General features: G+C 37.8%; 4 protein-coding genes and 1 long non-coding RNA gene across 13 annotated transcripts; 2 read left to right on the top strand and 3 right to left on the bottom strand.

The window, feature by feature from the left end:
- Positions 1 to 532: 532 nt before the first annotated feature.
- Positions 533 to 32,077, bottom strand: mpp3a (MAGUK p55 scaffold protein 3a). Its single transcript, XM_058768548.1, is given in 20 exon segments — positions 533 to 2,164; positions 2,494 to 2,622; positions 8,669 to 8,777; positions 8,881 to 8,974; positions 9,461 to 9,541; positions 10,181 to 10,276; positions 10,279 to 10,341; positions 14,485 to 14,526; positions 16,420 to 16,440; positions 16,878 to 16,942; positions 18,200 to 18,396; positions 18,498 to 18,572; positions 19,379 to 19,464; positions 19,964 to 20,045; positions 20,511 to 20,648; positions 20,736 to 20,816; positions 23,178 to 23,255; positions 23,441 to 23,559; positions 23,899 to 23,954; positions 31,939 to 32,077. Coding segments are annotated over 19 exon segments (1,773 nt in total). The 5' UTR covers positions 23,936 to 23,954; positions 31,939 to 32,077; the 3' UTR covers positions 533 to 1,984.
- LOC131535980 (uncharacterized) lies at positions 23,211 to 69,308 on the top strand. The gene is made up of 3 exons (XR_009269801.1): positions 23,211 to 23,342; positions 23,450 to 23,580; positions 69,193 to 69,308. It is a non-coding gene; the product is annotated as an uncharacterized LOC131535980 (long non-coding RNA).
- Positions 33,980 to 55,659, bottom strand: si:ch211-198m17.1 (mucin-2). Of its 2 annotated transcripts, XM_058768541.1 has the most exons (14): positions 55,441 to 55,659; positions 45,582 to 45,716; positions 40,602 to 42,989; positions 40,372 to 40,473; positions 40,073 to 40,179; positions 39,606 to 39,664; positions 39,369 to 39,514; positions 38,458 to 38,592; positions 38,104 to 38,146; positions 37,772 to 37,809; positions 37,578 to 37,674; positions 37,267 to 37,456; positions 36,144 to 36,158; positions 33,980 to 35,082 (listed from the first exon to the last, which is right to left on the bottom strand). In XM_058768541.1, the coding sequence occupies exons 1-14, from the start codon at positions 55,487 to 55,489 to the stop codon at positions 34,960 to 34,962; spliced, it is 3,627 nt and encodes a 1,208-aa protein (XP_058624524.1). In that variant the 5' UTR covers positions 55,490 to 55,659; the 3' UTR covers positions 33,980 to 34,959. The 2 variants fall into 2 exon arrangements, with proteins under 2 accessions (XP_058624524.1, XP_058624526.1); XM_058768543.1 differs by lacking the exon at positions 36,144 to 36,158.
- On the bottom strand, positions 61,715 to 74,279 carry znf281a (zinc finger protein 281a). Of its 6 annotated transcripts, none has more exons than XR_009269800.1 (9): positions 73,528 to 74,277; positions 69,213 to 69,754; positions 67,561 to 67,662; positions 67,303 to 67,426; positions 66,476 to 66,559; positions 66,188 to 66,306; positions 63,523 to 66,113; positions 62,613 to 62,693; positions 61,715 to 62,358 (listed from the first exon to the last, which is right to left on the bottom strand). XR_009269800.1 is itself a non-coding variant. In XM_058768546.1 (9 exons), exons 2-9 carry the CDS (start codon positions 69,657 to 69,659, stop codon positions 62,337 to 62,339), a joined length of 2,625 nt encoding a protein of 874 aa, XP_058624529.1. In that variant the 5' UTR covers positions 69,660 to 69,754; positions 73,528 to 74,279; the 3' UTR covers positions 61,715 to 62,336. The 6 variants fall into 6 exon arrangements, 4 of the variants coding, with proteins under 4 accessions (XP_058624529.1, XP_058624527.1, XP_058624528.1 ...); XM_058768546.1 differs by having other exon boundaries at positions 64,468 to 66,113; positions 73,528 to 74,279; XR_009269799.1 differs by having other exon boundaries at positions 62,613 to 66,113.
- Positions 74,280 to 77,579: 3,300 nt separating this feature from the next.
- Positions 77,580 to 103,496, top strand: kcnj19a (potassium inwardly rectifying channel subfamily J member 19a). Of its 3 annotated transcripts, none has more exons than XM_058772045.1 (3): positions 77,580 to 78,531; positions 92,621 to 92,837; positions 101,441 to 103,496. In XM_058772045.1, exons 1-3 carry the CDS (start codon positions 77,863 to 77,865, stop codon positions 102,076 to 102,078), a joined length of 1,524 nt encoding a protein of 507 aa, XP_058628028.1. In that variant the 5' UTR covers positions 77,580 to 77,862; the 3' UTR covers positions 102,079 to 103,496. The 3 variants fall into 3 exon arrangements, with proteins under 3 accessions (XP_058628028.1, XP_058628029.1, XP_058628030.1); XM_058772046.1 differs by lacking the exon at positions 101,441 to 103,496 and adding an exon at positions 89,399 to 89,480 and having other exon boundaries at positions 92,621 to 92,649; XM_058772047.1 differs by lacking the exon at positions 101,441 to 103,496 and having other exon boundaries at positions 92,530 to 92,631.
- The last annotated feature ends 18,400 nt before the right edge of the window (positions 103,497 to 121,896 follow it).

Genomic DNA, 121,896 nt, shown 5'->3' with positions numbered 1-121,896 from the left:
GGGATTACTTCAAAGGATCTTTCTGCCACCAAACAAATACCGGCTTTTCCCACACAATCAAACAAATGTCAATTAGCAAGCATCACATCCCCTCCCTCTCAGCCCAATTAGGAGGATGGAAGTCTATCACACAAATATGCCACTGCTCAGAGACCTGTGAAATAAAGCTGGCGGAAGATAGCTAAGTCCAAGCCTTCAGTCCATTTTCCAATTAAAGACCATAATCTACTAATGAATAAGTAAGTCTGACACTAAGAGATCTCAGCCAGTGGGTTGTTTGATTGGACGCTTGACTTTCATTGATGGATTAAAGGATGACTCCACTGAGGGAATGTGTTGTTTAGCTGTTTTCTTCAGCTTTTCACGACTTCCAGATTGAATTTGGCAGAGTTAGGACCCCTTCTGATTGCTGCGTATACCTTTTTGCTTGTATATTAGGCAAAATGATTCATCCGAGTGTTGTGGACGTCTCAGATTTGACAAATCTAACATTGTTTATTGCAGTTCTGTTTTAAGACAGCAGCTGTCAAACTGTCATAAATGCAATCTAACATGAAACAGAACAAACAATAGCCTGTAGAGCTTGGAAATGGGATAACACAGTCTCTGGTTTGATTGCCCGCAGCAAAGAATATATTCATAATGTTAATGTGCAATAGAGTGGCTGACAGAATGATCTTGAAAAAAAAAAAAATACCCTGCAGTACTGCTTACTGTCATTTCAATCTGACATATGTATAAGAGACAGTGTTTGTCAAAATACTCACATTTGCGCACATTCAAGACAGCCAATTTTTGGACAGGTTTTGATATTTACTTGCAATCAGTACATGACATACAATTACGAATTTACACCGAAGAATTGCAGCTTACAACAAAGGCGACAGATTTCAGTTCAAACCCAAGGTGAGGTAGGATCAAGAGGATTTGTATGATATGTTGGGAAATGGTAGAAAGTTTTAGAGAGATGTGAAATGTGAAAGTTAAATGGTAAAAGATGCATGAGCTCATGATGCAGATGTAACATATGCACTCCGAACTGTCGCATAGACCTTTACAACCAAAAAAATAAGGGATCTGGGTGTTATTGTCTCAAATCAACACTGTCTCAGTTCATCTACACCCAGTAAACCAAAAGTCCAGGAAGCTTAGTTACATATTTACATAGATATTGTGAAGCTCAAGTGCTTTGGCATGGCATTTTGTTACTCTTCTGAATGAAGAACCTCTTTGAGAGGATAAGCTAGGTGCATTGAGACAGTAGTTGGCACAGCAGGAGTTTAATATTTTCTTGTGAAAGCGTTGATCAGTCGTGCTCTTCAAAAAGAACTTGATTTCTGTGATTAAATTACACAACAAAGTCCAACAGGCAACACTTGATGAAATTAAAACTTCAAATAATCTCAAACTGAAGTCATTACGGTTGCTAAACGAGTCTCTGCATGGGTGTGCGTGGGAACAGCTTGATGTGCATTGTTGAAAAATTTACAATCCAACCTGCAAATTTTCCACTTACTCTGGCCAGATGTGCAATTCAGGAAGAACAATGCCGTTGCTATGGTCACCACATTCCACAGCCTTTTAATACCAAAGGTCAATGCCTTTCTGATAATATAATCTGACACTGGAAGTATTGCTTTAGTGAACAGTCTATTGAAACTCTTTAAATAACCTGAAAGGAAGCCACAAAGTATCAAAAAAACAAATGTCATGAAATAACAAGCCAAATAATAAATACTTAATGTCATTCAAAAATAAATTAGATCATTCATGCCAAAATAAGTGCTTATGTGCCTGCATGTCTCAGCCTGAAAACTAAATCTGTAATAAAACAGACACCCTTCAAGTGTCTTATTTAGTCGCTTTATGCCTCCTCTTAAAGATGGTGGACCGCTCAAAGAAGCCAAGCCCAGTGCAGTCCAACCGGACGAAAAGTAGCCATTGGTGGAAATGTAGGTCAACAGTCTGAAATGAAGCTGAGGTCCTAGGCTTTGACCCAGCTCATAGGAACCCAGAAGGTCTCCCGCTCCAGTCTCTCCAGGATGCTACGTAGTTCTGCGCAGGCACTGGCAGTGTCCTCCTTAATCAAGACCCGATCCACTAGGTGACCGTACTGTTGATCTGTCTGCTGCGCTGATAGACGCATTTCCTGCAGATCCTCCTCCTGAAAGATGAGGAGATGAGAGAGTGTAGGGCATGCATATTTATAGTGAGAATGAAATGAAAGATGTCAGTAGATGCAAAGTGTAGTGTGCAAAAATATATAGCAATCAAGCTAGTGATACTGCGTCTGTAGATTCTGTGATTTTCCCATAAAGTGAGACAAACCTTAAGATGATTTTTAAAGCTAGACAGTCTCTGCAATTTTATTCCAATTATTATGAAATGACACAATTTCAAGGCTGATTTTTTGAGAGGCTGGAAGAATTGTCGTTGATCAGTGCCACAGGGTTTCTTGAGAGCTGAGTGATGTAAACCTGTGAACAGACTCACTGTTATTCGCCCATGTTCACCTCCTCCTGGCGAAGTGGCGGCACTGCGGCGTCTGCGACTCTCTGGGATTCGAGGTTTTACGAAAATGACATAAGGCTTAAATTCAGCCGTCCGCAGGGCCTTCAGAGCCTGTAGTGGGACAAACAACAGAACCAGTAATGTGGAGAGGTGTATCTACCTACACTGCTGTTCAAAATTCGAGGCAAGTAAGAAATAAATACTCTTATTCAGCAAGAACGTATTAAATCAATGATCAAAAATCACAGTAGTCATTTACAAGTTCTAATTGTTTTCTATTCTACTTTTTTCTTTCTGATCTATTTGGTTTCTATTCATTAGAATCCTGAAAAATAAGTCAGTGATAAACCAGTGATAATAAGAAATAATTATTGAGCACCAAAGCATTCTATCTGTTGTTCTAACTCTTTCATAACCTTTTTTTTAATAATGAGGTTTGACATTAAAACAATCTATAGGGTTTCACAAAATGTTTTTCTCTTAACTAGATTTAACCCAGTTGCAATGAACTTTGCAAGACCACCTACAGAATCACATAATAAATAAACAATTTCTGTATGCCCTGATAAACTTTAAGTTCAGTTTAAGCCAGTAGCAGTACAATCTCGCATTAAAAATGTATGAGAGCAAGTGTTAGGTAAATTGCCTCCCATGATCATAAGACGGATTCTTGCCATTGGGGGTAAAGTACTGCATGTGGTCTTGCATAACTAATATTCTTGTTGCAATAGACAAGTAGCTCCACCTGAAGGTGAAAGCAGTCAGTACATATCAGCATTGGAGAATGACTTCCTTTTGGCTATGTATTGTAAGTGATGCAAATAACCTGACAGATAACCTGCCTGATTTATCTCAACTACTCTGTGTACCCATAAATACACATGAACTAGGATGAAATGACTAGCAACATGGGCACTATCTTCTCTAATACATTAGAAGCTGTTACCCCCATCAAAATGAAAAAGGTTAGAGAAAAACGTACATGGTACAACAGTTACACCCAGTCTCTCAAAAAAGAAACTCGTAATCTTGAGCGTAAATGGAGAAAAACTAACTTGGAAGTTTTTAGAATTGCGTGGAAAAACAGTATGTCCAGCTATAGACAGGCTCTAAAAGCTGCCAGGGCAGAGCATATCCACAATCTCATAGAAAATAGCCAAAACAATCCAAAGTTTTATTTAGCACAGTGGCTAGATTAACAAATAACCAGATGCCACCGGATCCAAATATTCCCTCACAGTTTAATAGTAATGACTTTATGAATTTCTTCACTAATAAAATAGATAACATCAGAAATACATAACATCTGCGTCTACTTCAGCTTCATTCATCACACCCAAAGAAAAACTGCAGTGCTTTACAACTATAGGACAAGAAGAGCTAAATAAACTTATCAGTGCATCTAAACCAACATGTTTATTAGATCCTGTACCCACTAAACTACTGAAAGAGTTGTTACTTGTAGCAGAAGAATGTTTCAGTTACATATGTAACCCTCGTTCCCTGAAGGAGGGAACGAAGACGTCACGTTGGATGACCGACGAATTGGGATCTCGCCAGAGAGACCAATCCACTTCGAGTGTAACTAAACGAGCCAATGGACATTGGCATGCGATCACTGCATCCAGCTGCCGCTGATCACAGCGTGAGTATAAGAGGCAGCAGGTGCACCGCATTAATTCATGCTTTCGCTGAGGAGCCGAGCCGGTGACCCGGCCGCTCAGCGTTGGTACAGCGACTGTGGTGACGGGACGTGACGTCTCCGTTCCCTCCTTCAGGGAACGAGGGTTACATACGTAACCGAGACGTTCCCTTTCAGTTGGTCACTCTGAGTCACATCGGATGACCGACGAATTGGGATCCCTACCAAAGCGCCACAGGAGCTGCCCCTTCCAGTGCCCTGTGTAGGCCTCCTGATCCTTCCTATAAGGCAGACGATAGGACCGGGCTCTACACAGAGAGGGTCAACTACTGTTGTTCCTTGGGCAACCCAGACAGTAGGACTTGGATAACATAAGGACTTGGACTTCCGTTTGGAAGAGGCACACTGCGGAGTCACCTCCTCCCAGAGGGGGTTAAGGGGCATTTAGACATGTGAAGTAACCCCGTAGAGCCCTATTGCACATGGAAGTCTCTGAGATGGCTTAGGCTGCATCATTGGAGATGGCAGAACGTGGTCTGCCAGGGGAGACACGGCTCTAATAAGCATACCGTGGAATACACATATGGGATCCCAACAGGGTCACTCATATGGGCACCAACCTCACACCAGATTTCAAGAATTCATTGCCTGAAAGGCCTGGCGCCGGACGCTCCGCCACATCCGGACGCCGGAGTGCTGGAGGACTCGACAGGGTTTGCCTGGTAAGGAACTCTCTGAAAAATTAGGCGTAAGAACGCTGCAAGCCGACTCTGAGCCGGGCCTCTCAGTGCCACTACCCGTTAGAGGTGAGAACACAGGAGGAAACCGGTTCGACACGTAGGCTATAAAACCTAGCGAACGTGTTAGGAGTCGCCCAACCCGCAGCTCTACAGATGTCTGCTAGCGAGGCACCACGAGCCAGCGCCCAGGATGATGCGACACCCCTAGTGGAGTGAGCACGCAACCTGAGCGGGTAGGGCACACCTTGTGCTTCATAGGCCAAGGTGATGGCATCCACTATCCAGTGGGCCATCCTCTGCTTGGAGACAGCCTTCCCCTTCTGCTGTCCTCCGTAACAGACAAAGAGCTGTTCTGAGGTCCTGAAGCTCTGAGTTCTATCCACGTACTGTTGCAGTGCGCATACAGGACAGAGCAAAGCTAGGGCTGGGTCTGCCTCCTCCAGGGGCAGTGCTTGCAGGTTCACTACCTGGTCCCTGAAGGGAGTAGTAGGAACCTTGGGCACATAGCCGGGCCGGGGCCTCAGAGTTGCACTGGAGTCAGCCGGCCCAAACTCAAGGCACGATTCGTCGACCGAAAATGCCTGCAGGTCCCCCACCCTCTTGATCGAGGCCAACGCAGTCAGGAGTAGGGTTTTCATAGAGAGAAACTTCAACTCAACTGACTGCAATGGCTCGAAGGGGGCAGTTTGTAGGGCTCTTAGCACCAATGCCAAATCCCAAGAGGGTAAGGAGGGAGGCCTAGGAGGGTTTAACCTCCTGGCCCCCCTAAGAAACCTGACAACCAGATCGTGCTTCCTCACCGACCTCCCCTCTACGGGGTCGTAGTGAGCGGAAATAGCAGCAACATAAACCTTAAGGGTGGAGGGGGACAGCCTATGCTCCAACCCTTGTTGCAAAAAGGAAAGCACGGCTCTGATCGAACATCTCCGGGGGTCCTCATGGTGAGAGGAACACCATTCGACGAACAGGTTCCACTTCAGCGCATAGGCCCGTCTTGTGGACGGTGCTCGTGCTGAAGCGATAGTGAGAGCTACCTCCTGGGGCAGATTGCCTAGAACCTCCGCGTCCCGTCCAGGTACCACACATGGAGTTTCCACAAGTCTGGACGCGGGTGCCAGAGGGTGCCCCGTCTCTGAGAAAGCAGATCCTTCCTCAGAGGAATCGGCCAGGGAGGGGCTGTCGCGAGGAGCATGAGTTCCGGGAACCAGGTCCTGTTGGGCCAATATGGAGCCACTAACAAGACCTGCTCCTCGTCCTCCCTGATCTTGCACAGTGTCTGTGCTAGCAGGCTCACTGGAGGGAACGCATATTTGCGCAGGCCCTGGGGCCAGCTGTGTGCCAGTGCATCCGTGCCAAGCGTTGCCTCGGACAGGGAGTAGAACCACTGGCAGTGGGTGGTTTCTGGAGATGCAAACAGGTCTACCTGAGCAACTCTGAACCGACTCCAAATCAGCTGGAGGGAGTCCCCAGGGAGTGCCGCTCGAGGCAGCTCGTCGGCCGCCTGATTGAACACTCCTGGGATGTGGATGGCACGAAGGGACCTCAGATGCTTCTGACTCCAGAGGAGGAGGTGGTGGGCGAGTTGCGACATGCGACGGGAGCGTAAACCGCCTTGCCGGTTGATCTATGCAACGGACGCAGTGTTGTCCGTACGGACCAGAACGTCCTTGCCCCGAAGTCGCTCTCTGAGGCGGCTCAAGGCAAGGCGTACTGCCAGCAACTCGAGGCAATTGATATGCCAACGCAGTTGGGGACCCGTCCACACCCCTGACACTGCGTGCCCGTTGTACGTGGCTCCAAGGGCACTCCTGCCCGAAGAAACGAGGGATCTGTCCACGGGCTGAAGGTTTTGTGGCAGGCAATCGTGCCTTGAGTAATCTGAACCCAGTGAGAACCGCGTTTCCACGTCCCCCTCGGGACTCGGCCATGGAGCCAGTGCTGAAGTGGTCTCATATGGAGCAGACCTATCGCCGCAGCTGCAGCCATATGCCCCAGGAGCCTCTGAAAGAATTTCAGTGGGACCGCCGTCCTGCCTGATAAAGTCTTGAGGCAGTTCAGCACCGACTGAGCACATTCCTGGGTGAGGTGTGCTGTCTGGTTGACCGAATCCAACTCCATGCCGAGAAAAGAGATCCTCTGCGTTGGCATGAGTTTGCTCTTTTCCCAGTTGACCCGAAGACCCAACTGGCTGAGGTGCCTGAGCACCAGGTCCCTGTGTGCGCACAACTGGTCTTGAGACTGTGCAAGTATGAGCCAGTCGTCGAGGTAGTTGAGGATGCGCACACCCCGTTCTCAGGGGAACAAGGGCCGCCTCTGTGACTTTGGTGAAGACGCGAGGCGAAAGGGACAGCCCGAAGGGCAGGACCGTGTACTGATATGCCCGACCCTCGAACGCAAATCGCAGGAATGGCCTGTGTCGCGGGAGAATCGAGACATGAAAGTACGCATCCTTCAGGTCGATCACTGCAAACCAATCTAGGGGACGGACGCACCCAAAAATGCGTTTCTGCATCAACATCTCGAATGGCATCTTGTGAAGTGCACGGTTCAAAACTCGCAGATCCAAGATCGGTCGTAACCCACCGCTTTTCTTGGGCACAATGAAGTAAGGGCTGTAAAACCCCGACCTCATGTCAGCAGGACTGCAATTTCCGCACGCAAGACAGGGGCATCGACGGCCTTGACTGAAGTGAACCGGATGTCCCCAAACTTGGGGGGACGCCGGGCGAACTGAATCGCGAGTCTGATGGTCTGAAGGAGCCACCGAGACGGACTGGGGAGCGCTAGCCAGGCTCCGAGAGACCGTACCAGCGGGACCAACGGGGCCACCGACATACCCGCGGTGGGGTAGCGAGGTGGAACACAGGGATCCGGCCCGGAGCCTGTGACGGCTTGGCCTGTGACGGCGGGGGGCGGGGTCTGGGTGTGCAGTGTAACACTCACCTGATTCCTCCTCATAAGGGAGGAAACACAGGAACCCGGCTTGAGGCTTGTGACAGACTGGCGTGTGACGACTTGAAGCGGGGACTCGAGTGCTACCGCCCTTACCTGGTTCCATGAATGGGCAGGAGGGGTGCTCTTGGGCAACCCACTGCTGCCTGCTGGCGAGAGAGGAGGAGGGAAGTGATCCCGTGATGCACGGTTCACCACTCTCCTCCTCTTGAGTCCCAGAGATTGAGGAAACCACTCTTTTATTGATGTTTTGGGTACCGGAACAACAACAAAACGAAACAAAAGATTCTCCACCCGGCCCTCCTTCGGGGGAGGGAGTAGTGCGGTCACCATCTCCCAACGAGCAGTCTCCTCCATCCCTGGGTCGCCCATCTCAGGGCCTCTTGCACTTGCGCTTGTAAAGCCTTTGAACAAATCATTTTTGCTTGGATGGAACAGCAGCTACGCTAATTATGTCTCTATTTGTTTAGGATTAACATCCCATGGTAACTAGGAATTACAGAAGCTTCAGTCTGGATCCAACCCTTTAATGATCTGAGATGACCAAACACCTGAGAAGAGATGATTCCAACCCCTCAGAGGATGCCAGCCAATAAATATATTGTGGAAACTTAATTTCTTGTAAAGCTGCTTTGCAACGATTTGTATCATAAAAAGCGCCATACAAATAAACTTGAACTGAATTGAATGTACAAATGTACAAAACATAAGACATTTGCTTTTGTGCATAATTTAAAAGAATAGTTTGCTGTTTTCATGTAAATTATAAATGATAGTGTTTACAGTAACTGAACCAACACCCAGGGCAAAATCTGTAATTTACCTCAGGCTGTACGTCTACCAGACACATCTTGTTCTTGGCTTGAACGGAGCGGATGGCCTCTATACTGGTCCCGTACAGATTCTCTTTATACTCTCCATACTCTATAAATCTACAGACAACAATTCAAGTCAGGGTATGACAATAGGACAATATGGATAAAACGTGTGTAGAAGAGAAACAGTGCAAGAGGAACACATCACAATGGGACTCACTTGTTATTCTGTGCATCTGCATCAAATGCCTGCTTAGTCACAAAGTGGTACTCCAATCCCTCCTTCTCATGGCTCTTTTTGGGCCGTGTGGTGTCTGTGATGGAGAACAGAGAGCCAAAAATGTCATATGGTTTGAAGGGATGGTGATTTATTCACCCCTGATAAACCTACAGTATGTTACATTCTTTGTGTGAAACACAAAAGAAAAAATCCAGAGTGATTATAAAGGGGACTGAAGCTTTCAAGCTTCAAAAAGTATGTAAAAGAATCATAAAGACATAATCAAAGTGGTTCATATGTGCTTTTGCATTCTTTTTGAAGCCTGACAGCTCCAGTCCTACTTCACTTTCATAATATAAAAAATGGTCATAGATATACATCAGAAATTCACATTTTGTTTCATATGAGCTGGGAAGAATATGACCATTTTTGGTGACTTTAAAGTTCTCAGATCATTTCTAAAGTCTGAAACACTGAAAAGTTTCAGTGTTCATGGTCTGAACTGTGTTTGTGTGTAATTCCACTAGTGTATTTATCAGAAAGCTCCTTTTATCTTGCTTGGAAATGAGGCAAGACCTACGGGGCACAGCCACAGCGTAGCGATGGGGATTTTCTGCTATCACTTTTTGCTTCAGCTCATTGATACGTGCTCCCAGAGAACCTGTGTAAAGATAGGCAGCAAGTTAAAATGATTGCATATATAGTAGCTTATTACTTAAAGTGCAGTGTACAAGGAAAAAGTACTTCTGAAAATGACTGAGATCGAAGATATATTCTGAAGCTGAACCATTATTGCCACTAGAGGTCAGTGTATCGTCATAATGTGGGCAAACATCTTGAATCTGATATAGGCAGTTCTTTATAGAAGGTATTATGCATTTCTGGCTTAGTTTTTAATATGTTTAAAGCACTTTAATGCAGATTTGGTCATTAGGAACTTGTTTAACAAGAATTATTTTTACGCACATATTTCCTGGAATTAACAAGTATTATGAAATTGTCATCATAAACCAGCTAGTTGCCAAGTGTTGCAAGTCTTATTTATAAGTATGCCTAATGAGACACAGTGTCATTGATTTGTACTTTCCAATATTGTGAGGACTTAGACAACCAATGATCAGTTGATCAGTGGGCTGTTTGTTGCAACATTACACAATGCACAATTCACACAGTATAAAAACACTGAACTGTAGATGGAATGTTATGTTTTATATATATATATATATATATATATATATATATATATATATATATATATATATATATATATATATATATATATATATATACACTGTCTTACCAATGAGAACTACTAATCGGGGTCTCTCATTGGGCTTCTGCTGGTAGCGCGTCACTTCTTCATAGGTCAGGAATTCTGTGTCATTCTGGTCAGAAACATTGCCTCTCCTGAAGAACCACGACGGTCCTTCCGGCTTAAACGGAAACTTCTCCTTAAACCGGCTGAGACAGAGCCAAGAAAGCAGGTCACAAATCTAAATTCATTATTTATTACATGACAAGAAAAAAACAATCAAGATTACTAGTTTTATGTATTTTCACTACCATTCAAAGGTTTTAGTCAGTAATGTTTTTAAAGAGTCTTAATCTTAACCAAGGCTGCATTTATTTGAACAAAAATACTGTAAACGGTAATATTGTGTAAAATTATTGCAATTCAAAATAACTGTTTTCAATTTTCTGTATATTTAAAATTTTTGTAATTTATTTCTATCATGATAAAGTCAGAAAACATTCTAATATGCTGCTCAAGAAACATTTCTAATTGTTATCGATGTTGAAAACAGCTGCACTTCTTAATTTTTTTTTTTTTTTTGTGGAAACAATGATATTTTTTTCCCAATTTATTTTATAGTGAATCAATTGAAACCTTTTTTTTTTAAATAAAAATATTTTCTAACATTATGAATGCCTTTACTGTCACTGTCAATTGAATGCATCCTTGCTGAATAAAGGTATTTTTCTTCTAAAAAAAAAAAAACTAAATAAAACTCTTGATGACCCCAAGCATTTGAATGGCAGTGTGTATTTATTGTATTTACAGAAGTTATTATATTATTTTATTATATTATTATTTTATTTATTCTCCATACAGTGCATTTAATACCCTTATGATTGAATTATGTGAAAGATAAAAAGTGCAACCATAAATTGTTGAAATTCTCAAAGTAGTCAACTTTTACACACTTTTATTTGTACAGTAATAATAAAGACAACGCCATAACCTAACCAGTAACCCTGAAATTTCTACCCCTTAACTACAGTAGTCAACATTTGAGGTGAATCAAAAAAGTTCAAAGACAAGAACGCATTTTGATTTTAGGTTTTAGGACAACTTTGATGAATGGTTTTGATCCAATTCAAATGTTGACTAGTGTAGTTACAACTCCAGTGCAACTCCTGTAGCATAACTCTAATCTTCACCTCTATCAGTATTGTTATAAGAAATGATGTAAAATGTGTTATGTTTCAGGACATGGAAGTTAATGGTGGCAGCTGTGTGGGAAGATCAAGGACTGTACCTGAGTAAAACTCCCAGGAAAACACCTGGCCACAGGAGGGAGCCACTGCATTACACTTCGAAGAGACTACAATGCGCATTAGACCACCTCACACTTGTGCATAAGCCACACTCTGCCCTCAACAACTGACCCAAAATCAGCTTTGCAGTTCATACATTCACTCCTGAGGCCATTTATAACTGACCATGAGTTAAATTACCCCAAAAGTTGGCCTGCATGGAATCTGCACACTTCATCACAATCTGCAGCATGCAAAGAATTTAAATATTTATAAGTATACTAAAATGTTTTCAATGGAAAAGAAAGCGGAGAACACTTACTGGCAGCTGAAAGCAACAACAAATTATCCAAAATATTTAATAGGTGGCAAACAGTGAATATGCAAAATATTTTTAAATTCGAGTTCTGCCTAAATTTACATGTTTTACAGATTCCATGCTGTCGGTAAGTCTGACTTCTAGAGTTTCCCACTGTCATCTTTGGCACTTCCCAGTATTATCACTATCAGATGATTAAAATGATTCTCGGTCAGTGGCTAAGGCTGAGTTGCCATCACGCACATCAGCTATCACACACTTGACTCAGTGAGTGAGTGCGCAGCCAATCGTGCAGGGTGGAATGTGCAGAGTGTCCAATAGAAGGGCAGCAGCCTGACAGTGGCTCTGGGGTGAGTGGGGGTTTTGGGATGGAGGACTAAATAAAGCAGAAGGCAGCAAAGGAATACATTCACACAGAGACTGGGCAAGGGAAAGTGCTACCTGCCAGAGTGGAGGAAGATTATTCTCAAGGTAAATTATTCTCACCTAGTTTCAACGTGAACTGAAATTTGGTCACATTTGAACAAGAGAAAAAGTCTCACACTGACTGCATATTTGCAGATGCCGTCCCCGTTGTTGGACTGTATATGCTACTGTTCAAATTTTTGGGGTTGGTGAGGTTTTTTTTTTAAAGAAGTGTCTTATGACCAACAAGGCTACATTATTATTATCATCATCATTATTATCATTATTATATACAGTAATATTGTGAAGTATTATTATCATTTAAAATAATTGTTTTCTATTTGAAAATGATTTATAATGTAATTGATTTTTCAGCATCATGACATTACATTACAGTCACATGACCCTTCAGAAATCATCCTAACATGCTGATTTGCTGCTCAAGAAACAATTTTTATTATAATTATCAATGCTGAATAAAGTTTTGCTGCTTAATGTTTGCATTATTTTTCAAGACTCTTTGAAGAATATAAAGTTTAAAAAGCATTTATTTAAAATAAAACTCTTTTGAAAAATATGCTGTCAATTTAATGCATCCTTTTTGAAAAAATTGCTCACCCCAAACTTTTGAATGGAAGTGCACATCCAAAGTTACATAATTGTCTATTAATTATATATACTTCTAATAAAATTTGGATTTCCATGGGCAGAAATAGCACAATAGTAATTTTGCCAAGCAAACAGCAAGATAATAAGGCGCAATCTATAATAAGCCTAATGTAGATAAAAAGGAGGCATAATTGCAGTAATTTAAATAATCATTGCACATGCTATTTCAGCGTAATTATCATTTGGGGAAAAAAGAAAAAAAGAAAAAAAATTACGTATTTATTTATTTAAATAAATAAAATGTTTCTGTGCTGAAAATTTGCTTCAGTGTTTCAAATATTATAGCAATACTTATTCACGCCACCCACAGAAAGTCACAGTATCTAAACTTGGTCAAAACTCATCTTCACAGACTTCTGGTGTCAGAGAGAAAGTGAAGTTATGCAGTTATCCCTTCTGACACAGATTTCTACAGCTGCTACACATTGTGAAAATAGCGTGATAGCCTGTGAATGAAATATCTAACACTATATGAACTGAATATCACTTCCTTTTCTTCACTCTTTTAACAGCTCCTTAAATTAGCACCCATTAACTAATGAGACTTGAAACATGCCAGACATGTTGCTAACAGTTTTAACTCAGAGGCTTGACAAACCCTGTCTCTCTTCTTATTATCAGAGTATGTGAGTGAAGCAGAGCATGATTTTGCCTAGAGCAATGAATGTTTTACTTATAAATTTGTGCATTGATGTTCTCAGTCCCTCCAGACCCACACCAGTATCTCTCCGTCATGGACATAATGCACAGTTTTATCTCTATTTTCATCAAGTGCAAAACAGTAATTATGGACTATTATAAAATCTATACTGATACAATATATCAATTATATTATTTTAAATTAATTTTGCAATAATGTATTTTATTATCAGAAAGGCACAAATCATGTGTGAAAACAATCATTTGTTGGTAATTCTGCCCTTCTTCGTCATTGTGTACTCTATTCATCATATACAGTACATCCATTTTCAGCACTTATTTCACTTACAGTACATAAACTACCAGTCAAAAAAGTGGAAAAATTACGATGTTTTTGAAAGATATACTCACCAAGACTGCATTTATTTGATTAAAAATACAGTAAAACAAGTACTATTGTGAAATATTACTACAATCTAAAATAACTGTTCTAACTTAAAATATTTTAAATTGCAATGTATTCCTGTGGTGTCAAAGCTGAATTTTCAGCATCATTACTCCAGTCTTTCAATGTCACACAATCCTAATAAAATCCTAAAAATAAAAACAGAACAGCATTTACTTGAAATAGAAATCTTTTGTAACAACTTTTGATTAATTTAATGCATTCTCGCTGAATAAAAAGAGCGATTACTGAGGGGAAATTGCTGTTGTTTTGCTCCACTCACATACTCTTTCTATTACTATATACTAAATCAAAGGCGTAAACAAAAATAGCAACCAGGTTCCACTTTCTCTTCCAAAGGCATCAATGCACTACTGCAAATTGGTTTTCTCACAGTGAAATATTCTGACTGACCTAAAATTCCCTTCACGCTGCCAAATAACCCCCCAATCCGGCCTCCCCTCATCAAGGGCTCGGCCATAGCTCTTGGCACAGAGGCAGGCAGCAACAGAAGCTCACTCAGGCAGAAGGTTAGTACATTTCAGAGTTAGCAGGCGCTGGGTACAGGAGTGGGCATGCAGGTTCTCACCTATGTACTGTCCATTGAAATAGCCCTCACAGTCACAGTCTTCTGTAGGGAGGCAAGCAGGGAGAGAGGGAGTGAGCAGAGGAGACCAGGAGAGAGGAAGGAGGGCTGCAGAACTACAGTTACACAAGCAGGTTCAACAGTTAGGCAGACAGGCGGATGGGCAGCAGGTATTTCAGCAGTCTGTGGCAGCCGTAGCCAACCGAGGGGATTTGTTATTCGCCAGGAAGAAAATGATGGTGTGATAGTGTATAAATGTTAGGATTCACTTGTGTGGTTGAGCGGGACTCAAAGGAAACAATGAGTGTTATAACCTACAGTAAATGGAAAAGAGGCCCTTAGATTGAAAAAGATAATGAGAAAAGGTGATAAAGATTAAAAACAAACAAATTGAATATAACATCACCTGAGAGCTATAGACATTATATGGAAGAAAACTCGGAATATTTGTAGGTGGTGTACTCAATAATTTTGTGTTTCTGTTGTACTGGCCAAAATGCCAGTTGTACTGGAATTATACTGACACCTACTGACACCGAATGTACTTTTATTCAGCAAGGATGCATTAAATTGATCAAAATTGACAACGAAGACATTTATAAAGTTACAAAAGATTTAAATGCTGTAATATATCAAGGTTTTCATGAAAATATTGAGCTGTGCAGCCTTTTTCAACACTGATAATAATTTCATGATAACATAATAATGTTTCTTGAGCAGCAAATCAGCATATTAGAATGACTGCTTTAGTGTCAGTGAAGACACTAATTAATAAATGCTGAAAATTCAGCTTTGCATTACAGGAATAAATTAAATTATATACATTTTAAAACATATTCAAATAGAAAACAGTTATTACAAATGGAAATAATATTTCACGTTGTATTTATTTATTTATTTTTTATCAAATAAGTGCAGCCTTGCTGGGCATTAGAGACTTCTTTCAAAAACATTAAGAAATCTTATCGACTCCAACATTTTTAACAGTAGTGAATATTTAGGTCATTTTATTAGGCTTCTGGTGTTACTGGAGTCTTCATCTCATGTAAGTGTACATTATTTCTTTCAATTTCCTTCAGTATAAAGCACAAGTATTACTGAGTGCACCTTTAGGAAGAGAATAGAGAAAGGACAGAAGGAGAAAGAGATGTTTGAGATCTCAGAGCATTAGTTGACAGTGTAGTAAGGATAAGGGAAAAGATGGAAAATGGAATAATGTCAGAAAATAATTTGGGGATAGGGATCATGAAGTGATTCAAGAAGGTCAACACCTCTAAGGTGAGATGGGCCAAAATCAACATTACAGGATACAGACATTTGATCTGTATTAAATTAGCTATTTGTCATGCTGGGTTAATTTTATATGAGATGATAAATTTTGTGGGATTTGATCCTATAATGCTTTTAAAAAATTAATGGACCATCAAACATCAAATACACTGAAGCCTCTCTCTCACTGAATGTGTGTGTGTGTGTGTGTGTGTGTGCGCGTTTTGTGAAAAGTCAGGACATAGATTTGTATAATGACAAAGGTATGACATAGGTATTACAAGGTGAAGGTGACTTTTCAGGACATTGACCCATGTCCCCACTTTTCAAAACGCTTATAAATCATACAGAGTGAGGTTTTTTTGGGGAAAGTTGAAATGCACAGTCTCCTGTAAGGGGTAGGTTTAGGTGTAGGGTTGGTGTAGGGCAATAGCACATACAGTAAGTACAGTATAAAAACCATTACGCCTATGGAGAGTCCCCACTTTTCACAAAAACAAACGTGTGTGTGTGTGTGTGTGTGTTTATAGCAGAACAGCAGTTGTCTCTTTCCAAGAATTAACATAGATTAGGTGACACACTGGCCTAATTTCTTAATCATCGTGGAACCAACATGTGTGTTGTGTGTATTTGAGGGTGAATGTGTGAACTCAGACCTAGAAGACCCACCTTTATCACATCCCTGGTCATCTGGTGTCAGCAGTAATCAGAAAAGGAAAATATATTATGACAAAAGAAGGCCCTGTAATAAACTGGCCCTGAGTTTATTAAATAAATAAATTCCATCATTCCGACATCATGCAGTTCAAAGTGTGTCCAGCAGTGAAGACCCGCACACAGATGGAGTAACAAAGGAAGAAGCAGAAGAGGAGGGAATATAAATTAATGCACATAATGCAGTCTGTGAGAGAGAGCGAGTGAGAAGGGTGTATGTTGTTGCATGTTGCTGAACTGTAGATGTGTCTGTTCTCTAATCAGCTTTAGATTAGTGAACATGAAGCGCTTGGTTGGAGCCCAATAATCACCTGGCAACTTCACACAAGCACACACATCAGCGAATGATGCCTCCTGTTAGTCAACACTGATTCATAACTGAAGGGGTTTTCCTTAAGGAAGGAAATACTCACAGACAGCTTTTTTTGGAGACTTGGAGCTTTGAAGGGAGCCCATTTTTATTCTGTAGGCTAACCGCCTGAAGGGAAAAAACCATATGGGGAGAACTTCAAACAGTGCAAAAACATCAAATCCCTTGACAATAATGTTCTGTACTAGCTTGACTTGATATTCCTGTCTCTGGAGCCATCAGATATACTATTGAGTGAGATCAAACAAATTCAACAGTGAGAAAGAAATACTCCCGTTCTTAGCATGAGAGTACATCCAGCTAAGATGCACCATGCTGAGATAAAAGAGGGGACAAAAGGGCAGGCTGGCCCATCTATATCTAATAAAACCCACAGGGAGAATAATTTATAATTAATTTGATTGATTTAGCCTAAAGGAAAGCACAGCTTTGAGAGACTGTATGCAATTTGCAGCTACAAACAATGCTAACAACGATGCAGCTGCCACAATGTTCATATAAACTTGATTCACAAAACACTTAATAGCGCTATTATTTACAAACATAAAACTGTCTTTTTTAACACACTGAAGCTAATTTTTGTAGTCATGCTGATATTGCAGACAATTATGTTTAAGCAACCCAAGTCATCTTGTGTTAAAAAAATGCTAGCCGGGGTTGGAAAATAATCAAAGAAGTGTGTTTTATTAGACTATGTGCACTTCAAAGCATAAAAGTATATTTAAAAATAAAAACCTGTATTTGCCAATGCTATAATATTAATGACATTAAAGGCCACTTAAGTGTATTCAAGGTATTTTATAAAAAGTGCAATATATTTTTTAAAAAGTGCACCTTCTAATAATGTCAAATGAAAAGCTCTACTTTAAAGAACGTTTTAAATCATCATGTTTTAATCTTCTTTTGTCTTTAAAGGTGTACATATTTTGACGTGTTGACTAACATACAGAACAGTACTTGATATTAATTTGCAGTATAATTTGTAAAACTGTACTGTTTTATTCTATATTACATTTAAAGGTAATATATTTGAAATGTACTAAACTGCAACTTCATCATTACAAATGTGTAATTAAAAATAGATTTAAATACTTAACATACAAGATTTAATAGAAATGACGGCCAGACCACAGCACAGACAAGATGTTCACCAGCAAAAACTGGAAATGTTGTTTAACCAGCATATTCTCTCTGGTGATGTTGCTGGTCAGTCTAGGTTAAAATGCACAAGTAGCTGAGTTGTTTGTTTATTGATTGACTGACTGACTGATTTATAAAGAAGGCTACTAAAATATTTCTCAAGTTCTTGCAATCTAAACAGCTTTGAGGTAGTAGGGTGTGTGTTTTATGGATGTTTTGTCCCACCTCTCCTGAAACTGTTTAGACGGGACGAGTCCTGCACGCAGGTTGCAGTCTCCCACTTTCTTGGCCTGCCACCACGTCTGATCATCCTGACTGACCACCTGCAGGATGTCTCCACGTTTAAACGGAAGCCCTGCCTCCTGACACGGTGTGGCTTTGTCCTCCAACGGAGTGTAATCAAACAGCGCCCGCATGTAGACCTGAAGAAATCGAGATGCAAATAATCCAGTGAATAAGACAAGAACTGGGGAGATGCTGGACTGATTACTGATCAATTTTATCCCGTTTTATAGGCAATTACCTTGCTCTCTTTCAGCTTGTCGTCCTCTCTGATTGCTGGGATGATCTTCAGTGTGATAGAGCCTTGTGACTGAGACTAAGAGAGAAAAAAAAAAAACTGTTCAATTACTTCTGTTATTATGACAATAAACAGGAATGATTATGGTTTGGTTTATTAGGACTGTCATGTTTTTTTTTTTTTTTTTAACAATTAATTACACTCTAAAGCAATTAATTAATTAAGCTATTCTACTTAATCAATATATAGTGCCCATCACCAAGGTAAAAATAACCATATCTAGCACATTCAGTAGAGGTGCAGGGATATTCAGACACTTCAGTCGGTATATATATATATATATATATATACACACACATATATATATATATATATATATATATATATTGAGCTTTAGTATGGGTTTCATCTCGGGTACAGTAGGGTTCAAAATATGAGACCTTATCAAAAATCTGATTTTATTTATTTTTTTATTTTTTTTATTAGACCCGGGCATGAACAGAAAGTTTTAGAGTCCTCATTGTGTTTGAAAATAAATAAATACAGATAGATAGATAAATAAATAACTATATTAAAATTATATCAAATGCATTAAATAGGCAAAGAAAATAATATATTTCATGGACACATTATATGGACTGAGACATTTTTTTAAATATATTCTTTTATGTTCTACAGAAAAACAATCATACATAAGGACAAGAACAAAAGAGAAAGACATGAAGATTGCATTTTTGGGTGAATTATCCATTTAAGACATTGTGTCAAGCTTAAAATGCTTTTATGATAGAAAAACTCCTTAATGAAGAATTTAGGAAGCATTTTTTTTTTTTTATTGCATTATGTCAAATGAATATGGAGAAGGTCCAGGAGAGAAGTATTACCAGCAGTTGACTGATCTCATCTGGTCTCTTGTGCATTACAGAGCTGCCGTTGACCTCTCTCAATTCATCACCGACATGCACCAGACCTGTGGAGAGAGGAGGGCTACCCAATTTACAGATTCACTACCGCATGTTCAAGCTGAACCTGCTGCGTGTGATCCATAATAATACACTTTATAGGCATAGTTCAATGATTTTTGAATGACAAAAAAGATCATTCCCACCACACACACACCCATTATATACCCATGGCAACAGCTGTGGTCAGGTGGTTAGTGAGTCTGTTTGATTCCCTTGATTGGGTCTCTGGAGACTCTCTTTGACCACTCAGATGGGCCATGTGTCATTGCAGCAGACATGCAGCCTAGTGCCCATCACGGAGGTAAAAATAACCATATCTAGCACGTTCAGTAGAGGTGCAGGGATATTCAGACACTTCAATCGGTTTAGAGATGAATATAGGACCTTTGAAGACTGCACTGGTTTTCCATTGATATACTCAGAGGTAATTGAAAAAGATTTTCAGGAGAATATTTGGAAAAATAGCTTTCAGCATGGAGTAAAATGATTTAAAGTATCACTCACCACTCCTGTCTGCAGCCCCTCCTCTCATGATCCGAGCCACAATCACGGCCCCTGTGGACTCATCCCGCCGAATAGTGGCACCCTGAGAGACAGACAGAGACAAAGAGAAGAGAAACACCAAACAACAATGACCTAAACAATGATGGTGCTGATAGATCAGTCTAAACACTGTATATACTGTAGTCTTCATATTTAGTGACCCCAAAACGTATTTAGACACTTTTCACATTTACAATGTATTAATTTTCTTGCATTTTCTGTTGCAAGTCAGTTTTGTAATTTGCTTATTAAAACTATTAAACTTTTTTCAGTAATTACTAAAACTGAAAATAAATAAATATATAAAAATATTAAAAATAATAATAATAAAATGACAAAAGTACAACAAAATTTCAATGAAAACTGAAAACATAAAAAGAAAAGCTTTTCAAAATATTACTAAACACTATAATAATATATAAATAATATTAAAATAAAACTGGTTCAAGTGTCCTAATATTTTCGGGGTCACTGTATTTGTGCAACTTGCATTGTTTCTATCTCTTACCAGTGGCTCTTTGTTTTTGACTAGGCGGACAATCTTAACAGACTCCTCGTCTAGCTCATCCTCAAAGTCATCGGGCAGAGGAGGCAGCACTGGGTCAAAGTTCTTCTGCGCCACCGTGTCGTGAACTGACAAAACCGCCTACCAAGCAGGAGGGATATGAGCTTCTAGGTTTTGTTTTTGACTAAGTTATCATGAAGGTCTAACAATAAAAGTGTTGTTTTATACCTTGAGATGTGGTGATGTCAGCAAATGTAGCAGCTCTTTTTCCTCTGCACTCATTGGTCCACTTTGCAGCTCCTCTGCCACCTACCAATCAGTGAAGGTAGACAAAATCAAAGCATTTAACAAGCTACCAAATAGCTGATTTTAAAATTAGTTTTACGATATTGTCAAATAAAACACTTCACTACAGCTTACTACAACATTTTGAATCTGAGGATTGAAAAAATATTATAAATCTTTAGTCAAGTCAAGTCAAGTCAAGTTGAGCTTTATTGTCATTCCACTACATGCGGGGGCATACAGTGGAACGAAATGTCGTGCCTCACAGGACCACGGTGCTACATCAATACAGGTATACAGCAATGAAGTAAAACAATATAAACCTATACACAACTATCCTACTGATAGATTTTGACTATAAATATACTATATATAAAAAATTTTTTTACCTATACATAAACTAAAAAATACAAACTATACAAACTATACGAGTGCTTCAGATAAATACTGTACATGTGCGAAGAGAAACATTGTGAGTCAGCATCTGGCTGGGGAACAGTGCAGGATGATTTGTAGTGCATGAGCATGTAAACATACATATATTACTGAGTCTTTTTGTGGGATTTGTGTACACACAGCAGTGTGTGTGAAAAGTGACTAGTGTGCATAGAGGAGGAGAGTGTGCTACTACAGGTGGTTTGTACAGGCCCACTCACCTGTGTGTAGCACACTTCGATTGCACAAAAAAAGTTCCATAAGTTTCAGATGGTCCATGTTTCAGGAGGTAGGGGGTTTGTATGGGGGTTCAGAGAGGGGCGGGGTGATTTGAGTTCAGGGCTCTCACAGCCTGGGGGAAAAAGCTGTTGAGCAGTCTGGCAGAGCGGGCTCTGATGCTCCGGTACCGTCTTCCTGATGGTAGGAGCTGGAAGAGACTGTGGGAGGGATGTGTGGAGTCCTTCACGATACTATTGGCTTTGCTGGAGCATCGTGTGAGGAAAATGTCCAGGATGGAGGGGAGAGGGGCACCGATGATCTTTGCAGCTGTGTTCACTGTCCGCTGGAGGGTCTTGCGGTCTGCTGCGGTACAGTTCCCGTACCAGACAATGATGCAGCTGGTCAGCACACTCTCAATGGTGCCCCTATAGAAAGTGGTGAGGATGGGTGGAGGGAGACTCGCTCTTTTCAGCCGGCGGAGGAAGTGTAGGCGCTGTTGTGCCTTCTTGGAGAGTGACATGGTGTTGGTGGTCCAGGTGAGATTCTCTGTGATGTGCACCCCCAGGAATTTAGTGCTGCTGACTCTCTCCACAGTCGAGCTGTCGATGGTCAGTGGGGGGTGATCAATGGAGTTTCTCCTGAAGTCCATCACAACCTCCTTTGTCTTACTCACATTGAGGGACAGGTTGTTAGTGCCACACCATTCAGCCAGCTGTGCCACTTCCTCTCTGTAGTGCGTTTCATCGTTGTTGCTGATGAGGCCTACCACTGTTGTGTCATCAGCGAACTTGATGATGTGGTTGGAGCTGGACTTGGCAGTGCAGTCGTGAGTCAGCAGCGTGAAGAGCAGCGGGCTGAGCACACAGCCTTGTGGGGCACCTGTGCTCAGTGTGGTAGTGCTCGAGGTGTTGTGGCCGACACGGACTGACTGAGGTCTTCCGGTTAGAAAGTCCAGAATCCAATTACAGAGGGTTATATACACTACGTTTGGAATAATTACAACCTTTTTTTTATGTTTTTGAGACAAACATCTTATGCACAACAAGGCTGGATTTATTTGATCAAACAAATAAATAAACAAACACACAGACAGAAATATTGTGAAATATTATTACAATTTAGTTCCAACTGTTTACTGTTTTAATCTATTTTAAAAAGTAATTCATTCCTATGATGGCAAAAAAAGTATTTTTCAGCAGCCATTACTCTTCAGTGTGACATGATTCTTTAGAAATCATTCTAATAACAGGTATATTTCAAAATCTATTCAAACAGAAAAAAACTACATTAAATTTCAAAATATTAATATCAAAATTATTTGAAATTTGTGATCAAAGTAATTATTCTAAACATTATAATATTAAATAAAGGTTACTTATGTTTCACACTGTGGTACATTTACTTTTTATAAATTATTTATTTAATAAATAATCGTTAATATTTTGGATTTTATTATTTTTTAAATAAAATAAAAAAGAAATTAGGGACATTTTTGAGCAAATTTGGCCATGGAGTATGGCTAAATTAGAGTCACACATTCTTCTTATACAACTGAATTAACTTTCTCAGTGAAGTGTAAGTTCTACTTTTGCTAAAGTTGCTGAGTCAAACGTTTTAGGGTTCCCTCATTCCCCCCAGATACCACTAAACTCTGTTCTCATATATTATTGTAAAACACCATTAATCTTGCCTATGGTGCTGTGATATGATATTCCAGACTGCAGCACTTACATCTTCTGCCAGAGTGGAGGCACTGTGGAGAACCGGGGTGGGGCTCTGCCTTTCATACTGACGCAACTTCTCATGGATCTAGCAAATACATACACAATGCGCATACAGAGCTGAAGATGACTGGTCTCTTACACATTTCCAGCATACATGTAAAAATAAGCTAAGGTAAATTATGCATGCTGTAAATCATTTATAATAGGCCTATATGATGCTGCATATATGAAGTGAATTCAGTTCAAAACCTGCATTAATGACACACACACCTTCATCAGGTAGCTGAGACTCTTCTCACTGAAGACATCCTTGAGGAAGACCATGTCCTCTTTGTGATTGGCATCTGGACGCAGCTGTGAGGTCAGCAGGGCAAGTGTCTCATGCAACCCTGCATGCAAACAGGAGATCAGTGAGTGTCAATACTATACATATAGGCCTACATATGAAGAGTTCAGATGTAAAAGCCTCTAAGTGCCATCTGAAAATTTCATCTAAAATGAGCATTTTTATCAGGCTACTATGTTTAGGTTCAGTAATTTTACACTTATTGCAATGTATAGGCCCTTTTCTATGCAATTAAAGTGAAATATGTGAAATAACTGAAATCTAAACATAGGAGCCTGATGAAAATGCTCATTTAAGAAGAAAATTTCAGACAACACTTAAGAGGCTTTTGCGTCTGAACTCTTCATATGTGTTTTTATGGAGGTGTACATGTGCAGCACACCTGCTCCTGCAGAGAGGACTGGCATGGCTTCTTTCATCGATCAGGAAGGGGTTGAGCTAAAAGAGAGATATAATCATTATTACAGTACCAAAGTCCTGAGGTGTTTTTGGTCTTAGTTTTTGGTTTACGGTAAAGTACGGTGGCCGAGAGAGCCCAACTCGCTGCAACTTCAGAAAACACATGCAAATATCCGGCCACAGAAGTAAAGGGATATAAAAATAAACATTTAAACAAAAAGACTAATCAGACTATCATCTCACGAGATGGTGTTAGTTTATTATATTTTTATCGTCCGCGCGTTTGCAGCATGCACAGCGAACACAAGGCGAGTCGTGAGTGATGTTCAATTCGCGAACAAATGACTCTTATGAACCGGTTCTTTTTGTACTGAGTCAATGAATCGTTCAGTAGGCTACTGTAAATTAGTTGACAACTGAATCTCTGACTGAACCGAATGTTATTTTTCGGTCCGATTTGATCTATTTCTGAGATGTATGTGTCTACTGAATGATCGTTCATATGGCAGTGTAATTAAAGATATGATTTCATAACAGAGATTTTCGTTGTAATACATTAGTAAAAATATTTCAAGACTAGAAAAAATCCTAATTTATATGACTTAAATTGTTGTAGTTTATTTCTTTCATTAGAACACATACTGTAGCAGTGATGTTAAAAGGTTGTTGTAAGGTAAACAAGCACAACTTCTTAACAACCACACTAAACAACTCTATTTGTGACCCTGGACCACAAAACCAGTCATAAGGGTCAATTTTTTTAAAAAAATTGAGATTTATACATCATATGAAAGCTGAATAAATAAGCTTTCCATTGATGTATGGTTTAATATTTGGCCAAGATACAACTATTTGGAATCTGGGGGTGCAAAAAATCTAAATATTGAGAAAATCACCTTTAAAGCTGTCCAAATGAAGTCCTTAGCAATGCATAGGCTATTACTAATCAAAAATTAAGTTTTGATATATTTATGGTAGGAAATTTATAAAATATCTTCATGGAACATGATCTTTACTTAATATCCTAATGACTTTTGGCATAAAAGAAAAACCGATCATTTTGACCCATACAATGTGTTTTTGGTTAAATATATCCGTGCTACTTAAGACTGGTTTTGTGGTCCAGGGTCGCATTTGTCAAGACAAGACAAATTTGCAACTGCTACTGAACTGAACTGAATCAACATTGAACTGACTTAAGCTGACTATTGACATTTTTATTTTCTTTCTTTTAGTTTCTTTATTTGCTTATAGCACAATTAAATTTTAAAACATTAACACTGTTACCATTACACCAGTGGCTCATTATTTTTTTATAATAACGCTGTTCAAATTACGTGTTAGTTATTTATGTTTTTTTTGTTTTTTTTTCAATGTATTGTTCATCTACCATCTATCTTTCTGGCTGGTTTCCTCGAGGCTCTAGTAATCAGTTTAAATGCCTGCAGTAGATCGGTACATCGATATCCCATCACTTTTAAGCATGTGACTTATGTATCATATCGTTTTACTGAGTGTGCAATGCCTTGATATGATTAACGAATATTCATCCATGATAAAGTGCTAGAATAGAGGGGAGAGGGTGACTGTAAGAGATGAGTGATGCTGTTCTGTGGGAGCCGAGAGGCCACAGCAGGAACACAAAGCTCAGACTGCTGCCACAACTTCCTCTTTTACTGTATCTGTCCCTCGCACACACTCTCCCAAAGCAATTCACAGATGCCATGCTTTCAGAGTGCCTAGTGAAACAGAAATAGCATTTCCACAAGCACTGATCCATCTAGAAATGAGGCGAGAGACAAAAAATAGAAACTGCTGCAGTTTCTCTTCGACGTAACACTCAACATAAGGAGTGTTGTAACATGGGGTGAGTTTTATCCGTTGAACCAGTTAGAAATAAGCACTAAATTTGACACTTCACATAGACTCAGATTCTAGAATGAATACTGATGGTGCTGATGTAGATGGATATGGACAGTTTCCTAGTGTAAAGTAAAATTTAATTTACTTATGTCAAGACTGAGCAATGAGGACAAATGAAGCAGAGGAAATGTTCTTATTCCATGTAAATGAAAAAGCTTAATGCATGTTTAGAAAGCTGAAATCACACCAAGCCACTAATTGTGCAGATCTGATGTATCACACCTATGAAAATAATTAGACGAGCATCTGTGACTGTTCCATGTAGTGATACACAATATAACATGATATGCATTTCCTGGTGTGCCAGTTAAAAAAATAAATAAATAAATAAAAATATACCTGTGTCCAATATTATACTAACAAGCCATGTGTGATTGCACAGTATGTGTGATAATATCTACCTGGTCTCATGGCATTTAATATGGCAAATCACAGATAGATTTACTCACTGTAAAAAGAAAAAAAAAATGGTGATGATGTATAGCTGCAGGCACATATAATACCATAGAGCTGCATTCAATTCTCAGAAAGATCAGGAGAGTGAATGTGAGAGAGAAACTAATAATCCCATCATGGCTACCACAGACAGGAATCCACAATTACTTTTGCTTTAAAGGATGATGTCATTCCCACTTTATGCTGTTCTGGTAATGATGTAATTGGTAAAAGAGCTTAGTGGAAGCAATACACAGGGGCATATGAGGTGTGTTTTTAAAGGGTTTTGTTTTGTGTGTGTGTGTGTGTGTGTGTGTGTGCGTGAGAGAGAGCGAGAGAGTATGTGAATGTTGGTATAAACAGCACAGCTAAGTTAGTGTCGAGAAAAATAGGTTCTGGACTGGTGTTCGACAAACATTAAATAAATGGTAAATATACAGTCTATCAGTAGAGAAATTCCAGTTTTTTTTTATTAATTTGGAAAGTAATTTATACAACCCGAATTCCAGAAATGTTGGGACTTTTTTTTTTTTTTTTGAATAAAATGAAAACTAAAAGACTTTCAAATCACATGAGCCAACATTTTATTCACAATAGAACATAGAGAACATAACAAATGTTTAAATGGAGAAATTTTACACTTTTATCCACTAAATGAGCTCATTTCAAATTTGATGCCTACTACAGGTCACAAAAAAGTTGGCACGGGGGCAACAAAGAGCTGAAAAAGCAAGAAATTTTGAAAAGATCCAGCTGGGAGAACATCTAGCAACTAATCAAGTTTGACATCTGGGCCTGTATTTATCAAGCCTCTAAGAATTACTCTCAAGAACACAGCTAAGCATTGACTTCAGTGAAAAAAAATTCTTGGCTCAAAGCTGCGCTTAAAAGTTAGTTATCAATCATCTCAGTCGTAATTTAAGTCTCAGAGATGATTCACAACACTTTGCTGTGCCACAAATTTTGGATGACGACATACGCATGGACCAATCACTGAATAGATTTCCTTAATTAAGAATATTCTCCGATAAATTCACATTGAATGGTTAAATTCCTAATAGGAGTTTATATTCAACACACATTTAACAATAAAGAATTTTCAAGAGAATACAAAAGCAGACTAGGTGCCTATCTTTAGTGATGCAGCGCGGAGAGCTGCTTCAGAAACTTGCCACGGCACGGCTGATCAGCTCCGGTGGATAAGCGTAGTAAGAGATTTATTCATCATACAGTGTAGATTGCATAACACTTGCGCTAGACTGAAGTCAGTAATGATGTTCTTTGGTAATGTAAATGTTCTTTGCTCGTTTTGAATAACTGAGGAAATGTAACCGTTTGATTAAGTGCTCGTTGCCAAACATTTCAAGAACATTCTTCCTCTCCTGAAAGATTTTCGCACGCCTCTGTCTGCTCAGCGCAATCACAAGCCCCTACTGGCAACTCTTAACCACTTGAGAGACCTCTCGAGCTGTCTTAAATAACTGGAAGAGTAAGAGTGATTCTTAGCTTTAAGAAATTTGATAATTTGCTTTTATACTGAAGTTTGAAAGTAGGAGCAAATTTCCTGAATTCTCAGCACTTAAGACTAAAATGGCACTTTGAGAAGCTTGATAAATACGGGCCCTGGTCTGTAACTTGATTAGCTATAAAAGGGATGTCTTAGAGAGGCAGAGTCTCTCAGAAGTAGGCTCTCCAATTTGTGAAAGAGTGCGTAAAAAGATTGTGGAATACTTTAAAAACAACATTCCTCAACGTCAAATTGCAAAGGCTTTGCAAATCTCATTATCTACAGTGCATAACATCATCAAAATATTCAGAGAAACTGGAGAAATCTCTGTGTGTAAGGGACAAGGCAAGCGACACTGCATCACTCATCGGCACGATTCTGTCATTGACATTACTAAATGGGCCCAGGAATACTTCCAGAAACCACTGTCGGTAAACACAATCCGCCGTGCCATCTGCAGATGCTAACTAAAGCTCTATCATGCAAAAAGGAAGCCATATGTGAACATGGTCTGGAAGCGCCGTCGTGTCCTGTGGGCCAAGGCTCATTTAAAATGGGCTGTTTCAAAGTGGAAAAGTCTTCTATGGTCCGACGAGTCCAAATTTGACATTCTTGTTGAAAATCACGGACGCCGTGTCCTCTGGTCTAAAGCATTATCAGTTATCAGCATTCAGTTCATAAGCCAGCATCTCTGATGGTATGGGGGTGCATAATTGCATACGGTATGGGCAGCTTGCATGTTTTGGAAGGCACTATGAATGCTGAAAGGTATATAAAGGTTTTAGAGCAACATATGCTCCCCTCCAGACGACGTGTATTTCAGCAGGACAATGCAAAACCACATACTGCATCTATTACAACAGTATGGCTTCGTAGTAGAAGAGTCCAGGTGCTGAATTGGCCTGCAGTCCAGATCTTTCACCTATAGAGAATATTTGGCACATCATTAAACGAAAAATACGTCAAAGACAACCACGAACTCTTCAGCAGCTGGAAACCTATATCAGGCAAGAATGGGACCAAATTCCAACATCAAGACTCCAGAAACTCATAACCTCGATGCCCAGACGTCTTCAAACTGTTCTGAAAAGAAGAGGAGATGCTACACCATGGTAAACATGCCCCCGTCCCAACTATTTTGAGACCTGTAACAGGCATCAAATTTGAAATGAACTTTGTGCATAAAATTGTAAAATTTCTCAGTTTAAACATTTGTTATGTTATCTATGTTTTATTGTGAATAAAATATTGGCTCATGTGACTTGAAATTCTTTTAGTTTTCATTTTATTCAAATTGAAAAACATCCCAACATTTCCGGAATTCAGGTTGAAAAAATGAATTATTAAAATAATTTATTCCTAAAATACACACATTTTTATTTGATACATTTAGGGATTCTTTGATAAAAGGAACTTCAGAAGAACATTTATTTAATATAGTAATTCTAAATGTCTTTACTGCAACTTTTGACCAATTTAATATGTCCTTGTTAAATAAAAGTATTATTTAATTTTTTAATTACCCCAACCTGTTAAAAGGGTATGTATAATTTGGTTATATATGTTATAGTAGTATTGCTGTATTTTATCAAGAAAAATATCTTGCTATGTAGAAAGCCAGTGCAAAGTTAATGTTGCATGGCTTATTCATAAACCTAAAAAGACAAATATGAGCTTTGGCATAAAAGCATGAACACGTCATCATGTGTGCTATTTCTGTCCAGAACAGCTTAGAGCCCTTTTCAGATTTTGGCTTGGATCTAAGAAAACCACACACACACACACACACACACACACACACACACACACACACACACACACACACACACTGACAAAGACCTCTCTGCAACCTTATTGGCTTTGAAGGTTTGTTTAGGTCAGGAAGTCTTCAGCAGATAGTACATCTGTTTGGTCTTCCTAAATCGTATGGATGTGTGCTGAATTCAGAACATCAAATCTGATCTGGTTGTTAAAAACTTTAAGGGTGTATAAAACACATTTAATGTCGTTAGGTGAATAGTGCTGTCTGCCTGCTGTCAGGAGGATATTTACTCTCTGAGACTCTGAAGGGAACCAGAGTGAAATATGTAACCTATAAAGAGCTTATGTTTCTATAGGCCACCTGCACAGAGTTCATCCATTTGAATATGATTTAACATCTTGAAAATAACATTTGAAAAGAGTCCAGTTTCAATACACCTTTAGATTCTTCTTATATTGAGCTAACTTTAAATGGAAACTGCAATTCTTGTAAAACACTTTCTCCAGTCCCTGTTTTAGATTAATTCCTCTGAAAAGTGAAACACTGGCTCTGTTGCGCCATCAAACAATTAAGCATTGTTTGAGCAGCAGTTTAACATGTCAACTTCTTGCTTAACCAGTGGACTGAGTTCAGGACGGGACATTTTGTTTTTTTCAAAGACAATTGCTTGACAAGTGCAGATTTACTTTTTTGTGTTGACCTTTCTTGATAAAACAGAAAAGTTTAATGGGATATACACCTTTCAAAGGTTTAGGGCTGATTTGCTGCTCAAGAAACATTTCTTTCTATTATAAGTGTTGAAAACAGTTGAGATGCTTAATGTTTTTGTGAAAACCATGATACATGCTTGTATTCTTTGATGAATAGAAAGTTTAAAATAACTGCATTTGTTTGAAATGGTAATCTGTCGTAACATTATTATTGTCTTAACTGTCACTTTTGGTCAATTTAATGCATCCTTGCTGAATAAATGAATTAATTCCTCTACAAAAAATCTTACTGTCCCCAAACTTTGGGCTTAACCCTTTTTAAAAAAATAAATAAATTAGCAGTTAATAGTCATTCGCAGGTTGCAGGTTCACTTAAAAGCTACAAAATTCCAGATTTGATTTTTTGGGGGTCTGTAACTGATGGGAAGGTTATTGCAAATAATCATAATGAATTGTTTGCTTACACGGCTGAAAGCAGGTGGAGAGCTGCTTGGCATGGGATACGGCTCCTTTAAACTGTTATAATGGCAGAGGGATTTCAATCAGGTTATCTAAGAAATGGATAGGTTTTCACAGACAGAGATAAAAGCATGAACACAACTGTTAGAGCAGTTTTTATATCGCTCAAGATGTATTTTGATCCATTACTGGTGATTAATCTGGGAAATGCATGTGTGGTCTGAAATAAACCTTCTCCTTGTGTCAAATAACGTGTAACAAATAACAAATCAGTCCTCCTATCTAGGATAGATTTTGATTCTGCATTTTATAATACTAGTTATTGAAGGGAAAAAATTTTAATTTAATTGTTTTATTCAAGACTCCATTGGAAGTTTGCTCAGAACCACTGATCTCTCTTTAATAATATTATGCCAACAAATGAGTCTTTATTCTTTAGCACCTCTGAAGATAAAAGTTGTGCATGTTTATGACATATTGAGAAAGATTTTATACAAGTGCCAAATGGGATTTATGAATAATAAGCTGACCCTGGGGGTGAAAGGTCAGCAATCACACAGAATCACCTTTTGTTAGAGATTAGAAAGACAGCAAGACATTTGTAGACATCTGTTTGAATGCTTTCCTGGACCATCTTCAAAACTTGCATTGATCCTAGAGGAATATGCATGTTGCCAGGAGCCTACATTATGTTGGAATCATTATTTTGCAAGCGCAAATTCATTAATAGTTCAACTGCCTGTTGTCATGAAGCGTTTCTCTAACCCTGCACCCAATTCCAAACAGATCTAGACCATTAGAATTCATCTCGCAGTGACCTAATTCTGTTTCACTTACATTGTTGCAGGAACACATGCACCTCAGACAAACAATGAACAAACTGATGGACTGTCAATAATGGAAACAGTTCGGCACGTTTTCCTCAGCACTGTTGTGAAAGCATCAGTTCTTTCTCTTTCTCTCTGCTCAGATGTCTAATGCATCCTTACTCTCCCTCTGTCTCCATTACAGTCTTTCTCTTCCTCTGAATCTCTCTCTTCTCCATCTGCAGTGCAGTGCTGATTTGCACATATGCCACTGATTGGCTCCGAGAGAAAATAAAGCCCCTCTAGATGAGATAATCACCAAAACACACACAATGATCTCATGCAGTGCACACTGGGCCTGGCTTTGTGTTTAGCTCTGGTATAATGAAGCAAATGAAGGTAATAGAAAGGAGCAGCCTACCTCTGACTCCGTCTTCCTCTCTTTTTTTCTGTCTCTGGATCTGTCGTTCCCAGACGGTTGCCTTACTGATCCTTTCACTGTGACTCTTCCTCCGGCTGCCGCCCCTGCCGTCTGTCGCTTCTCTTTCTGTCTTTCTGTGGTTCTCTCTCTTCCACACACATACACAAACCCCCTCCCCTTTCCATCCTCCCTCCCCTCCCCTCCTTCCTCCTCCCCTTCTCTCCTCCGTTCATCCAGTATCCCCTAGCTTCTCTCTCTCTCTTTCTTTCTCTCTCTCTCTCTTTCTCTCATTATGTCACCAGAGACAGAAGCAGGTGGGTGTTGTAAGACATGCAGGGGCCGTGTTGCCTCCAGTGGTCATCTCCCCCCCACCCTCTGTCTTTTTTCTCTCTCTCTCTCTTTAGATTATTGTGTTCACTTGAGCAGCTCTGAAAGCCTGAGCACTCATTCACTCACAGTCAGATGGAAGACATGGAGGTAGAATCCCTCCCCATCCCCCTCCTCTCTCTTCCATGGGCATGCAGCGTATTTACATGTGTGTATGTGAGATTGTTGCTGTTTCTTTGTTGTACATGTAGAAGGATTAATCCACAGTCCAGAACTGGGTTTAGTGTGATCCTGAGTTGTAGTATGGGTTTCATCTCAGGTACAGTAAGGTTCAAAATATAAGACCTTATCAAAAATCGGATTTTTTTTTTTAAATTAAACCTTAAACTAAACCTCAGCATGAACAGCAAGTTTTGGAATCCTCATCGTGTTTAAAAATAAATAGATAGATAGATAGATGATAGATTTCTGTATTTTCACATTTTGCTTTGTGTTTTAGAGTTGAAGGAAATGTCCTTAAACTTAAAGGAATTGTTCACCCAAAAATGAAAATTTTGTCATTTTTTTACTCACCCTCATGCTGTTCCAAACCTGTATGAGTTTCATGTTGAACATAAAAGTCCCCATTTTGGTCCCCATTGACTTCAATAGTAAAAGATGACAAAATGTTCATTTTTGGGTGAGCTATTCCTTTAACAGGAAAAAATGCTGGCAATTTTTTTTGCCAGGACATTATTCGTTTTTCTACTATTTTTTTATTTATTTATTTTTTCTTACAGTGTAACTTGTAATGAAATGTTGTATTGAATTTAAAAAAGAAGCGTTTTTACAAGTAAGCCCACTGTATGTTTGAGCTCAGATATGAGTGATTAAACTAAGCCAACTGAAATGTATGATTATAACATGAATATACCAAATACAATGTGAATAAATTAAATACATGAAATAATGTGGATAGATTTGCTAGTAAGTTTAAACATGAACTCTTAGATTAATAACAGGTGTGTGTGTGTAACCCAGTGTGTGTTTTTGATAGGGCCATGTGGTCCTCTTTGACACAGTAGCCTTGCATAAATAATATGGATGTTCTTCAGTCAGAGCCCCTCATTAATGGGTGCAGAGGTCATCGAGGGTTGAATGACTTGTTTTGGGGCTTCTGTCTAATTAATTCAGAGACATCTGTTACACCTGATATCGTAAGGAAAAGATTTACAAGAGCCCTTCTGTCACACACACACATGCGCACACACACACACACACACACACACACACACACTGCATGGTGCATAAAAGGTCATCTTTTTAAATGGCTGTTTTCCCAATATATCTAAACTTCAATATTTATAGTGTGTATGTTATTTGCTCTTATATGGACAGTCTTTTAATTTAAAATTTATGTTCAAGTGGCTTCTTCCGATTTCCTCTGACTGATTTATAACTTTTCAGAATTTAACACACAATAATGGATTTGAAAATGTGATTTTATAATGATTGTTATCAAATAACAATCACTGCGCTTATGTATTTAAAAAAGCTAATAAACCAATACTGAAAAAAAAAAAAAAAAAGAATGTGTATATTCACAAGAACAACTGGACAAATTATAGATAACTACATCTTTATTATTAATTTATATCCTTTCATTATACAGAACAAGGTTTTTTTTTTTTTTTTTTTTACAAAAGCTTTATGTACAGATAGAAAATATCCCAGTTACACATAAATAAGTGTGTGTGTGTGTGTGTATATATATATATATATATATATATATATATGTATGTATGTATGTATATATATATATATATGAAGCAAACAGACAGCTGAGTAAACAATGTCATGTTCTGATTTAAATAAATATAATTATTGGCACGACTACAGAGGAGACATGGGTGTTTACTCCTGATCATTGCATAATTCTCCTATTCAAAAGACAACATCACAGTCAGGCACAGAGATCAATTTCTGGTGGCATGCATTGTCCTAGCATTAAATAAATTAATTCTTTGGAGAAGATATCAACCAAAAATTCATAACTGAATGAACCAGTTCTGTCTTTCTGATAGATAAAACTTAACACACACACACAAAGACACAAGACATGACATGCTCTCTCCTACAAAGTGCAGTTACTGTCAGAATATAGATCAGATGAATCAGAACTACTGGATTACATTACATATTCTGCCCTTATTGCTTCCTCTGATAAGAAATTTAAATAAAATATGCCAAAATATGGTTTAATATTACAGCCTTTATAATAACGTATTTTGAGTTGCAAACCCCAGTAACATATGCATGATCTCTGTCAGATAACACAATTCTGAATATGAAATGTGCTGACAAAACATAAGAAGCAACAAAAAAATACAGATATCAACAGATGAGTGGTTAAGCATTCATCTCACATTGTCATACACAGGACACGTTTATCAAGCTTGTGGTAGAAGAAACCCAATCATTGATGCACTTTTAAGAAGTGAGCATTTTATCCTGGGTGAAAGGGTTTGGAATAAAAACTGTAAAATATATATAAGCATCTCTCAAATGCTGTTTGTGTATATACTTTGAGTCTGTGATCAGCTATTTGGTTTTGACAGTGTTAACGTTCCTGAAACATTTTGATCCAAGGCCTTTGTATAATTCATGTCGCTATTGCACTCTTTTTTTGTCCACTGGCTTTCTCTGCTTTTTTCCTCATCTCTTCTCATCTCCTTGTATGAAGTAGGGGTTTTCATGACCCACCAGATAAGAGTAGCGTGTGGGGTTTATGTCCTTAAAGGTCCTCATGCCATCTGTTCTGAGGTCATAAGAGCCCGACTGCAGAAGAAATGAAAGTCCATATTAGCCACGTACAGGTAAACACAAGCCACCACGCTTCATTCTCTCAGCACATCTCATCCTATAATACCAGCATGCAGGAAAAACACAATAACCTGCTTAAAAATTCATGCAAAGCTTATGATGGCATGCAAACAGGTCAAACCAGAGATCAAAATAAAGATCTCATCCCGAACGTAACAGTAATACACCTCAGAATCAGAGTGTATATACGGCAATGGGAAGTGATGATGCCAGTCACAAAGAGAAAAGAGCAAATACAAGCAAAATAAAGGAATATTCATTTAAGGTTAAATACGTAGGTGACGACAAAGGTGATGTTGGTGGTACATTCATTATTTTGGTAATGCTAATGCTGCAGAAGGTACACACTTAAACTTTAAGTTGTATTTAACCCAGAATACTCCTTTATATGAAAGAACTTGGAGAACAAGCTCTTTTTAAAGCAAGTCAGTTCACTTGGCAGTCATATTTGTAACGCAGTTTTCAACCATACAAGCTGTGAAAGACCCCAATTTATGGAAGTTAATAACAAATATCAAAAGTTTGGGGTCTGTAAGATTTTTTTAATGATTTTTGAAATAAGTCTCTTATGCTCACCAAGACTGCATTCATTTGATACAGTAATATTATTAAATATTATAAGTTTAAAATATTATTTTCAAATGTAATTTATTCCTGTGATGACAAAGTTGAATTTTCAGCTTTCAGCGTCTTAAGTGTCACATGATCCTTCAGAAATCATTCTAATATGCTGATTTGATGCTCAAGAAGCATTTCTTAGTATTATAAATGTTAAAAGTTTTTTTTCAGGATTCTTTAACCAAGTTCAAAATAATTTAAAAGCATTTTAGCTGTGAGACGGGACTTCCATTCCTACAGCCATCATATTGAGCATTTCAATAATGCAATTGGATCTTTTAAGTTTAAGGTGGAACCACAGCCGGTATGTTGTGCATTCATATATGTATCAGTGGACCGTCTCTGCCTTTTACAGTCCCTGACGACACGCCAGGGCACACCAGGAGTCGGTGACTTACCTTTCCTCCAATCTTCTATAGCCATAGATCATGCCCATATACGGGATACCACATACACAACACAACGACCACAAATACGTGCACAAACACACACACAAAGAGGTTTGTTTATGAGCTAACCCATCACAAAACTTGTACATCCATTATGATAAAATTCTGATTTCATACATTAAAGTTATGAAATCTACTGAGGGATAGCCCAGTTTCCCAAGTACTATGTACTACTGTTAGCTTTCTGCTAACCGCAAATGCAATTGTTTCACTAATGCAATATACCCTCTTTATATGTGGCATTGTTAGGACTACATTTGCTCATAATGGACTTCAGTCATTCAATCAAGAAATACTTTGGAGAAAATTAGCATAATCCAATCATTGTATCAATTGGGAGTATGTCATTGGAGTTCAGCTTGGCAGGCAGAGCAATATTTGGAAATGGACAAGGGTCTGATTGAACAAAATATTTTGTATTTGTTTGTGGTGTGATATATCTGTCATGTGGCTGATACTATTATTAGTGTTAGTACAAGATACACAGGGCACATGCAGGGTTAATGGAAGAATTTCAACTAACTTACAGTGGGGTCATTTCTTAAAATTATTTTAAAAAGAGGTATAATTCATCATATAAATTAAGCAATATAAAATAATAATATAATTTTACACTACTGTAAAAGTTTGGGGTCTGTAAGAATTGTTAATGGTTTTTGAAAGACCAAGGCTGCATATATTTGATCAGAATATACAGTAAAAATATGAAACATTATTGCAATTTAAAAAAAAACTGCTTTCTGTTTGAATATATTTTAGAGTTTAATTTATTCCTGTAATGGCAAAGCTGAATTTTCTATCAAATGATCTAATATGTAGATTTTCTCAAGAAACATTTCTTATTATCAGTGATGGAAAAAATCAACTGTGCTGATAATTATTTTTTGTGGAAACTTGCCCCCAAATTTTGAACAGTAATGTATATGCATAATTTAATTTTAAAATAGTTATTCAATGAAAAAAGGTCCACACATTGAAAACCCACTGTAAGTTAAAGACAAGTGTAACTGCTGCAAAGGGTTTAACTGGTAATTAATTATTTGTGAACTTTTGACTGAAAGGAGGTACTCACCAATCCATTACTGTGGCCTTTCTTGCCTGGCCCTTCAGACATCTCTAGGCTGTTGCCAGTGGCATCAATGCTGGAACTAGATGTCAGAGTGGCACGGGGAATATGGGTGATGTTCTGCGAGGGCCAAGTGGTCTGGAACTCCTCAGCAGGGTACGGGCTGTTGTAATAATTGCTGCTTGACGACTTCTTGCTGTAAAATAAACACACAAATTGTTAACAAGTGAGAAATGTACATCCATAAACAAGCTTAAAAGTCTCGCATAGAGACATTCAAATGCACGTCATATACCTGATGTCTCATGAACACTCACCTACGAGTCACACAGATGTAGATTAGAACAGCCAAAATCACAATGAGCAGAATTCCCCCTAACACACACGCCACCACCACTAGAGCCAACAAAGAGGCTACACAGAGATACAAGGTCATTAGACACACATATACACGCAAAATGATTACTTTAATGGTTAAAAATCAAGAAATACTGTAATAGTAATATCTTACAGTCATCACAGTTGAATCCAGAATAGCCAAATGGACATCTGTTTAAAAAAAGGACATGAACATGCTGACACCTATCTGCAGTTATGTGACTGTTGCAATATTGCCTTGACACAAGGGGGCAGTAGTTTCTATTACAAATACACTGATCATACACTCCACCATTGACTAAAGCAGTTCAGTTTGTGACAAGGAAGATGTTTAATATTTCTGAACCATCATGTTTGAGGTATGACTGTGGTTCCCATTACTGGAACAGATAAATTACACACAGACTTTGTTTTACTAAAAATGAGAGTGTGTTATTAAGAACAAAGAAATGAAATAGTTCTCACCGAACACACTTGTCCTCCTGCGCTTTGTAGCCACTAGGGCAAACTGTGAAAAGAATAGAGCGTAAATAGACTGAATCATAGAATGATGGTAGAGCAGACAGAAAAACAATGAACTAAACTATGTATTGTTTCAGAGTTGTGTGATTCCTATACTTGCCGAGAGTTAGTGAATCAAGAAAATCTTCCAGCCAAAAACACATTTTCTCACCACGAAACTGCATTAATTATTTATTTAACAAATGTTTTATTTCTTAATTGTTTTTATTCTTCACGGAAGTCATGGATGATTATGATGTGCACACACAAACACACATGGTAGTCCACACAAATGGAGTAATAAAGACACATGCTCACCGCTACAACTTCTGGTCTGGTAAAGGCTAGATATATGGCCAGGTTTGCAGATACAATTAGGTGTCCCATCTGTGGCCTCACACAATGTAGTGTTAATATCACAAGGAAGAGGATCTTGCTCACACAGATTGGTTTCTATAAAGAAAGAGACAGCAGGCAGTTGTTTAGTTGATGCATGACTGAAAGTGTTTATCTTAAGTCCTTTAAGTTTTCCTCATGTTTGCCTTCACTGGTTAATTTTAAATGGTCCTGCGATGTAACAAATTAATTTTTAAATATATAAATATTTAATGTATTCTGTTACTTGAAGTCATAAAAAGCTATATGCATTATAATTGCAAACAAATGTGCATAACAATTCAATATTTAATAAAATTGTTTAGCAATTATTAATTAGTTGTAGATGGTAGCACAGTTAGTGGTCATATCAGCATCTTGAAAGTATTTCATGTAGAAAACTCCAGTATATTTTAGGGATATAGAAAGACAGTCTTTTATGTGATCTAAAATGTTCACAATTACAAAACATGGCCAGAGTCATGGCTAAACATCCCTAAACACTCAGTGTTTGGCACTGTATTGTAATCTTATTTGAGGAACAATCTTTTGCGGTTTAATACATCTGCGAGAAATGTTGCTTTATCAATCTTTGTGGAAATGAACAAAGTATGCTTTGTGCTCTTAAGGTAATTTGTTGCCAAAATAGGAATTAATGTTTTAAATGTTTATCAAGTATGTAAATGTAAATAAAGAATGATTTAATATGAAAATTGTTTCATATAATTATGTGAGAGCAGTATATTTGTGAAACTAGTATAATGTATTGTATGATTTTCTATGTAGACATTAATACGCCTGTTTCACTGTTTTCATATCACAGCTTATATAATACATCTTTTCAAGTCACTCACCAGTGTATTCAGCATTAGCAAGAATGCCACAGTTTGTCGTCCCACAATTACTTATAGCAGTATTCATGGCAGATTTAACCAATTCCTGTGTGACTGGAGAATTGGGCTCAAAAAAACTGTTTACTGTGGCCACTATACTGCCAGACCTGTAAGTATATACATAGAGATTAGTATTTTGCAAATATGATACATATGTGTAAGATCTGTGGTTAAGAAGTGTTTCAAAGGGTCACTTACATCAACCGAATTACTGTGCTGTTAATGTAGTTTGGCTGGTTACGCAGAGCTTCATTTACCTATGGCGAAAAGAAAGAAAGAGTAATGATTTAGGCTCCAAGGCAATATAGAGCAATAATTCAAATTTTACTCTGAATATAGCTAAAATATGATAAATTCTATAAGAAACTCAAATTAATTAATGTATACAATATATTCTATAATTAATGCAGTTATAATGGCACATTCCTAACTTATTTATACTGTATTTACCAAAAAAGTTTTGTTTTTGCAATTTTAAATAAGAATGTTGCATATGGTATATGTTGCATATTTAGTACACACAAAAAAAAATTTACTTTATATTTATTTTAATTAAAAAAAATCTATATTGCCAACTGCACATGGTTCCAGAGTATGAAAATAAATATTTAAAAGTGAAATGTTAAAGTTAATAGACCAGATTGTAATGTAAGTTTGTGATCTACCGCAGCAATGATCTCTTTAGCAGTTTTCTCGAATTCAGGTGATTGTGGATTGTTCATAGCCTCTTCAAAAGTGCGGTTCACACGCAGTGTACTAGGGAAGGTTTTAGCTGGAAATAAACACAGGGTGTGAGGGGAGAGAGTGGGGATGTTAAAGTGCTTACACTGTTTGTCTTGTTAGTCTTTTTACTACAAAAATTCTTCCTAATAATTACAATAATCATATGATTTATATAAACAATTAAATATAGAAGGCTAAGAAAGAGGATAAGTCGCCAAGAGGCTTGGCATCAGATACGTACTTTCCACACAGGCATTATTTAAAGGAATAGTTCCTGTCACACACTGACAGATGGAGTTCACACAGACACTGAGTGGTGGGCAGGGCACTGCAGGACAGGTACCTAACAGAAAAAAAGATGTCACTCAGTGTTTATGAATGGGAGAAATTACTGAAATGTATTTGTGAACTCCTCATTACTCAGAATTACTCTGCAATATACAATTGCACAACACATTAATTCAAACACACCTGGTGTGGTTGTAGTGTTAGTTGGGTTAGTAGTAGAGACAGTGGGTCCAGTCGTTGAGTTGGTTATGGGTGGTGTAGTAGCATTTCCTGGTGTAGACTGAGGTGGTGAGGTAGCATTCCCTGTTGTAGTATTTCCTGGTGTAGCTATGGGTGGTGTGGTAGCATTTACTGTTGCATTGTTCCCTGGTGTAGTTAGAGGTGGTGTAGTAGCATTTGCTGGTGTAGTTATGGGTGGTGTGGTAGTGTTTACTGTTGCGTTGTTCCCTGGTGTAGTTAAGGGTGGTGTAGTAGCATTTACTGGTGTAGTTATGGGTGGTGTGGTAGCGTTTACTGTTACATTGCTTCCTGGTGTAGTTAAGGGTAGTGTAGTAGCATTTGTAGTTATGGGTGGTGTGGTAATGTTTACTGTTGCATTGTTCCCTGGTGTAGTTAGAGGTGGTGTAGTAGCATTTACTGGTGTAGTCATGGGTGGTGTGGTGGCATTCCCTGTTGTAGTGTTTCCTGGTGTAGTTAGAGGTTGTGTAGTAGCATTTACTGGAGTAGTGATGGGTGGTGTGGTAGTGTTTACTGTTACATTGTTCCCTAGTGTAGTTAGAGGTGGTGTAGTAGCATTTACTGGTGTAGTCATGGGTGGTGTGGTGGCATTCCCTGTTGTAGTGTTTCCTGGTGTAGTTAGAGGTGGAATGGTAACATTTACTGGAGTAGTGATGGGTGGTGTGGTAGCATTCCCTGTTGTAGTGTTTCCTGGTGTAGTTAGAGGTGGAGTGGTAGCATTTACTGGAGTAGTGATGGGTGGTGTGGTAGCATTCCCTGTTGTAGTGTTTCCTGGTGTAGTTAGAGGTGGAGTGGTAGCATTTACTGGAGTAGTGATGGGTGGTGTGGTAGCATTCCCTGTTGTAGTGTTTCCTGGTGTAGTTAGAGGTGGAGTGGTAGCATTTACTGGAGTAGTGATGGGTGGTGTGGTAGCATTCCCTGTTGTAGTGTTTCCTGGTGTAGTTAGAGGTGGAGTGGTAGCATTTACTGGAGTAGTGATGGGTGGTGTGGTAGCATTCCCTGTTGTAGTGTTTCCTGGTGTAGTTAGAGGTGGAGTGGTAGCATTTACTGGAGTAGTGATGGGTGATGTGGTAGCGTTTACTGTTACATTGTCCCCTGGTGTAGTTAGGGATGATGTGCTAGCATTTAGTGGTGTAGTTATGGGTGGTGTGGTGGCATTTCCTGTTGCATTGTTCGCTGGTGTAGTTAGAGGTGGAGTAGTAGAATTTACTGTTACATTGTTCCCTGGTGTAGTCATGGGTGGAGTAGTAGCATTTACTGTTGCATTATACCCAGGTGTAGTTATGGGTGGTGTGGTAACGTTTACTGTTGCATTATTCTCTGGTGTAGTTAAAGGTGGAGTAGTAACATTTACTGGTGTAGTCATGGGTGGTGTGGTAACATTTACTATTGTATTATTCCCAGGTGTAGTTATGGGTGGTGTGGTAACGTTTACTGTTGCATTGTTCCCTGATGTAGTTGGGGGTGGTGTAGTTGCATTTACTGGAGTAGTTATGGGTGCTGTGGTAGCGTTTACTGTTGCATTGTTCCCTGATGTAGTTGGAGGTGGTGTAGTTGCATTTACTGGAGTAGTGATGGGTGGTGTGGTAGTGTTTACTGTTACATTGCTTCCTGGTGTAGTTAAGGGTGGTGTAGTAGCATTTACTGGTGTAGTGATAGGTGGTGCAGTAACATTTACTGATGTCGTTGGAGGTGGTAAGGTAGCATTTACTGGTGTAGTTAGGGGTGGTGCAGTAGCATTTAGTGGTGTTGTTAGAGGTGGTACAGTAGCATTTACTGGTGTAGTTAGGGGTGGAACAGTAGCATTTACTGTTGCATTATTCTCTGGTGTAGTTAGATTTGAAATATCTGTGGTTGAGGGTAGAGTTGCTGTAGCATTACCTGATGTAGTCTGTACTGTAATTGTGACATTGCTTGGTGTTGTAATTGGGGAAGCTGTGCTGTTGCTTGGTGTGCTAATGGGAGGAGTAGTGTCATTGCTTCTTGTAGTTTGGGGTGGGGTTGTGCTGTTGCCTGGCTCAGGTAAAGGAGTAGTTGTGATGTTGCCTGGTAAAGTTACAGGATGGTTTGTAGCATTCTCCGGTGTAGGTACAAGTGGACTTGTGGAGTTGGCTGCTGCTGTTGTTACAGGTGCAGGTGAAGCTGTGGCATTTCCTGGTGTACTCACTGATGAACTGGTAGCATTTTCTGGTGCAACTGTAGATGAGCTTGTCACGTTGCCTTGAGTAGATAAAGGTGGAGATGTGACATTACCAGCATGTGTCGACAGCAGTGGGGTTGTGGCATTGTTTGTGAATGGTGCAGTTGCATTTTCAGATGGAATGCTTGTTACCGCTGTTGACGATCAAAAACACATAATGAGAAACAGAAAAAAAAGACAATTGCAAACAGATTTGATAAGCAGCATAAAATGAAAAAGCTGAGCATGTGTCATGCAGCCATTCACAATTGTTTTTGTGTCAGCCTGCGCTCTTTTTTGTTTTTCTATATTCGAACATGCTAGATGGATGTCTTTGGCTGTTTAGTTGCTTTTTGCAGTTTTCATGTTTTAATTGTAGAAAACATGTCTAGAGATGCCTTGGTTCTGCTCAGGTGTATCGTTGCTCTCTTGATTATTTGGTCTGAAGTCTCAAGTCTTAAAGAAGTGCACAATACATGAATGCTAGACATACTTAATCTGAGGGTGCGTATATATATATATATATATATATATATATATGTGTGTGTGTGTGTGTGTGTGTGTGTGTATATATATATATATATATATATATATATATATAATTTATTTTAATTTTTGGGAGGTAGCCGTGGGGTTAGTTGGCTGAAGGTAACCAGTGTTCCATTTATATTCTGAAGTCAGAAATTCTGACTTCCTGGTATGAACTTTTAACTGGAGCACCCCCTCAAGTCAGAGTTCCAACTCTGAGGAACCGCAACAACCTCAAATTCAAAATGCAAAATGGCTGTTCAATGCATCAACAGTAACTGAAACTAAAGTAATACATTGCTTCATATCATTTCTGTTTGTCTTAAGAAACTCAGTGGTGCACACAGTGCTATCCAACCTCTAATTATGGACATGATGCTTCGGTAATGGTATTATGCATTTTATGTATTTTATAGACTGGTATTGCTACCAATGGATGCGGTCATCTTGAATATCTGACTTTTATACCGGAATATGGTCATCTCAGACATCGTTCCCAGCTAAGATATACGACTTCTGAGGTATAAATGCAGCATACAACCCAGCTGATGACGAGATATCAGTCAGTATAAGTTGAATTAGCATAAATCGACCAATTATGCTATGTTAAACCCAACATCCTGTATTTCACATTGAACCAGCCATGGGTTACAAAACAACCGAAACTGAGTTCACTGAGTGAACAAATATCTGAATTAAGCTATAGATAAATAAAAATGACCTATGTTGTCCAAACTGAATTCTTCAAATAAAGTGTGCTAATATTTATCAGAGTGTCTATTTACACTAAGTGCAAATAGCTCGCCTTGTTGGCAGAGGCTATTGTACTAACTCTGCCCACGACTGTGTGGTTGGGCTTGACATCTTTACAAAAGATGCCAATCAAATAGCAGTATTGGTAAAGTAGGCTGTAAAGAGTGTGACAGTAACTTTTGACGCAATCAATTCAGGTTAGAATCCGCCATTTACCAAACTGTTTTTCCCATCACATGTCACATTGGAATAAAAATGAAGGAAATATTCAAACAGTCGAACTAAAGTTACTTACAGGTATTTAATGATAATTGTTTATCAGGTAGGGTTCGGAGTAGGGCTTTGTTGTGACAATAAGGCATCCATTTCATAATTTTAATAAAAAATAATTCACAATTAAGTATAAACAGAATCTAACTACTATTTACACTTATTCCAAAAAAAAAAAAAAAAAAAAAATACTGCTATTTTTACATAGTGCAAATATAATCCACTTAGTGTAAATAGAAATAATTAAAATAGAAATATAAACTTTTGAACTGCGGGTTTCGTCTGGTCAGAGGAGAACTGGCCCCCCGACTGAGCCTGGTTTCTCCCAAGGTTTTTTTCTCCATTCTGTCTCAGAGGGAGTTTTGGTTCCTTGCCGCTGTCGCCTCTGGCTTGCTCAGTTGGGGACACTTAATTTCTAGCGATTATCGTCGATTTGATTGCACAGATAATATTTAAACTAAACTGAGCTAGACAATGACATCTCTGAATTCAATAATGAAATGCCTTTAACTGAAAATTGAAAATTGAGTGTTTAATCTTATCATTATACATTACTGACACTCTAACCTCTAATTTGATACTGTTAAGTGCTTTGACACAATCTGTATTGTTAAAAGCGCTATACAAATAAAGGTGACTTGACTTGACTTGTAAATAGCATATATTGCGTTTGCACTAAGTGCAAATAGCCTCTGACAGTAATTCTATATAGCTGTAGGTAGTAGCTGCTCCTCTAAAATGCTTAAAGCCCATCCTCACTTCATTAAACACACAAAAGACAGTAAAACAACAAAAGAAAGGATTTGGTTATTAAATAAGCAATGGCACACACTGAAAAATGCAGAGGAGTTCTGGTTAAATTGTTTTCAGAAGTATATGCAAAGCTCGAGTGACAGGTCTGAGGACAGAATGACTGAACTTTGAATGACTTGAATGAGAAAACAAAATAATGTTTTAAGAAATTGTTTTCACTTATAAGAAAGATCAAATATATTATAGGAAACTATATCATGTAACTTGTGAAGCAACAGCATATTAACAAGAATAATTTATTGAAGTAGCTGAGGTTTGTGTATGTGTTACTATAATAATGCCTGATATGATAACTTCTGTAACAGAGGATTTGGAATTAAAAATTGTAATGACTGAACTAACTGATAACTGTTTTGTATTGGAAGTAGTGAACGTGCCCTTACCAACAGTAGCAGTAGTGGTAGCATTGATTGGGATGTCTGTCGAATTATCGGATGAATCTGTGCTAGATACACCTGCTGGCGTTATCAAGGCAGTCGTGCTTGTGGTGGGGCTCAAAGTGGATGTGCCTATTACAGCTGTGAAAACACAGACAAAATTGCTCAGATGGGAAGAGATACATATATACAATAAATACATACAATGTTGGAACACAAGTTTCAATCTTCATTCAGTTCCTGTAAGTCTGTTGCACGTAATCCAATCAGGCACACCCAGTTACTAATTCAGCAGTCAATAAAGTACTATTTACTGTCAAACACAACAACTACACAAAACATGCATTACATCCTGTTAGTAATTTCATTAGTTTCCAAGAACAAACAGTCATATAGAGTGACTGTCACCTGCAGTTATATGCTGCTTGTCATATTACTTAGCAACCACACACAAAAGAACAATAGATTAACAAGGAGAGGTGGACTCCAGAACACACACACACGCAGATGTCATGTTTCTAATATTACTTTATTATTTGCTTTTGAAATTAGTCAGAAATCCAAATACTGCCAAAGAAAGAAAGACATAGAAATTAAGAACTCTCATGCTATTTGCATAACTGGCCAATTATTTACTAACTTTTTTTTTTCTCCGTTCACCTACACACTCACACATAGACTTTTTTTTAATCACAGTTTACCTAGCAATAAAAGTCACATTTATACATGCTTAGTGGATGACAAAATGTTAATACAAATGTGAGCAGTATTCTCATTTATGAATATAGCTCAGTTATAAAATGCTAAATCAATTACATTGAAACAAAGTAGTCTTAGAAAAATGTCTATATGCTTCGAATGTCATCCATGTTGAGAGACCTTTGTAAAGGAAAATCCAGTTTAATGGATCCCTTTAGATGGATAATGAGGGTTGCCAAAGGCAAAATAAGGGACACCCATTCACGACCCCCAATAAAAATTTTAAAAAACAAGGACACAAATAATCAATGAGGAACTCATAGCTCACCAATAAACCGTGAGAAAACATGCTCAAGTATGTAAACTTGCAACAGAACACATTAATATTGCTATTTTAAATTGGATTATTTATAATTATTAATTATTATTGGTCTTTTTTGACAGTTCTGCAGCTGTTCCCTGGATGGGATGCATTTTTATTATTTATTTATTTTATTAATTTGCTTAAATTAGGACTACATTATTATGTAATTATTTGTTCCATTTTTATCTACATAATGTAGCATTTTCTAAACTTTTTAAAATGCCAAATTGTAGTAGTAGTAGTAGTATGTATATTTATTATGTATATATGTATATTTACATGATTAATATAAATAGTAAATTAATAAATAGGGTCTAACATTAATTCTTACCTATTAATTCCTCTGTCTAATCATGTTTAAAAATATAATAATTATGTCTACCAAGCTCTGATAATGTATGGAATATTATATTAACACACTATCCAAATTTTAATAAAACAATAGGCCTATACGATGTGTCTGTCACTTCAATGGTATGATTCACCCAAAAATGAAAATTCTGTCATAATTTACCCAGAGTTTTATAAACCTGCATAAAGTTCTTTCTTCTGTTGAACACACAAAAAAAAGATACTCTGAAGAATGTGGGTAACTAAACAGCTGCTGGTCTTCAGTAACTTCCATAGTAAAGAAAAAAATACTATCAGAGTCATTGGGTACCATAAACTGTTAGGTTACCCACATTCTTCTAAGTATCTTCTTTTATGGTCAACAGAAGAAAGAAATGATTACAGGTTTGGAACAACTTGAGGGTGTGTAAACGATAAAAAAAATTTAAAAATTAAAAATAAACATTTTTGGGTGAACTGTCCCTTTAAGTCAGACAGTCCACCGTGAGCAAATGCTTCTCTGCAAATTGTGCGTTCATCATTAGATACAGGACAGACCATTGATAACTTTCCCATTCAGCCCTACATCTGGAGAGTCTTGTGTTTAAAGGGCGGATGTGAGCTCTAGATGTTGTAAACCGCACAGGTTCAGCGCATGCTGCGCTCGTGTGAAAGGGCTTTAACAGCGCGCGTTCTGGAGACTCCGTCGCTATGGAAACAAAGACGCCAAATGCAATCACGCGCAAATGAGCTTCTCTAATAATACTTCTTATGAGATTGATTTCATTATAATTGCTATTAGTATTATAAACAGTGAAATACGGGACAAATCGACGGGACGCATCATTTTACCTTTAAATATGGGACGATTCCGTATTTTAAGGGACTGGTGGCAACCCTATGGATAATACATATCAGTGCATGGGCCATGTCTCAAGGGATCCATGTTTTTAGCAAATGATGATACATGTTCACATTTCCTGTGGATTTAAGGCAGCATTGCTTAAAGGTAAAGATCCACAGACTTGGAGGCACTATACATTCAAATTAGAAGCATCTGTTTCTCTTCATAGTTTATCATATTCTAAGGACAAAAATGTTATATGGTATTGACATGAGATTAATATATATAGGCACATTTTATGTAAAGTACAGTGCAGATACAGCTAAAAATAACTGACAAATCCTGCTTTTTTGTATTAAACATGACATTAGTACCACATCTTGTGTGTTTTTCCTAGGGAGTTCATGACTTAGTGTGATTAGCCTACTTGCTAATCCTTTCCAGACACAAAGAGATGAGTGGGTTAAGTATGGTCCAGTTCTAGCTCAAACCAGCACCAGAAAACTACGTCTGAATGGGAAATGAGGCTGTCTGGGTCAAAGAGCACATAAGACTTCACTTCTGACCAGAGCAGAGGTCAGGTCAGATGTGATCTTACTGGAATGTGCCAAGTTAACTGAATTTACTACAAACATATGATCTCTTATATGAAGGTAATATGGCAAGGACAGCAAAGGTTCAGAGTTTTATTTCTATGTAATTTTTTATATATTAACAAAAAACATTTTAAAAATATAAGCAATTCTTTGAAGCTTTCTGTCTTGTTGGCTATTGGTCAAATCCTAACTGACGTCAATGGAAAAGGAAAGTCATACATTTTGATTTTAATTTAACCTTTTGACCTTTTTTTAATTAAAAACAGGACTGTCAGTTCTTTTTCTTCCAGTTTTTTTTTCTTCAAGACTAGTTGTAACTTCAAATTTATTTACAAAAAGGTAGACTGGTCTAATTTGAATTGGCTTACACCTTGTCTACTGCTAGTTGGTCAAACTAGTTCTTAAGACACCATCTTAACATTATGCAACTGGCTCATTAAGCATTCTAAAAAATATAAAATAAGAGGTGTGGCACTAAGGGTCAACAACTTTAAGGTCAGTTTAAGTTATTAGTCAACTAATTACAGACTCCTAGCCTGCTGAGTGCACTCACATGATACATTTGTAAGGGTCACCCTAGAATTTAACCACACGCTCACAGCAAGCATTCATTCGGGTTGCATTCATTCTGATCTGTTACCAGAGTAGCTGATGTCTCAACACCCTGTCCTCTACCCAAATTCCACTATTGCTGTGTACAGTAAGACCTCTATTTCTCAACCGATGTGTGTGTGTGGCAGGTATAAAATGACCTTGGGGCTTGTCTCACTCCCTCTCACACAGAAACACACCCACTAGATTTATGAACTATGTGGCAATAAGCTTAAGTGTAAGATCTGTTATTTACTGTGCTGTAACTGTCTTTGATATATATGAAGCAATGTCATACATAAAGCCAATAATATGTTTTTAGACAGTGTAAGAAAGATAAATTAAGATGAGTTACGTGTGTGTGAGGGAGAGTTAAATGTGGGGGTTGACAGGCAGATTTGAAATGCCGTGAGGCTGGAATCTTCTGCAGTCGTGGCTCTCACAACTTGCAAACTTGACACCAGGCGGCAGGAAAACCTAACAACTACGAATTGCTTTCACCTCCACCTCCCACAGATAAACACACACGCACACCCACACTCACATCCTGGCTCTCCAAAACGCAGGCAACCTTCTCATTCTTGTAACCCAACACAAAGCCCATGTCTGACTTTCTCTGACGCGCACTGATTGTCCTTTCACTCGGTTTAATTATTTCCTCCATTCACTCGTGGCTCAATTAAAGTCTTTTGTTCAGTAAGAAAATAGGCTTCATCCGAGTCAATAGCCAAAGATGAGTTTGGATATCAGACAAGCTGTTAAATATACTTTCATTTTGTAAAATTATGTTTCCTTGTATGCATTTGTAGCGTTTGCTGTATGAGCTAGATATTTTGTTGTTCCGCAGCTACAGATAAAACAGGTAATCAATGTATTTGAATATATAGAATCATATCATGTTTAACAACTATGGAAAGAGAACTGACGTTTGTTTACACCCTTCCCTTTTTACAGCAAGGGTGTGAGTAGAACAGTACGTCAGTCTACACACAATGTTATCTGATGTTTTCACTATTTTTTACCACCAATGTTTCCCCAGACACATCTTTTACTTGACATGCTGTTTTAAGGGTTGGGGGTGGCATGCTGTGCCACTTTTAACTTAACGATAAAATAAACAAAATTACAATTCTGTCATCATTTGCTCATTTGCTACAGACAGTTTTGGTTACCAATGACTTCACTTCGCATGGACAAAAAACCCCCCCAAAAAACATTTTTTGATTTTTCTAAATATATTTCCATGTTCCACAGAGGAAAGAAAGTCACATAGGTTTGAAATGTCATAATGGTGAGTAAATGATGACACAATTTTCATTTTTGGGTGAACTATGTCGCTAAGTTGTCCTCTAAAAATGAGGAAATTAGATGCTAAAATTAATATACTTCGATGTATTTAAGAATGTCTGCTATAGGCTGGAATGAAAAGAAGGCATCTAAAAGAGGGTCATGAAAATGTATCTTTAAAAACGTCATCTAGTGACACAACTTCCCAAGGTCCACTAGTGACGCTCCAAGCTGTGACATTGTAATTGAAGTAAGCTGAATCATTGGGCAATACCGTTAACCTGCTATTAAACAATTTAATTGAATTCCATTATAAAGTGAATCGATTTTATTTTATTTAAAATTAATGATTTAATTTTTATTTTTTAGAAGCACTAAAAACTATTACTAGTATAGCATTAGTACTATTATTTGTGCACTGGTACATCTTACCCCAAAGCATTTGGCACAATTTATCCCACAGATACTGTTTTGAGAATAATGTTCCCCTTTTAATAATTTATAACTTAATTTCATCCAGAAGATTCACATGCTTTTGTACATTTGTAATTGTTGATATTTTAACGCTTAGATACATTCTATTGGCCGTAAACTGTAGATAAATTTAATCTGCCATGTACAAATTTACTTTGTTACCCGTCCTGTATCTATCATTTAGATAACACAGGCAGCTGTGTACGATTTTTAAATATACAGTGACATGACCAAAATAGTTTACAGTTCCCTATAGAGCTATATATATATATAAAAAGTAGGCATCTTCTTGTTCTTTTTTTTTTTTTTTTTGTACAGTCAGATGTAAGAGGTCACCGAAACATGCGTGTGTTCAGTATTTAGCTACCGTTCCTCCTTAATATTGTTAGATACTCAGCCGTGACATTATTGTTCCTCTATCTTATCTTTCTTTTCTCTCTCTAATGGCACAGACATACTCTCCCATACTCTGTCTGTTCCTCCTTCACACAGCTTTATCTCATTTGGAGCTACGTGGGTCACGTGACCTCTGTTTAGAGTTCCTGGTGCTCTAAAACTACTTCACAATATAAAGACTTTTGTGATCTCAAAACAAAAGTGGAAACAAGTTAATATATAACTGCAGACAGTGTTAACTCAATAATGATAGTAATAATAATAATAGTAATTATTATTATATAAATAATACATTACTGGCTTCCTTGAGAGAGCCGTGAGATAAATTAAAATAACAATATTAAGTAACATCATAACTATTAATATTACTATTTAAATAAACACAGCTAACCTTAAGTTAGGAACATGCTATAGCCATGTATAATAATTAAAATCCCATGGCTTGTTAATAAAAAGTAATCAGACTGATGTACTTTTAATTTGGACCAGCAACCAACACCCTAGAAACCACTTAGCAACATGCTAACAACCCCACCATGCTAACAAACTAAGGAAGCATTATAAACCTCTTAGCAACATCTTGGCATCCATTCACAACACATTAACACTGTTGCAGGACTTTTTCATATGCACAAAGAACTCAAATTTTCTTTAGTATCTAGTTATAATATTTTTGGTTTTGATAGCACTACAAGCTACATGCTTGTTTTAAATAATTAAGTTCCTCTCGCTTATGGTTCCTTAACCACACTTCCCCTTCCTGTCTAAGATTCTAGTGTTGTAGTGTTGATTTTGCCATTAGTACACACAACAAGCCATTATAATGCCAAATACTCTCCCTTACTCTCTCTTACAAAGGCTTACAAAGCTCTAAATGGCTTTTAGGTACCAGATGGTTCCCTGGAGAAGCACTTCTGCGCTAGTACAAACTAGACAAACTCACACTCAATCATATCCAATTAAAGCACAGTGAGCCTGTACTGTCCAGTTAAAGGGCAGATTTACAACCTCTAATCTCAAAGATAAGAGAAGAGAAGAGAAGAGAAGAGAAGAGAGAAGAGAAGAGAAGAGAAGAGAAGAGAAGAGAAGAGAAGAGAAGAGAAGAGAAGCAGCCTGATAACAAAAATAATTGTTATAAACAATTTCTGAAAACCAGAAACAGCTAAATAAACTATATTTTTTTTGTATGCAGTGAAAAATGTGTATTTATCTCCTTTTGTTGAATCTTAATTTACAAAACAGACAGCATTAATTAACTATATTGGTTGTGTTCGAGAGCTTCTTTATCCCAGATTAGCATTACAGCACTTTGCCTGGATTAGAGCTCGCTCTGAAACAAAGGCCTTATTCCACAATCCTCCGTCTCCCAGCCCACTGCATAATCAGACCTCAACTGATCCAATAACATAATTTAACTTATTACGTATCAAAAACATCACATTAAGAATAGCAACAAGAATAGTCTGTTTCTGACAACATACTGGAGTGTCAAGGAGGCAGCAGAATTGAATGACTTTGCTTCAACAGTTCAATAAACAAGTAGTTAATAGTACTTACATTTTAGACACAATACTGCTGGCTATTATGTCCACACACTAAAAAATGCTGGGTTAAATACAACCCAGTGTTGGGTAAAATATGGACAAACCCAGCGATTGGGTTGTTTCGACCCAGCGGTTGGGTTAAACATTTAACCCAACTGTTGGTTGAAAACAACCCAATCGCTGGGTTAGTCCATGTTTAACCCAGCAAAAAAAAAAAAAAAAAGTTGCAAACAAAGCTACATCAAAGCAATTAGCAGGACACTTTAGTGGTCTTTGTTTTGGTAACGAATGATTCTGTGTTTTCGAATGAATTGGTTAAGAAAATGATTCAATGACTCATTCATACCTTATACTTGTACCTAATTTACCACTTAAATGGTACACTTTAGGGGCTTTTGCTCTGAGTAACTATAGAAACTAGCCACCAGGGCAGTCTGGACTTAAGTGTCGGTCCATCTATCACTGTTTTCCATTTTCGTTGAGTAAGTATATGTAAACTGTATGTTTACACTGCTTTTTAAAAACGGCAGTGTTTTGTATGGCATGCATTAGGCCAGTCAACATCCACTTACATCATTGGTTGGTCCTATTGTGCTGACCCTACTCTGAAGTAGGAGCTAATTTAGTCCCCAATAAAAGCATTCCTTTAACGAAAAACATACCCAGTTTCCGCAGGGTGAACATGCCAAAAAGCAAGCATTTAAGCTAATAGGAACTATTCTGATACGATAGCCCACACAAGTATCTTAATATACATATTAGTACCGGTACTTTAAAAGTACATATTAGTAGCCAACTGGTACATATGAAGCTGTTAAGGGTACCTCTCACTGACAGTTCTGTAGCTTTTTTTGAGAACGTATGGTTACTTGTTTCTTTCATAAATGAATCCGTATTTTTGAATGAATCAGCTGAGTGAATGATTCAAATGATTACTCAAAAAGACTTTTTGTCAGTGTATGTAGCATACTTTTAATCCCATATTTTATATATTATCTCTCTCACACATACACGTTTGTCATTTCCCTCACACATGACATCTTGCCATCTATTTGCCATCCTGTCATTCTCTCTTTCCCTTGCTTTCTGTCTTTGACAGGTCCACTGGTGGGACACAGCTGGACTTGGTGCCAGACATAAAGACAGGAGTCAGGACATACCCACAGGCTATTCTTCTACTGCACTCATGGAACTTCACACACACACACACACACACACACACACGCACAGTAGGACTTACTTTATTAGAAACACAAACATGCCCGGAGGCACAAAGTGGTTCATACTGTGGTGCCATATATATAGGCCTACCCAGTTTATTATGTGTCTAACTAGGACTCCTGTCTGCCATAATGATCATTTATAATTTGATATTTGAGTGAAATTTATGAAGTAAACGTATCAGTTTGTGATCAGTGAATGTCAAATTAAGGCTGCAAGATCACAATCAGAGCTGCAACACAAAAGCAAATATTCTGAATGCTATAAGGATGGCAGCTATAAGGATGTGATGTAGCCAATCCCAGGAGTGCTCACTCACACCAAAGTGTGTGTGCGTGAATGAACATTGGAGAGTCTCAAAGTCATGGTACAGTGACTCACCACAGACTAACCCTCACACCACACAAAATGCAACAACATTGTAGCACTGAAACTCAAATTTAGGTTTGATTAAGTGTCAAAAAGGGCTCAATTAGTCACTAAGAACTGAAAGACCCAGTAAGAACCAGTAAGAACAGAAAGTTGCAAACGATAAATTAACTTTTTTATTTATTTATTTATTTTATTTTTTCAAACAGTAGTGGATTGTGGACAACAATAATCCAAGAATAAATTCATGTTTATTATTACTATTGTGTTTAATTTACTGTAACGTTACTTTGAGACCTACAATTTTATAATGTGAATCATTCAGTTAGTTATTCAAAATTTTTCCCACTGACCACAACTGTGACCAGTGACATATTTGCATGTGATCATGATTTATGTGAGAGAGAGCAATATTTTAAAAAAGAAAAAACATAGTAATAATAGACCCTTTCATTATTATGCCTAAATATAGCAGTTATATCTGTATTAGGCTACTGCATGTTTTGCAGAGCTTTTTCAGAGGGACAAACTGACTATATATAAGACTGTTTAAATTATCCATATAAAATGGTCACATTAAATCAAGTCAAAGTGCTCTTTCATTTATATTTTATTTACTTTCATTGCTTCAACAACTAGTTTTAGAGCGTTAAAAGTAGCCTACATTTGGGTAAAAAAATTTAGCGGTGAGTTAGCTGGACTACGCTGATCGTCTATCATGCCTAAAAATGCTAGTTAGTCAGCTCACTAGGTTTTGAGTGTCGAGTTCGCCTATTTTATTATGTTTAAAATCCGGACCGACTGCGACAAGTCTCCCATGTAGGCTACTCAAAGTCTTCCACGGGATCATTCATATGTGCCTCACGTTTTGTTTGGTGTTGCCAGGCGAAAGTTATGTTCCTTACAGTGACACTTATAAGCACATACGAGCATTAATATAAAAATAAAAATGTAGCTGTGGAGTTTTTCCAGCACTCGAGACTGTCCATGGTCCTTAAAACATAACACAGTCACGGCGCAAATCAAATCATTAGGCTACCAGTGCGTTAATCTACAAACTAAAATTTATTTTCAAATGCAAACTACTTGTTGTATGTCTATAGTAATAAACCCATCAGCACACACAAACACACTCAGATCGCAGGCTTACCTGAAGTCGAGATTAATATTAATAGGAATAGTCGATGCGTCAGTAACATAGTTCTCTATTGAAATGTCGTTCATGCAAATAATAATAAAAGTTATTGATGATACAAAAATAATGGAAACAGATGATGTCTTCTGTGTCAAGAGCTTTAAGGTCCGTTAACTCGGTGGCTTTCGGAGGTTTATTTCCTTCGGAGGATAGAGATCCGCTACAGGTGGCTTCCAAGAGGCAGCGAGTTAAATACGCCTGCAGGGGGGAGGATACTTGGGCTACAACCTAGATTGCGAAACAGGACTCTTGAAATCAGTGTGGCACATTCATTCCTTTTTCTCCAATACACCCAACATTAAGAAATGCAGGTAGGCCTATATATGAATAATCTTAACAAATAACCCTCGTGGAATAACCCATTTATTTATTTAATTATTTGTTCAAACAAAAATCACAGTTAGGGATTAAAATAATACTAAGTAGTAGTAGTAGTAGTAGGCCTATAGTTTTTAAATATAGCCTATACTATTAAATCCCGTGGCACACATTTGGTTTTTATGTCATGGGTCTGTTCAGAAAATGTCATTTAACAAGGACTCTTTTATTGAAATCAATGGTTAACTTCCTATTTTTAAATGTTCTAAGCTAGACTTATTATGGGGTGCTTAGGTGTTGCTTTATTTGCATCGGTTTGGAGCATTTGCATCAATGTGCAGTTTATTTGCAATAACATGAGTGATGGGAGTGGGGTCAGAAAATCCATCAGGACTACAGACCTCTCAGAATTTAAATTAATTGCCATAGAGAAACAAGTGTGAAACTTAAAACAACAACACCTTAAAGATGCAGAAAAATGCATGAACACTCCAAGCTCCAACAGATAAAACAACTAACATGCCACAGCAAAATGTCAGCAAAACAAACAGCTTGAATTCATTGGTTCATAATTTGTTCTGATGGAACATACTGCCTTGTTGTTTTCTTCATTTATCTTCCCCTGATGTGTCATTTACTGCGTGATAAAGACTGATTGTTTGAGGGGTATAGGGTTAGGGTAAGGGGATAGAAAATACAGTTTGTGCAGTATAAAAATATCCCCATAATGATGGAATACCAGTGTGTGTGCGTGTGTGTATGTCACTTTTTCATATCTTATTCTGTCACTTTATCATGGAAACACTTCATTCAGATTGTTTATCACATTATGTGATAATTGGAAACAGGAGTTACTATATCTTTTAATCTATATTGTCACATCAGCCATATACTGACGCACATTCAGTTAAGAAGTTGAACAATTATAGCACACCTTATTGTGAAACATTTTACTAATTCTTTTTCATAAAATTAACTCAAGCCTTCAAATAAGGTATGTATTATTGTATATATTTTATGAGGCTATAAAAGGGCTCCTGCTTTGAACTAAAGCATATCTGGAGATGTCAACTTAACAGTCATATTTGATGTTTGCAGACTCCATGATGAAACATGAGTAAACCCCAATAACAAATATGAAAAATTCAAACCATGGAGAGGAAACCAATATGAAAAGAGTCTGACATCAAAGCTTTATTGTACTGATTCATTTCAAAAACTCATTAAGACCGTCACAATAAGGGTGGGAAGTGCTCATGTCTCTGTTTGATACTATTTTAAAGAAGAATGTCTTGACATTTAGTGCTCAAACTCCTTCACTTGTATCAAGTAGCTACAGACACTCCCTTCCTTCTTATCACTTTGGAAAATTTGTGGATTGCCAAGGACGGGATGGCAACATAGGCCTTTTGTTTAACCAGCAGTGATAAAAAGAACGACTGTGAACACTCCAAGCTCTAACAGATAAAATTTATGCCAAGACTCGGAGTCAACTGACATGCCACAGCAAAATGTCAGCAAAAAAAAAAATTAACCGCTTGAATAGTTATTGGTTCATAATTTCTTCTGTTGGAACATATTTCCTTGTCATTTTCTTCTTAAGGCACCTATGTTTAATAGACACACATAAAAATAGTAATTTTACAAGACAGTTTTCATATAGGGACATTGTATCTCCTATAGAGGCCTCCAGATCAGAACACCATGTAATGAGAATATCTTGGGCCCTCCAGGTCTAATCGCTCATCTTCTGAACATTCTACACACATTTCATTAAAAGTTAATCAAAAGCTTCCCCTGATGTGTCATTTACTGTGTGATAAAGACTGATCTGTGCTGGCATCCAGACTATATAAGAGGGTAAAGAGTTCTAGAGCTGAGGCAACCATATTGTTAACATTTCAAATGGTCATAAAGACAAATGGGGGTTTGTGCAATGAGGAGGGTTTGAACTCTAATCTGTGCAGGAATGCAAAGTCATTCAGTGTTGAGTGCATCAGTATTGTTAGTATAGCAATGGCTCTGACAGGGATGCACCACACATTCAATTTTTCCATCCCAGCAACCAAAAATGTTCCACTAAAAATATGTTTTACTAAAATTCCCATTATGTCAAAAAAAAAATGTTATTACTGAATGTTCTTGGAACGTTCAAAATGTCAATTTTTTAAATGTTTCGTTCTTGGTCATGCAAACATTAAGTGAACATTCCATGTTATCATTTTGCAAACATTGCGGAAACGTTACTTTTAAATGTTCTCTGGAAAAATAAATAAATACTAGATGGATTCCAACTAAATATTTTCTGGAAAACTTCCAAGTCTTGATTCTGCATCACTTTTATTGGCTAGGTTATTTAGGTTAGTTCAGCGCTGGTGATGTGGGATTGAGGAAGCAGATTTAATTCAGGCTTTATGGATTTGTTGAACTTTACTAGACTAAAATTTCAGCCATTTTGCCCTACCCTTTCTATTTCATGAGAACTCTTTCCATTATATTATTATGAAAATGTGAGGGAATTGTGATAGGCAGGCAAATCATCAAGAGAGATAGCTGGTTGGCATCGTTCCAAGAATGAGAAACAGAACTTGGGAAATTTGTAGCATATGAAAACATTTTATTGTCTAGTTAAAAGAATAGACGTTTACATGCAGAACATTTCATGGGTTTTTATAGTAGGTACTGAAACATGACCTTTCAGGGAGACTTAACGATAAGAATTAATTAGTTGGAGCACTTTTTCAAACCTGCTTATTTGAGCAAAACGTATTACGTATTTTGTGTAGACTTTTGTTGAAAGCAAATTGGAATGTGCGTGAAAACAGGTGAAATGAGTTCAGATTTATGAGAAATGTGTCTTTGTTTTGAGAACAGAATGAATGGTTTGGGGAATTATGCCAACTGAATCGGTTATAGTGTGTTAGCAATTAAGATAACCTGTAATGTGATTGGAACATGATTGAGTTGGAGGAGTAGAGTTTTCCAAATAGTATAGGCAGGTATTGACTTGTATAGGCTTTACTTAATTTCAAGTGATCTTATCCACAACATGCATTTACGTGTGTGTGTGTGTGTGTGTGTGTCAGTTGTTACTGGTTATTGACGTACCACAGGAAGTAAAATGAGGAAACAGGAACAAAACTAATTGTAAAATGGAAGTTCCATGAAATGTATCAAATACTAGTGCTGTCATTCTTCTTTTATGATGCTCATTGTCTCATACCTGCAGCTCAAATGCTCTCAATAATAGACTCTATGGAACACACCTGAGCCATTGATTTGATGTCTTTTCCTCAGGGGGTTCTATACCATCAGTAAATGGCGTAAGTGGTTGTTCGGCAAGATTACTATGTTTGCATATGTTGCTTGTTCCTATGATACATGGGACAGAAGTGTTATGTGTGGCCAGTCATTCATCCAAAGACAGTACACAGAGAACCGGGATAAATCCTTGTGCCTTTAATTAAAGCAGAAGAAAAACAGGAGTATGTTCTTAAGGTTATTATGGTAAACTTGACAGTTGTACAGCTGCAGTATTGATTCAAAATGTGTATATTAGAATCTACAAATCAGGGTGATTTTAGTCAAATAATAAAATAATAACCTCATCAGATCAAATAGTTTTGGTTTTAAAGCATGGGAATCATTCAGTAATAAAAATAGCAGTACACAGTGTACAAAATAAAAAAGAAAAAGAAATGAAAACATTTATTTAAGCTGCTTTTGTTCTTAGAAGGTTGTTGTTTGTTTCTGAATATAATATAAGTTTAATTATTCACTCATTTATGATGTTTGGTACACCATCATATATCTTCACTTCCTTTTGTCAGTTAAAAAATGCATCCACTGTCTTTTCCAGCACAAGGAAGCCCATTATTTTCACACTAAATATATAACTTCTTCCTTATTGCTCTGGTTTAAATGGAAGCGTCCGTTAATGTAAACAAATAACAAATGGGTGTTTTTTTATGCCAACATAATGCAGTATCTCAAGAAGAAGAAAAAAAGTTTTCCGGTAAATTTGTTCACTTCAGTTCTATTGGGATATTCTATTATTAGAAAGAGGGCACTGAAATGTAAAAGCACAAGGAAGATGAGTATACAGTAGATATGAGCAGTCTTGTCATGTTACACTGAGCAACAGTCAAACAAAAGTCTTAAAGTAGACCAGGGATTTCCTCCTAATTTTTACGATATGGGAAAATATGAATAAAATAGAAAGCATTGCAGCTTGAAGCTCAAAGAGTCAATCGATGCATGACAGTCCCCTTCGTTCAACTCTCTGTTTGATCAGTTGTGCTCAGGACATGATACACCTTTATGGCTTTATAACATGCAGCTTGCCAGAGTGACAAAGGTCACTTGATCTTCAATTATTTGTTAGAAAGCTGCTCCTTTGGCCACCTTGCTTACTTGGACAGATACTAAGTTAGAAACCTACAACTTTCCTGATAAGATGAGTGCTAAAGTTATTTTGGAGAGTTAATTTTCATAGCAGTGTTACAGTGGCCTATCTAATGCGTGACGCAAATGGCTACAAAAGAACAGTATGTGGACTTTGAACCTTTTGAATGAAACTTCTAATCTGTTATTTTAACAGTATAATTGAGACAATTAAATAGCAGGTCTCAGATCATTGCAGATTCTTATATACTTGGAAATCGATACATGCATATTTGAAAAGTAATAATATTATGGATGAAAATGTAAAAAAAAAAAAATTTAATTAAAAAGTAGGGGGACACACCCACCAAGTCAAACAATAGGAGGTCTAACAATTTTTTCATACATTCAAATGACTTCACTCCTCAAACAAAATGAACAAAGGATCTGTTGATTATGAAGCTGAATTTATTACCCCGAAACGAACAGGGCCATAAATATCTCTGTCCTTGAAGTTGTAAGATATGAGAAAATGGTTAATATTAAAAATAAAATAAATTCTAGCAGCACATAAAATGGGCCACATTCTATAATAATAGGAAATGATAGTGATCTAAATGTTTCATAAACACTTTTAAAATCAATTTCTAGTTTAATATTTTAAATGTCATTTCTTTCTGTGGTGGCAAAGCTTAATTTTCAGCATCATTACGCCAGTCTTCAGTGTCACATGATCCTTCAGAAATTATTTTAACATGCTGATTTGCTGCTCAAGAAACATTATTATCAATGTTGAAAAGAGTTATGCTGCTTGATGTGGTTTATTTTTTTTGGGGTGGACAACATTTGAAATAGAATATAAATGTTCGGTGACACTATAAATGGGTTTACTGTCCCTTTTGATCAATTTAATGCATCCTTGTTGAATAAAAGCAAAAACCTTTTTGCTAAAAAGTTAATACTAACTCCAAGAGGTCCCAAATTAACCAGATTTGTCCTTCATTCACATTCAAGGGCAAGTTGCTATGTGGGAATGATTGTGAACCTCAATGAACTTCATAGATCGGCCTTGAAAACCAAGTTGTACAGGGCTGTGTAGAGCCCTATAAAAAACCTCTAACACAGAGTCCACACTCCACGCTGATACAGACATTACCTCATGATGGTGCAAGTGATGAGACACCGGGGCGGGGGGGGGACACTTTTAGCATTAATTGCACGATTTTACAAAGGTTTGCCTCTTTGTAATTACTTTAAGTAATTAGAGTAAGCTGATTGTCACCCAGGCAAGTACCTTGATTTATGGTCACCATGATGACAGAGCAAGACTCGAGATTAGATTCAAATTCACCCTTACTTGTGCATTAGTGCTTCAGAATCTTAAATCCACTTACTTAAGCCCTTCAGCTCAAAAATATATAGCATGTTTACCAAACAAGATACTGAAGGGGTGGATCTCTTACAGTACCATATGTAAAAATGTCTTGTAACATTACACACTAGAAATAAATCCATGCATCCAAACACACTGATCTCAGCATTTTTATTGTTTTTCCTAATCAATAATAAAAGTCAAAATGGACAGGTATAGCCCTGTGTATCAGATCACAAGAATCTGTAATAAAATAAGACAGGAGAGAAAAAGATCATTAGCTACAAATTTGGCATGGTGACAAAAAGGGGGGAAAAAGAAAACATCAAAAATTTACATGCAAAAAAAAAAAAAAAAAAAGTAGTGTTATTAACTGTATGTAAACAAAATAAATACTTTCAGGAATATACAGCAAGAAGCCAAAAAAGAGAGAGAGAAAAAAAAAAAAAAAAAAAGGACCTCATGGTGGCAACCACTGACAGATTGATGGCTGGCATTATTCAAGCCACACAGGATATCATTCAAGGCTTAACAGTGTCTGCGGGGGCTTTACACATTGAACCAGAAATTATATTTCAGCTGTGCTTCACATCAAATCATAAAACAAATTACAGAACAAAACTGCAGGGCACAGGAGGAATTTAAAACAAAAATAAATGCAAAGTGAATTGACAGCCTGTGCATCTGAATAAAATTAGATTTCAATTCATAGCATCTTTGGATCTCCTCGACCTTAGTTATTGAAACAATACTAAAGTGTACCAACTTCAAGAACCTTTCAGAAGTTCAGAAAATTGTCTCTGAAAAGGAAAGAAAACAGGAAATTATACAATAAAAAAAGACAAGTTTAATGGCAAAGGGACTATTTGAGGCGTTTTTTTTAAACGGTAGCCACATCAGTCATGCTACATACAGTCACTCTTTGATATCCCTGCTTCTGTGACCAGTGATACGAGGTATAAAAACATCAGCTGTGATGATTTCATTTTAGTCATCACACTCCTCATTAATGTGATTATTATTACTACCATTATTGTGAATGGAGTAGCCCAACCTTTCTAAATGAGTCCTAGTGGTCTGTTTGTGTTCCCTAAGAGTCGTCCGCCTGTCAAACAATCTTGCGTGTGGTTCTGTCCTTTTGGGGATCGGTAGGTAAAACACATGAAAGAAGGAACAACATTAGATGACAGTAATTCAAGGACAGTGTAACAGCAGCCAACAGCGCTGATGGAAGACAGTTATTGATCGTTTAAAAAAAAAAAAAAAATACAATAATACTTGTACAGTACAAAATCAAACACATAAAAATGTAGTTCAAGGTAATACTCTGCCCTGCATGCACACTGCAATAAGTTTTCTGAATTCCTTTTGGACTGTTCAGTATATATTTAGGACCAATACTATATAAATTACTAAGAGCGGGACTTTTTACAAGTCGCCTCTGGTGAAAGGCTTGGTACAACAGGGGCCATTTTAACACAAAGCACATTTTCATATACTTTTGAAATAAAACAAAAAGGAGAAGAAAAATCCCCCTCTATAACCTGCCCTACATCCATTAGAACCTGGGAATAAAATATAAAAAAGACACCCTACGCTCCCACCCCAAGAAAAGCCCACCCTTAATTCCAGCAAACACATCCCATTGAAACTAAAGTTTTCCATAAGAAAGACCTCATCGTTGGTCTTTTCAACATAATCTACGCTTCCTAAAATGAATCCCGCCCCTTTTCTGTCCACTGCCCCCTTTTAAAAACAGCATGTCAGTTACACAGTTCACATTCTGTGTGATCAGCCTGGGTAGTTTCATTCACCGTGTAAAATAAACAGGATCAAAAAAGTGCTAAATGGGATTCTTTCTGACGAAGAAGGGAAAGGAGGAGTGGACGGAGGGAGAGAGGGATGAGCAAGCCAGACAGGCGCAGAAGAATCCCATGATCTGGCCTGTGCCAAGAGGCACTTACACGCTCACATGCAGCGCCCTCTAGTGTATAGCCCTTGGCTTCGCAATCCAAGGGAAAAAAAGAAGGACAGGGTGAAGGGGGTTTACGTGCTGTCAGTCACAGGCCTCCCTTCACGAACTCAATTCCTCTTTATCTCCCTCCAAGTCACCTGCCAGTCTCAAGAAAGAGTATATGTTATTTTACATACGGATATTCTTATAAATATATATTTATATATATATGGCCCTTACTGAAAGAGAATGTGAGCATTTCACATTGACATAAAAGTACCATAATCTCTATACAGCTAAGTGGAAAGTGGTGTCAGTGTAATTTAACAGGCAGCGCTTTTGTCTTCTACTTGTTTCACTTATTCAGAAGAATCCAAAAAAATAAAAAATAAAAAAAAATCTCCTGGAAAAGCTCTTTGTATTTGCAAAACGTCTGCCTCTTGGATGAATGCTTGCTACCCTTCTGGATTTGCTGTCCACACGTTTTCCTGAGTAATACTTGAATCATTGTAACAGATGATTTCAGTTCTAGGCAACTCCCTGCCATTGCTTTTTCATAGTTATTTTTACACGCTTGAAGTCAATTGCTAAAATGTATGTGAATGACTTTTGGAAAAAAGTAAGCAGAACTAATTTGCGTTTTCGTCTATTGATCAACAGAGCAGAACTAAAAGTCTACAGAGAATTTCCGAAGGAAACTGAAAAAAAGAACGTAATAATGGAAAATGCATCGCAGGCCAAAGGAGGGTGAAATTTCATATGAACATAATGGCAGTGAGAAAAACATTACTTAAAAACATGACAATTTCATTGAAGTAGGAGAACTAAATAACAATAATAATAACAATATTAATAATAACAATAATAATAATAATAACAACAACAATAAAGACAGCATGACAAAATAAAAACAGGGAACCTCCATCTGAGCATCTAGGCACATGAGCCCATTCACCTGTAGCTTTGGCTTGTTGGGGTTTTGGAGCCACTGCTGACTGGGTCGCTGGCATCAGCCAAGAGATTGCTATACCCTGAGAATTCGGAGACTGATGTCTGTAAGCGGTGAGTCACCTCTCCCCCCGAGTCACTGCTGAAGGCCAGGGACACTCGGCCCCCTTTAAACTGCGCCCCGAAAGCCTGGGCAAAGTTCTCGATCTGATAAGGAGCCTTGGCTGGGTCCAGCGTGGCCAGGTCCTGGGACGCAGCCAGGGAGAATCCTCCAGTGGTGGCTGCGGCTCCGTTTTTCGGCCCTTGCGGTTCCTTCGGACCGCCCAGGTCGGGAGGCTGAGGTGTGATCTGGTAGGTGTTGGTGTTGGGGGTGTGTGGAGGCGGCGGAGGGGAGGTGTGCTGCTTGTCCAGCTGTTCGGTGAGCTCCTGGGAAGGTGTGAGCTGCTGCGTGTGCGCAGACGGCTCCAGGCTGCTCAAGTGGAAGCCCGTTGGAGGCGACGAGCCCTCGAGGAGACCAAAGTGGGACTTTGGCACAGACGAAAGGGAGGGCGAAGACGAGACCGGTTGAGAGAACGAGTACTCGAGAGGTGAGGAAGTATACACATGCTTGTCTGACAAAAGCGGGCTAGGGCCTGTAAATGGTCCCGTGGTAGTCACGGCAGAACCAGGACTGGAGCCCAACGGGAAGCTTGCGCTGTGACTGGTCCTCTCTAATGCCTGTAGGAGAAAACGCGAGTACTCATGCATGATTACGGATTTGTCACCACTGTTGGGACTCGACGGGGCGTCCTCGGTTCCCAGTGGGTCTGCAGCATCTGTGGCGGCTGGCTGGAGCTCGACGTGATGGGGATCGGTGATGTCGAAGGACACATCAGGCTTGTGAGCGTAGTGGTCCAACAAGCTCTGGAGAACCTCATCTGGGATACCAGACTTGTCCTGTTTTATATCTCCCAGAGGGGACGAGTCCAGGAGGCCCAGTGCGGCATCGCCATCTAGAACCCCAGAAACGACACCATGGATGACCGTCGGCTGTGACTGCAGGTGACCGACGCCTACGTCGTAGTCTGAAGCTCCAGAAGCAGAGCCCCCATTGTTCGGCACATGGAGGTATCGCCTCTTCTTCAGAAACTGCATGGCATCATCATAGTTACTGCTGCTGGGACCAACTTTGGCCCCTGGACCCGGAAGAAGCCCGAGGCCGTCCAAACCTCCTCCTGCAGGCAACTCCATGCCTCCTGGTTTGGTTTGATCCAAGGGGTGAGTATTCTTCTCCAGGGATTTCCTGTTCCCCTTCTTAAAGGCCATCTTGGGAGCTCGGCCGTGTTCACCGTGCATGCTGGGGCCCGGCTGGGCTGAAGATGAAGTTGTTGATACCCCGAAGTCATGTACCCCGTAACCATCCGCCCCCTGACTATGTGTCGCTCCCATAGACCCGGATGACTTTTTACGTTTTCGCTCACCCCCCTCACCAGCATTTTTTGTCTTGCCCCGTTTGCGGCTGGGCGTAGCTGCATTTCCCTGAGAGATTCCGTAGCTGCCGTGTTCTCCGTCGCCTGCTGAGCCCAACTCGTGCTCTGCTCCATCCACACCCTTTTTAATGGCATCTCCACACGTCCGCTTGTGCTTCAGCAACCGGTCCGTTCTGGAAAAATACTAAAGGTAGAACACAAGTGTGAGAACACAGTACTGCCAAACAGAACTGGTTGAAACTCGTGCATGAAACGCACCTGTTGGCAGGTGTCACACTTATATGGCTTTTCTCCACTGTGAGTTCTCTTGTGTCTTTCCATGTGATACTTCTGAATAAAACGCATGTTGCACTGGTCACAGCTGAATGGCTTCTCTCCTGGAAACCAGACATCCATGAAAGGAAAGATAAGTTGAGGACCAAAACAAATTTGGTTTGCAAATTTTATAATTAAAAACAGAAGTGGCTGTGAAGCATGAACGACATCTTGCTAACAAACAAGCCAGATATGAGGAAATGAAAGCTGGTGTGAACTTGAGGAACTTACCACTGTGGATCTTCTCGTGTCTCTGTAAGAGGTATTTCTGAATGAAGCTCATGTTACACTGAGTGCAGCGGAAAGGCCTCTCACCTGTAAATGACAAGGAGTGTCAAGCATTGACGTGTTTATAGTGACTACAGAGGCAGCAATACAACATGATGGTTTTCAATGGGGCCAATACCACCCCTAAGTATGAGTAAAATAATTGTATCAATTACAACTGAATCTCAAGTATAAATTAGCAAACCTATTTGGCTGCTGTTAAAGCAGTGGTTCTCAACCTTTTTGACTCCGAGGGCCTTGGTTTGTACAAAATACTTTTTGTTAAAATATATATATATATATATATATATATATATATATATATATATATATATATATATATATATATATATATATATATATATATATATATATAAGGGCTGCCAAATTGATTAATCAAATCCAAAATAAAAGTTTGTGTTTACATGATGTGTGTGTGTACCGTGTATATTTATATGTATATTATATACTGTAAATACACACACACATATACATATATATATACACATATAGCTCTTTCGCAAACCTATTTTCATGATAAATCATTTAAAATCTTTAAGAAATGATTCAAACAGTTTTTCCAAGTAAGCAACATTTGTTTAATACAAAAGTAGTTTTGCACTTTTGTGAACTTGACAGACCAGCTATTTTAGAATGCAAGTACCCTTAATCTCCATTTAATACTGGCTGTTAATCCTTGGAACAAATTGTTTTGTGATGACACTGTGTGCACAGGCCAATCTCTACTAACATATGCACACTCTTTTGTGTAAGTGTACATGCATGCTGACCTGTGTGTATAAGCACATGTCTGCGTAAATGATAGGAGCTCCGGAACGCTGCATTGCAGTGCTCACAGATGTGCGGTTTGGAGTTTGGAGACAAGCTCCCTCCATCTGGATCCAGCATCATTGACTGCAGAGAAAACAATTTTCAGCATTATACAACACTAATATAATTTTATAAAGGGAAATCATTTTAAAATTTTAACAATAAGCAAAACAGTGAATAATCAATAAGTTTTATGTTAATGAAGTGTTTGTTTGCACCTTCGACTCTCCTCGTTTCCTTCGTGTCTTGCCCTCCTGTCCCTCGCCGTTTGACCTTCGACCTTTCCTCCCTGAGGATTCCTTTACCAGCCGTCCTGACAGCTGGAAGGATAACAAAGATAGAATGGGATTGGGAGCAGACTAAATAAAAGACCACAAAATCCCATTCATTCACACAACATTTGTGAAGCACAAATCTGTTTTTCATTTTGTATGCCTGGTATATTAAGACTCGTGTAAATGAGAGACAATCTGTGCCTTGGATTTTTTTTTTTTTTTTAATTGAAACAAACGCAGATACAGAAATCAGACACAACTCTATATGCACATACTAGATGAGAGACTAGTTTGAATATTAAAAGTATTGGCTAATGTGTATGTGGCAGAAGGCAGGGTGGTAAATCTGTTATTTATGAGCCTCTATATCTATCCCTGGAGAATCAATGACACTTTCCCTTTTTCGCATCCATCTATGGAAAAACACCATGTGGATTATTGACCAGCTGCACATCTGAATATCGTCTCACACTTGGGCAGTATAAAACAACAGATCGGCGAGAAACACACACAAAAAACCTATGTTGAATGGAGATTAAAATATGAATTGTCAATGTGACACTCATTGTTCTTCTGAAGGCTATGGCATATTTGACAAAAGAGAAAACTAGAGCGAGAAAGATATGAAATTTTAAATTGCACCCAAGGCTAGCCAAAACAAATTTTACTCATTGCTCTAGTCTGACGTCTTTAAAATGACCTCTCCTTCAACAAAAAAAAGCATGAGGAAGAGCAACTGGGATAGATTAAATCCAACCAACCAGAAAACAAAAGACATCTTGCGTGTTATTTCTTGGTGTGCCGCTAGAAATAATCACAAATTAGCATGAGTCATCATTTTATTAATGTAATCACAGCTGCCTTTGGCTACTGCACAAAGACAGAGCCAGATGCAGTGTCTCAATGCTTCAGCCTGATTTCCTTTCAGTCGTCGGTGCGGATGAGATGATCAATAAACCCTTATAATGATTAAATGGGTTCACTGCCCTTATAACCTCGGAAAGGACTTAATTATCACAGTATGAGAAGCAAAGGTGCTATTTTGCATTTCCGCACACACAATTGCATGAGTCCTGTTGCATTTGAGCTAGTCAAACCCCTCACTCATGCACAGAAATGAGATGACATCACTGACAGAACGGACAATTTATACCCTACAGTATTGTTGTGGAGTCTGCATTCAGCTCAGCTTGGGATAGATACCTTAAACACAAATATGGCTTAACTCAAGAGTCTAGGGAATTTAGAAATGTAGACATCAAAAGAAAAATTTAGAACCTTAACCATAGAACCTTTCAGTGAACAGTTCTGCAAAGAACCATTTCTTTTCTTAGTGTGAAGATCATTTTTCCACTATAAAGAACCTTTTGTGGAATGGAAAGGTTTTATGGATATTAAAGAACCTTTAACTTTGAGTGTAGTGATATTGAAAGTAGGGAAGTTCAGTAAAATATAAAATCTTGGAAATCACGTTGAGGGTTCTTTACCTTGTAATAAAAGCACAAGTAAGAAATTCCTTGGAGTAATTACCAACCATCCTGTCCAAATGTTGTTGTTTTTTTTGTTTTTTTACAGACAGACATGGGCACACTTACGTTTCCCAGACTGAGGTCGTGCACCACCAGGTTCTGATGGTTGCCCAGCGAGACCTCCAGCAACTCTCCTCCACTTCGTACTCCAGTTCCAGCTCCACCTCCCGGGTAGAGAGGCAGCCGGTAATCATGTTCAGAGACCTTCTCCTGTTTAATGCCCATGGCATGAACATAATCTCCCACGCTTCCCATCATCCCTCCTATGCCACCTCCACCACCCATGCCTCCAGCACTCAGCCCTCCTCCTCCACAGTCCGGCGAGTCCCTCTCCTTCTTCAAGATCATTTCGTGGGGCTGCAGGTCAGCCATAACAGTTTGACTGGCCAGCCGGGTGAAGCTAGTAACAGGGGGCAGGTGACTGAACATGAGCATGCCTGGACCGAAGCCTGGCTCCATGCCACCGTTAGAGCGGAGGAACTCATTGCCAAGTTTGTCCTGGATCAAGCTCATGTTGAAGGGGCAAGGCTCAGAGTGTTATCACACTGACGCTGATGCTGGAACAGGGGCGATGGGGTCTGCTTCAATGCAAGGCCACCTCACTCATCCTAAAGACATAAAAAGAGACCAAATAATGACGTGACATTCTTTACATACATTATTTCACAAAATAATATATTAATATACAATAATACATAATACAGTTCAATACAGATGTATTTCTTTTAAATATTGTGAAATATTAACACAATTTAAATGAGCTTATTTTTTTTTACTTTAAACTATTATTTATTTTAAAATACTTTAAGAAATTATTATTATATGCTGATTTGGGGTTCAAGAAACATTTCTTCTTATCAATGTTGAAAATTGTTTTTTTTGCCATATCGCCCAGGCCTATATATGCACATGCCATTCTGCTCTAGATATCAGTGTCATCAATTAAAAAAAATTAACATTACAGATACAATCCTGCTGTTATTTTTACTTCCTTATTATTTTAAAGCTACATTGCTAAGAAGCAATAAAATCTTGGCAAAACAATAGAAAAGTTTTAAAAGCTGCCAGAGTGTGAATGTGCCATGGACAACCACGTCAGCCATGTTAGTGCTAAGACTCTGACTGCCTATTACATCCTACAACTTTTTCATTTCACGTCTTTGAGTCTCCTTAAAACCAGGTCACTGTGACAAATGTTTGTAACAAAACTATGAACACTTCAAACTCCAAATTCATGGAAATCGTAAAGCGTGTGATGCAAGCAAGTGATGTGCAGATCTTTAAAAACAAACTTAGAAACAGTAGCCGTACGCTCTTTTGATCCAGCCAATAAGCGCTTAACTGGATTAATCACAGAGGTTTGTGGGTCATGTCAACCTCTCTTCAGTGTATTGTGTTTGCTATTTCCTCTTTTAACACACAAATAACAACCTACGGGAAACAATTCACTTATGACTTCTAATGAGAAGTCATGTTAAGTACTCATAAAGATTAGAAGTAATTATGATAAGAGTGACAAACAGATCAACATTAGACATTCATTTTCATTTCATGTGCTGCAGAAATAAAATGTTTTTTTTTTTTAAATGAGTCATTACCTGGCTATAGTTTCATGACACGAAAGCATCTATACAGACTCAACTGAAACATCAGATCCAAACATGCACAAGACATCTCCAACTCATTTTGCCCAGATTTTTAAGATTGGCCATTGATTATGTATGATTTTGTACAAATTAAATTTTTTGTAAATTAAATTAGAAAGCAGCAATTACATAGAAATATAGCTATTGATCTTATTTTCAAAGTGGAAAAAAACAAAAAAAATAAATAAAATACTGTATTTACACATGCACAGACATTCACTTTAAGATATCATACACAAAACAAACTGCCTGGTGTTTGCTCACACGCTCTATTTTTGAACGTTAAGGATTAAGAGCCTGTTATAAATATAAACACCGATGTTGTGCCCTGTGAACCTGTCTAGCATTAGGAATGTTAGTGGATTGTGGCCTGTGGGACATTCCTCTAAAACATTTATGTCCAGTGCAATATGTGTGTTTGTGTGTGTGTGTGTGTGTGTGTGTGTGTGTAACATTTGTTATTAGGCCTACATCAATCAATTGTGGTGGTTATTTTATATGCAAGTATTATCAAGTTTGAGGTCTGAAGACTGGACATCCTGCTCTGACTAATTATGGTTTTCTACAATTGACAATTGATTGCTGCAAATGCAAATTTACAAATTTAACCCGTCAGTAATGGCCTAATCTAGAACCAATAAGTAATGATACTGATTCAATTTTAGCAAACCTTAAGCACACAAACTTAATTTCAAGTCTGAAAGTAATGACTCTGAGTCAGATGATGATTCAGTAACTGCTCTGAATGAGCTAATGTATGTATGCATACCAGCATACAAGTATCAGTTTGTTTGTGGGTCAGATTAGACTGGTCGCACTGTACATAGGTTTTTGCATGCAACCTTGAATATAACGTAACTGCAAAATTTGTGGAATATCATCATAATCTCATTACAGTAAACTGACTTACAACTTGGGTAAAATATGATCAATAAAAGATACAAAGAATAAAGATATTTTGAAGAATGTGGGTTACCATTGACTTCCATTGTACTGTATGAACAAACAATCCAAAAAACACTTTTCTCAAAATTTCTTATTTTATGTTACACCAAAGAAAGCAAGTCATACAGGTTTGGAACGACATGAGGGTGAGTAAATGATGACACACTTAATTTTGGGTTGAACTATCCTTTTAACTGGAGCATTATTACTCATCATTGTCATTTTAAAATTCAATGGAATAAAAAAAACAAAAAAAGAAGCAGCTTCCCATCAATTTATCATAGATCCCATAATAAAATACAGTGGTTTTACAATTGTAAACGAGAGCTGGTATTTTGCAGAAATGTTTCCATGTAAATCATGATGAGCACTATAGATTGGTCCCCACGTCTCAATGTGCGCATTTGCCGAGGGTACATCATGTTTCCGGGAAGTCAATGGCCAATTGCTCTTCTTTAGATTCCTGCGCCATCCGATGATTCATACTAATTCATTTCCCCTTAAAAGGCTGCTGGATTGGATCTGAACCAGATGCTCTGGCATTAGTCAGAAACACGCCATCCGAGTCACTTCACATTCAAGGAAAAGATGAAGTCTAACCTCGAGAATCAATAGGAGCTCATTCAGGAGTCAGGACATGGAGAGTTCATGTCCAAAATTTAATTATTAGATTCAAAACATGTCTATCTTTCTTGTGGTCCCACATTTACTTATGTCAAAAAATTTGAGGTGGAATATGGGTAATGTTAGTGATAGGATTCACAGTATGATTAGGTTAAGGGTGGGTTTAGGATTAACAATGTAATTACAGAGGTAACTACAGAAATTAGTTACAGATGTAATTAGATCCAGATATTTTTATAGAAATACAACGTAGAACATGTGTACGCAATAAGTGCACTGTATCAAACGATTAATTTAAATGTTAGTACATAGCAATAAAAGACACTTAATATAAAGTGGGTCCAGACATATCGTGGAATGAAGAAATGCGAAATAAAGGAACACTTTGTCCCAATAGAGGCGTCTTTTATCTCGTATAACAGCATACAGCTCGCGTCTCTTTGTGTTGTGAGTGCGCGCAGACTGCACGCGACGCAGATGGTATGTAAATAGCTCGTGCATACGTTAGCCAACTGAGCTAGCTCATCAATCAGAGACATAAATCATTTATTTCACACGTTCAAATCAAAGCGAGTCCCAGCTCGGGACGCAGTGGCCATATTGGCCAGAAAAACAACACGACTTCGTGGCACGGGACCCTGAAGTCTATACTGTGGACGTGGGAGATTTAAGTTTTTGTTAGTAAGGCAAGACCGTTATGGTGGGATCCATATTAATAACTTCATGCCGACTCACAAAGGGCCTCGCTGCTAACGCGCTAGCTAACCGGCTAAGCGACGCTTAATAAATAAATTAACAGTTACACTTGCGAAGTGTAGAGCATGGAACGTGAACTCATATATTCACAAATGTAATACAAAACATCTGCAATAATTAACTCAAAATCACTTTGCAAAGTCAAAATGTGCTTTTGTTTTACACCACAAGTTCACAACAAGAAATTAATACACATAGAATATGCACAATGGCATTGCTGCGAGAGCGACGGCGCTTACCCATAATAAACAGCCCCATGCAACTCCAACGAACAATTGATGCTCCGCGTCAAGCTACGCGGCTACATGCTACACTGCGTCGCTGCGCTGCGCTTTGTTGTCTGCCGCGCTTGCGTGCGCCTCTCCGGCGCTTCAAACTTCACGCAAAGCTGATCTCAGGATTTCGCTTACCAGTGCATGTCCACCGTTGGCTCTCTGTGTATGTATTTTCCCCCCTCGATCGTTTCTTTTAACGTTCAGAGTCCAAACATTGTTCTCCCGCAGCTGCTGCGTTCCTCCATCTTGTCTGAGCGCGGGGAACTGTGGGTAGCGCCGACGGGTCCTGCGAGGAGACAGACGCTGTGATCCAGGGCATTGGAGCAGCGTCCGATAGTGAACTATCGCTCAGAGGAACACACGCTAAACCTAGTGGGTGCTATTGGGAAGATTTTCAACTCATTCACTTTTGCATTATAGATTGTATCAATGCACACACAGCATCCACTGTGGACAGTTATCATAAATAGGCTACTTTTTGGCAACTTTATCACATCCGTGCATTCGCAGAAGACGTCTGCATAGACTGCTTTTCATATTTTTCGCTTTGAAAATCTGTTTAAGTTTCTATTCCCAATCTTATTCTCCCAGACTGTGTTTGTCTCTCAGAAATATGGTGGTATCCCATTGGGTCTCCCAAAATTAGGACACAGCACATCCTGCCATGTAATATGGCTCTCAAATTAATAGGATGGCTGTGACACAATTCATTAAGCTAAAGAAAGAAAAAAAAACAATTCCTCAAATAGCCTCTTAATTAACTAGACTATCCTAATTGCAAGAAGTAACGGTGACCCTAAGAAAAGATCCAGAGAGAAACAAAGAAAGAGACAAAATAATCAAATAAAACAATACAAAACAAAATAAGCTAAATATTATGTGTTCTGGAGAACAGAGGCATTGGTTGGTGAAAAACATTACCCAAAAAGCTGACAATACCAGAACAATCAACTCAATCTCACAAAAAAAAAAAATTGAGGTTGCAATTTTGTATGAATTAATTAATTAATAAGGAAACATAACCTCCAACAATAGGCCCAGGCATGAAGGTCTAACCCTAAATCTAACTGTCAATGAGACATAAACAGATTGTAAACATACAATACATATGAGATTTTACAAATTCAATCGAATTAGTCCATTAATGACAATTTGTGACTAATTTATGTTTTGGTGAACTGACAGTTAGGATGGGGTAGGAGTGGTCCTTCATGCTTGCTTTCCTAAAAATTTTACATTTCCATACATATCACCACACAAATGTGTACAAAATCACCACCTTGTAAAATAGTTAATTTTTCTTATGAGCTGGAGTTGGTTGCATTTCCTACAATAATTGTATATTTTATGACTCATTTAGTCCAGACTGAGAGAAATAATGGACGTGATGGATAGACAGACACATACACTTTTAAAAATAAAGGTTTTAAATGTTACATTATTACGATAGTCTTTACACTTAGGGGGGGGGAGGGGTATCAGAACAGCAGTAAACAGTTCTTTAATAAATTCTTAGAGTATTATAATTATCAAAAGAACCTTTTGGCATTACAAAGAACCTTTTGTGCATTACAGGTTCTTCATAGAACCATCAAAGCCAATAAATAACCTTTATTTTTAAGTCTAAGATTATTTTTTCATTCTCTTCTTGCACTTTCCACAAAATGACAAACTATTGTAGCCAATATTTGTGTTTCTCTATTTTATAATTTGCTTTTTAAATGCCTGAAAATTGTATGTGGCATGACTGCGTTTGTTGCAGTTTCAATATAGGGATAATAAATTCTTTCATTCTGAAAGTGTAGGATTTTTTCCTTCTTATTCTGTGAATGTCATGTGTGCGAGGAGAGGTGTTTATTTATTTCTCAATACCTGCGTCTATGAAATCTTTCCCATTTCTGGACTGGTTAAATATGCATTGAACATTCTTTTCAAACGTTATAGTCTGACAATGTTCTATCATAGAGTGATCTGTGTGTTCATATGTATTTAATACGTCACTGTATAATTCATTTGAAACATTATTATGACTAGGATCAGACAGTAGTACAATAATGCTACTCATAACCAACCACAACAAACTAATTATAGAAAGACCTTTAGGCTCCAGATTAATCTTATCACAGACTTATTTTTCTCTCTTAAATTAATGTATATGCAACAGAATTAAAAATAAAATGAAATATGCAATTATTAGCCTACATATTTAATCAGAGGCTGTACTATGAGTAAAGTTACTGCTAAAAGTTGTCAGATGTGTTTACAATTATTTTACAAAGATTAGGTACACATTATTATTATTATTATTATTTGTATTAATCAAATTCATATAGCCTTCAGTTATAAGATGTTGTAGCTATTGAATCTGCTTTTTAATTTTGAACATACGGCTCATGACTGGTATTTAAGAAAACTCGACAGGTCATGTGATATTATGTAGATGTCATCAATTCTTAGAGCTCATTCATTATTCAAGAGCTAGCGTGTATTAATACGCTCACTGTTTCCATCTCTGCCTTTCTCATTCATTTTTTTTTTTTTTTGCCTTATTCTTTTTTTCACTTCCAAATCTGAAGGGCAGTGTAACTGCATCTGGTGTTCTACTATATTATGTTGTTTATTTATCATGGAGAAGAACATAAATCAATCTCAAACTTCTATGCATCATCCACATGGGGTCAGTGAGAATATGGAGGGGGGCGACACTGTTCCTGTCAATCACCTAGCATAAAGAGAAGACCCTGATTTTTTTCCAGCACTGTTTTCTTTACTGTTGTTTAGTTATGTGTGCTTGAGCCTTGGCTATTGGATCACACTATAAATGATAAAAGACATGTTAGTTTGCATAGTAGCTGAAAATAAAACTAAGTATTCTATAACAATGTTCATGGACACTCACAGGCCTCCATAATACAAAAACCAGACCCTGCTCGATATATCATTACTGCTATAACTCATTCCCCTGATAAATGTGTTTAATAATGTTTTTAATCCAAGACAGAGACAAATACACAGCGCCTCCCCAAACAAGAGAGATGTTTTTTCATCTGTGTTCAGTATTCCTCAGAGCCAGAAGAGTTGTCATTACGAGGGACTATAATGATTTTTAATATAACGGACAAATAGATATACTGGCCTGGTGGCCTGATGGCTGCCCATGTATTAGAGATTCCCTAAAGGAGCAAACAGAGAGAGGAAGAGGATGCAGTTTCAGATTTCTCTGCAGTGAATAACTGCACAATAACCAAAAATAAGCATTCCATTAGACTGGTGGGAATATTATGTTCATGTGTCTCCACTGTTCAGAGCTATAAGTTACAGCTATACTTATAAAAAAGACAGACGGTGCCTTTCTGTTAGCATTAACATCATCAGACTCAGCACTTTCTGTCTAGCTGACTTTTTACACAATTCGTCAAAAGAGCACCATGTGAGGTATAGTTCAAATTTAGGAAATGCTTTCTGTTAAACTAAGCATGATGATGGCATTGTTTACATGCTCTGCAATCAGTTTGTTTAACCCTTTTAAAATAATCATCAGAAAGAGCATTAAAATAAATAAATAAATAAATAATGTCTTCTAAAGGCACACTTAGTAGTTGGAGAATGAATGAATGAATGAATAATTGTGCCTGTATATATATTGAAAATAAATGTATTATTATTATTATTATGTGCATTTCTAATAAGAATAAAAGGATGTGAAAAAGGAATGAGTGAATGAATGAATAGCTATATATTTGTTTTAGTGAATTGTGTACTCACGCATCTCAGTCAGCAGATGGCGCTGTTAGTTTGATTAATTGACTGCGGGATAGCGTTCAGTTTTGAAGGGAAATTATGATTTTATTTTTGGCTTTAATCACAGAAAAAGACACTTTTAATATTAATACTAACATGACAATACAAAATAATGTGTCCGCTTTAACAGGACGCCAATGTAGTCGACTGAGTAGCGTATTGATTTCAACATTGGACTGGAAATCCAATCTTCTTACCAATGCAGGGGAACATACACACACACACACACACACACACACACACACACACACACACACACACACACAAGCATCTTTTCCAGTGTAGAAAATAGTATTTCGCTCACCCAAGCCCCCTCCTCCCACCCACTCTCTCTTCTCTCTTATTCTCCTGTTCATGCCATATTATGTGCAGAGGAGCACAGAGAACACAACCCGTGCATTTCACTCGGACATCCAGAGAAGAAGAGAGACTAGTACAGAGATGCTACAGTAAACTGACATTATAGTAGGCACGCGTCTTCCTGACTACATCTACAGTCCAGATTTACACAAGAAAAAAAAAAAAAAAGTTGGCAGAGAGACCTTGCCCTGCCTCGCGACCTTTTTTCATCTACTTTTGAAAGTGGAAAGGCACCGAAGCCATGCTACAGAGAAAGTAAGTTTGCTTTTTGTATTTTTAAGATAATAAACTCCCAAATGTGCTGAAGTTATGGCAGCGCTAAGGCGTAAATTTGGAGAGGACTACCAGGTGGTGAACACGAACAGAGGCGCGACTTTCCCGAGCGCGCCGGTGAAGAAGAAGCGCCAGCGCTTCGTGGATAAGAACGGACGCTGCAACGTCCAGCACGGGAATCTCGGCGGAGAGACCAGCCGCTACTTATCTGACCTGTTCACTACGCTGGTGGACTTGAAGTGGCGCTGGAACCTTCTCATTTTCATCCTCACTTACACCATCGCCTGGCTGGTCATGGCCTCGATGTGGTGGATCATCGCGTATATAAGAGGGGACTTGAATCATGGCCATGACGCTTCGTACACTCCGTGCGTCGCCAATGTTTACAACTTCCCGTCGGCGTTCCTCTTTTTCATTGAAACCGAGGCGACCATTGGCTACGGTTATCGCTATATAACTGAGAAGTGCCCTGAGGGCATCATCCTGTTTCTGTTCCAGTCTCTGCTGGGCTCCATAGTAGACGCGTTCCTCATCGGCTGTATGTTCATTAAGATGTCCCAGCCCAAGAAGCGCGCGGAGACGCTCATGTTCAGTCAGGACGCGGTGATCTCACAGCGAGACGGAAAACTCTGCTTAATGTTCCGCGTGGGCAATCTGAGGAACAGCCATATGGTGTCCGCGCAAATCAGGTGTAAACTCATAAAGGTGAAAACACACACATCACACCTACAGCTCTACTTGGCCTTTAGTTTATCTAATCATTACACAACACAACCAAACACAAAGAGTACAAATAACACATTTTTAAGAAAGGCACTAGTTTAGACTTAGGCCATTCTCACTCATTTAAAAAAAAAAATCATATTATAATTTTCTTTAACCTCAGCCATTTGACATTTATATTAAAAGCTGGCAGCTGTTTACAGAACGTTACGAGATTGTATTGTGGTGACTGTATAGCCTATTTCACAGTTCCATTTGGTCATTAAAATAGCCTATGTCAATTCCAACCTAATATCTAATCCCAAAATGTACTCTCTAACAACGTTAGCAACAACCAGTAAAGACAGCATGCAAAATACCATTAGTAACACACGTGATACTAAAATAATGCAATAAACTAAACGCCTTAAATGCAAAATTATCCAATATAATGCAGAACAAGATGTAATTTAAAGGCTGGGAATTAAAATGAGGTGCTTTATATATTTTTTTATTTATAAAACATTTTTGACAATATTTTACAGTAATATGATGTGTTTGATATGGTAAAGTGACTTACAGTTAACCAATCAGCAGGATTTGACTAATTTATGTAAAATTACTTAAATTTTTTTACACTGTATGGTTCAACAAATTGTTGCTTGTGTTTAAATCACCAAGCTGTTTAAGAACTATTCCTTTACATTTCTATTCATTCATTCATTCATTCATAGGTTTTTTATGTGCCAAGATGCAATACTTGAAAGACCTCTAGTTATTAATCCCACTATTCACTAAGTATTTAATGTTGTTGTTGCTGTCAGTATGTGCATAAATAGGTTATGGTGCAGTTTATTTATTTTTTTATTTTACTTTAATACTCTTTAGCTATTTAGCAGCGTTGTATCATTATGTTTTATCTTGCTTATTTATTTATCTCTTTGTTTTGTTTTTTTGTTTGTTTGTTTTTTAAGAGTTGTGTATATTTTGGTATATTTAAATATGGTATGTGATGTAGATAAGGGAATCCCTTTTGACTGTCAGAAATTCAATGAGCTTTAGTGGTGCTTCACTATAGCAAAGTTTGTCTATGAAAAAATACTTAACACGGGTAAGTGGTGGGGCAGCATTGTACCTTAAACAGAATGTGCATCTGTAGTGGAAATTCATATATTTACACCAAGCTGACAATGTTTTTTTTCATATTGTGTAAAACATTGAACTTCAGAAATATCAGAAAGTTATTATTTGCTTTTATTTTTACCACACTCTAAAAAATGCTGTGTTAAATACAACCCAGCGCTGAGTAAAATATGGACGAACCCAGCAATTGGGTTGTTTTTACCCAGCGGTTGGGTTACTGCCCAGAAGGTTGGGTTAAACATTTAACCCAACTGTTGGTTGAAAACAGCCCAGCATGTGTTCAGTCCAGTATTTACCCAGCATTTTTTAGAGTGCAGGAAAAGAGGAGGCTTCTTACAAATATTTTAATAATATTTTGCATTGCTGAAATCAATAATGTGTAGGAATAACTAGTCTTGTCTGATACTCACAGAAAGTTTAATACGTTTTAAAAGAGTGGCATGATTAATTTCTTTCATATTGTCATTCTGTTTTTTTGATGCAAATGTGTGTATGCCATTGTGAATATTAATAACTTTTAGGATTTAGCTACATCTTAAAATGCCCTATTGCTGGATCAGTCTGGTGTGCACAAATCCCTGAGTGTCTTTAAGGGAACTGCATGGTGTTTGTTAGTTGATAAAAAGCTAATAATTATTTAAATCATAAAAAATGAAATTAAAGAAAAAATTTATAATAAAAACAAACAAAATAAAATGAAAAACTGTGACCATTAACCATCATAAATTATTAAAATAGTAACTTTTTTATTTTAATCATTAATATTGAGTTCCTCAGAAATGTGCTGTCGTCTTTCACAGAAAGCATAACGAGGAAAGATTTTTCAGAATAAGTGACAATCAAGGGACCTGTGAAATGTGATTTAGCAGAAAGTCAGTACAGCTGAGAATTTGAGGTGCGTGGGTACCACTTTCACAACTGATTACCAGTTACATGAAAAGGCTTGAAATTTTATTATTGTAATCTCGCCATGGACAGCCATCGTCACAGCTGAACAAGATGAGACTCCAGTGACTAAAGGCTCAGATAAGAGAGTTTTACAGACGGCTAACCGTGTCCAACATCTGTCACTCGTAACCAGTGACATTTAACCCGACCTGCTCGCTAATTGGAAGGCGGTTCCACGTCAGCGACATTTCTCTCGGTTTTAGAGGGTTCGTTCCAAAATGCAAAGAGAAAAGACAATGTCTCTGGGTTTTGAGCCCATAAGCCTCTCTAAGACTCCTCCGGGAGCTGAGGTCACAGCCAGAGAGATGCCGGAAAATTTGCATTTGCACACTTGTGAAGGAGGATTTTTATTTTTTATTTTTTGTGTGGCTTACAGCCTCAGGCAATAACTTTCAGAGCCTTAGAAAATGTAGCAGAATAATTTACAGAAGTGCACGTGAGAGCACTGCTAGAGTTGTACGGAATATATTCTGAGGGGGAGAGGAGTCGCTCTTGTCAATGGAAGCTTTTTTCTAGAAGAAGATGCTTACATAACAGCTCTAGTAGAAACATCCTATGCGTTCGTACACTGCCCTTTGATGCTACTGTGGGAATGTGTCTGCTGTTCCATATCAGCTCGGTCAACGGAAAGGCTTAAAATGAAAAAGGCATGGAAAGTTGACACAAGGACGACACACTCACACAATAGGATTTCTTCCTAGTAATTGTTGAACAGGACTGTCAGTCAAAGGTTGCTGATAAGGTGAACAAAGAGGTCAGTGTAATAGAACTGAACTTTTATGGCCCATATGCTTTCAAATTGTGTGATCATCTGAATCTATCCAGTGTAATAATGTTAAAATAACTGATCTCAGCCTGCAGAACAATTATAGAGTTAAAGCCGGTGAATATTCTTCAAAGATACGGATGGATGACCTTTCAGGCCTACTCCAAATATCTTTCGCAGAGCTCACACTAATTATCTAGTGCCAAGTGAATGCTGTGATTGATTAAGAGTCTTCGGTCAATGGCGTCTGACTTAATGAAGCAGACTGTCAGTATAAGCTATGCTGAAGTTTTTCTCTCGATGAGAGAAGAACTAGGGGAATAGAGGATAAACAAGGAAGGCAGAGTAAGTTAGTGAGAGATAGTGAAAGGTTTGCCAGAATGGTATAAGGTTGGGACGGCATCAGGGAACACAAACAAAATAGACAGTGAGAGAAAGAGAATTGGATTCATTGGAAGTAAAAGGGGGAAATAAAGAAGCAGAAAACTGACTCAATAAAAAGAAGAGAGTGATGAAATGTGAACATAAATTGGAAAGAAGAAATCTCTTTCTCTCTATCATATAACCCTAAATCTTTTCTCATCAGTAGTTTTTCCTTGTGCTTCAGGGCTATTTAAGCAGCCAAGAGTTTTTTATTTATTTATTTATTTTTTTTTTATCTTTAAAGAGCCCACAGAGCACCGAAGATTGTGATAGAATATGAATACAGAAATAACCTCCATAGTTCTCAGAAAAATTGTAGAAAAGAATCGGTTACAGAACAAATATAATGGACAAAAACATATAATATAATATAATATAATATAATATAATATAATATAATATAATATAATATAATATAATATAATATAATATAATATAATATAATATAATATAATATTTTTGCCTGGACTACTTTGTCAAATAGAAATGTATATCATTTTATATTAATAAATAATTAGATATATGTTTAATTAAAATAATATATATATATATATATATATATATATATATATATATATATATATATATATATATATATATTTTTTTTTTTTTTTTTTTTAATAACAGTACTAGCTGGATGTGCACTGGAGGGGCTTGCCTATACAATAACTGTTGAAGGAGGCTACTTGACACTTAAGAGCACTTAACATGTACCTAAGCTGGCATTGCTTTCTGTGTTTTAATCACATACAAACCAGCTCTCACTCTCTCTCTTTTTCCATCCTGCCAATTTTTTTGTTAAAGCCGGCATATCCAGTCCATTTAGATTCAGTCGCCCACACACTCTCTCACACAGTCTCAGTCATTCCCAGTTACCTTTTGTCAGATCATGTCTCATCATGCCAGATAAACAAAGCAGAAACATTTTAATTATGCTTTGATAATATTGATCATGCATTTATAATTTCAACTGTGAGATGCACACTTAAAGGGACACGCTTAAATGTTATAATTGAACATGAAGATTTACATTGGATCCAAGACATATGGTGTGGTGTTTTGTGAGAGAGTGTGTGTGTGTATGACCATCTCTAGTGTGTTATTTGCATCTCCAGTGAATGATGTACAAGTGTGTACTTGTACATTATTCACTGGAGATGCAAATAACACACAAGAGATGGTCATACCAGACGGACCCCCTCACAGTTCATCTTATATTATCTCTAATATGCAAACATAGAGACATTGCACTAACCCTAAAATTCTCTTTTAAAGGAAGAGTCGACTTAAAAATTCTGAATGTCATTACTTACTCACTCTCGTGTCATTGAAAACATTATGCTATATTTTATATATAATAATGACAGAATTACCTATCTCTCTAATACTTTTTGCTTGTTCTATTGCTAATTGCTGTCTTTCCGTGTCCTCCAATTTGAGAGAAACATTGCCATATTAATTTTTCCCATCTTTTGTTGTATCTTCCATTTCAAACAAATTAACCTTTGTTTGATCATTTAACCTTCCTCTCACCTAATTCCAGTTCTGAGTCACTGTCTCTATTGTTTGTGAATTGATGAACAGAGAATACATAGAGAGGGTAGAGAGAAGAGAAAAAAGTATAGATGAAAAGAGCACAAAGATGAAAGGAGACAAAGATCGTTATCATAAGGGACAAAAAAGAGAAAATACAAGGCATGAGTTGGGAAAGAGTGGGAGACAGAGATAGAATTCAGTCTTCTGTTTCAGGAAGAAACATGGTAGAAATGAGGAACAATGAATATCTCTCTGTCTTGTGTGAAGGTCTGGGTTGAGTTGAGCAAGGAAACATGAGCAAGATGAGAGGACATTGGACACGCGAGAGTACCACATTATGTATAGAAAAGAAAAGAAAAGAATAGAATAGAATAGAATAGAATAGAATATTAACATACTATTTAAGTCAGGGTTTCTCAGACTAGTTCATGAAGGAACTGCAAAGGGTTTGTGAGCTGATGAAAACCTAACACATAACAATTTAAAAAAGAAATGAAAAAAGAAACACTTACTAAACAAAGACAAAACATTTTATTTGTTTACCTGCATGTCATGTGATCATTAACCACCATTAGAAAACCGTGAGCATGTACATGTGTTGTTAAATTATTGAAATACTCAATTCTATACAATTATGAAACAAATATGCATTATGTTTTTTACATTTTTATATGGCTCCAGAAGTAATAACTATAATAAATAGTAAAAATACAGTAAAAGCATTTTGTCTAGCTTTTATTTGTTAACACTAATCGATGGTGAGTGCACCCTTAATTTACCTGAGCAAAACCTCTTTTTTTTTTCTTTCTAAGAAATGCCCCTTCTGCACACACAGATTTGCACACATTCATTCTCACATTTTACAAGTTCTAAATGAAATTTATTAGGTGATGTGATTACCCAGAGAGAAAACCCATTTACATTGTACGACTGAATATTCTTATCTAAACACACACACAATGATCGTGATGATAACAAAGCGCTAATTGTGCAAGCAATCTCATAAAAGCTGAAGAGAAACCCGCTCCCACTGCACTTCAGCTGGATCTGTTTGATCTCATTTAGCGTGTCTTACAGCGAGAACAGATGTTTGCTGTTGTGGAGACAGTCACATGTGCGCTGTGATGAAGGAGTTAATTGCTGATAATTCGATTACAGGAGACAGACTTTGACTCAGGTTGACTGTGTGGGTGTGTAGTGTGTAAAGGTCGTTTGTGTGCTTATGTGTTGGTCTCTTTTGTGAGCATAAAGGTCCATTTTAAATGAGTTTGTGTGTGTTTATGCTTGGCATTATGCTTGGCATGAAAGAAAAGGTTTAGAATTACTTATACATTTCATGCACATAACCTCAAACCGCTTGAATGTATGTTCATAGGACACGGGCATGCTGGGAGCTATTTATGCCTTTGTATGAATATGTATGCTTTGGTGTGTTTTGTGTGTGTGTGTGTGTGTGTTGCAGGGCTGGCAGTGATGCATGAAATGTGAGGTGGACAGCATGTTATTTGTCTTGTCACTGACAGGCGTTGGGGACATGTGACCCAGCAGTGATACAGATGGATGAGTTTGTTATGCACACACAGGGGTTATACATATATGGCCTTCAGCAAGATACCCACTAAGAGGTGCACATTACATTGTCTGTTTAATGCATGTGCATTTTATTGGGTAATTCTACAGAGAAGAAGAGAGAGAGAGAGAGAGAGAGAATGCAGAAGCCAATTTGAATTACTCAGTAACGATTCAGTCCTGGTAGCACTGAATAAATTCTATGGATTCTGAGTAGAAACTGAGTAGAGAAGTATTGAATAGAGTAGAATAACTCTAATGAACACTGAGCTGTGCACTATTCTAAAGAGTTCTATAGAATGTATATGCAACACTGTTAAAAATTGTAAGTACATTAATACTTTAATTCAGCAAGGATACATTAAACTGACTAAAAGAGACAGCAAAAACATCAATAACATTGCAGAAGACTGCTGTTCTTTTAAACTTTGTTCATCTAAGAATCCTGAAAAAAAAAAAAAAAATATATATATATATATATATATATATATATATATATATATATATATATATCATGGTTTCCACAATAAATAAATAAATAAAGTAGAAAAACGGTTTTCGACATTAAAATAAAAAATAGTTAAATCTAAATTGTGATAATAGTTCACAATATTAGTGTTTTACTCTATATTTCATCCGATAAAGACATCAAATAAACCTTGGTGAGCAAAAATCATTATTACATATTCGGGTCTTTAGCGACCCGGACCTATATATCCAGCACGGACGGATCTCTAACTACTGCAATAGCAAAAAACTCTATTGATATTTTAAGAACAATTATAGAAGAATAAAATAAAGCATATTTCATTACCTTTCGAAACTTAAAAGGGTTCAGTTTGAGCAGATGATTTTACCATCGCTGTCATCGTCAGAGCGCACTTCCCGTTCAGCATCTGGCTCATATTCGCGATCTCATCCATATTCTCAAAACTATCATTTTCAACGACTTCACATTCAATATTTTGATCACTGGCAGCTTATTCACCACATCCAGCATCAAATGTCAGTGACATTTATATTTTATTGGGTATAGTAATCGCTCTGCGGTAAAGCCATTCAAACCAGTTCAATTTTTGCTGATGATATTCGTTTGTTTTATGCCTGCTGTAATTATGAGTGAAACATTACATCATCATTGTGTATCAAACAGTGTCACCTTGAGGAAAAAAGATGCACTGCACATATTGAATCTTCAGATATCTAAATATAGTTGTGCAGAAAAAAAAAAAACAAGAAAAAAAAACGTACACATTTACATACCTCGGGTCTCTAGCGACCCTATACACTTTTTACAAAAAAAATAAATAAATAAATAAAATTCTTCAGAAAACGGGCATTCTTTTATATTTAACTTTTTTTTTTCTTGTTATATTGTTTATAATGAATAGATTGAGGAATACTAAGAAAGTTGATGTCTAACTTTAAAAAATGAAGGAGGGAGAGGGTAGAGAATGATGTCCCGGGTCGCTAAAGACCCGAGGTATGCATTTAAGGGTTAAATAGAATGTCATATTTTACTCTATTCTGTAGAGTTCAATAGAATATATTAGATAGATAGATAGATAGATAGATAGATAGATAGATAGATAGATAGATAGATAGATAGATAAACAGAATAGATGTGTTATTCTGTTGAATCCTATCTTATTCTGATTACACTGGTAGACTGATTACAACATACATTTCTATCTTAGAGTTGAATTTTGGTTATAGTGTCACCCTGTTAACAGTGTGAAAGTCCCATCTATTTACTTGTGAGTACCCCCTCCCCCTCCCCTCCTCACAGCTCTGCTGTCAAAGCCACTGTGAGTCAGAGGAAGGCAAAGCAGTGAAATCCCAGCTTTTATTCACCCATGCACATGACTGACTCAAACGGATGGCTGCTGGTACCTGCTGCAGAGGAAAGAGGTTTCGATCCACCTCCTCCTGTTTTCCCTCTTCTTTAAGACTCTCTCCTTTCTATCTCTCCTCCTCTTTCCTGTGGGATATGAAGAAGAATGACAGGTTTGATCTGGCAGCTCTTTAGTCTACAAGGCACACATAAACACACACAGACACATTCAAATGGCCATTTGAATAATAGCTTTTTCACTTCAATCACAGAGGTGCTGTTTTTAAGATTGCTTTGGCTCTGTGTTGCTGTGTGGCTTAAAAGCCAATGAATACTGAATTAAGACAAGTACAGCCTTTAGCTTGACATCAATCAGCGTTAATGTAAGCATTAGAGCTCATCAGACCCATGCAAACATCTCATCACTTAACATCTTATTCAAATTAAGTAACTTGCTCATTTTAAACAAGATTATCACCACTGCCCACTGTGATTTGGTAGCCGCATTTTCCTGAAATGTGTGGGAATGACGATGTGTACAATTTCCTGGTCTGATTCTTGAACTCAGTGATCTGTCTTTTCAAGATTAACTTAAAGAGACAGGAGTAAAGAAAAAAATGCCATTGCCAAGAGTGGATTTAAGAAACAGACGAAAGCAAGAGAACGTTTGTGCTTCAATACAGCCTGCAGGAAAATAGTATAATCCCATTCATACTCAATACCACAAACCTCCCAATGAACCCCACATCATGTGTACGACAATGGTGGCTTGAGTCTCATGTGTTGTGTATTTTAGTTACATGCCCGAGAGGAAACTGAACATCAGAGCAACAATCAAAGGAATGCTGACGGGTTTGAAAAGGAGGTGATATTCTTAAATATTTTAGTTTCTCATCGTTGTGATAATCTTTCTGCCCCAGCACTTGTGTTCAAAATACATTGGGAGGAGAGCTCAGGGTGTCAATATACTCCTTCTAACAGCCCAAAAATAGCAAAGATGCCATTATATTTTAGTAGGCAGAAGTACCCTGTCCAGGCTATTGTTAGAGAAATAACTACGGTAACACTTTAGTATAGGGACCAATTCTCACTATTAATCAGATAATTATTAGCATGCATATTATAGCATATTGGCTGTTTGTTAGTGCTTATAAAGCACATATTCGGCATGACCATATTCTACATCCATACCTATAAACTTAACTATTAATAAACAGTAATTAGGAGTTTACTGAGGCAAAAGTCGTGGCTAATAATTAGTAAATGGACCTTAAAATAAAGTGTGACCATAACTATTTCCAAAAATCTTCCCAAAAATGGAATTTGTCAATATTTGCTCACCTTCATGTCATTCCAAATCTGAAGAAAGAAAGAAAGAAAGAAAGAAAGTGAATGTAAGAGCCACACATCTTTATTTGAATTGTTTACAAACAACATTAAAGCCGATATTTTGATATTTTGGTCTGTTTCTTCAAAATATCTTTGTGTACCTCAGAAGAAAGGAAGTCATACTGGTTTGGAATGAGGATGAATAAATGATGAAAATTTTCATTATGGCATGAACTATTCCTTTGAAAAAATTCTTCGGAAATCATTCTAATATGAAGATTTGCTGCTCAAGAAACTTTTTTTTTTTTTTAATCAATTTTGATTGTGCTGCTTAATATTTTTTGTGGAAATTGATATCTTTTTTAGGATTCTTTGATGAATAGAAATTTGAAAAGAACAGCATTTTCTCTAAAATGAATGGTACCTTCCAGTACTAATTACATTACACAATTTTTGCCATGCTGCTTTGTTACTGCTTGGCAAAAGTGTTTTTCTTTTTTTACTGTAAATGCTACTATATTTTAAAGCACCTTAGTTACTAACACTACTAAAAAAATAGTCAAGTTAATGCTACTACTTTTTGGGGGAGAGCTATTTACACCCAAAAACCAGTCCAGGCAATGCTAGACTGATATAGTGGGGGATGGAATACAGGAGAGCTGCTAAATAAAAAGCAGTAGGCACGTCGATTTTTGGCAGGGATGTTTGTGTGTGTGTGAGCAGGGATACACTGGATATAGGTAGTTGGTGTGATGCGACTTCACGGTGGAAGTGCTCCTTGTGGGTTGATAGAGTTGAGGAGACACTTAGTGCTGCTGCTCCAGAACCTCTGTGTGGGTGAAGCTTGTGTATCCGTGTGAGTGTGTGTGTGGGGAGGCGGGTGGGATGGTGTGATTTCAAAAGTATGTTTATATTCTCTATCTCTCATTCTGAGGCGGAAATGTTTGCACAGCAGAATCTACTGTATGTGTAGAAATGTGTATGCATGTTTAAGAGGTTAAATAAAGTTTTACATCACCTTTGAACAGTTAACACTCAATATGTAGTTTTTTTAATTGTTGATGTGTTAATTTTTCATGCTGCAATCAATATAACCAATCAATGGATCAACCAGCCTTACTGATTACTGGATCAATTCCACATTAAAGCCTTAATCAAGTCAATTGACAATTCAATACATCTGATCAATGTAGGGCTAATGGTTCTAGCACAAAAACACACCTGCTATCATATACTGCCATGAAAATTAGACATATTTTCAGAGTTTGATCTGTGTGTGTTGTCTTGTGGTGCAAATTTCCTCACTGTTTCTGATTTTTTAGCCTGGCCAAGAATGTGTTTGCAAGAGAAAGTACAAGACAAAGAGAGAAAGAGCAATAAGAGTGAGATGGAGAAAATAATGGGGTAAGAGAGAGATAGAGAAATGTCATACTGTGTCTGTATGAGCACTATTAAATTTTTCTGCTTGGGCGCACTGGATGTAGGAGTGATAGGCCCAGCCCAGCCAGCCTTCCCTGCAACCAGAGTTCAAACTCACCTAGCAACTCGATAGATTCATCACATGATATTAAAGAAATATTCACCTTACTCGCCATATTGGCTTCAGTTTACTGATCAGCTGATATCAGATATGGATTTGAATCAGCTATTAGCTATGTACAGATCTGACATTCACTTAGCAAAGGTGTGTGGTTTTAGCTCATTTGTGTTTGTGTACTGTCTAAACATGCAAATATGTCTGCTTAAATAGTATATCAACTATTATTAAGATTCATTATAAAACATTATTAAATATTATTAAGTCTCTTACTCACCAAGGTTGTATTTATTTGATCATAAATACAGTAAAAACAGTATATAATATTGTAAAATATTACTAAAATTAGAGAATTTTAAATGGTATTCTATTTTAATATACTTAAAATGATCCCCCGTGATGGCCAGGATGCATTAAATTTATCATAAATGAGTGTGAAGAGATTTAAAATGTTACAAAAATAATGTTTGTATTTCAAATACATGCTGTTCATTGAACTTTCTATTTATTGAATCATGAACAAAAAAAAACTTATCATAGTTTTCACAAAACAATATAAGATAATAATAAGAAGAAGAATCGTTATTAATAATTGAGTACTTATAATAAATAATAATAGAGCACCAAATCAGCATATCAGATTTCTGAAGGTTCATGTGACACTACAGACTGAAACACTGTATGACTGCTGAGAAATCAGCTTTGCGATAACAGGAATAAATGACATATTAAAATAAATTAAAGTAGAAAATAGTTATTTTAGACTGTAATAATATTTCACAATTTTACAGTTTTTATTGTATTTTTAATCAAATAAATGCAGCCTTGGTGAACATGTGTATTCTATTTTGTTATAATACAGAATTGTATGACTTAAATTTAATAATAAAATAAATGAAACATTATAAACTACAGGAAGGTTTATCAAGAGAAGAAGAAGGAAGAATGGTAACACTTTAGAATAGGGAACACTTATTCACTATTAACTATATGCACAGCTAGCCGTTGATTATCCCGTTTATGCCATGGTCATTTACCAGCATTCACATATTAAAGATGTTAATAATATTTGCGCTGCAATATTTGACCGAAATGATAAAAATGACAGTTATTTTCGTCTGTATTACTATTCAACTGTAACTGTATGTTACTATGGTTACCGATGTTTATAGGAAGCGCATTAATATGGAACGTGATTAAACTGACCTGGAACTACCTGTGCAGTTCAACGAATTTAATCAACACCTGCCAGCCAATCAGAATCCAGTATTCAGACAGACCATGGCATAAGGTCATGTAGAATAAGGCATTAATATGTGCTTAATTACTACTAATAAATGGCTAACATTCTAGTAATATGCATGCTAATAAGCAACTAGTTAAGAGACCCTAAAATAAAGTGTTACCGGAAGAATAAAATGACAATTCTAAATTCTCATCCTTTCACCTTTGTAGGTCTTAATGTACTTTGGCTGTACACTGAGACAGCAGTAAATGACATATTAAAATAAATTAAAATAGAAAATAGTTATTTTAGACTAGAAATATTTGCAATTTACTATTTTTACTGTATTTTGTAATCAAATAAATGCAGCCTTGGAGAACATGTGTATTCTATTTTGTTATAAAACGGAATTGTATGACTTAAATTTAATAATACAATAAATTGAATTGAATTTAAATAATTTTAGAACATTCTAAACTACAGGAAGTTGAATCCAAAGAAGAAAGAAGGAAGAATAAAATGACAATTCTAAGTTTTAAGTTATCATCCTTTCACCTTTGTAGCTCTTAATGCACTTTGGTTGTATTTGAAGAGTTCAGATGCAAAAGCCTCTAAGTGCCATCTGAAATTTTCTTCTAAAATTAGCAATTTTCTCAGGCTCCTATGTTTATGTTCTGTTATTTCACTTTAATGGCAAAGAAAAGAACCTATTCATTGCCATTAAAGCGAAATTACTGAACCTTCACATAGGAGCCTGAGAAAAATGCTTAATTTATAAGAAAATTTCAAACAGCACTATGAGGCTTTTGCATCTGAACTCTTCATTTAGAGACTGAAAATTCTTCCCCAGTTTTGTGTGGTTTACATGGAATATGATTCCATGTGGAAGCTTTTAATGCCCCACTGAGCTCCAGTGTTTTAAGTAATGGGCCTATTTATAGAGGGTTGTTGGTTTACATCCCATGAGGCTGTTCTACAGCTGTAGGGCCCTTTGGAGACGCTCTTAGCCTAAACAGCTCCAGTAAGACCACTGCACTGAGAGTGGATGATATGGAGACTTGGAAGTGAGAGGACATCCGCTGAATGTAAGAGTGCTTCCCCCCCACGTGGTATTCAGAGCAACATTTTTGAGAAGAAAATTAGTGCGTGCAGCTTCATCCTCTGCCTTTCCACATACAAACACAAACCCCATGTGTAGAAAAACATAACCCTCACGCTGGAGTTTCCTTCTCTTCTTCAGTTTGACATCGCCCTGTAAATCATCCGGTCTTAAATTTCACACGCTCTCTGAACAGACACTCTTTATCGTTTTAAATCATGGCTGAAATGACACAGTGCTTTGTAGGCATTTTCTTATCTCACCCCAGCCTCCTCCTTTGCTCCGTCTGTGTTTTATTTCGCTGTTCTGAGCACTCATGCTTGTCAGAATTCCCCATTCACTCCTTGCCAGCCACAAACACTCTCTCTCTCTCCACTTGCCTAAAGAGGAATATTTCCCTCACACACTAAACAGCATGAATATTTCCCTCAATTTCAATATATTCTGTTATTTCAGGTCTGATTACCATACATACACTGTATACAACAGAAAAAATTGTAAATATACATGTTGACATTCTTCTTTCAGTTTCCTATTTCCATTTCCATCTCCATTTCTCACCATCCTTGATTAATTTTTTTTTTTTTTTCAGATTGATTGTTCCTGCTGTAATTTGTCTCGGATATTGATGTTTTTGATGTGATGACTGCTATGATGATGATGACTTCACTATCTCTCACCAGTCTCGTCAGACCCCGGAGGGCGAGTTCCTGCCGTTGGATCAGTGTGAACTGGATGTGGGCTTTGGAACGGGCGCTGACCAGCTCTTCCTGGTCTCTCCCCTCACCATCTGCCACGAGATCAATCCAAAGAGCCCTTTCTTCGACCTGTCCCAACGCTCGCTCATGAACGAGCAGTTTGAGATCGTCGTCATCTTGGAGGGCATTGTAGAGACAACGGGTGGGTAGCATCTTTCACTCCAATCTCCATTTCTTTAGGAACAAAATCTGGTTTAACACAATTGTTTATTTACAGTGTTGCTCGAATCCCTTCAGTTATTTTGCACAGCCATTACTAGATTTCATGTAAAAAAATATCAGTAACACTTTTTACAGTATGGTCCATAATATGGTCCAAATACAGCTGTTCATTGTTAGATCATATTTATGGAAGTCAGTTTCCATCACACAATAAAATAATTTAAAAAGTGACTTTTTATCTCAAAGTTCAGACAATATATCTCGCAATTTTTCTCACAATTCTGTTTTCTTGTTTCTGCCACAGAATTAAATATAAAAAAGGTAACTGCGACTTTTTTCCCTCAGATTTCTGAGTTGTAATTCTTTTTTTTTTCTTTTTCTTTCTGCCACTGAATAAAAAATGTAATAGTGATTTTTTTTGAAGAAGAAGAAAAGTCATTCGCTGTGTCTTCAAAATAGTCCAAAGGAGGTGCGTAGACCAAAAAAAAAATTCCAATAAGTAGAAAGACTACGCACACTCTACCAAAAATGGTCATCATATAGATTTTATCGTATTGATTTTATCTTGCACTTGATGACTTGATTTTTTTTCTCTCACAATTCAGAATTCTTTTAATAAGCTATAAGCTCAGAATTGAGATATGAATTAAGAATTATGAGCTAAAAAGTCAGAATTACCTATTCATTCATTCATTCATTCATTCATCCATCCATTTATTCATTCACTCTATGGAAAATCAGATCATCAATAGTTTAGTTTAGTTTAGTTTATTTATTTATTTATAAAGCACATTTAAAACAACAGGAGTTGCAACCAAAGTGCTGTACAACAAATATAAAACAAGGTAAAAAAACATACCCAATCAAGACAAACAAAGGGACAAATAAAATTGTACACCCTCAAACAGAATTAAAACATACAGAATAAAAATGGGTTTTCAAAGCGGATTTAAACAAAGAAAGAGAAGGAGAAGATCTAATGTGGAGGGGAGACTGTTCCAAAGCCTAGGTGCTGCCACAACAAAAGCCTGGTCGCCTTTCGTTTTAAAATGTGAACGAGGAACCGAAAGAAGAAATTGACTAGACGACCGAAGAGATCTAGAGGAGGAATGCGGAGTGAGGAGATTACAGATATACTGAGGAGCATAACCATAGTGGTTAGTAATAGTGGTTAATAGTTAATAGTGGTAAGAATTTCGGATATCGGAAATTGAAGTTTGTCTGCATGTATATTTACAATTTTTCTGCTGTATGAAATGAATGGTGGTCACGTCCAAAATAACAGAATGTATTAATAAATGCTTCAAAGTTTTATATTGTTAGTTCTTTTTAACTAATGTTAACAAATGGAACCTTATTGTAAAGTGTTACCAAATTATCTTAACATTATTAAAACAATAAATAATTTTTCTAAAAAACAAGATGAATATAAGATTTTATTTCACACTTGTTCTTGTATTATGCATAAATCTAACTCTTTTTTTTTTTTTTTCAAAATCTCATGCAAATTTGCTTCCCAAGTAAATTTATCTTGTTTTAATGACATTTAAAATGACGTTTAATGAAAACATGACACAATTACTAATTAAGAAAATTATTATTATTATTTATTTTTATTTTTTTTGCAGGGTCTTCATTTGTCATCATTTATCTTCATTCATCAGATCTAATTGAGCATATCACTTTTCTCATACTTTCTTTGTATACATTTTTACCTTGTAAACTGTGAATACTTCTCTGTGTTCTTCCTGAATGGATGCAGTAGGTACAGTCAGGTCAGTAGAGGTGATGAGTGGGTTGTAAAAGAGTGTCTTTCTGACTGCATTATCAGGCCTGTGCTGTTAGCAGCACCTTCTGCATAATACTTTTTTTTTTTTTTCAGTCGCATGCTTGTCAGTTTGATGTATGAGCTTCAAACCTCACTCGAGTTCGATCTGTTCCTGGTGTCTTTTATGCAGGCAGAGTGTGAGGAAGTAAAGTAACTGAAGAAGGCAGGATGGGATTTTCTTTTGAGGATTTGAGAGTAGGAGAAAGCGAGAGCGGTTCTTTTAGCATTCTTTTTCACTGTACAAATAAACAGAAATATGATTAGAAGTTCCTTTCCTGACTCCTTCTCACCCTTTCAATCAAATATGATTCTCATTTTAATTTTACTGGTGTTTTCTAATCATCGCTATTCCTAGTGGCCATATTTAGGGTTAGTGATTTGAACAGTCACCCTAAGTATTAAACTTTGGTGCATAACTAATCTGAAACCTCAAATCATTGGAGTGGTGTATGCTATTAATTGTGTTTCTAAATGATATGATTTATCTAACCATAAAATTAAATATAAATACCTTAGATTATCTCGCTCTTCTGACTTGAGCTAGTAAGCGACATTGATATTTTGGTAGTATTTCAATTATATTATTTTTATTTATACTAGCATTTATTAATATGCTGAATTAGCTTTTATTTTTTATTTATGTTTATTTGATATGAATTATTTTTTTTTTTTCAGTTTTATTTCTATAGTTGAAATTATTTCAATTTTAGTTATTTTAGTACTTAAAAAAAAAAAACTAAACAAAAAAAGAAATATTTTCTAGGCAGCTAACAAAAATAAAATATGTTATTAGCCAAATTTATTTTTTATTTTATTTCAACTTTATTTCAATTAAAGAAATACATATTTAATTTTATTGCATTTTCATATTGAGTGTAATGCATAAAAGAGGCAATAATAACAAAGTATTAACAAGGAAAATAAATATATAAACAAATAAAGACACAGTAAGCGACCACATATTAATAATTATTAATCTATTTATAATTATTTTTGTTAGTTAATTACTTTCACACTATCTAACCTTTCAGAAGAAAACAGGAAATTTAACTCAGCTTCATGTGTTATTAGTTGTTTCATCGTAAATTACCTCTGATAAAATGGAACAACTTGCAGGGGGCCTTTCAATTTGAACTCTCACTCTGGGAAATGATATGAGATGGAGACAAAGCGAGGAAGGGTATTACATAGCCTCTGTGTCAGTGATGCCCATTATTACAGGTGTAACAGCAGTGATAGACACAAACACACTCGCACGCGCACTTATCAAGTGTATCAGTGCACACTAGAGGAAGGCTCCTGGTAAGCCATTTATTCATTCACTCTTTCATTCAGTAATTAATTTAATTTCTTGTCAGGCCAGTGACGGGGCAAACAGTCATGTGGTGATTTAAAACAGTTAACCACCCTGCTGATCGAAAGATGAGGCCTGTCATGTACTCATAAGTGCTTATTGATCCACTGAAGCCTGGACACAGACAGAAATGTCAAGTTAATCATTTTACACAGTGGTACAAGACAAAGCCAATGCTCTGTATCACGTTAAGGGCTTTGCATGAACATTTGCAGCTCACAGAATTAAAAAGTCTAATTTTAATTTGCATCTTCTCTTTGTAAACCCTAATAAGAAACAACAAAGAACAAAATATATGTGCAATTTAGTCAATAGACTAAACGCATATGTGAAAGCGGGAAGCATGAGGCTTCCTTTAATCAATACCAGATCAGACCAAAGGAGACGACAGACAGACTCTAATTATGTATGCCGACAGAGTATTGCACAATCAAGAGTCTTACTGTGAAGACTGTGAAATTTGTCTTGCTTTAAATGAGAGCTTAAAAATCTACTTTCAGCTGAACTGCAGTGACGCCATTGATACGTTCGCAAAACCTCTTCCAGCATTGATCCATCATTTAAGCCTTTAGATGAAGCCACGTCACCCCATTGCTCCCGCTCAGCACAATCACTCCGGCAACAAAATATGGGATTTTCAGTGTGATTAATGTCACATAAACTGGTTTAATTACATGGGATGATGTAGTGCCAGCAGAAACACTCTTAGAGAGTGAGTTGTTGTGATCTTCATACTTCATTTTTGAAAACTGAGGCTTGTTCATGTTTCATATTAGGTGCTGCTAATTAGTAGGCTATTTAATGATAATTATTTAATCATGAGCAGGCCCACACAGAAGCTCCGCAGACACCTGTCACTGATTAATTTTTACATATCCCCTGCCTTTGCATATTTGTCTATTAAATATTTGGCTAATTTGATGCTTATGTAATACACCAAAGGCCAGTTTAACACATTGTATCATGTTTACATTCAATCTGTAGAAATCTGCAGATTTTTCCTTATAATCAGTGCTAAATCTGCTAAAAGACTGCAAAAGCCTGGGCCTGGTCAGAATCAGAATCAGAAAGAGCTTTATTGCCAAGTATGCTTGGGCATACAAGGAATTTGTTTTAGTGTCACAAGCTTCCAGTACACAGAGACAACAACACACAGACAATAAAAATAGGATGAGAATAAAAATACACACATATGTAAATATAAATAGACAATAGTAGAAAAAATAAATTGAAAAAATAAAATAAATTGTATGTACAGTACAGTTGTGCTATAGATGATGGAATAGGAATAGACTGAGATCCAGGGATGTACTAGGATGTAGGTGGTAACAAATAAATAAAAGGTTATTGCACATATTTTAATTCCACAATGGGGGGAACATTTAACTGTTCATAAGGTAGAAAGCCTGCGGGAAGAAACTGTTCTTGTGCTGGCTGTCCTGATATCTGCGGCTCTGAAGCGCCAGCCAGATGGAAAAAGTTCAAAAAGGGGATGGCTTGGATGTGAGGGATCCAGAGTGATTTTCTGAGCCCTTTTCCTCACTCTGGATGTATACAGTTCTTGAAGGGTGGGCAGGGGAGCACCAATAATCCTTTCAGCAGTCCAAACCGTTCTCTGTAGTCTTCTGATGTCTGATTTTGTAGCTGAACCAAACCAGACAGTTATTGATGTGCATAGAACAGACTCAATGACGGCTGAGTAGAACTGTTTCAGCAGCTCCTGTGGCAGGTTGAATTTCCTCAGCTGGCGAAGGAAGTACAGACTTTGTTGGGCCTTTTTTTGCAATGGAGTCAATGTGAGTATCCCACTTCAGATCCTGAGAGATGGTGGCTCCCAGGAATCTGACTCCACTGCTACCACAGTGCTGTCCATGATAATGAGTGGGGGGAGTGCAGGGGGGTTTCTCCTGAAGTCCATGATCATCTCCACTGTTTTGAGTGTGTTCAGCTCCAGGTTGTTAAGACTGCACCAGACAGCCAGCTCTTTAACCTCCAGTCTGTAAGCAGACTCATCACCGTCCTATATGAGGCCGATAAGTGTGGTGTCATCTGCAAACTTCAGGAGCTTGACTGAGGGGTCTTTGGAGGTGCAGTCGTTGGTGTACAGGGAGAAGAGCAGTGGGGAGAGGACGCAACCTTGAGGGGCACCAGTGTTTGTGGAGCGGCTGTTTGACGTGGATTTCCCCAGTCACACTAGCTGCTGCCTATCTGTCAGAAAGCTGGTGATCCTCTGACAGATAGAGCTAGGGACAGAGAGCTGGATTAGTTTGGTCTGGAGGAGTGTTGGGATGATGGTGTTGAAGGCTGAACTTAAGTCCACAAACAGGATCCTCACATAAGTACCTGATTTGTCCAGATGCTGCAGGATGAAATGCAGTCCCATGTTGACTGCATCATCCACGGAACTGTTTACTCAGTAAGCAAACTGCAGGGGGTCCAGTAAGGGTCCAGTGATGTCCTTCAGATAAGCCAGAACCAGTTTTTTAAATGACTTCATGACCACAGACGTTAGAGCCACAGGCCTGTAGTCATTAAGTCCTGTTATCTTGGGTTTCTTTGGGACGGGGATGATGGTGAAGTTACAGTCTCCGTGAGCTCATCCAGATTGTTGTCAGCAGTTTCAAAAACTCCAATCAGTGAGGTAGAAACAGGCTTTTAAATCCCGCTCTGCTTCATTGGTCCATCTCTTTACAGTCCTTAATACAGGTTTAGCTGATTTCAGTTTCTGCCTGTAGGTTGGTATAAGATGAACGAAACAGTGATCAGACAGCCCCAAAGCTGCCCGTGGGACAGAGTGATATGCATCCGTTATTGTTGTGTAACAGTGGTCCGATATATTACTGTCTCTGGTGGGACATGTGATGTGCTGTCTGTATTTTGGCAGTTCACGGGAGAGATTTGTTTTATTAAAGACCCCGAGAATGATTAAAACAGAGTCCGGGTATTGTTGTTCTGTGTCTGTGATTTGATCAGTGAGTTTCTGTAAAGCTGAGCTCACATGCGCTTGCGGTGGAATGTAAATACTCACGAGAATGAACAAGTGGAACTCCCACAGTGAATAGAACGGCTTACAGTTAATGAAGAGCACTTCTAGATCGAGACAGCACATCTTCTTTAAAGGGGTCATATGATGTTGCTAAAAAGAACATTATTGTGTGTATTTGGTGTAATGCAATGTGTTTACGTGGTTCAAGGTTCAAAAAACACATTATTTTCCACATACTGTACATTATAGTTGCTCCTCATATGCTCCGCCTTTCTGAAACACGTCGATTTTTACAAAGCTCATCATTCTGAGAAGCGAGGTGTGCTCTGATTGGCCAGCTATCCAGTGCGTTGTGATTGGCCGAATACCTCAAGCGTGTGAAGGAAATGTTACGCCCCTCACCATGTTGTGATGCCATGTCCCGGCGCGACAAGACTAAAACAATAAAACCTATTATAAACGTGGCATTTGTTGCATTCAGTGAGGACATAACTGATTATAATGACTCATACGGTCTTTTTACGTATACGTTTGGGCGGTGTTGTGCAAATCTTCCCACACCGTGACGTAGACATGTAGGGGTGTGTTTGAATTAGCCGTTTTAGGAGGATTTCCCCGTTGATTCTGTTTCACGGTCCGCTCTGAACAGCTGAAAGCCCGGCAGATTTAAAACGCTGTCCGGTATGGCGTCATTCAGCCAGGTGTCTGTGAAACACAGAGCAGCCGAGTTTGAAAAATCCTTGTTTGTCCAGGAGAGCAGAAGAAGTTCGTCTGTTTTGTTGGGTAGAGAGGGAGATTCGCCAGATGGATGCTAGGCAGCGCTGTTCGAAGTCCACGTTGTCTGAGTTTCACGAGCGCGCCGGCTCACTTCCCCATCTGCGCATCCTGAAGCAGTTGATCAGCGCCACTGCTCCGCCCACTACTATGTTAAGCAAAACGTCCGAATAATCAAAAACCGATAGAAGATTTTGTGGTGTGTTCTGCCGAATGTTGAGAAACAAAAAACAGGAAAAACTAACAAAAACTGTACAAATACTGGAGAGCCAAAAACTGAGGCGGCCGTCTGCGGTACCATCTTGTATTGAAGAAATAATTATGAATAAATAATTGTGCAATATCACAATAGCAAGAGTGCTGATACACTGAATATCACTAATGATGTTCAGACCAACAAAACCTGTGCTCATGTGATATTGTTTTTAACTTACATTTTAGACAATATTTCTGGATACTTGGTGTATCATGAGCCACTAACAGAAATTAACCAGCGGTTTCAACAAATCATGTGAATAAATGATGCAATGTCTCACTCATCACTTTTTAATAAAAATGTTGAGTAAATGATTCAGTGACTCACTCATAATCACTTGTTTTGTTCGATAATGAAGCAGTGTTTTAAACAAATACGTTGAATGAATGATTTAGTGACTCACTCATAATCACTTGTTTTGTTCATAAATGAATCAGTTTTTTTAACAAATCAGTTGAGTGAATGATTCAATGATACTCATGATCACTTGCTTCGTTCATGATTGAATCAGTATTTTTTAAATTAATTGGTTCAGTAAACGATTCAATGACTCACTCATAATCAGTAGTTTTGTTCAATCATGAGTCAGTGTTTTGATCAAATCATTTGAGTGTAAATATTATTTAATGACTCACTTATGTTCACTTGTTTTGGTCCTGAATATTTCAGTGTTCATTGAACAAATCAGTTCAATGACACACTCATAAGACACTAAACAACCTTTTGGCATATGGACATAACCAGCAAAAACAAAGACACTGCAATATCCACCGCTACACAGACTAACAGTCTCAGCCAATTAAATCCTAGGACTGGATCTATTGCATAATATAAGCATATAGCCTAAACACTATTTTGTTTGCAATGACACAAATGCATGACAGCATACATTTTCCAACTCTCTTTTTATTTACTAGTTTGTGCCCATGAAAATAATAATTCCAGTTCTGCAGAAAATGAAAACAACAAAACACAATGCATTCCATAGGTAGCTGTTGGCAGTTGTTTAGTGATTGCTCTATTGATTGTTTTTAATTTTATTGTGGAACAGATTGGATTTTTAGTGTTCCTGGCCGTGTTATAAGCGAAAGAGCCTGGCCTTGTAAATCTATGTCTCGGGCTGTGTTTATGACTCACTGAACGGCCCTCTGGCTGAATTATGATTGTCTTAAAACTCTGTCTTGCATGGCCTTCTCACGCACATTATGTACTGAGAGTCTGTAAATCACATTCTTGGAAGACAAAGGTACAGAGCGGTATAAATCATTCTCATGGTCAGTCTAACCTGACAATGAAAGCATCCTTATTTGTAATACACTTCTTATTTGACCATAAACATTTCCTCTCCATTGTAATGCTTGTTTATTATATGCTGTTTCTCATAGGTATGACATGTCAAGCTCGTACCTCGTATACAGAAGATGAGGTGTTGTGGGGTCACCGCTTCCTGCCTGTCATGTCTCTAGAAGAGGGCTTCTTTCGGGTGGACTACTCCCAGTTTCACAGCACCTTTGAGGTTCCCACGCCACCCTACAGCGTGAAAGAATACGATGAGAAATCCTCGCTCCCCTCCCCTCTGGTCACGCCGCACCGGGAGCGAGTGTTTTCCATGGACTGCCTGGAAGTAGGTGAGGAAGGGGTGCATTCCGGAAGCGCTTCTTGTAAGCTGCCCAGCAAACTCCAGAAAATGAGCTCGTCTGGTAGAGAAGATCTGCAGAGGAAGGTGCTACGCTTGAGCTCGCAGCACTCCGAAAAGGCTTCGAGCACGGGGGACCTTCCTCTTAAACTACAGCGCCTCTGCTCCAGCCCTGGGCAGGTTGACGGAGAGGCACGATTCCACCTCAAAGCCCTCAAGGTGGGTTTCCAGCCCATGGCCATGTCCACAGGAGACCTCCACCAGAGAAGTCTGCCTCCCACCCCAGCAGCCATCCCCACACACCCCCACGGTCCTCCACACACACCTGGTGGCCGTCCAGAGGACAACCTGCCTCCCAAATTAAGGAAGATGAATGCAGATCGCTGACCTAGAAGTGCTTTTAAAACTTTCTCCTAATCTGAGGGTAGTTTTCTGTGTTTATGTACAATGAGCACGGACAACTATGTCCAGATTAGAGCAAAATTATTGTTTTGTTTGGAAATAAGGACTCTTGTAGAGTAATGGCAACATGTCAGGAATTAGCTTTCTGACTGCACAATGAATGAATATTGCATTGGCATGCACTGCAAAAAAAAAAAAAAAAAAAAATTGTATTTTTAATTAGTATTTTTGACTTCTTTTACAGTAAAGGATCTAAAAATCCTTGAAAAACTAAATATTTAAAAAAGTTAAATGCCTAAAGATTCGGGAAACAAAAAACCAGACAAAAACACTTGAAATAATGTTTACTTAAAAGATAATACATAATATACTGTATATACTAAAAGTTTGGTGTCAGTAAGATTTCTTGTTTTGTTTTGTTTTGTTTTTGTAAGAAATTAATACTTTTATTCAGCACTGATGCATTAAATTGATTAAAAGTGACTGTGAATAAATTTATGTTACAAAAGTATTCTATTTCAAATAAATGCTGTTCTGGTGAACTTTTTGAATCTGAATCCTAAAACAATAAGTATTGTGGACGCTATCCATTCAATACCGATTGCGGTAACAAATATTGAGCAGCACAACTGTTTTCACATTGATAATAATAATAATAACTGTTTCTTGAGCAGCAAATCAGCATATTAGAATGATTTCTGAAGGATCATGTAACACTGAAGACTGGAGTAATGATGCTGAAAATACAGCTTTGCCATAACAGCAATAAAAAGCATTTCAAAATATATTAAAATAGAAAACAGTTGTTTTAAATTAAAATGATATTTCACAATAGTACTGTTTTTACTGTAGTTTTGTTCAAATAAATGCACCCTTGGTTAGCAAAAAAGCTCCTTTTAAAAACATAAATTGTTACTGATGCCAAACTTTTGGGTAAAATTCTACAGGTATTTTCTTTGAAAACAAGTCTTATGCATTGCTGATTTTCAAACAATGTTTGATCGTTTCAATGATTTTATTTGAGATATTTTAGCTGTAAAATTAGAACAGAAATACTTGTTAAAAAATAAAATATTTTGCAGTGTGAGAACTAGTTGGAGGTACATAACTAGTAGAAAGCACTAGAGGCAACATTTAATTTGTTGTTGTTTTATTATTATTATTTATTGTTGTTTGTCTTTTTTTCTTTCTTTCTTTGAGAAAGCGCAAAACTCCAGCTGGAAGTACTGTGATTTGAATTTTTAGCTGTTTACTGGTGACTATATGGTCACCCAGTGTGTCTCACTCACGCACTGAGTAATATCACAAATATACACAATTACAATATGTGCATGCCTACTTCTCATCTCTAGCTGTGTATCATACAACCCTCTGTTATCCCTAGTTAAAATGAATAAATTCTATTCAGCTGCAACATAGTGTGTTTAGTAGTCTCTCTGGTACAGAAGAATCAAAGATAAATGCATTCAGTTTAAGATTTTAAAGCATATACATCTCTGGTACATACAACTTTAAAGTTTAGCATTTAATAGTATGTTATAAAATGCTCTCTTGTGACATTTTATGTAATGCACAAAAGGTCATTACATTGCCATTAAAGAGGATGCATTATGCTGAATTAATCATTTCATCCTCAAGTCCAAACAGCTTGTTCATTAATAATGTCTGTAGAATCTTGTACTTTAATTAAAAATTAATGCATCTGTAGAAATGTTTAATGACCATTGGATTTTGACACTGGCAAAGAGAGAAATTCTGTAACAAATCATCAAATGGACACAACGCACTTCTTGTGGAGTCATACATGTCATGAAAACTAATGGAACATAGTTTCCATCATAAAATGGAAATGGAATTCATAAATTCAGTCAATGCATTAAAATCTGACAATGTAAGGATGCAATCATTAGGCTGGTGACATATTCATATTCAAACAATCTTTCTGTCAACTTGTTTGCTGCGAGAGGTGAACTTTTGATGCCCTAATCATTATTCATGGTGAGAAAGAAACACATTAAATGCCCATTTTGTCTCAAAATGATCCATTAGGAGCTTTCGCTGTGATTGGTTGAGAGGATGATCATTGTGGGGCTTACTGGTGATTGAAAGTGTAGTGATTGGTTGACAGAGTAAGTAATTAGAGGAGTCAGCAGGTCAGACAGGAATGGCAATTCCATCAAAGCACATCAAGATATGAATGCACATAATGTTTTTTTTTCTTTCTTTTTTTTTTTTAAGGAAGAATGATCAAGGAAAGAAAAATATTGTAAAAATTTTTAAAACAACTTTAAAACAAGTTCTTTGAAATGTAATCTTTGTATTTGTGATGGTTTGATAAAATATATATATATTTTTTTGTAAAACATATACTTTGCTAAGTGAGCACGTTGATTAAATGCCTCTTAAAATGTCAAGTGTCGTTACCATTAATCATGAACTAAAATACTGCCTAAGCAGATTGAATACACTTGACACATGCTCAGTATTTTTCAAATGTTCAATTCATAAGTCAAAAATCAGGAATATTGACCTGAACTAACCCTGCCTTTTAATAAAAAGGTCATAACATTTAATAATAATAATATAATAATAATAACGTACCTTGATACACAGTCTATATAAGGGTTAAATAGGTCACAATGGCTTTGATTCAGTTGACAAAAGTCTTTCTATTATTATTATTATTGTTGTTGTTGTTATTGTTGTAAAATAATAAAATTATACTAAATTACTAAATTATTATACTAAATTCCTAAGGTTTTATAACCTTCTTATATGAGTTTTTTATTTTTGATAATATATGGACATGTACAACACCTAGATATTTTGTTGCACTTTAAGCCCCACAAAAAAAATCAATATCATTTTAATTCATAAACTGAAAACATAATCAACAGGGAGAATGGGTTTAAATGGGAAGGGACAGACAGAAAGAAAAAAAGAAAGAAAGAGTGGTTTCAGCACCATGGACAGAGCTCTGTGATGTCAATTTAACACCTCTGCTCTGCAGAAAATAAGACACTGAGAAGACACTGAGAAGGGTTGAAAGGTAAAGATTGAAATACAGGAGGGACAAAGAGAGAAAAAGAGGTCTCCATGGCTCAGATGGTGAATGAGTTTCAGGTTTCACTGCAAAAGTGACATATTGCCAGGACGCAGAGAGAAAAAGGTGAGAATGAAAGATAGAAGACTACAGTAAATAGTGAAGTATTGAAAGAAGGTAGGGGGAGGAAGATGGATGTCTATTGTAGGGGAATTTACAGTAAAGACCCTCGGACCAGGTGTGTTGAATGAAGACCAGAAGTCAAGAGATTTGATCAAAAACGAAGAAAACTTACTGAAGATAGTTTGCAGTTTCATCAGCAGAAGTCAGCTTCAAGACTCGCAATCGAGTTCGTAGGCCGCTCTGCGTACATGTTCTAGACACCAACAGTTATACTCTAACAGAGGTCACGAATTACGTCAATATATAGATAAGCAAGATTCTGGTTGGTAAATTTAGAAAATCTCCACACATGGACGTAAAACTCGAAGCATATCTTCTAGTGATTATTTTGGTGACAACTGATCAGAGGTCAGACACAGTAGGTCTCTCCAGAGACGTATATCTGTTACCCTGGACATCAGGGTGACGGCAAATGACGATTTCCTCCCAGAGCTCTCTCTCTCTGCATCTAGCTGCAAAAATAGACATTCACACACAAACGCAGAGAACACTTATCTGTACTTCAAGGTTGCCGGGCTCTGCCCTGAATATTATCAAATATGGTTAGCTACACACACGCACACACACACACACACACACACACACACAATGAGATCAGCTTCTTCACTGTAAAAAAATTCAGACCTCCTCGACTCAAAATTTTCTAGTGACTGATTACATCTAAATTTTTCCATTGGCCCAATTGAATTTCTGCGAATTGTATTTTTTCAATTGTGGCAACAGTCTGTTAACATTGACTCAATGAGAAATAATATGTTGAGCCAATTGGAAAAACATTAAATCTTCCAAACCATATTACTGGCCCAATTAAATATTTTAAATAGTACTAGCATACATTTTTTGTTTTACCTAATCTAAACATGTATACTGGCAAATTTATATTGCTAAAGCAACCTTACTGAATTGTTTATTCCCTGTTGTCTCAAAAGAAAATGATTAAAAAAATGTAAAAAAAAAAAAAATCATTAAATGATGATACACTGAACACAGACACATTTTAATACATTTTTAATAAAATCTACAGCAATATTGTAAAAATACCTTACAATGATAAATACTTAATAAATAATATTCTACACAGTAAACCTTACAAAATCATGCATTTTAATTCTCATAAGATACACAAAGCTGATGAATTGCACTTTAAACATTAATACATTCACAAACATGCAAAAATATCAAAAACACCATAAAATGTAATAATTTATCTGAGGTTACTTCAGTGTAATGTCACCTGAATATTACCATTCTCACAAAAGGTACTCTGAGCTCATGAAACTTACACTTCAAATGTTTGCCAAAAAATGCGAGTGCTTTGTTTGCGCAAAAAATAAATAAATAAATAAATAACTACCTTATTTACTAAAACATTGATCTGCAACCCAATAGGGCAAGCACCACCACACTTTGGATATTATTTTGTAAATAAAGTAGTACATTTATTATTATTATTATTTTTTTTTTCTTGCATTGCTTCATAAAATTTAGGTTAAACCACTGGACTCACACTGAATACTTTAATGATGTCTTTCCTACTGTTCTGGAACTTGAATGTGTAAGATGCATAGCTTCCTATAGAGGGTCAGAGAGCTCTCAGATTTATCAAAAACATCTTAATATGTGTTCTGAAGGTGACTGAAGGTCTTACGGGTTTGGGTACGACATGAGGGTGAGTAATTAATGACAATTTCCATTTTTGGTGAACTATCCTTTACTGTAAATCCTTGTTGTACTCCATGTTGACTGCATACAATAATCCAAAGAGTACAATAAATACATTTACAAAGTCTCCTAAGTTGTGAAGCACCACCTCCTCTTCCAGGACAACGGAGACATTTAGTACTCTTGACAGGGCTCTTGAAGTGCAACTGCTGATGCTTGCTATTCCAGTTTTCATTGCAGTTGTGTGATTCTCCAATGGCTCTGTAAAAAACTATAAAATAGCAATGTCAATATAAGTCTATAACTTCAATAACTTATGCAGCCTGCATTACACAGAGCCACGTCACACAAATTACATCTGAGAGCTCATAGTATTTTACACTAATATGGAGTTAACATATTCAATAAGAACTGAGTTAAATACTCACTGTGAAATTCGTAGTGGTTCCTTTTTTACACTTCTGACTTCTGACTAAATGGTGCCTTGTAAGCTCAGACCTAGCAATATTGGGTTACACTGAGGGGAGCAAAACTAATTGTTACAGCAGAAACGTTTTCCTTGTGTCTCATACATTTAATATAATAATCATAATGTGAAATAAAAATAAATTAGTTCAATAAATAGTAACTTTAGGTAACCAAGAGATAGAGGTGTGAGATATTGACAAAAATGATATCTCAATATTTTCTGGGATTTTATCGATAACAATAATTAGACGGATGATATTTTGCTGAGTGTGTTTTTGTGCTGACATTTTAAGGACTACCGTGGACTCCTAAAGTTTTGATATTCTGTATATTCTGTGTGGTGGTCAGTTCACAGCAGTCATAGAAATTAATCTTTTCCAATACGTTTAAATTGAGTTTTACCTTTTATGGGCATTTTTACCTTCATAAAGCCATTTTTTCTAAAAATGTGCATCATCGTTTAAGTCAAATTCTTACATTTTAGTAGTCAATTAGAATAAGACATTTGGACTGTTACCAAGCAAATGAAATCAGTATCAACAAAATGCATTTTGCAATGCAGCAGAAACACATAAGCTGTGTCTGAAGTGGCATTTAGAAACATTTACAAACTGTTTAATGCAGGACATCAACCATTTAAGCTACATTTACAACTGCATAAATAATGTTTTGATATTTTAAACATTAAAACGTTAAATACTGATATTTGGAATTATTTAAAAAATGAAAAGATACTTTAAATGTGAAATTAAAACCGTCAGTAGGTGGCAGTCACTGTTAATAAGCGAGTCATTGCGATTGAACCGAATCATTTAAAGGTTGATTCATTCAGGAAGGAAACACCGACATGTTGCTCAGAGACGCAAATTGCAATTATTTTTGTTGGCAAAATAGAGCAAAAACAGCCAATATTGTGTCTCAAACTAAGTCCCTTAATATTACCATCTTGTTTATTGAACTATTGTATAAAATCAAAATCACATTTGTAATCATGTTGCTTTGTGGTAGAAAAAACGTCACTCTTCATGTGATATTGATTAACCATTTGAAATGATGTAAATATATACATTTTCTGCCAGCATATCTTGAATTTTGTGATCATTCTAAATGCAATAATAGACTGAATCATGCAGTGAAAGACACTCGTCTAACCTTCATCACGTAATGTAAGTTATGCGTGCAGTCTGTAAGTTAAGTGTGTTTTGTTTGGTTTTTGTGATATAACGTTACTAATGTCAAACCCCACATCGTTAAAACAGCAATTACGATATTATCGCAGACGATATAACGCACACCTGAGAGATCAGTATGAGCTAAACTATTATAACGCCAACATGACATGAGTACAGGCGTGAACTCACCGTTATTCTGCAAAATACAATGTAATTATATAAAATGTATTGTGTCCTAAAGTAAAACATTCGGAAACTTGGTTTAATTCGTTTAGCGAATACTTGCGTTAACTTATCAGAGGCGGTAATGCAATAGGCTAATGATAGATTGGCTGAGCACAATTAAATATGTTCGGTGAATATATATTTTTAATTTTAACTTCAGACCTTCAGATAAAATTAGTACAATGCATTTTTTTTTTGTTTGGGGGTAATTTTTGGGAAGCAATTTGTTGAGTCAATGTTTATTTTTCAGTTTCCACAATTTTACAAAATGTAAATTTTTTACAGTGTAGAGAGTAAAAAGGCAGACTAAAGCCATATTCAACTTATTTTCTAACATGCATAAATGTAAATTTGATAAATTATTATTCAAGAAATATTATAATTAACATTATTATTAGGGCCATTGTAGATCTGCAATTAATTCCTTCACTATGCATTTTTGTATTTATGGAAAAAAATAATAATAATAAAACAAATTGCATGTGTTAGATTATCAAAAAGGAAGAAATCACCTCCTATATGTGGTAAATGACCATGCAGGAGCATAAAAACACAGACCTAAATAACTAGAGAAACTCATGTCATGCTATTTCATATCTTCACACCTTTCATATTAAAACAGGTGCAGAACTTCATTCTTGAGAGACTATCCGGACTATATAATGTTACTCTTTTCATCTTTTCACATCTGAGTTTCAGAAATGACAGTTTTCTCCAGCTCATCTCTCACAGTGTCTAAAAGCTGAGGAGACTAATAACGCTGACAGACTGCTAGTGTAAAAATACTTCTGACATTAAAGTTTCAGAAGAACTTAGAAGGGTGAAGGAAAGGAATAGGACATGAAGAGTCAAACTCTCTGAAAGATTTGATGAAGGTGAAGGAGTAATCTAGACAAAGAGAGTGCAGCGTCCAGCAGCAGGCCTGATTACCTGAATGTCTCTCAGGAGTAGTTAATAATCAAGACCGGTAATGATTAACACCATCTATTACACGGTGCTCTGGAACATTCAATACCAATTGGTCAGTCACGGCATTTGGTATCTTTAATATTTATCGCCCATGGCAACACTGATTATAGAGTCAGACTTGTGTCTTGATGCTAGGCTGATTGTTTTGTACACTGTAGTGGATTTCTTTTCTTAGCTGTTCATTATTGCCAAACAATATAGGCCTGATTAGAACTATTAAAGGAATAGTTAAGTTTACCCAAAAATGAAACTTTGCTGAAAATGTACTCACTCAGGCCATCCAAGATGTAGATGATTTTGTTTCTTCAGAACAGAATCAGAACAGATTCAACATTACATCACTTGCTCACCAGTGGATCCTCTGCAGTGAATGGGTGCCGTCAGAATGAGAGTCCAAACAGCTGATAAAAGCATCAATTAATGTCTAATGATGTGTGTGTTTGCAATAAAAGTTGCATGTTTGTAAAAACATTTTTTAACTTTAAACTGTTGCTTCCAGCTAAATTACAACTTCAAGCTAAACAGTTTTATACAAATATGTAATTTTATACATTTATATACATTTTGATATGAGTGCAACAGGGGATGGACTTTTTCACTAGGCTTGTTAAAACATCTTCATGATGGATTTGCTTCTTATAAACACACAGCTTTTTACTTCACAAAACCCCTGTGATGGACTGGAGTCATGTGGATTAATGGATTATTGTGATGTTTTTATCATCTGTTTGGACTCTCATTCTGACGGCACCCATTCACTGCAGAGGATCCATTGGTGAGCAAGTGATGCAGTGCTACATTTCTCCAAATCCATTCCAATGAAGAAACAAACCCATCTACGGGTATATCTTGGATGGCCTGGGAGTGAGTAAATTTTCATTTTTGGGTCAACTATACCATTAATATTATAATGTTATTTTATTTATTTATTTTCTTACATTTTATTAATGACTCTACATTCTGTGATCAGAATCCAGTCTTTAAATGACAGCACCTGCAAGCTAAAATAAGTAAAAATCTGGATTGGTATCAGAAGGTTTAACATCAAATGTAACAATTCTCATAATAAAATGAGAACACTGTTCTTGAATATGGTTATAGTTAACAAACTATTTTGGGGTGAACATCATAGTCTATAATGTTCCGTTTAGAACCAAGCGGCAACCTCCCGCTCTCTCTCGTGAAGCCAACACGGAAGTGACTAAAACTGCAATTCATCGACTGGCCGCTGGAGGCTGGTTGCAAAAGGGAGTCAATCCCATAGACTCTCCATGTTAAAATGCCCACATTTACAGCAGAAAAAAACGTTTACAGCCTGGTGCAAAAAATGATTTTGATCTATATAGCTAATTTTGCCCTTCATGACAACTGTGAGGGGGGTGAATTTTTTTTATAACTCATCCGTTTAAATTATATTAAGCCTTAAAGTTCTGCATAATTAAGGGCGTGGCCACTTGAGTGACAGGTGGACTGCCGCTCTGCTCCAGAGTGTGAAACTCGCTAGTGCGAAACTTAGAAAAATGGCTTTAAAGATTTTTATTTGTACAGAAAAAATAATTATAGGTAGGACACTGGGAATCTGGCAATTAGATGTTTTAATGAAAATGATCTCAAACTTGATTTTTACCGCTCTATTGATATGTACTCTGCTTTTGCACTGTCTGCAGTGAGATGTCACGCCAAGGCAAAAGGCAGTAACTTCCACATTATATAGGGTGCTGATCACCATTTACAGAATCATTATAGTAACATCTGGATAAAATCTAGTGATCATTGGCTAGGCTATATCCTAACATCTAGAAATGTGATTCTTTTTTTTTTTCTGACCATAACAACCAGACAAATCGTTAAACGTGACTGGATACCGTTTTGCAACCAATTTATTTGCAATGCTCGCTAACATTAAAGAATGCAAGTCATACTTAGCCTATTGTTTTTACATCGAACTGAATTAAAATAGCTTAAGAACGACTTGTGGATTGATGTGAACGCCAGCAGGATAATGCTCCGAATGATTGTGAATTAAACATCTCCAATGGCGTTCATTGCTCCAATGGCGTACAAAATGATTACATTGCGAACAGTTATTGATTTTATGTGTGATACGCAGTCACGGCATTTGAGGATCACATACAGAAGTGTGCAGCCACAGACTAACACGGAGTGAATAATCTGCAAAAAAAAAAAAAAACACTTTAAAGATTATTTACGATTAATTATTGTTGCCAAGTTATCGAATCGTTATTGCTTACAGTGCTTTGTTATATGGAGCAGTTTGTTAGATCGCGATCTATCTTGTGTCGACAGATGTATAAAGTACACACCGTAATTTAAACGTGTCAAACTTTAATGGAAAGTAAAACAAAGGCAGAATACTGTATAACTCCAGGCTGGCACAGTACGAACGAATGCAAACAAATGCAGAGCACCATAACTTCATTTGAGCGTTCAAAAACAAAGTCAAAGAGCGGTAACTGATGTTATACTGTGTTCTGCCTTGGTTTCTCCGGGGCTTTTTTCCATGATACTTAAACACATGATAAAGGTCATTTGTCTCAAAATGATCAATAACTCATTTTCGACCAAAAACGAAGTCATGGTGTTCCTCTTCAGGAACTCGAGCTGCGTCCAAGAACGCTAGGGGAACGCCTCCCGCGTGACAGCGCTCTGATACAAATGTAATCTGTCCAAAGGATGGGCGAGACGTCACGGGCGGGTGACGTAACGGCCAGGAAGCATAAAAGCACGTGCAGTGGAACCCGCGTCAGCTTTTGTCATTCAGCAACCGCTACTCTGTGTGTGTCTGTCGATCTGTGTTGTGAGTCTTATTTAGTGTTGTTTGTCACTTGAAATAAGCTCCACAATGTCTAAAGTGCAGAGAAACTAGCACTTGGGTGAGAGCAGATCGCATTACAGGCTGTGTGTTTTTCACTAACAGTCCGTGTGTGGTCTGCTTGAGAGCAGAGCACGCAGAGTCACGCTTTGTGAGCGTTTGTCGCTGCGTATGCTTACTCTCAGAGGGCTCTCTTTGAGGAAGGAGCTTTCACCTGTGTTCCTTGCGTTACCGGCCCGCTTTCGCAGAGGCGGAGCAGCAGCTGCGCTCGCGGGGATCGCAGATGGATGCGGTGGAGGGAATGAAGACGGGCGAGCCCCTATCTTCTTCCTTCCCATCAGATCCAGCTCCCGCTCTCTGGGTTCGGAAGCCCCGCGGGTTCTTCTTCCCCCCCAGAGAGAGGGCTCGATGCTCCGCCTGTCTTTCTCCGAGGAGGTAGACGTGAAGGGCGTCAATGAGCTTTGTAAAACCGCAGTGTTTGCACGAGCATTGCTTGCACGAGCATTGCTTGCACGAGCATTATTTGCACAAGCTTATTATGAACGAGGTTGTCATTATAGCAGTGTCCCTGCTTGGGAACGGAGTTCGCGCTGTCAGCTCGAAAAAAAGGGGCTGATCGTGCTTCTACCCGTCGTATGATCTCGCGGTTAAAAAGTGCTGAGGCACGGCGGCGAATGAGATCACGGGGATCGCACATAGATCTGATGGATGGGTTGGAGACGGGTTCGCCCTCTCTCCACCTGCAATCCCCAGATCTAGCGCTCTCGCTCGGGGCTGGAAGCCCACGGTGCGGTTCTTCCCCCTTTGAGTGAGAGCTCACTGTTGCAGCGCGCGTTGCCGAGTCATTCTGCGCATTATGTCATTCTCGTTCGTTTCATGAATCCTTTCATATCAGAGCGTGTTTACTTGTCTGGTTGTTTTTCTCCATTTAATTTCGAGGAATTAAATGATCTATTTCATCTAACTAGGAGAAGTTAGATGTGTATGTGTAAAAGGAGCCTAAGAAAACTTGGGATTTTCTCGAGTGAGAGCACAATGTTTTACTTCTCTTCCTCTGAGGAGGTTGATGTGGTCAGCAGGGGCTGGGCCGGCCCCTCTGGGGAAGAGCGGCATACACAGTGCCCGTCTCTCCTCAGTGCCCTCAGGAGATCGGTCTGCCAACCCTGCCACGTACGGTGTTCCAGGGCGCAGTGATCTCCAGCGAGCATACATCTCAGTTTCTTCCACCCAGAAACGTAGCGGAGCTGAGATGCTTGCCACCCCTTTGGGGGTCTCTAGAGCAGCTAGTTTGGCTTTCTCCTGCCGGTGTGCCGTTCCAGGTTACCAAACTAGCTGCTCTGATTATACCAGAGGCCAGTCTCCAGAGACTGGTTCCCTTAGTAGGCACCTGGCGGTGTGGGAGCCCCTGCCAAACGTGTCTCATTGGGTCCTGCGTTGCAGGCTCTGGTTCCACCAGTCTAGTCTTCCTAGAAGATGACGCGAGTCTGAGGACAGTCGCTTCAATAGGAGACTTCGGCTGAGGCAGTTCTGGTGCCCATGGCCCAGAACTTATGAGGGCAGGCCCCTCTGGGGAAGAGCGGCGTACAACATGGTACACGGTGCCCGTCTCTCCTCAGTGCCCTCAGGAGATCGGTCTGCCGACCCTGCCACGTACGGTGTTCCAGGGCACAGCGATCTCCTGCGCATCTCAGTTTCTTCCGCCCGGAAACGTAGCGGAGCTGAGATGCTCGCCACCCCCTTCAGGGGTCTCTAGAGCAGCTAGTTTGGCCGTCTCCTGCCGGCGTGCCGTTCTAGGACACAGAGCTAGCCGCCCTGGTTATACCAGAGGCCAGTCTTGAGAGACTGGTTCCCTTAGTAGACTATTTGGCAGCGTGAAAACTACTGCCAAATGTGTCTCCATGGGACCTGCATACTGTAGAGGCTACAGAATCCAGTTTGGTTCTCCTCCGCCTCGTTTCAACGGGGTGAATCCCACTCTGGTGGGCCCCAAGCAGGTTCTGGTAATGGAACGAGAAGTAGAGTACTCTCTTGAGGAAGGAGGCCATCGAGGTGGTCCCTCCTCACGAAAGAGTTTCCGGGTTCTACAGCCGGTACTTCATAGTTCCCAAGAAGGATGGAGGGTTGGCGTCCCATTTTAGATCTGCATCAGTTGAACCACTCACTCAGCAGACTGAAGTTCAAGATGCTCTAACAGGTCGTGTCTCAGATCAGGTCCGAAAAAAGAAAGTAAAGAAAAAAAGAAAAAAAAAAAAGGGCAGGGGCTGAGGCCCGGGGAATGGATGCTTCACCCCGAGGGGACCTCTTCGCTACTCAGGTAAGTACACAGCGCATGTCCCCTCTGGTACTCTCTAAATTCATCCAGCTCCACTGGGGCTGGATGCCATGGTACAGACGTGGCCGAGGCTTCGTCTGTAAATTTTTCCCCGATCGTTCTGCTCCCGGGAGTTCTGGCGAGAGTGCGCTGGGACGAGGTCAGTCTACTTCTGGTAGCACCGTTCTGGCTGGCCCGAGTATGGTTCTCGGACCTGATTTCTCTCCTCGACGGCTCTCCATGGGAGATTCCCGTCAGGAGGGATCTCCTCTCACAAGCGGGGGTCTGTCACCCCCGCCCGGAGCTTTGGAAGTTGTAGGTGTGGCCCCTGAGGGGGCACAGCCCATAGCTTCCGGTCTCCCAACTGAGGTTGTTGAGACCTTCCTCCAATCCAGAGCTCCCTCAACGAGGAAACTATACGCCTTGAAGTGGAACTTTTCACTTCTTGGTGTGGAGACCGCCAGCTCGACCCAGTCAACTGCCCGATTGGTACAGTTCTGGAGTTCGTGCGGGCCTGTTCCTCCGCAGGGTTAACCCACTCCACCCTGAGGGTTTACGTGGCGGCTATACCGGCCTACCACACCCTTCTCGGTGACCTTTCAGTGGGTAGACACCCCCTAGTACATGTTCCCTCCAGAGGCTGAGGCCTCTGGCCAGAGAGCATTTGCTATGTGGTGGATCAGGATGCTATTCCATAGCCTTGAGTCCTCTGCTCTCCCCTCTTGGGGATCAAGACTCACTCTTCAGAAGTTGGCCTTCGGGACGCAGGCCCCGCTCACCTTAGCCACCTGTGGCCTTTTTTCTCTCGCCCTAGCTGTGCTCCATCCACACTAGGCAGGGATTTGTCAGTCTGGCGGCGTGGGGATCTCGTTCCCCTTGCGTTCTTGGACGCAGCTCGAGTTCCTGAAGAGGAACGTCTTAGGTTACGTATGTAACCCCAGTTCCTCGAGGGAACGAGACGCTGCATCTCGAAGCCATACTTCCGGAATCCCTACGAGCGGTTGCTTCATTCCTGAAGCTGACGCCGGTTCCACCGCACATGCTTTTATGCTTCCTGGCCATTACGTCACCCGCCCGTGACGTCTCGCCCATCCTTTGGACAGATTACATTTGTATCAGAGCGCTGTCACGCGGGAGGCGTTCCCCTAGCGTTCTTGGACGCAGCGTCTCGTTCCCTCGAGGAACTGGGGTTACATACGTAACCTAAGACGTTTTGTCTTTGCACGGCAGCACTGCTGTCACTATAGAGGGGTGTGGTTTCAGCTCAGCTTCACCCCCCACGTCCCGCCTTTTTGCCCATTTTCGATTATCCGGGAGTGACGTGCGGTGACACGTTTCCAAGATGGCGGCGGTCGGCTCCGCCCACTTTAGGCTTCAAAAATACTCTACCTACTAACGAATTTTTGACATTAAAATTTAATTTTGATGTAAATAATTGTGTTTTTTGTGAAACAAACATTGAAACTTTAGATCATGGGTTTTTTTGAGTGTGATGCGGTACAATCCTTTTGGAGAGAGATGCAAAACTGGTTATGTTCTAGAGATGTTGATTTCCCACCACTTAATGTGAAGATATTTTCACATTAAGGTATTTTTCTTGAAAACAAAGATTTTGAATTTGTGATTAATTTTTTTTTTTTTTGGTCTTGTTGTTCTATTTTGGTTATGCTCAACCAAGGCTGAATAAGATTGGATTTATTCTGGAATGTGATTATGTACCTTGTTTGGTTGTAAAGTTGAATAATAAAAAAAAAAAGGAAAAAAAAGAAAAAGAAACCTACGAGTCATGTCACGGACACTACGTCCATTTTTTTTTTTTACAGTCTATGTTTAGAACACAGAAAACCACACTTTGTCCAGAAAAATAAACATTTACAAGGAATCGTCAATTTTTCAAAAAAATGATTCTTTCTTCAAGAATAATCAGCTGTTGTTATACACCTGCCAGCTCCACCCCATCCCAAAACATGTCTGATCATATTTGTGTTCACATCAGTAGAAAAGGTTTTATTTGTACTGCAGATCTCGTTAGAGCTCTCTGAATGCATGCAGGGCATATAAATGCATGTGAATGTGCTTGTCTCCTGAAGTGTATGTGCTGTATCCTCAGTGAGTCACTAGTTAAGGTGAGTGGACATGCTCATTTCTCAGTGCATCCTGTCACTCAAAGCAATAGCTTAGATAAGAAAACATCAAGCTGCTCAAATAGTACGTGTATCTGATCCAATACTGTTTATTGTGTCTGGACCAAAATTCCTATTAGTCAATCACAGCCCTAAAGCTACCCCTAAAATCAGAGGGCAATGTCAACAGTGATTCAGGGACATGTTGTACTAATATGCACACGAATAAATACCATCACAAACAGTAAACCACCACAGAGCTTATAATAGTACCTAAAACCCATCACAGCAAGAACATACTGCTGTATTCCTCCAACTAATGAAACTCTACAGTCGAGAAGGACAGATTTGCTCATATTTCGTTAGACAGCAGATGTCCTGAGCAGATGTATCATCCACTCTCTATGTAGAAGACATACTGAATCCTTAGAAGATTCTTAAATGGCTATAATGGGCACAAATCAGCCTGAGTGGGATTTAAACAACAATCTCCTTATGTGTTGCTCCAGACATCACTGGAACACGGCGTACACTTGCTCACTTCTGGCATTCCTCTATAAAGACGGGCATTAGAGCTGCGCAGAGTGTAGTTGCACAAGGATCACACAGACCTGGAGCTTTATTCAATAAATATAAACTCTGTAACACAGAGTACAGTACACAATGTTCCGTAATTGCTGTATGACGCTGAATAACCTTTCCACTGAGGCAGGTTTTGTTTATCTCTCTGTTTGCTTTATTGTTTTTCTTTTGTGAATTACTAGTTGTTACAGTTAAGTTGCTTCACAGTTGGATCTTCATGATGTACTAAAGCCAGACAGGTCTAGATGGTGGTGTGCTGGATTTGCTATTATTACCTCATTTTCGACTCAATGGAACAAGAAAACTGACAAAAAGGTTTTGCAGACTTGAAGCTTAAAATCTGAAAATGTAAAAATAATTTCACCTGGGGAAAAAAATTATATAAAAAAAATATAATTATATATATATATATATATATATATATATATATGAAATTTAGTTTCGGACTTTTTTTTTTTTTCTGGCCTAATAGTGTTATTTCATTATAATAACTCATTTTATTAAATTTCATTTTATTACTATATTATTTTATATACTATATTGTTATTCAACAATTTGTCTCCTCCGCATCACCATAGCGCCATTTTGGAGAGTATCCACTGGACGAATAGCGTATGCTGTTCTGTGTCAGCCGCACCACACAGATACGCTGTTTTCATTCAAATCAAAGCATAAATAAATGTTATAAACGTATCTGTGTGGCGCGGCTGACACAGAACAGCATACGCTATTTACGTCCAGTGGATACTCTCCAAAATGGCGCTACAGTGAAGCGGAGGAGACGAATTGTTGAATAAAGTTGTTATTTTTGTTTTCATTGCGTATAAAAAGTATTCTCATAGCTTCGCAATGTTATGGTGACGTAATTTTGACGTAACATCGTTTTTGACGATGTCTTTCTTACTTTTCTGTGCCTTGACAGTGTTATTTACTTGGCAGTCAATAGGACAGTCACAAGCCTCCCGGCTTTCACCCAAAATAACTTCAATTGTGTTCCGAAGACAAATGAAGCTTTTACGGGTTTGGAACGACATGGGGGTAAGTGATTAATGACAAAATGTTCCTTTTGGGGTGAAGTAACCCTTTAACATGTCCGGTTTGACGTGTCCGGTTGTATCAGAAAATGGTTATTGTTTTTATGTTTTTATGTTTTTTTCGCGCAAGTGATGCTAAAAACATTGCACGAGTAATCTAGAGCGAGTAACGCAATGCACACCATTAGACAGGAAGGGTCTGACAGACAGGTAAGTGGCCAATCAAAGTTGTTTTTGTTTGGTTTGGTTTGGTTTGGTTTTACACATGCACTCTTGGCTTGTTTTGTTTGTCTGAAATAGTTTACACAGTAATAGACTGCAAAAAACCTTACAATGGGTCAAACAGAAATCACCACATCTGTGCATATTTTGTAATCATAATTTCAGATTCAGAATAAAAAATACAGATTATTTCACAGGCAAAGCCTATCCATATTTATACAGAGTATGTTTCAAAGATTTGATGCCACCTGGCAAACCCAATCAAAGTGTTTCAGGTTTGATTCTTTATTTAACTGAATGTCCTCGATGTATAACTGGTAAGTTATTTTCTCTAATGGATGACCTTATGTAAGAGACACAACTACTGTTTGTCTGCCTGTTAACTATGACTAGTTTCTAGAGTCGGTTTGTACTTGATGTGGAGAGCATGTCTGGCCATGTCATTGGTGTGAAGAGATGCTTAACTTTATGAGAAAATCAATTCAAAACTCTCTGTCAGTTTCTAATCATCCTGTCTTTTCTCTCTCTGTGTGTGTGTGTGGAGACTGAAGAATTGGTCTGTGTGAACACTCAAGATGAAACAATCACACTTCACAGATGGACTTGATGCAAAACGATGCAAGTGCGATGATCCACTTGACATTTCCTTGATTGCATTTGCCTGGACATGAACACATTCACACACAGACAGATATACACATCTCAAATAAACTGAAATAAATCATATTTGTGTGGCTACACTAAGGGCAAGAGAGCAGACTTCCTTATTCTCTGTAGGTGGTAGTCAAACAAACCTCCAGGATACTGACTAAATATAATTCATGAATTATTGAATAGACTGACTGGAAAGACATTCATGTGACCACATGTAGTACATACAATGAAGAAATGCATCCATAAACATATAATAGGCAACAAATGATATTGATTTTGAAATGATATATGAACATTAAAACTAGAAAATAAAAAAGGTTACTGTGAGAAAAAAAGAGGGTAACACTTTAGAATAGGGAACACTTATTCACTATTAACTACGACTTTTCCCTCAATAAATTACTAATTTGCTGTTTTGTAGCATTTGGACCAATCAGACACAATTTTGCATTTGATTTAACAAATCAATTAGTTATTAGATTAACAAATGGTCACAGACCCCTCACCCAATACACATACCCGGAGCCAGTAGGACTGTCAAGGACTTCAGGCCCCCCTGGTCCCATGGCAACCCATCAGATAACACTAGTTTTATTGCTCAAAAGAATGCAAATGGCCGAGCAACACTCACTTCATATCCCCTTTAGGAAAAAGACATTATGCCATAAAATGGACTCTTCTCTAATTAATTCATAGAAAAACCTTTCTTTGAATGAGCACACATATCATTAGGTCATTGTGTATATTATTACTGTTCTTGTATATGTTTTTGTGTATTGTATACTGTTCTATGTATGCTTTTGATAGATCACTAGTTAATATCACTCTAACTGTAACATGTTTGGTCTCTATCAATTCGTCTTCGGATGATCTAAGTGAGAGTGAATATTACATGTTGATACCTATGCAACATATTAATGTCCTAAGAATCTTTAATAGTTTGTATAAAAACTTCCAATCCAACCCCTTTGCAAATTAACATGCTCTCAGACAAAGAGTCATAAACCCCCCCAGTATTTCCAAACTCCCACTTGGAAATTCAGCCTTTCTCATTGGTCAAGCCCATCCTGAGAGGCGTGAATTTTCTCACCTTAAAGGGCTCACGCACAGTTCCGCCCAGCTCTTCTGCAAAAACTCTACTGCCAAATCTCCGGACTGCTGCCCATGTGGAGAGCCTGCGCTATGGAGCGAATTTTGTGCCAATATTCATCAAACAAATCCAGTGTTTTGCAAATAAACACAATCTGCTTTGCAAAGAAAACTCGTCTTTTAAACAAACGCAAACCGATTTGCAAATACAAAACTCTATTTGAGAGAAAATACAGAGGTATGGACAAATATGTATTGTGTATTACAACTGTGAGACTCATTTGCCTTTTTATGACGAAATGTGACTTGATTTTCTCACAAATGCGTGCAGGCAGATTTTCTCACATGTGTCCAAACAGATTTTCTCACAAATGCAATCCAAAAACAGCAGATGGCGCTGTTGGTCAATTTACGCTAGTCTCCCGAGACCCGAAACACCTTTTCAGGGAATACAGCAGACCAACATGAGTGGGAAACAGGTGAGTGCCTGTCTTACTATATCTATAATTAACCATTTAGCCTAGGTGTTTTCACAAATTGTCCCCACTACAAAGTTAGTGAAATTCACAATAAGTGCTGTAAAGTTGTTAACATGATTGTTTAGGTCAAAAATCAGTAGTGACGTGGTTAAACATTTAAGTAGGTAGTCTTTCTCTATAAAAACTGATCCATTCTCTGTACCTCTTATCCTCTGTTGAATCGCAGGATATAGAATATATAGGCTACATATGTTGATACAATTGTTCAACATTCAAAAAAATGCAGAGGTATAACAATAAATTGTCACAATATATTGTAATACTAAAATGCAGATGTATTTTGGAGAGCAAAAATGAATTTTATTTTTACATTAGGTCAAGTAAGATTTATTGTCATTCTGCTATATATGATGTGACAGCCTACAGTGGAGAGAAATGTTGTAGGCTACCTCTGCAGTAAAAGTTTAAGTATAAAACTACACATAGACAACCTACTGAAAGGAGTAGGCTAAACTAATTACAAATAGGCTACTATAATCAAACTAGTTTAAGTTCAGATGAGCTTTATTGTGATTCAACTACGAAATATTATCTAAACATCGATATCCCTTTAGAAAATTAACCATGGTTTTACTAAATAAATACCATGGTATTTGCAAAAAAGGGATATCATAGTTTATTATCATATTTATGTTTATGTACGTATAGCATACAGTAGTTTATATACATGCCTTGTACAACATTTAAAACTAAA

Source organism: Onychostoma macrolepis, chromosome 03, assembly GCF_012432095.1.
Source record: "Onychostoma macrolepis isolate SWU-2019 chromosome 03, ASM1243209v1, whole genome shotgun sequence".
NCBI classification, from domain to species: domain Eukaryota; kingdom Metazoa; phylum Chordata; class Actinopteri; order Cypriniformes; family Cyprinidae; genus Onychostoma; species Onychostoma macrolepis.
This window is presented reverse-complemented; position numbering and strand designations above follow the sequence as displayed.

Excerpts from the sequence above, each read along its gene's own strand:
- si:ch211-198m17.1 (XM_058768541.1), bottom strand. The coding sequence starts at position 55,489 with ATGTTACTGACGCATCGACTATTCCTATTAATATTAATCTCGACTTCA. Across the intron at positions 39,515-39,605 it reads AGCACAGTAATTCGGTTGAT|GTCTGGCAGTATAGTGGCCA; the intron begins GTAAGTGACCCT and ends ATATACTTACAG. Across the intron at positions 37,810-38,103 it reads CAGGAGGACAAGTGTGTTCG|ATGTCCATTTGGCTATTCTG; the intron begins GTGAGAACTATT and ends TTTTTTAAACAG.
- znf281a (XM_058768544.1), bottom strand. The coding sequence starts at position 69,659 with ATGAGCTTGATCCAGGACAAACTTGGCAATGAGTTCCTCCGCTCTAAC. Across the intron at positions 66,560-67,302 it reads ACATGTGCTTATACACACAG|GTGAGAGGCCTTTCCGCTGC; the intron begins GTCAGCATGCAT and ends TGTCATTTACAG. Across the intron at positions 62,694-64,467 it reads CCAACAAGCCAAAGCTACAG|GACAGAACCACACGCAAGAT; the intron begins GTGAATGGGCTC and ends GATCCCCAAAAG.
- kcnj19a (XM_058772045.1), top strand. The coding sequence starts at position 77,863 with ATGGCAGCGCTAAGGCGTAAATTTGGAGAGGACTACCAGGTGGTGAAC. Across the intron at positions 78,532-92,620 it reads TCAGGTGTAAACTCATAAAG|TCTCGTCAGACCCCGGAGGG; the intron begins GTGAAAACACAC and ends ATCTCTCACCAG. Across the intron at positions 92,838-101,440 it reads GGGCATTGTAGAGACAACGG|GTATGACATGTCAAGCTCGT; the intron begins GTGGGTAGCATC and ends TGTTTCTCATAG.